Raw genomic sequence first — 144,179 nt, forward strand, 5'->3', positions numbered from 1 at the left:
GAAATATCACGAATATATGAAGGCTAATCGGAAACGCATAACCCCCTTAAACAATTCGGCTTTGTCACACAATCTTTGAACACATCACGTTTAGCCTGGTCTGACATCCGTTCTGTGTTGCAATGTAATGTAAGATGATCCAGTGTTGGCCGTCTATACACATTCGGGGTGTATTGTGGTAGCTGTAATGTTACCTTCTTGAGAAAGACACAGACAACTGTTAAAGCCCCAGTTCTGTTCTAGCCTGATTGTGTTTACTTCTATCTCAGATATATGTTGCCATTTACGGTCTTCACAAGGGTAAAAACTGGAACAAAATATTGACGTAATTCAAGTTCAACATTGGTCTCTGTTCCATCAAAAGGTCCCTGGCCGAAACAAGTCCTTTAATATGTACATCGTACGAATACATGTAAAAAGGAGAGTGGTCAGCGTAATATTGTAATATAAAAGATAATATTACATGTAAAAAGGAGAGTGGGCAGCGTAATATTGTAATATAAAAGATAATAGTACATGTAAAAAGGAGAGTGGTCAGCGTAATATTGTAATATAAAAGATAATATTACATGTAAAAAGGAGAGTGGTCAGCGTAATATTGTAATATAAAAGATAATATTACACGGAAAAAGGAGAGTGGTCAGCGTAATATTGTAATATAAAAGATAATATTACATGTAAAAAGGAGAGTGGTCAGCGTAATATTGTAATATAAAAGATAATATTACATGTAAAAAGGAGAGTGGTCAGCGTAATATTGTAATATAAAAGATAATATTACATGGATGATGTTGATGAGGGTTGGTTCTGATGGAACATAGGATGGCACAGATAACCGATACTGAACTGTATTAACGAAAACGAGGTTCACAACATACAATTATGAGTACATATAGTGAAACTTGCGGAGCGCAATCATCAACAGATGATGATGATGATGATGATGATGATTTTACTTGAAAACACATGGTATCTTATGGTGGTATTTTTGATTAATCTTAACCTTAAATCATTATAAACAAGAAATATCTTTCTAGCATCCGTCTTAGGCGACACAAAAATGGTTCCCCTTCCCCCAAGGATGCAGCCCAAATCATTTCATTCCATCAGAAGAATTTTAAAGAATTTGCTTTATTTCTACTATGGAGTCCCTCTCCATATGTCCCTGAGGGGCCAGACCCATCTCATACAAAATTGGTTCCAATTCACCGAAGTATGCTTCGCACTAAATTTGGTCAAAAGCCATTCAGCGATTCATGGCTACAGCACCGTGCCAAAAATATGTCCCCATTACAATCCAAGATAGCTGACACAAAAATAGAAACTTCCCTTCTAAACGCCGTTTACTCACCTGATACAGATGGGTGATCACTTCCCTACAACGCCCTGGTAAGCTGTTATACAGCCTCTTACATGTACATACGTTAAAGGCACATTTTCCCTGATTCGTTGGAGTTCGGACGTAAGATTTTCAACGTTGCTGACTTACTGAAGCTTCAATTTTAAAAGCGTTTTGCATGTGGAGCCAAATATTTTCGATTTGAATTAGATCAGGACTCTGTGGCCATTGTAACACAGGTAGACTGTTATCGGTCTTCCAGGTTTCACAAAACCGCGACTTGTGACAGGAAGCATTGTTTTCCTGAAACAGGCAAGGTTTGTCACCGAAAATTTTCACAATCACATTTCAAAAATTATTTTCAAGGACCTCAATGTACTTCTCAGAGTTCATGCTTCCATCGACGAATTCAAGTGTTCCCTTCCCACCATGGGTAATACAGCCCAGACCATCACTTTCATGGTCCTCCGTTGCGAATCTTTTCTTCCTCCGTCTCCTTTGCCGATGTTCACTTTCAGCATTCCTCTTATTTCTCTGGATCACTTTTCCTACTGTTGGTCTATTTCTTCCAAGTACTTTGCATATTTCTCCGACTGTTGGCCAGATTGTTTCAAATAAACGATTATTTTCTTGATGCTGGGTTACAGGTCTCTGCCTTTCGGTGGCATTTCTTCAGACGTCTTACATTAGTGACAGACGACACTTTCGTTTCCGGTATGGCGACGTCATTGCACGGGGTGACATGCAAGAGAAAGTGTTCCGATGGCTCTACGCTCCTCGGGAACACTTGCGATATTTGAAGCGAGGGAAACTGACGCAACGCTATTTTGTTTTGGGGACATATTTTTGGCACAGTGCAGTAGTTTTAGATGAAAAGTTGTCGGACGGACGGACGACGGACGCCGCGCCATGACATAAGCTCAACTGTCCTTCGGACCAGGTAAACTAAAGTGAGTCAGGGAGTATGCTGTCGGTCAATAGTTACCAGCTCCAAGAACATGTCAGTTTAACGGGTCTGGGCTATGACATGTTAGTGAGGTGACAGAAATAGAAGGTACAGTCCTGAGAGGCAGATCCGAAAATGGTAAATTATATTTAATATTGAATTGAGAGTGATTTATTATATTACTGAAATATCCGAGTGAGCTATATAGGCCCCATGAGCCTCTTGTTATTTAGTATAAATCAACTGAAACATGTTTATTTGTAATAATTTTAGAAATAGTGTATTTGAAATCCAAGTTGTGAACTGTAAACCTCGTATGAGGTAAATTTGACGTTTGTGATGTCAGACTATTGTTTAAACAAGAGGCATAGAAGGCCTGTACAGCTTAATATCCGGATATTGCAATGAAAAGGGGGGAGGGGGACAGTCTTCATTTCTGTTAGAGAGGAAAGATTCGTAAGAATTTTTTTAATTTCCGTATTCGGCGCCGCCAGACCCACCGTTTATATTAAACTGGTTCAAAGCTATTTGCCCAAGGATGCTTCAGGCCAAATGTTGACCAAATCCTTTCATTCAATTTGCTATATACCTCTGCTATTGGACCCCGCCTCGACCCTATTCAGATTTGATTATGGTATTAACCTCCGTTTCGCGTGATTTGATATCAGTCTTGGGTTTAGTAAATGCATAGTATTTATACGTATCTCAGCTAAAGACAATAATTGTAGAATATATGTTGCAAAAACGGAACTGGATGTGAAAACATATTTCTTATCTCCGTCTTTATTTTATCACTGTAACCCTTTCTAATAAAGACGCCAATTGCTTATGTTTGTGTAAGTTTCCCCATTAATTTAAATCGTTATGATCGATGTCGACATGACCCTTGCACTATTTACTTACGTTTCAGCTCATATTTCTGTTTGTATACATTAAAACATAGTGAAGCTATGTCCTTGTAATGACGATCACATCCTTCGGGACATCCTTTTATCTGATTGTGTCCAAACATAAACAGTGTTGGTGGTACCTTACAGAGATATCGCCATGTAAGTGAGTCTATTCAATTAAATGTAAATATTTTATCTCGCTAGCTCATACGGTCTGTCAGTTCAATTATCAAAACGGTCCCTGTACGTGTTGTCTCTCCAAAGGTGAACGAATAAATACAAACAAGTACATTGCATCCTGCAAAGTGTTAAAGGAAGACTGACGAGAATGTATGTAAACTCGTCCCGAGAGTACGGAAATATCTAAACAGGAGTCGACAATCACGATGCAATTCTCGACAACAAATTCCAGAATCTAAACAAGACATACCCCTTTAATGGCATGATGTAAACTGTAACACAATTGTGTCTAATTTAAGTCAATAACTCTACTATATTTACTTTTGAATAAAAATATGTCATAGTTCTGGTACTTTTTACAGTCCTTTCATTGTATAAAACGAACATGGAAAATTAAACAAGAGGCCCAATGCCGGCCTGTATCGCTCATCTGGCTCTACAGAACTTTGAAGATTTCTGCAGATACATGTACAGTGTTCTATGCTGGTTACAACTTTATTCAAATAGATTAGGCTATGTTTATTCTTGTCAATACATTTTCTAGTCCTTCATTCCAGCATACTATTGGCCTAATATCAGGTCTCTTGACTATCGAGAAATCATTGTGTCAAGATTTTAGCCTATTTGACCCATGTGACGTTGATTAAAGATTAAGGTCATTCATTTGAACAAACTTGGGAGCACTTCACCCCAGCATGCTACAAGCCCAAAATAAAGTCACTGGGCCTCTTGGTTATAGAGAAGAAGTCGTTTGAAGGTTTTAGCCTGTTTGACCCATGTGACCTTAAATGCAGGTCAAGGTCACTCATTTGAACAAACTTTGTAACCCTTCACCCCAGCATGTCACAGGCCTAATATCAAGTCCCTGGGCCTCTTAGTTATGAAGAAGTGATTGAAAGATTTTAGCCTATTTGACCCATATGACCTTGAATGGGCAGGTGAGCTAACAAGAGATCAAATAGGCCTACAGCAACTTTGAAGTTGATCCAATGATCCAAGTGATACTAGAATAGGGTCGTCTGTCCTTCTGTCTGTCTGTAGACGTCTTGTCCGGACAACTCCTAAAAAAAGGATCATGTGTAAATGTGCATGCAGCTGTTTGAATTCCAAAATTTTGGTTGCCATGGTAACTGGTCACTTTTAACAGTTTTACAGGTTTTTCTTGTCCGAACAACTCCTAAGCCTGTGGAAAAATTTCACAAAACTTCACAGGAATGTCAGGGAATATGTAGATGAGCATGCAGCTGTTTAAATTCCAAAATTTTGGTTGTCATGGTAACTGGTCATTTTCAACAAGGTTTTCTTGCTTGGGTTGAAATTTTGTTTGCTCTGGTAACTTAGCCACTATACACAGGTTTTGTACACTGGCTGATATCTCATTAGTCCTTAGAATCTGGAATCAGGTGGTGGAACCTGTTAATGTCTTTTATTTAAGTCATCTGGTGTTTCAAGAACTGTTGGCATAGAAATACTATGGAGGCTTCTGATTGGTCAATATTGACATATTGTTTCATCTAGCTGAATATTTCACGAATAACTTTTTTGAGGGAAAGCAAACACAACAGTGTAATGCCCTGGTTGTAAAAGAGGGGTAGCGGGGGGTAGAAGTTAGCCATTGGCTTACAGTTTGAGAGCCCTGAGACCTTGAATGTAGGTCTAGGTCATTCATTGGAACAAATTGCAGGTAGCCTTTTATCCTATCATGCTACAGTTCCAATATTAAGTCATGGAGCTTCATGGTTATAGAGAAGAAGCTATCTAAAGGTTTTAGCCTATTTGACCCCTGTGACCTTAAATTTAGGTAAAGGGCATTCATTTGAACAAACTTTGCAGCTCTTCACCCAAGCATGCTAAAGGACCAATATCAGGTCTCAATGTTATTGAGAACTTGTTTAAAAGAAGAAGTTTAAGCCGGATGGAGAGACAGACAGCCAGACAGATGGATACCACACCATGGCATAAGCTCAGGTGCCCTTTGGGCAGGTAAGCTAAAAGATGACAAGTGTGTTCTTAACTCTGTGAATAATCAATGACTTTATAAATGCAATTTCTTCAAATGGAAATGTAAAACCCTACTTATACTGGGAATTAAATTTCCTTATACCTAGAAAGGCTGGCGACGCATATGTAAGTTGGATTTACCTGTACACTTCACCACAATGTCTATGATGTCCATAATTAAAATCCAAGAGGCCCTTCCTGCATTGCTCCCCTGGATATTTTAGTAAGCATGGCAAAATATTCTTATTTAAGTTATATTTCAAATATTTTCCTACTTTTGAACTGCCTTTCCCAGCATTGGTTCAAAATACAGGTGAACCAAATCCTGTCATACATGAAAAAGGATTTTAAAGTTGTTTTTTCCGCTATATTTTCCCTATTTGGGCCCCCTTTCTCCTCCCTGATGAGTTCAACTTCCTTTGTTTATACAACGTTAGATATCATGTGGCCAATAAACCTCCAGACAAAATTTCATCAAAATCCATTCAGGCTTTCCAGATTAGTAGGGATCGATTTAAAGGATTTACCTCAATTTCCCATATTTGGCCAAACCTCTCTGGCCTCAGGGGAGCCACACCCTCCGTTCATACAACATTAGATATCCGTTGACAAATAATTTCCCAGACCAAATTTCATCAAAATTCATTTCGGGGTTCAAGACTAGTAGGGATTTAAAGGATTCACCTCAGTCTCCCCTGTTGGTCCACAGGAGTGCCACACCCTCCGTTCATACAGCATTAGATCTCCTTTGCCCAATATTGTTCCAGACCAAATTTCATCAAAATCCATGCAGGCATTCAGGACAAGTAGGAATTTAAAGGAAATGTTGACAGACGCCGGACGCAGACCCAAAGCATAACCTGACTGGTCCTTTAGACCAGTCAGCTGAAAACAGACCGTCCTGCAACTTGTCATTTTGATGACCAATTTGACCGGTTTCTGATTTTTCTGACCACCATTACTCAACATAATATGCCAAATAGTTCAAAAATATTTTTGATGTACAAAAACTGAAAGTAAAATCCTGACAAAGCTGAAACTGTGCCTCAAAATCTGAACATTTTTTGTCTTTAAGTCTGTGTAACATATTCCTTATATGTACAGATATATTTCAGCGTATAATTTGCAGCAAATCATACTCTTGAGAGAATATAAATCAACGGGCCAAAGGCCCTGAGAAACGTCAGGGTCTGAGGTCATATAATAAGAAATCTTAAATTGTATTTTATAGTCAGACAGTTACATTTGTATCAGATGAAATGTCTTAATCTGGTTATTCCTATTCTATATATATTCAAGAAAACATGTATAACATATTCATCTGCTGACAACTTTCCAATAGCTGAGTATAGTTCTTTCCCTATTTCTTTAATGCTTGTGGAAGACTATTGATATACTCCTGAATCAGTAAAGCTGCTTGTAAACTTTGAAAAAAATCAACTGAACGACAAATCGGTCTATTAACAGAACATGTTGTACAGCCAAAAATAAAATCCAAGATGTACACTGCCTAAGTTTAATTTATACTATAAGATGTTAATTAGGCCTAACAAACATGTATTTTATGACCCCTTATACCATATTTTAACTCCGATAGAAAATTGCGGTCGCGTTGTCCGACGAGACATATCTAGTTTTGACAAGACGCCAGTACATGTATCAGTCACAGACCATAATCATTAGATTCTTTTCAAATAAACAAATAATAACCTTATTTAATAAAATCCTCATGAAAAACGGCAATGTAGTTTGTTACAACTTGCCTTCAATTCCTGGTGATATTTCTTGCGTATTCTACACCGGATGATACCGGAAGTTACGAATCCGACGGGGAGTATCTACCCGAAGGGCTTTTTGTTTGTTTTTTGTTTAACGTCCTATTAACAGCCAGGGTCATTTAAGGACGTGCCAGGTTTTGGAGGTGGAGGAAAGCCGGAGTACCCGGAGAAAAACCACCGGCCTACGGTCAGTACCTGGCAACTGCCCCACGTAGGTTTCGAACTCGTAACCCAGAGGTGGAGGGCTAGGGTTAAAGTGTCGGGACACCTTAACCACTCGGCCACCGCGGCCCCACCCGAAGGGCGTAAGGACATTGCTGGGGTATGTTTTATATTGATACATGGCATTTTAACATACTATCGGAAATATGATGATGCCCACGGAATTCTACGCTATCTCCTTTATACATATCAGTAATTCGTTAATCTCATAAACTTGCCGTGTTTGATTGATGCTCAATATTATCCGGCTGCCCTACTGTCAAACGACGAATTTGCTATGATTTTTGTCAAAAATACCCAATAATCGCGATCAAAACACGATGGACAGAGTTTTGGCATTAAACATTGACTACAATAAACTATTAGTAATCAACAATTTGTTTGGATTACAGCTATAAAGTACCTTAATTGGCTAATTATAATGACACGTTAGGTCGAAACAGGCCAATATGCGCCATACCTCTTACAAGTTCATGGGGGAAAATTCCATAGTTCTTATAATACATGTAGGTCTCTTTTTGTTTACTTTATAATTATTTTTTTCTGAATATGCTGTCATGTGTCTTCCATTTGGAAGATCAGTCAAATGTATCTGTGCACTGATTGAAACATAAAATTTGTCAATATAATAATTAGGAGTTGAAGACTTCATTTGGCTATGGCTTCATCCATAATTAGTTAAAATCAGTTGTCAGTACCAGCAATCACTGTGGTGAGGACTTGAGATAGTGAATACTGTGGTGAGGAGTGGAGATAGTGAATACTGTGGTGAGGGGTGGAGATAGTGAATACTGTGGTGAGGGGTGGAGATAGTAAATACTGTGGTGAGGAGTGGAGATAGTGAATACTGTGGTGAGGAGTGGAGATTGTGAATACTTTGGTTAGGAGTGGAGATAGTTAATACTGTAGTGAGGAGTGGAGATAGTGAATACTGTGGTGAGGAGTGGAGATAGTGAATACTGTGTTGAAGAGTGGAGATAGTGAATACTGTGTTGAGGAGTGGAGATAGTGAATACTGTGATGAGGAGTGGAGATAGTTAATACTGTAGTGAGGAGTGGAGATAGTGAATACTGTGTTGAGGAGTTGAGATAGTTAATACTGTGGTGAGGAGTGGAGATAGTGAATACTGTGGTGAGGAGTGGAGATAGTTAATACTGTGATGAGGAGTGGAGATAGTGAATACTGTGGTTAGGAGTGGAGATAGTGAATACTGTGGTGAGGAGTGGAGATAGTGAATACTGTGGTGAGGAGTGGAGATAGTTAATACTGTGGTGAGGAGTGGAGATAGTGAATACTGTGGTGAGGAGTGGAGATAGTGAATACTGTGGTGAGGAGTGGAGATAGTGAATACTGTGGTTAGGAGTGGAGATAGTGAATACTGTGGTGAGGAGTGGAGATAGTGAATACTGTGGTGAGGAGTGGAGATAGTGAATACTGTGGTTAGGAGTGGAGATAGTGAATACTGTGGTGAGGAGTGGAGATAGTTAATACTGTGGTGAGGAGTGGAGATAGTGAATACTGTGGTGAGGAGTGGAGATAGTGAATACTGTGATGAGGAGTGGAGATAGTGAATACTGTGATGAGGAGTGGAGATAGTGAATACTGTGGTGAGGAGTGGAGATAGTGAATACTGTGGTTAGGAGTGGAGATAGTGAATACTGTGGTGAGGAGTGGAGATAGTGAATACTGTGTTGAGGAGTGGAGATAGTGAATACTGTGGTGAGGAGTGGAGATAGTTAATACTGTGGTGAGGAGTGGAGATAGTGAATACTGTGGTGAGGAGTGGAGATAGTGAATACTTTGGTTAGGAGTGGAGATAGTGAATACTGTGTTGAGGAGTGGAGATAGTGAATACTGTGATGAGGAGTGGAGATAGTGAATACTTTGGTTAGGAGTGGAGATAATGAATACTGTGGTGAGGAGTGGAGATAGTGAATACTGTGTTGAGGAGTGGAGATAGTGAATACTGTGATGAGGAGTGGAGATAGTGAATACTTTGGTTAGGAGTGGAGATAGTGAATACTGTGGTGAGGAGTGGAGATAGTGAATACTGTGGTGAGGAGTGGAGATAGTGAATACTGTGGTGAGGAGTGGAGATAGTGAATACTGTAGTGAGGAGTGGAGATAGTTAATACTGTGGTGAGGATTTGAGATAGTGAATACTGTGGTGAGGAGTGGAGATAGTTAATACTGTGGTGAGGAGTGGAGATAGTTAATACTGTGGTGAGGAGTGGAGATAGTGAATACTGTAGTGAGGAGTGGAGATTGTGAATACTGTGGTGAGGAGTGGAGATAGTGAATACTGTGGTGAGGAGTGGAGATAGTTAATACTGTGGTGAGGAGTGGAGGTAGTTAATACTGTGGTGAGGAGTGGAGATAGTGAATACTGTGGTTAGGAGTGGAGATAGTTAATACTGTGGTGAGGAGTGGAGATAGTGAATACTGTGGTGAGGAGTGGAGATAGTTAATACTGTGGTGAGGAGTGGAGATAGTGAATACTGTGGTGAGGAGTGGAGATAGTGAATACTGTGGTGAGGAGTGGAGATAGTGAATACTGTGATGAGGAGTGGAGATAGTGAATACTGTGGTGAGGAGTGGAGATTGTGAATACTGTGGTGAGGAGTGGAGATAGTTAATACTGTGGTGAGGAGTGGAGATAGTGAATACTGTAGGTAGGAGTGAAGATTGTGAATGACAACATGTTGCCTGGTCTACTTTGATACACCTGTTGATACAAATCTAGAGACAATATTAGAGTATCACTGAATTTTGTTGATGTAGATTGTCCATACATCATTGTATACAGTAGGCTATTAGCTTTCAGATCCCTGATGATAACACACATCAGGTATTTTTCTGACCATTTTCTGACCTGTTTTATCTGTTAATGGTTCTCTGTACTTATTAGGTTTCACAGATAAACCAAGAAAGTAATACCTTATGCTATACAAAAAAAGTATATTTTAAAAGGCTTGTCAAATTGCACCAAATGAGTAAATCACACCCACACAAAACATTTCCTTTTTAAACCAGCCAGTATTGCATGCTTTCAACTCATGGACACCCTACAAACAGTGAGGAGCTACATTGTAATTAGAGAGATACAATGTCCTTGCTATGGTGGAAACTTTTATTTGATATTTAGGTAGTTGTTGTGTTGGTTCCCAGACAAGGACAGAGAAAATTATACTTTCTATGCTACTTTAAAAAATCTACACAACATTGGTCTCAGTAAAATAAAAATCCTCTACAGCAGTGCAGGTTTTGTTTGGATACTTCAGTGGATGTCTTATCTTAAAGGAAACAGCCCTTTTAATCTATATTTTTGAAAAGGTGTTTGATGACTAAGAAATTCTATCTCACACTTAAGGAACGTTTTATCCTTGGTCTCCTTTGAAATGACTTGCTTGAATTGGGACCGACTTGAAAGAAAGCACCAAGAAAAAAAGAAAACACAGAAAAGAAGAGATCCCAAAGGCACCCACCATTGAATGATCATTATCAGTCAAATGAAAGAGTGATCTTTTCTCTTCTTTTCCTTCTTTCCTTCTTCCTTCAAAACATTTAATAACTTTATATAACACTGTATAGCTGAAGAAACCTGCAATGGCCAAACTCCAATGGCCATACTCTTTGTCATTCATTTAGTTCTTCCAATCAGACTTGCATACACAACTGGAGACCAAGGGCAACCTCTACATTCAAATTTGAGAAAGACCTATAATGGTCATTTAGTACTTTAAAAATTGATAATGAAGTTTCAATTGTCAAAATCAACGAGTCTGCCTGTTGGCTATGTTGTGGTCAGGTTGGTCTTATAATACAGGAAAAGGTATAACTTGGGAGGAAGGGGAACCTACATATGAAATTTTAGAACTAGCGGTAACAAATAAAGTTCAATTGTCGAAATCCAAGAGAGGTACCTGATGGCCACCTAGGCAATGTTGTTTTTCAATGGGTACCAAAATGCAATAAACACAACTAGGGACCATGGGGAACCTACATATGAAATTTAGGAAAGATCCCTTCAGTACTTTATGAGAAGTAGCAGTCACAAACTTCACTTCAATTGTCAAAATCCAAGATGGCCACCTGTTTTCAGATAGCCACATTCATATCAAAATTGAGAAACATCCCTTCAGTACTTTTTGAGATCTAGTGGTAACAACCTTCAATTTGTCAAGATCCAAAATGGCCGACTTTCAGCCACTGTTTTCTGATCTGTTCCAAGATGCAATATGCACAACTTTGAACCAAAGGAAACTTACACATAAAATGTAACAATCACCATCCAGAAAGTTGACTTGTAACAATCACCATTCAGAAGGTTTACTAGTAACAATCACCATCCAGGTTTACTAGTAACAATCACCATCCAGGTTTACTAGTAACAATCACCATCCAGAAGGTTTACTAGTAACAATCACCATCCAGAAGGTTTACTAGTAACAATCACCATCCAGAAGGTTTATTAGTAACAATCACCATCCAGAAGGTTTATTAGTAACAATCACCATCCAGAAGGTTTATTAGTAACAATCACCATCCAGAAGGTTTACTAGTAACAATCACCATCCAGAAGGTTTACTAGTAACAATCACCATCCAGAAGGTTTATTAGTAACAATCACCATCCAGAAGGTTTATTAGTAACAATCACCATCCAGAAGGTTTATTAGTAACAATCACCATCCAGGTTTACTAGTAACAATCACCATCCAGAAGGTTTACTAGTAACAATCACCATCCAGAAGGTTTATTAGTAACAATCACCATCCAGAAGGTTTATTAGTAACAATCACCATCCAGAAGGTTTATTAGCAACAATCACCATCCACAAGGTTTATTAGTAACAATCACCATCCAGGTTTACTAGTAACAATCACCATCCAGAAGGTTTATTAGTAACAATCACCATCCAGAAGGTTTATTAGTAACAATCACCATCCAGGTTTACTAGTAACAATCACCATCCAGAAGGTTTACTAGTAACAATCACCATCCAGAAGGTTTACTTGTAACAATCACCATCCAGAAGGTTTACTAGTAACAATCACCATCCAGAAGGTTTATTAGTAACAATCACCATCCAGGTTTACTAGTAACAATCACCATCCAGGTTTATTAGTAACAATCACCATCCAGAAGGTTTACTAGTAACAATCACCATCCAGAAGGTTTACTAGTAACAATCACCATCCAGAAGGTTTATTAGTAACAATCACCATCCAGAAGGTTTACTAGTAACAATCACCATCCAGAAGGTTTATTAGTAACAATCACCATCCAGAAGGTTTACTTGTAACAATCACCATCCAGGTTTACTAGTAACAATCACCATCCAGAAGGTTTACTAGTAACAATCACCATCCAGAAGGTTTATTAGTAACAATCACCATCCAGAAGGTTTTACTAGTAACAATCACCATTCAGAAGGTTTATTAGTAACAATCACCATCCAGAAGGTTTATTAGTAACAATCACCATCCAGGTTTACTTGTAACAATCACCATCCAGAAGGTTTATTAGTAACAATCACCATCCAGGTTTACTAGTAACAATCACCATCCAGAAGGTTTACTTGTAACAATCACCATCCAGAAGGTTTACTTGTAACAATCACCATCCAGAAGGTTTACTTGTAACAATCACCATCCAGAAGGTTTACTTGTAACAATCACCATCCAGAAGGTTTACTTGTAACAATCACCATCCAGGTTTACTAGTAACAATCACCATCCAGGTTTACTAGTAACAATCACCATCCAGAAGGTTTACTAGTAACAATCACCATCCAGAAGGTTTATTAGTAACAATCAACATCCAGAAGATTTACTAGTAACAATCACCATCCAGAAGGTTTATTAGTAACAATCACCATCCAGAAGGTTTACTAGTAACAATCACCATCCAGGTTTACTAGTAACAATCACCATCCAGGTTTACTAGTAACAATCACCATCCAGAAGGTTTACTAGTAACAATCACCATCCAGAAGGTTTATTAGTAACAATCACCATCCAGAAGGTTTTACTAGTAACAATCACCATCCAGAAGGTTTTACTAGTAACAATCACCATCCAGGTTTACTAGTAACAATCACCATCCAGAAGGTTTACTAGTAACAATCACCATCCAGAAGGTTTATTAGTAACAATCACCATCCAGAAGGTTTATTAGTAACAATCACCATCCAGAAGGTTTACTTGTAACAATCACCATCCAGAAGGTTTATTAGTAACAATCACCATCCAGAAGGTTTATTAGTAACAATCACCATCCAGAAGGTTTACTAGTAACAATCACCATCCAGAAGGTTTACTTGTAACAATCACCATCCAGAAGGTTTACTTGTAACAATCACCATCCAGAAGGTTTATTAGTAACAATCACCATCCAGAAGGTTTATTAGTAACAATCACCATCCAGAAGGTTTACTAGTAACAATCACCATCAAGAAGGTTTACTTGTAACAATCACCATCCAGAAGGTTTACTTGTAACAATCACCATCCAGAAGGTTTACTTGTAACAATCACCATCCAGAAGGTTTACTAGTAACAATCACCATCCAGAAGGTTTACTAGTAACAATCACCATCCAGAAGGTTTACTTGTAACAATCACCATCCAGAAGGTTTATTAGTAACAATCACCATCCAGGTTTACTAGTAACAATCACCATCCAGAAGGTTTATTAGTAACAATCACCATACAGAAGGTTTTACTAGTAACAATCACCATCCAGAAGGTTTACTAGTAACAATCACCATCCAGAAGGTTTATTAGTAACAATCACCATCCAGGTTTACTAGTAACAATCACCATCCAGGTTTACTAGTAACAATCACCATCCAGAAGGTTTATTAGTAACAATCACCATCCAGGTTTATTAGTAACAATCACCATCCAGGTTTACTAGTAACAATCACCATCCAGAAGGTTTACTTGTAACAATCACCATCCAGAAGGTTTATTAGTAACAATCACCATCCAGAAGGTTTACTAGTAACAATCACCATCCAGAAGGTTTACTTGTAACAATCACCATCCAGAAGGTTTATTAGTAACAATCACCATCCAGAAGGTTTACTAGTAACAATCACCATCCAGAAGGTTTATTAGTAACAATCACCATCCAGAAGGTTTACTTGTAACAATCACCATCCAGAAGGTTTATTAGTAACAATCACCATCCAGAAGGTTTATTAGTAACAATCACCATCCAGAAGGTTTACTAGTAACAATCACCATCCAGAAGGTTTACTTGTAACAATCACCATCCAGAAGGTTTACTTGTAACAATCACCATCCAGAAGGTTTATTAGTAACAATCACCATCCAGAAGGTTTATTAGTAACAATCACCATCCAGAAGGTTTACTAGTAACAATCACCATCAAGAAGGTTTACTTGTAACAATCACCATCCAGAAGGTTTACTTGTAACAATCACCATCCAGAAGGTTTATTAGTAACAATCACCATCCAGGTTTACTAGTAACAATCACCATCCAGAAGGTTTACTAGTAACAATCACCATCTAGAAGGTTTACTTGTAACAATCACCATCCAGAAGGTTTACTTGTAACAATCACCATCCAGAAGGTTTATTAGTAACAATCACCATCCAGAAGGTTTACTAGTAACAATCACCATCCAGAAGGTTTACTTGTAACAATCACCATCCAGAAGGTTTACTTGTAACAATCACCATCCAGAAGGTTTACTAGTAACAATCACCATCCAGAAGGTTTACTTGTAACAATCACCATCCAGAAGGTTTATTAGTAACAATCACCATCCAGAAGGTTTACTTGTAACAATCACCATCCAGGTTTACTTGTAACAATCACCATCCAGAAGGTTTATTAGTAACAATCACCATCCAGAAGGTTTACTAGTAACAATCACCATCCAGAAGATTTACTAGTAACAATCACCATCCAGAAGGTTTACTTGTAACAATCACCATCCAGAAGGTTTACTTGTAACAATCACCATCCAGAAGGTTTACTTGTAACAATCACCATCCAGAAGGTTTACTTGTAACAATCACCATCCAGAAGGTTTACTAGTAACAATCACCATCCAGAAGGTTTACTAGTAACAATCACCATCTAGAAGGTTTACTTGTAACAATCACCATCCAGAAGGTTTATTAGTAACAATCACCATCCAGGTTTACTAGTAACAATCACCATCCAGAAGGTTTACTAGTAACAATCACCATCCAGAAGGTTTACTTGTAACAATCACCATCCAGAAGGTTTATTAGTAACAATCACCATCCAGAAGGTTTATTAGTAACAATCACCATCCAGAAGGTTTACTAGTAACAATCACCATCCAGAAGGTTTACTAGTAACAATCACCATCCAGAAGGTTTACTTGTAACAATCACCATCCAGAAGATTTACTTGTAACAATCACCATCCAGAAGGTATATTAGTAACAATCACCATCCAGAAGGTTTATTAGTAACAATCACCATCCAGAAGATTTACTAGTAACAATCACCATCCAGAAAGTTTACTAGTAACAATCACCATCCAGAAGGTATATTAGTAACAATCACCATCCAGAAGGTTTATTAGTAACAATCACCATCCAGAAGATTTACTAGTAACAATCACCATCCAGAAAGTTTACTAGTAACAATCACCATCCAGAAGGTTTATTAGTAACAATCACCATCCAGAAGGTTTACTAGTAACAATCACCATCCAGAAGGTTTATTAGTAACAATCACCATCCAGAAGGTTTATTAGTAACAATCACCATCCAGGTTTACTAGTAACAATCACCATCCAGAAGGTTTACTAGTAACAATCACCATCCAGAAGGTTTTACTAGTAACAATCACCATCCAGAAGGTTTACTTGTAACAATCACCATCCAGAAGGTTTACTTGTAACAATCACCATCCAGAAGGTTTATTAGTAACAATCACCATCCAGGTTTACTAGTAACAATCACCATCCAGAAAGTTTACTAGTAACAATCACCATCTAGAAGGTTTACTTGTAACAATCACCATCCAGAAGGTTTACTTGTAACAATCACCATCCAGAAGGTTTATTAGTAACAATCACCATCCAGAAGGTTTACTAGTAACAATCACCATCCAGAAGGTTTACTTGTAACAATCACCATCCAGAAGGTTTACTTGTAACAATCACCATCCAGAAGGTTTACTAGTAACAATCACCATCCAGAAGGTTTACTTGTAACAATCACCATCCAGAAGGTTTATTAGTAACAATCACCATCCAGAAGGTTTACTTGTAACAATCACCATCCAGGTTTACTTGTAACAATCACCATCCAGAAGGTTTATTAGTAACAATCACCATCCAGAAGGTTTACTTGTAACAATCACCATCCAGAAGGTTTACTTGTAACAATCACCATCCAGAAGGTTTACTTGTAACAATCACCATCCAGAAGGTTTACTAGTAACAATCACCATCCAGAAGGTTTACTAGTAACAATCACCATCTAGAAGGTTTACTTGTAACAATCACCATCCAGAAGGTTTATTAGTAACAATCACCATCCAGGTTTACTAGTAACAATCACCATCCAGAAGGTTTACTAGTAACAATCACCATCCAGAAGGTTTACTTGTAACAATCACCATCCAGAAGGTTTATTAGTAACAATCACCATCCAGAAGGTTTATTAGTAACAATCACCATCCAGAAGGTTTACTAGTAACAATCACCATCCAGAAGGTTTACTAGTAACAATCACCATCCAGAAGGTTTACTTGTAACAATCACCATCCAGAAGATTTACTTGTAACAATCACCATCCAGAAGGTATATTAGTAACAATCACCATCCAGGTTTACTTGTAACAATCACCATCCAGAAGGTTTATTAGTAACAATCACCATCCAGAAGGTTTATTAGTAACAATCACCATCCAGAAGATTTACTAGTAACAATCACCATCCAGAAGATTTACTAGTAACAATCACCATCCAGAAAGTTTACTAGTAACAATCACCATCCAGAAGGTTTATTATTAACAATCACCATCCAGAAGGTTTATTAGTAACAATCACCATCCAGAAGGTTTATTAGTAACAATCACCATCCAGAAGATTTACTAGTAACAATCACCATCCAGAAGGTTTACTAGTAACAATCACCATCCAGAAGGTTTATTAGTAACAATCACCATCCAGAAGGTTTACTAGTAACAATCACCATCCAGAAGGTTTATTAGTAACAATCACCATCCAGAAGGTTTATTAGTAACAATCACCATCCAGGTTTACTAGTAACAATCACCATCCAGAAGGTTTATTAGTAACAATCACCATCCAGAAGGTTTATTAGTAACAATCACCATCCAGGTTTACTAGTAACAATCACCATCCAGAAGGTTTACTAGTAACAATCACCATCCAGAAGGTTTTACTAGTAACAATCACCATCCAGAAGGTTTACTAGTAACAATCACCATCCAGAAGGTTTACTTGTAACAATCACCATCCAGAAGGTTTACTAGTAACAATCACCATCCAGAAGGTTTACTAGTAACAATCACCATCCAGAAGGTTTTACTAGTAACAATCACCATCCAGAAGGTTTACTAGTAACAATCACCATCCAGAAGGTTTTACTAGTAACAATCACCATCCAGAAGGTTTTACTAGTAACAATCACCATCCAGGTTTACTAGTAACAATCACCATCCAGAAGGTTTACTAGTAACAATCACCATCCAGAAGGTTTATTAGTAACAATCACCATCCAGAAGATTTACTAGTAACAATCACCATCCAGAAGGTTTACTAGTAACAATCACCATCCAGAAGGTTTATTAGTAACAATCACCATCCAGAAGATTTACTAGTAACAATCACCATTCAGAAGGTTTACTCGTAACAATCACCATCCTGAAGGTTTACTAGTAACAATCACCATCCAGGTTTATTATTAACAATCACCATCCAGGTTTACTAGTAACAATCACCATACAGAAGGTTTATTAGTAACAATCACCATCCAGAAGATTTACTAGTAACAATCACCATACAGAAGGTTTATTAGTAACAATCACCATACAGAAGGTTTATTAGTAACAATCACCATCCAGAAGGTTTATTAGTAACAATCACCATCCAGAAGGTGTATTAGTAACAATCACCATCCAGGTTTACTAGTAACAATCACCATACAGAAGGTTTATTAGTAACAATCACCATCCAGAAGATTTACTAGTAACAATCACCATCCAGAAGGTTTACTAGTAACAATCACCATCCAGAAGGTTTACTAGTAACAATCACCATCCAGAAGGTTTATTAGTAACAATCACCATCCAGAAGGTTTACTAGTAACAATCACCATCCAGAAGGACACAGCGAGCAAGTGTTTCCAGTAAAGATCTCGTGCAGAATGACACAGCAGGTATATTTCCTGTAAAGATCTGATGCAGAAGGATACAGCATGTATATTTCCAATAAGGATCTCATGCAGAAGGATACAGCAGGTATATTTCCTGTAAATATCTCATTCAGAAGGATACAGCTGCTATATCTATTTTCTCTGGTATCTCCACCAGTAAAATAGAGTACAGCTGATATCTTAAATCAAAAGAAAAGTAAAACTGAGAATTAACTGAGAGTTAAAAGATTTTAGTGAATTTTATTACATTTGATATAAATAACAATAATAAATACGTTTTAAAAATCTTGTGAATTAAATTGTGAGAAGTCACAAAAGAATTCCATATAAAATCTTTCAGTCTTTGTAAGCATCAATAAAATCACTTTTGATGTAAGCTTGGTCTCTTCATCTCTAAGCAGCTCTTTTGAATTTTGATGAATCTTTGTAATATCTTCAGCTACTGCCATACCTGTAAACAGAATTTAACCAGTTAACAAAATCACAGGAATGCTTTAAATTAGATTAAATGCATCAACATTGTAGTCACCATCTCTGAGGTGTCTTACCCCCAAGGGTAAGGAGGTGTTTTATCCTAAGGTTGAGGTGTCTTATTCCTAAGGTTAAGGAGGTGTTTTATCCTAAGGTTGAGGTGTCTTACCTCCAATGATAAGGAGGTGTTTTATCCTAAGGTTGAGTTGTCTTACCTCCAAGGATAAGGAGGTGTTTTATCCTAAAGTTGAGGTGTCTTACCTCCAATGATAAGGAGGTGTTTTATCCTAAGGTTGAGGTGTTTTACCACCAAGGTTAAGGAGGTGTTTTATCCTAAGGTTGAGGTGTCTTACCTCCAATGATAAGGAGGTGTTTTATCCTAAGGTTGAGTTGTCTTACCTCCAAGGATAAGGAGGTGTTTTATCCTAAGGTTGAGGTGTCTTACCTCCAATGATAAGGAGGTGTTTTATCCTAAGGTTGAGGTGTCTTACCTCCAAGGATAAGGAGGTGTTTTATCCTAAGGTTGAGGTGTCTTACCCCTAAGGTTAAGGAGGTGTTTTATCCTAAGGTTGAGGTGTCTTACCCCTAAGGATAAGGAGGTGTTTTATCCTAAGGTTGAGGTGTCTTACCTCCAAGGATAAGGAGGTGTTTTATCCTAAGGTTGAGGTGTCTTACCTCCAATGATAAGGAGGTGTTTTATCCTAAGGTTGAGGTGTCGTACCTCCAATGATAAGGAGGTGTTTTATCCTAAGGTTGAGGTGTCTTACCTCCAATGATAAGGAGGTGTTTTATCCTAAGGTTGAGGTGTCTTACCCCTAAGGTTAAGGAGGTGTTTTATCCTAAGGTTGAGGTGTCTTACCTCCAATGATAAGGAGGTGTTTTATCCTAAGGTTGAGGTGTCTTACCCCTAAGGTTAAGGAGGTGTTTTATCCTAAGGTTGAGGTGTCTTACCTCCAATGATAAGGAGGTGTTTTATCCTAAGGTTGAGGTGTCTTACCTCCAAGGGTAAGGAGGTGTTTTATCCTAAGGTTGAGGTGTCTTACCTCCAAGGATAAGGAGGTGTTTTATCCTAAGGTTGAGTTGTCTTACCTCCAAGGATAAGGAGGTGTTTTATCCTAAGGTTGAGGTGTCTTACCTCCAAGGATAAGGAGGTGTTTTATCCTAAGGTTGAGTTGTCTTACCTCCAATGATAAGGAGGTGTTTTATCCTAAGGTTTGAGGTGGTCTTACCTCCAAGGATTAGAGGTGTTTTATCCTAAGGTTGAGGTGTCTACCTCCAAGGGATAAGGAGGTGTTTTATCCTAAGGTTGAGGTGTCTTACCTCCAAGGATAAGGAGGTGTTTTATCCTAAGGTTGAGGTGTCTTACCTCCAAGGATAAGGAGGTGTTTTATCCTAAGGTTGAGGTGTCTTACCTCCAAGGATAAGGAGGTGTTTTATCCTAAGGTTGAGGTGTCTTACCTCCAAGGATAAGGAGGTGTTTTATCCTAAGGTTGAGGTGTCTTACCTCCAAGGATAAGGAGGGTGTTTTATCCTAAGGTGAGGTGTCTTACCTCCAAGGATAAGGAGGTGTTTTATCCTAAGGTTGAGGTGTTTACCATCCAAGGATAAGGAGGTGTTTTATCCTAAGGTTGAGGTGTCTTACCTCCAAGGATAAGGAGGTGTTTTATCCTAAGGTTGAGGTGTTTTACCACCAAGGTTAAGGTGTTTTATCCTAAGGTTGAGGTGTCTTACCTCCAAGGATAAGGAGGTGTTTTATCCTAAGGTTGAGGTGTTTTACCACCAAGGTTAAGGTGTTTTATCCTAAGGTTGAGGTGTCTTACCTCCAAGGATAAGGAGGTGTTTTATCCTAAGGTTGAGGTGTCTTACCTCCAAGGATAAGGAGGTGTTTTATCCTAAGGTTGAGGTGTCTTACCTCCAAGGATAAGGAGGTGTTTTATCCTAAGGTTGAGGTGTCTTACCTCCAAGGATAAGGAGGTGTTTTATCCTAAGGTTGAGGTGTTTTACCACCAAGGTTAAGGTGTTTTATCCTAAGGTTGAGTTGTCATACCTCCAAGGATAAGGAGGTGTTTTATCCTAAGGTTGAGTTGTCGTACCTCCAAGGATAAGGAGGTGTTTTATCCTAAGGTTGAGGTGTCTTACCTCCAAGGATAAGGAGGTGTTTTATCCTAAGGTTGAGGTGTCTTACCTCCAAGGATAAGGAGGTGTTTTATCCTAAAGTTGAGGTGTCTTACCTCCAAGGATAAGGAGGTGTTTTATCCTAAGGTTGAGTTGTCTTACCTCCAAGGATAAGGAGGTGTTTTATCCTAAGGTTGAGGTGTCTTACCCCCAAGTGTAAGGAGGTGTTTTATCCTAAGGTTGAGTTGTCATACCTCCAAGGTTAAGGAGGTGTTTTATCCTAAGGTTGAGGTGTCTTACCTCCAAGGATAAGGAGGTGTTTTATCCTAAGGTTGAGTTGTCATATCTCCAAGGATAAGGAGGTGTTTTATCCTAAGGTTGAGTTGTCATACCTCCAAGGATAAGGAGGTGTTTTATCCTAAGGTTGAGGTGTCTTACCTCCAATGATAAGGAGGTGTTTTATCCTAAGGTTGAGGTGTCTTACCTCCAAGGATAAGGAGGTGTTTTATCCTAAGGTTGAGGTGTCTTACCTCCAAGGATAAGGAGGTGTTTTATCCTAAGGTTGAGGTGTTTTACCACCAAGGTTAAGGAGGTGTTTTATCCTAAGGTTGAGGTGTCTTACCTCCAAGGATAAGGAGGTGTTTTATCCTAAGGTTGAGGTGTCTTACCTCCAAGGATAAGGAGGTGTTTTATCCTAAGGTTGAGGTGTCTTACCTCCAAGGATAAGGAGGTGTTTTAACCCAAGGTTGAGGTGTTTTTACCTGTAAGGTATTTCTTATATTTAAAAGCATTAAATCTATAATGTGTTTAATAAAAACATGACTTTAAATTTACATTTCTAGTCCTCAAGATTCTGACCCAGATAGTGAATGTACATGCCTGTGAATACCACAGACCCTATTCTGTTAAACAAGTGGGATAATTGGTAGATATATATACATAGTTCAAAACCAAATTACAAAAACAGACAGATACAATGGACAAAATAGCAGACCCAGACTCTTTAATATCATCACATATCAAATGTTAAATGAGGGGTAATACATCTAGAATATATCAATGTTTGAACACATCAATTGTGTATGTCATTCATTTAAGTCCTTGAATGAGCATAAGTGACCAAGGGGCACCTATATGTGAAGATTTAGAAATATCCCGCAAGCACTTTTCAAGAAATAATAATAAGGATTATTATGGACAGATGGATGGAAGAAGGAAGGACTACGGACCACGAACACAGGGTAAATTGTTTAGCCCACTATATTGTATGATGAGGAAGAGGAAAATATTCTACAAATCTTTCTAACACTTGTCTAGTGACTGCAGTCTTGTGTTAAGGATCTCTTCAGAGAGAGAATTCTGTCACAGCCTCAAAATAGGAAAACATTCTACCAATGTATTGCAGTGTTCTCACCTTCACAGTACTGTCAACAGCACCAGAGAATATCCTACCACGTGACTGGGCCAGACAGGCAACACTACCCTGATGTCGCAGTAATGTTTGGGTACAGATCATGTTGTCCATGCTCCATACCTAAAACAATGGAAAAGCATTCACTATAACACACCAAATCAACTATTCACCCCTCTAACCACCTCACATTATCTGTGTACACAACAATATCAAATGATAGTCGAAATATATCCCTCCAACATACTGTTGTCATCATATCAGTAGCTCCTGAAAGATAATTCTGACCATCACAAATTCCAATTCTGATAGATACATGTGTTAAACTGCTTTTAATATGACAAAACCTACTTCACACAGCAAATAGTTCCATAAAGCCAAGAACAAGGTCGGACATTATTTGCTTTCTCTTGTGTTTTTAATATTTATGATGTGAATTCCTCACTTTTCCATTTTACAAGGTAAAATTGCATGGCGTCCTGTTGGTTGCATTAACTTTGGCATATTTTTCCTCCTCACAATAATGGCTCTACACAGTTAATGTTTATTGTGATCACATACGATTTTAAATGCTTCATGTATCATATATATCTTACTCTAGACAATTTCCATTGAAGACTTAACGCTTGAAATCATTTTTTATAACATGTGGACACATATTCAAAACTTTATTATACACGCTGTCAAGATGGATGAGATCATTAAGATTTGATGAATAGGTATGTTTTGTTATAGCCCCGGTTTATATATAACATTCTATAATACCTGTTATGTTTTTCCCACTAACATAATGATATTGTTCGTTGTTTAGAATCTACTAAACTTATACAACTGTTTCATGTTCTAGATGTCTTCATGTGATTGTTTGTTTTATTAAAGGGATGGATTGTGTCGAAATTTGACAATTTACTTGTCTGCACTGTCATTATTACTACATGAGCAACTTTATATACTTATAAATATATATATTATCTTATTCCCAACAAACAACTGTTTAATCAGATTGTTACCTGTACATGATAAATTACTTCATGGGTTTGATAAGATACAGTCAAAGCCCTTCAGCAATAAATCAAAAGGATTATTAGCTCACTTACATAAATAGACGTTTTTAAGGATAAGACACAGTTCCAGAACATTTCAAATGAATCATTTTTCTGACTTAACTGATCATCATGTCAGCAGACTATTACAGCTGACTGGAGAGGTTATTTATATGTAATACATTGGATCATTTACACTTTAATTATTGTTCATTATTAATAACAAAATCGCAATTATATAATGATTACTGGTTTATCCTCTCAGTAGCATATTCCAACATTTATTGGCTAAATGCTTATTGAAAAGCCAGTTGTGAAGCATTCCATAAAGACACAATATTTACAACACATCAAAATATAGCACTTTCGAATATTCATAAACTTTTCATTTTTTCAGTACTTATCATATTTGCACTACAGTTTGGGTTATACAAATATTTGATCACAATTAAAACAAGGCATCGCAAACGATACAAATCCCCTCGCGTGCTAACACATGAACTCTGACGCAAAATGGGGGGGGGGGGGGGGGGGGGGGGGGTTATTGCAGGACATTGAAATAACATCAGTTGTCATTTGCACTGAACTGCAATAGACATGGATGGGCTTATTATCAGGCATGGGCTATCGAGGTATTGCCATGCTGGACCAATATATGAAGTTTGGTCAGGATCCATTCAAAAATGAAGTCGCAACAACGCTGACAAAGATTTTCTATAAATAGTAACTGTGACCTTGACCTTAAACTTGGCGCCCTGAAACAAGAACTTGTTTGAGGTATTGCCATGCTTGACCCATATATGAAGTTTGGTCAGGATCCGTGCAAAATGAAGTCGCAAGAGCGCTGACAAAGATTTTCTATAAATAGTAACGCTGACCTTGACCTTGACCTTGGCACCCTGAAACACGAACTCATTCGAGGTATTCCCATGCTGGACCCTTATATGAAGTTTGGTCAGAATCCGTTCAAAAATGAAGTTGCAAGAGCACTGACAAAAAGTGAACATACGTACCTACGTACTTACGTACGAACGGAACGCTATATCCCCTCCCCGACTTTCGTCGCTAGGGGATAATTACACCCACATATTGTCGTGTGCAAATTCTAACTTAAATTAAGATTTAATATACATGTATACTTAAGCATTGAACTGCTTTCATTTGGAAGTTATGGGCTGATGAATGCCAACTGGACAAAGGCAAATTTAATGAAGCGCGCTAGCGCTTCATGTTGAATGCTTATATTTACATTTGACAACTATTTTTAAAGACTATATCCAGGAATTTTGCTCCGACGATGAATGAACAAATTATTATCGTCAAAGACAGAACAGCCTTTTCAACAGCCATCTTTCGACACTATAATAATGACGTCATAATACAGTTTTGGACGTTATGGACTCATAACTTCCAAGTGAGCTTGGTAGAGTTATATAGTGGGGCTGCAGTGTAAATGTAAATATATAATTATGAACACTGTACCTGCATGCATACAATGATATAGACAGATAAAAACTAAATTTTACATGTCTTCAATAGATTTGAACTGTTTTCTGTAATTCCCCTGTAAATCTACTGAACAGGATTGCGTGACAAAATTGTCTTTATATATAAATGTATGTATGTATTGAAGTTTGATCCATTAGATAAATGAAAAAAACACACTTCTCAATACCTCTATGCCATGGTATGTCACACTTCACATATAATCTAACCTATAGGCAGCGGAACCTTCTAGGGAACATTATCTAGTAATTATCAAGATTTACAGCTTGCAGATCCAATTACTGACCTATATACAGGTAAATACACAAAACAGGTGAGTCATCATATCAAAAATCTAAATAAAACACTCCTTCAATTCCAAAAGTTTGTTAAAATACAGGGTAATTTTAATTTTCACAGCAGACTGATACTTGTCACACGCTTGTATCTAGCTTACTTCAAGCTTGCATTTAGCTTGCAAGAAAAAGTTCACTCAGTTAAGCATGCTGCAAAATTTTGATTACTATCTTGATGCAACATTTCAGTTTCTGGCTTGCAGATAAAGCTTGCATTAATAGCTAGCTTTTCACTTCTGTCTGGGATATCACCACCGTGACCTTGCCACTTCTGTCTGGGATATCACCACTGTGACCTTGACATTTTTGTCTGGGATATCGAACCTGTGACCTTGCCATTTTTGTCTGGGATACCCTCTGTGATCTTGAAATTTCTGTTTGGGATATCACCCCTGTGACCTTGCCACTTCTGTTTGGTATATCACCTCTGTGACCTTGCCACTTTTGTTTGCGATATCACCCCTGTGACCTTGCCATTTTTGTCTGGGATATCATCCCTGTGACCTTGCCACTTCTGTTTGGGATATCACCCCTGTGACCTTGCCACTTCTGTTTGGGATATCACTACTGTGACCTTGCCATTTTTGTCTGGGATATCGCCCCTGTGACCTTGACATTTCTGTTTGGGATATCACCCCTGTGACATTGCCATTTCTGTTTTCTGACCTTGAAAGAACATTAATGATTGTTTATTTGAACTTTGTAGCCATTCATCCCTGTAGATTATTAATTGTCCAAATATCATGACATTTGGCCTCTTGGTTATTGTGAAGATGTTTAAAGGTTTTAAAACATTTGACTCCTCGTTAACTTAGTAGCCCTTCATCCGATAATGCTACTGGCTTAATAATATGAACTTAGGCCTCGATCTTGGTTATTGGGATGAATTTGTTTTTAACACATTGGACCCCTAGTTAACTTAGTAGCCCTACTATAGCCTCATATCATGACAATGGGCCTCTTGGTTATTGAGATGATGTTTAGGTGGCCTAAAACAAAGCAGATCCAAAACTTACATGTGAAGTTTAAGAAATATAAGTTTAAGGAATATCCCTTCAGTACTTTTTAAGAAATAGCAATTATAAACTTCAATTCTCAAAATGCAAGATGACTGCATATTGGCCATTTTTTCTGATCAAAAATCAAAACTGAATTGGCACAACTAAGGACCAAGGGGAACCTACACATGAAGTTTGAGGAATATCCCTCCAGTACCTTTTAAGAAATAGCAATAACTAGAACTGTCGCCAGGATGGCTGACTAATACCCCCGCAATCTGCACAAGTCAATGGTGAATTGGAACTGTTAATTAGAGGCTAACTAAGATAACCCAGTGATATAGTGACCAGTTGCCATAGCAACCATAATTTTGAGAAAAAGAAAGTGAGATGCACATCTGCACATGGTTCTCTATATTTGAATTAAGTTTCATTGAAAACGGCCCTTCGGCTTAGAAGGAGTTGTCCGGACAAACTTAAAGTTAGGGTTCTTATCGGAAAACCTGTTTTTAGTAACCACTTGCCATAGCAACCATAATTTTGAGAAAAAAGAAAGTGGCATGCACAATAATATCTTCACATGGTCCTCTATATTTGTGTGAAGTTTCATTGAAATCGGCCCTTCAATTTAGGAGGAGTTGTCCGGACAAACTTAAAGTTAGGGTTTTTATCGGAAAACCAGTTTATAGTGACCAGTTGCCACAGCAACCATAATTTTGAGAAAAAGAAAGTGTGATGTACATCTACACATGGTCCTCTATATTTGTGTGAAGTTTCATTGAAATCGGCCCTTCAGTTTAGGAGGAGTTGTCCGGACAAACTTAATGTTATGGTTCTTATCGGAAAACCTGTTTATAGTGACCAGTTGCCATAGCAACCATAATTTTGAGAAAAAAGAAAGTGGCATGCACATCTACACATGGTCCTCTAGTTCCATTGGAATCGGCCCATCAGTTTAGGAGGAGTTGTCCGGACAAAATGCGTCTACAGACGGACGGACGGACGGACAGACAACCTGATTCCAGAATACCCCCCCCCCCCTAACTTCGTTGCGGAGGTATAACAAGGATTGTTTACAGACAGACAGGTGATGGACCACAGATGCAGGGTGATTCGAATGTTTCAACCTTGATATCTTGTGAATACACCATTATGAACTGCTGGTTTCACCTTTAAGTTACAACTTTACAAGAAAAGAGAATGTCCATAAAGAGAATGTCCCTGTACCTTATAAGAGAATGTCCCTGTACCTTATAAGAGAATGTCCATAAAGAGAATGTCCCTGTACCTTATAAGAGAATGTCCCCATACCTTATAAGAGAATGTCCATAAAGAGAATGTCCCTGTACCTTATAGAGAGAATGTCCCCATACCTTATAAGAGAATGTCCCCGTACCTTATAGAGAGAATGTCCCCATACCTTATAAGAGAAGGTCCATAAAGAGAATGTCCCCGTACCTTATAAAGAGAATGTCCCCATACCTTATAAGAGAATGTCCATAAAGAGAATGTCCCCATACCTTATAAGGGAATGTCCCTGTACCTTATAGAGAGAATGTCCCCATACCTTATAAGAGAATGTCCCCATACCTTATAAGAGAATGTCCCTGTACCTTATAAGAGAATGTCCATAAAGAGAATGTCCCCATACCTTATAAGAGAATGTCCCTGTACCTTATAAGGGAATGTCCATAAAGAGAATGTCCCCATACCTTATAAGAGAATGTCCCTGTACCTTATAAGAGAATGTCCATAAAGAGAATGTCCCCATACCTTATAAGAGAATGTCCCTGTACCTTATAAGGAATGTCCATAAAGAGAATGTCCCCATACCTTATAAGAGAATGTCCCTGTACCTTATAAGAGAATGTCCATAAAGAGAATGTCCCCATACCTTATAAGAGAATGTCCCTGTACCTTATAAGGGAATGTCCATAAAGAGAATGTCCCCATACCTTATAAGGGAATGTCCATAAAGAGAATGTCCCCATACCTTATAAGGGAATGTCCATAAAGAGAATGTCCCTGTACCTTATAAGGGAATGTCCATAAAGAGAATGTCCCCATACCTTATAAGAGAATGTCCCTGTACCTTATAAGGGAATGTCCATAAAGAGAATGTCCCCATACCTTATAAGGGAATGTCCATAAAGAGAATGTCCCCATACCTTATAAGAGAATGTCCATAAAGAGAATGTCCCTGTACCTTATAAGAGAATGTCCCTGTACCTTATAAGAGAATGTCCCCATACCTTATAAGAGAATGTCCATAAAGAGAATGTCCCCATACCTTATAAGGGAATGTCCATAAAGAGAATGTCCCCATACCTTATAAGGGAATGTCCATAAAGAGAATGTTCCCATACCTTATAAGGGAATGTCCATAAGAGAATGTTCCCATACCTTATAAGAGAATGTCCATAAAGAGAATGTCCCCATACCTTATAAGAGAATGTCCCCATACCTTATCAGAGAAAGTCCCCGTACCTTATAAGAGAATGTCCACGTACCTTATAAGAGAATGTCCCTGTACCTTATAAGAGAATGTCCCTGTACCTTATAAGAGAATGTCCACGTACCTTATAAGAGAATGTCCCTGTATCTTATAAGAGAAAGTCCCCGTACCTTATAAGAGAATGTCCCTGTACCTTATAAGAGAATGTCCCCATACCTTATAAGAGAATGTCCATAAAGAGAATGTCCCTGTACCTTATAAGGGAATGTCCATAAAGAGAATGTCCCTGTACCTTATAAGGGAATGTCCCTGTACCTTATAAGGGAATGTCCATAAAGAGAATGTCCCTGTACCTTATAAGAGAATGTCCATAAAGAGAATGCCCCTGTACCTTATAAGGGAATGTCCATAAAGAGAATGTCCCCATACCTTATAAGAGAATGTCCCTGTACCTTATAAGAGAATGTCCACGTACCTTATAAGAGAATGTCCCTGTACCTTATAAGAGAATATCCCCGTACCTTATAAGAGAATGTCCATAAAGAGAATGTCCCCATACCTTATAAGGGAATGTCCATAAAGAGAATGTCCCTGTACCTTATAAGGGAATGTCCCTGTACCTTATAAGAGAATGTCCATAAAGAGAATGTCCCCATACCTTATAAGAGAATGTCCCTGTACCTTATAAGGGAATGTCCATAAAGAGAATGTCCCTGTACCTTATAAGGGAATGTCCCTGTACCTTATAAAAGGAAAGTCCCCTCCAAAAAGAAAAAAGGGAAAAAAAAAAAAAAACCCTGGGCCCGTACCTTATAAGGGAGTCCCCCGTACCTTAGGGAAGTCCTAAAGAAATTCCCTTCCCCTTTAAAAAGAATTCCCACCTTTTAAAAGGGGAAACCATAAAGAGGGTTCCTTTAAAAGGAAAGTCCCTGTACCTTAAAGGAATGTCCTAAAGAGAATTTTTCCTTTCCTTAAAGGAATGTCCATAAAGAGAATGTCCCCCATGAGTTCCCGTACCTTATAAGGGAATGTCCCTGTACCTTATAAGGGAATTCCAATAAGAAAAGTCCCGACCTTTAAAATGTCCCCCTCCTTAAAAGGGGAAAGTCCCTAAGAGAATGTCCCTTCCCTTAAAAAGAGAATGTCCCTACTTATAAAAAATTCCAAAAAAAATTCCCCTACCTTATAAGGAAGGGGGGGTTTTTTTCCCTGTACCCTTTTAAAAAAAATGCCAAAGAAATGTCCCCTGTACCTTATAAGAGAATGTCCCTGTACCTTATAAGAGAATGTCCATAAAGAGAATGTCCCTGTACCTTATAAGAGAATGTCCCTGTACCTTATAAGAGAATGTCCTTAAAGAGAATGTCCCTGTACCTTATAAGAGAATGTCCATAAAGAGAATGTCCCCATACCTTATAAGAGAATGTCCCTGTACCTTATAAGAGAATGTCCATATAGAGAATGTCCCTGTACCTTATAAGAGAATGTCCCCATACCTTATAAGAGAATGTCCATAAAGAGAATGTCCCTGTACCTTATAAGAGAATGTCCATAAAGAGAATGTCCCCATACCTTATAAGAGAATGTCCATAAAGAGAATGTCCCTGTACCTTATAAGAGAATGTCCCTGTACCTTATAAGAGAATGTCCATAAAGAGAATGTCCCTGTACCTTATAAGAGAATGTCCCTGTACCTTATAAGGGAATGTCCATAAAGAGAATGTCCCCATACCTTATAAGGGAATGTCCCTGTACCTTATAAAGAAGGTTCCCCCTACCCTTTAAAGAGATAAAAAAGTCCCTTAAATTTAAAAGAAGTCCCCATACCTTATAAAAGAAAAGGGAAGTCCCCTCCTTTTAAAAAAATGCCCCGTACCTTATAAAGAATTCCAATAAAAGTCCCCTACCTTTTAAGAGAATTCCCCGTACTTATAAAAGGGGAATTTTATAAGAAATGTCCCTACCTTATAAAAAAGGGAAATTCCCCATATAAGAGAATGTCCGTCCAAAATATAAAAGGATTATGGGTCCCCTACCTTAAGAGAATTTTTCCTTTCCTTATAAAAAAAATGTTCCTTTAAAAAAATGTCCCTCCTTAAAAAAAAGAGAATCCCCCCACCTTATAAAGGGGGTTCCTAAAGAATGTCCCTTTCCTTATAAGAAATTCCCCCACCTTATAAGGAAAGTCCCCCTACCCTTTTAAGAAATGTCCCCCCCTTATAAGGAAAGTCCATAAGAAAAGTCCCCTCCTTATAAAAAGTCCCCATACCTTATAGGGATTCCAAAAAATCCCCTATAAAGAAAAAAGTCCCTTACCTTTAAAAATTTTTAAAAAGGGAAAGCCCCTTACCTTTTAAGGGAAGTCCAAAAAACCCTACCTTATAAAGGGGTGTCCCTTTCTTTAAGGAATGTCCCTTTTTTACCTTTAGAGAATGTCCCGTACCTTTTAAAAGAAAAAAAATTCCCCCTACCTATAGGAAGTCCCCTACCTTTTAAGGGAAGTTTAAAAAAGTCCCCCTACCTTAAAAAGGGGAAAAGCCCGTACCTTTTAAGAGAATGCCCGTACCTTAAAGAAATGGTCCCCCTACCTTTAGGAATGTCCATAAAAAAGTCCTTCCTTATAGGGGAAAGTCCCCCGTACCTTAAAATAAGTCCCCCTAAAGAGAAAAGTCCCTTTCCTTATAAAGGTATTTAAAATTCCATAAGGAATGTCCCCCTTCCCATAAAGAGATGTCCCCGTACTTTTTAAAAAAAAAAGAAGTCCCTGTACTTATGGGGAATTCCCGTCCTTTAAAAAAAAGAGAATGTCCCTTCCTTTAAAAAATTTAAAAAAAATGCCCCGGGTTCCCCCTTTTAAAAAAAGAAATGTCCCTGTACCTTTTTTTATAAAGAGAAAATTCCCCCCTTTTAAAATTTATAAAGAAATGTCCCTACCTTATAAGAAAGTCCCTACCCCTTTTAAAGAAAAATTTTCCCCTTACCCCTTTTAAGAGAATGGGCCCATTTTTAAAAAGGATGTCCCATTTTTAAAGAAATTCCCCGTACCCTTAAAACCAAAGAGAAGTCCCGTACCTTTAAAGAATTCCCTGTACTTTAAAAGAAGAAATGTCCCTGTACCTTTAAAAAAGAATTCCCCTCCTTTTTAAAAAAGGGCCCCGAAATTTTTCAAAAGAATGTCCCCGTACCCAAAAAAGAAAGTCCCTGTACTTTAAAAGGGAAAAGAGAATGTCCCCGAAAATTATAAAGAAATGTCCCCCTTTTTGAGAATGTCCCTTACTTATAAAGAATGTCCTTTTAAAAAGAATGTCCCTGTACCCTTTTATAAAAAGATGTCCCCTATTTTAAAAAAGGGAAAGTCCCCGTACTTTAAAAAAAAAGAGAATGTCCCCGCCTTATAAAGAAAGTCCCCCCGTACTTTAAAAAGAGAAGTTCCCTTTGTTCCCCTACCTTATAAGGGATGTCCATAAAGAGAATGTCCCCATACCTTTAAATTAAAGAAATTCCCTTACCTTTTATAAGAGAAAGTCCCCGTACTTTAAAAAAAAGAAATGTCCCACCTTTTATAAAAAAAATTCCCCCCACTTTAAGAGAATTCCCATTTTAAAAGATGTCCCTTTCTTATAAAAAAATTCCCCCACAAAAAGTCCCCGTACTTTAAAAATTAAAAGAGAAGTCCCGTACTTTAAAGGAAAAGTCCCTTTCCTTTTAAAGAATGTCCCCTTAAAATTTGAAAAGAATGTCCCCGTACCCTTTTAAGAAGTCCCCCCTACCTTATAAAGAAAGTCCCGACCCAAAAATTTTAAAAAAATGTCCCCCTTACCTTTTTAAAAGAGAATTCCCTTTCCTTTAAGGAATGTCCCCCCGTATTTGGGAATTTTAAAGAAATGTCCCTCCTTTTTAAAAAGGGAAAGTCCCAAAAAAAAGAAGTCCCTTTCCCTTTTAAAAAATGCCCTGTACCTTATAAAGAAGTTCCATAAGAGAATGCCCCCTACCTTATAAGAAAATTCCCCATTTTTAAAAAAATGTCCCCATAAAGAATGTCCCCGACTTTTTATAAAGAGAATTCCCCTACCCATAAAAATGCCCTTACTTTTAAGGAAGTCCCGTTTAAATTATAGAAATTCCCCTCCCTTTAAAAGAAAAAAAATTCCCCCTTTCCTTTTTAAGAAAGGGCCCCTAAAAGTTATAAAAAGAATTCCCCCTACCTTATAAAAGGGAATTCCCCGCTTATAAGAGAAAAGTTCCCTTTACCTTAAAAGGGAATCCTGTACTTATAAAGAGAATGTCCCTGTACTTAATAAAGAGAATGTCCCTGTACTTTATAAAGAGAATGTCCCTGTACTTTATAAAGAGAATGTCCCTGTACTTTATAAAGAGAATGTCCCTGTACTTTATAAAGAGAATGTCCCCGTATCTAATAAAGAGAATGTCCCTGTATCTTATAAAGAGAATGTCCCTGTACTTTATAAAGAGAATGTCCCTGTACTTTATAAAGAGAATGTCCCTGTACTTTATAAAGAGAATGTCCCTGTACTTTATAAGAGAAGTCCCCCTGTACTTATAAAGAGAATGTCCCGGTACTTTATAAAGAGAATGTCCCCTGTACTTTATAAAGAGAATGTCCCTGTACTTATAAAGAGAATGTCCCTGTACTTATAAAGAGAATGGTCCCTGTACTTAATAAGAGAATGTCCTGTACTTTATAAAGAGAATGTCCCTGTACTTTATAAAGAGAATGTCCCCGTACTTATAAAGAGAATGTCCCGTACTTTATAAAGAGAATGTCCCTGTACCTTATAAGAGAATGTCCATAAAGAGAATGTCCCTGTACTTTATAAGAGAATGTCCCCGTATCTTAATAAAGAGAATGTCCCGTACTTTATAAAGAGAATGTCCTCGTATCTAATAAAGAGAATGTCCCTGTACTTTATAAAGAGAATGTCCCTGTACTTTATAAAGAGAATGTCCCGTATTATAAAGATAGAGGTTCCCGTGACTTATAAGAGAATGTCCCCGTATCTTAAGAAGAGAATGTCCGCGGTACGACTTAATAAAAAGAGGAATGTCCCTGTACTTTATAAAGAGAATGTCCCGTATCTTAATAAAGAGAATGTCCCTGTACTTATAAAGAGAATGTCCCTGTACTTTAATAAAGAGAATTGTCCTCGATACTTATAAAGAGAATGGCCCGGTAACTTTATAAGAGAGAATGTCCCCGTAATCTAATAAAGAAGAATCGTCCCAGGTACTTATAAAGAGAATGTCCCTGTACTTTTAAAAAATTCCCTGTACCCTTTAAAAAGAAAAAAATGCCCCTTTTACTTTAAAAAGAAGCCCCTACCTTATAAAGAAAAAAATTCCCGCCCCTTTTAAATTAAAGAATGTCCCTTACCTTATAAAGAGAAATTCCCGTACCTTTTAAAAAGTCCCACCTTTTTTAAAAGAATGTCCCCTACCTTTTTATAAAGAAATGTCCCCCCTTATAAAATTCCAAAAAAGAATGTCCCTTTCTTATAAAGAAAGTCCCTTTTAAACTTTTATAAAAGAATTCCCCGTATTAAAAGAGAATTCCCCCTCCCTTTAGAGAATGTCCCTAAAAAATTAAAAGAATTTCCTTTGGAATTTATAAAGAAAGTCCCCCGTACCTTATAAAAGGGGAAAGTCCCTTCCTTTTTATAAGAGAATGCCCGTACCTTTAAGAGATGCCCCGTACCTTTAAAAATTTAAAGAGAATGTCCCCACCTTAAAAAAAGTCCCTGTACTTTATAAAGAGAATGTCCCCGTATCTAATAAAGAGAATGTCCCTGTACTTTATAAAGAGAATGTCCCCGTATCTTATAAAGAGAATGTCCCTGTACTTTATAAAGAGAATGTCCCTGTACTTTATAAAGAGAATGTCCCCGTATCTAATAAAGAGAATGTCCCGTACTTTATAAAGAGAATGTCCCTGTACTTTATAAAGAGAATGTCCCTGTACTTTATAAAGAGAATGTCCCTGTACTTTATAAAGAGAATGTCCCTGTATCTTAATAAAGAGAATGTCCCCGTACTTTATAAAGAGAATGTCCCTGTACTTTATAAAGAGAATGTCCCTGTACTTTATAAAGAGAATGTCCCTGTACTTTATAAAGAGAATGTCCCTGTATCTTAATAAAGAGAATGTCCCTGTACTTTATAAGAGAATGTCCCCGTATCTTATAAAGAGAATGTCCCTGTACTTATCCCCAAAAAGGGAAATTCCCCGTACCTTTAAAAATTATAAAGAGAATTCCCCCGCCTTATAAGGAATGGGCCCTTACTTTATAAAAAGAATGTCCCTTCCCCCATGGGGAAACCGAGTGCCCCATCTTATAAAGGAAGCCCCTACCCCTTTAAAAAGAAAATTTCCCCCTTTTAAATTCCCTAAAGAGAATGTCCCTTTCCTTTTTAAGAGAAATCCCCTCCTTTGGGCCTAAAAAGAATGTCCCCTACCCAAAAAAAATGTCCCCGTACCTTTTATAGGAAAATTTCCCGGGTTTTATAAAAGGAAGTCCCCCTCCTTTTTAAAAGAAATGTCCCCAAATTATTAAAATAAAAGAATTCCCCGTACCCTTTTCAGAGAAAAGTCCCTTACCTTAAAGAAAGTCCCCTACCTTAAAAAGAATTTGTCCCCACTTATAAGGAAAGCCCTTACCTTTAAAAAATGTCCCTTAAAGGAATGTCCCACCTTATAAAGAATTCCCCCCACCCTTTTGGGGTGAAAAAAGAATGTCCCCGTACCTTATAAGGGAAAATTTCCCGTACCTTAAAATTTAAAAGAATGTCCCCCCTCCCCAAAGGAATGTCCCTACCTTGGGGAACCCCCAAAAAGGAATTCCTTTTTTAAAGAAGTCTAAAAATATGCCTTTTTATAAAAAATTCCCCCTCCATAAGGATTCCTAAAGGAAATTCCCCGAATTATAAAAGGGGCCCAAAGGAAGTCCCCAAGGAAGTCCCGGGCCTTAAAGGTTCCCCGATTATAGAAAACCTAAGAAGTCCCTTTCCTTTTGGTTTTTCCCCGTTTTTTAAAGGAGTTTTGGGAATTCCCCACCATAAAGGAATTTTTATTTAAAGGGTTTCCAAAAGAGAAAATTCCCCGATTTTAAGAAATTTTCTAAAGGAAGCCCAAATAAAGGGTTTCCCCAATTATAAGGGGGCCCCAAAAAGAACCCCCTTTTTCCCTATGGTGTGCCATGGATTCATAAGTTCCCCGAATTTTTAAAAACCATAAAAAAATTCCCTTTTTTTAGTTTTCCCTTTCCCTTAAAGAAATTTTTTTACCAATAAAGAATTTATGGGGGTCCAAAAAGTCCCTTTTTAAAGAACCTAAAGAATCCCTTTTTTAAAATTTTCCAAAAAAGTGTCCAAAAAACCGCTTTTAAAAAATGTCCATTTAAAGGTGTCCTAAGGAAAGTCCCCCAAATTTAATAATTTCCCAAGGGTCCCTACCCTTTTGGGGAAAGGGTTCCTTGTTTTCCCTTGTTTTTCCCATAAGAGTGTTTAACCTTTTAAAAGGGAAAGCCGAAATTTTCCCTTCCTTATAAAAAGCCCTGCCTTATAAAGGAAATTTCCCTAAAAATGCCCTTTTTTAAAATTCCCCTTTCCTTATAAAAATTCCCTAAAAGAATCCCCATCTTATAAAAAATTAGAAAATTCCCTAAAAAAAGGGCTTCCTAAAAAATTCCCTGATTTTAAGGGAAACCCCCAAAGGGACATAAGGAATTTGACCAAAAATTTCCCGCCCTTTTCCAAAAATGTTTTCCTACTTTATAAAAAGAATGTCCCTGTACTTTATAAAGAGAATGTCCCCGTATCTTATAAAGAGAATGTCGCCATACCTTATAGAGAGAATATCCAATTATCTTATAAGGAGATCGAATGTCACAGTTGATGTACATATGTTATTTAATGTTCTTGTCCAGAAATGATGAATGTCTACAGGTAGCTCTGAATTATAACGACACAGTAAGAATCTTATTTCTATGTTGTAGTCCAGGGACTGACAGAGTTCTGAATTATAACGACACAGTAAGAATCTTATTTCTATGTTGTAGTCCAGGGACTGACAGAGTTCTGAATTATAACGACACAGTAAGAATCTTATTTCTATGTTGTAGTCCAGGGACTGACAGAGTTCTGAATTATAACGACACAGTAAGAATCTTATTTCTATGTTGTAGTCCAGGGACTGACAGCTAGAGTTCTGAATTATAACGACACAGTAAGAATCTTATTTCTATGTTGTAGTCCAGGGACTGACAGAGTTCTGAATTATAACGACACAGTAAGAATCTTATTTCTATGTTGTAGTCCAGGGACTGACAGCTGTGACCAAGCAGCTAAACAATATGTCAAGATGGTTATTTGCTTGTCTCAGTGGGAGTGTGCATGTAATATTACTTGCAGATTAATGTCCCTACAGGGGTAGAACTACAAACCATAGAATCATGAGTATACCATCTGTCTCTCCATCTGTTTATTTACATAAGCAGTGTAGGAATCTAAAGTGAACTCAATGCCACCATTTCCCCAATCTTATACCAGCCCTGCTGATCATGATCTCACATAAACATTGCAGCATATTTAAAATCTTACTCATTATGTAGCATATTAAAAATTTCATTTCAGATGAAATCTTCAATTCTTCCCATATACTGTATCTATAATGACCCTACAGGCTCATTAAAACATCAGTGAATTCCTAAGAGGACTACAAAGGACACTGAAGTAATGCCCAAAAATCTTCATCCTCTTTAACAAAAGATGTTTACTGTCACAAAAGCCTATTAGAATCGAAGATCTGGTGACACTTATCAGTTCCACAAATACCAGATAAACCTGCCAATGACCATGCTCCAGGGATCATGATATACACTCTGATAACATTAACCCATGTAAAAGCATGGCCGTCAACAATTAATGGTGATCTAGTTATATTGGACTTCCTACACAAACTAACAATGGAGTTCAGTCTAACCTTACTGAAGGTCATCTGGATACCCTAAAAACAGCTCCATTGTAATTAGTCATCGAAGCACCAAACATGTGGGCAAAAAACTATTAGATCTACAATTTCATTACATGTGTATTAATTAGTACAGGTGTAGCATTTGATTGGCCCAGTGGTCACGAGTAGTACAAATGTACCTTTAAAACACCCCTGAATTACCTTTCTGAGCCCTTTGGGGCAATAGGGAATATGAAAGCTTGGAGTTCAATTTTATGGCATTATATTTCTTTTATACTGTACAATTGACCCTAGCTCACCAAGCAAACAGCATTCCAGTTCAGACTAATGAGTGAAGACTCAGACTAATACATGAAAAATCAGATTAATTAATGCCTAAAACTCAGACTAATGCATAAAAACTCAGACTAATGCATGAAAACTCAGACAAATGCATAAAAACTCAGACTAATTAATGCCTAAAACTCAGACTTATGAATGAAAACTCAAACTAATGCATAAAAACTTAGACTAATGCATGAAAACTGAGACTATATATAATGCATGAAAACTCAGATGAAGTAAAGAAGTGAATGATTCACCTTGCCTCAAGTTTTTTCTCAGGAACCTAACAACATGGTGTCTAATGTACAATTGTAATATGCATTTGCATATTGTATATGACCCTGGCTGTATGTACATGTTGGGCAATAAATCAAGGAAATAAACTAACAAAAAATTGTTCCAAAATTCCAAAAATGTGGAAGGATGTTTCACACTGAATGGTGTTCATGATTTGTATCTACTTTACATATGTACAATATGTTTGGGTTAATATGAATGGCCTGGGCATTCAACACTTGGCAGGGTGAGTAACTTAATATACAAATCAGAGATACCAGTTTAAATCATGAAATATCTTATCATCTTTCTAAATAAAAGCACTTATGATATGGTTTTTGGGATCTCAGTTATGTTTAATCTAAGATATCAAATGATATACATATATACAGTAAAACAAGATTACTGCTGATGTATTAGATAGACACATAACAGGATGTCAGAATAGGGTTTATCGAGTACAATACAACACAAATTGTCATATGACTAAATGTTAATAACCTATATTGTAGATACTTAAGCCTAATTTAAAGAATGGAATTGGACAGCTAATGTTACTATACAGAAGCTATAAGTTGATCCATCATTGTCAGGCCCTACATGTAGTCTCTATTGTAGTTCTAAAGCAGGGATACTTCAGAGCAGCTTTAGAAACACTTACTTCAAGGACTACTTGTTGATTAATCAAGTATAGACTCAACAAGTATCAAGAGGTTTCATATTTAGTTTCAAAAGCCCCCAATTAAGTCATAAGGAGAAAAGTGACATATGATATAGCCAGCCAATGACAAATCCTACATGTAATACTTAACATTATTAGCTAGATCCATTACACTATCCATAATTAGTGTTAAAAGTTTAATCATCTTCTACAAAACATTCAATGATGAACTGACAGAAAACTTCATTATATCTCAACTCCAGTACCCAATGAGAAAACTAAATAATTTACAAATGTAGTTAGAATATTCTGAGATACAGCCAGTATCTAATGTTACTCCCAGTTAATGTTTCAATCTTACCAACAAATCAATAAAACTTAGCACCTGCTCAATCTAGTCTCCTAAAGACATGATTGATAACACCACAGGCTAAACTGTGAGACAGTGAACCCAATAACCAGACTATAATCAACATACCATAATGTATATATAGAAACAACAGAATTTCATGCATGGAATCAACAACTTACTGTAGAAATTCTGTAGTCTCAGACACCGTTATAAACACACCTAACGTAGATTTATGAAGCAAAATATTGTATGCTAATTTAGCATCAATGCAAATGATACTATGATTATATTTGTAACAAAAAAAAACAAAAAAATTTTTTTATTGGATCTTTGAGTATATACTTATTAGGAATTCCAAACAACCCAGTGTCATGAGGGTCAGGTGTCAAGGAGACTCCAACAACCAGTGTGGTATGAGGGTCGGTGTCAAGGAGCTAGACTTCAACAACCAGTGTGATATGAGGGTCAGGTGTCAAGGAGACTCCAACAACCAGTGTCATATGAGGGTCAGGTGTCAAGGAGACTCAAACAATCGATGTCATGAGGGTCAGGTGTCAAGGAGACTCCAACAACTAGTGTCATATGAGGGTCAGGTGTCAAGGAGACTCCAACAACCAGTGTCATATGAGGGTCAGGTGTCAAGGAGACTCCAACAACCAGTGTCATATGAGGGTCAGGTGTCAAAGAGACTCCAACAACCAGTGTGATATGAGGGTCAGGTGTCAAGGAGACTCCAACAACCAGTGTGATATGAGGGTCAGGTGTCAAGGAGACTCCAACAACCAGTGCCATATGAGGGTCAGGTGTCAAGGAGACTCCAACAACCAGTGTCATATGAGGGTCAGGTGTCAAGGAGACTCCAACAACCAGTGTCATATGAGGGTCAGGTGTCAAGGAGACTCCAACAACCAGTGCCATATGAGGGTCAGGTGTCAAGGAGACTCTAACAATATATAGTACAGACAGAGCTGAAAGGGAAATGTGAAGATCTTAAGTGTTGTAATGGAAGCAGATCGTTTTGGTCTCCTCCTGACTGAGTTTTCACATTAGTTACATCCCATAATAAACATGCCTTGTAATGTCCCTCTACTGAGGACACCAGGGAAACCACTACTGGACACTCATCATGGTAGGGAACTTTGTCTGCTGCTCTCTTCATTTCTGTCAAAGTCTGTTGTTTATAAGTCCTGTATAAGATATAGTGTATTTAATTATACCCAGAATTGGACTGATCAGGTTACTCTCCCTAGAGTCTGTTTGGTCACAGTTGGACATGTACATAATACCAATCCTAGATATGATAATCACACTATCACACGTGCACTAATATTTACATGGGAAAATTGTTTTCTGACTAGCTATTACGGAAGTTGCATCTTATAAACGCAATTACTGAATCAATTCAACTAAAATACACATATCAAAAGTATGCTGGATTGCAGCAGCTGCACTTTCGCCAAGTAAAATTGGACTCTATCAGCATTGTGAGAACTGCAGGGCTTCAGCAGCTTCCACACATATTCATGACAATGTTTTAGCTATCCATGTTGATCAGCTCAGCCAAACAGAAATGAAAACTGACATTTGGAAAGGCAAACAAATGGGAAATGAAATGGTTAATCTTGTGACATCACGTCCGGCCCATTGCAAAAGTGATAGCAATACTTCTCAATCATTGACTATCAGTCTGTAGAAATTAAATACAAGTGTCAGATAATCAGATTAAAAAGTGAACAAAGAGATAAATTTATTCGTGTATTTTATAGGGTCAAACGCACATTTCTCTGTGAACAGATCAGACTGATGATGCGTTTACCGTACTTTGGGATATTTTGGATGTGGTTATATTTTGGTTGACCGTACTTTGGGATATTTTGGATGTGGTTATATTTTGATTGACCATACTTTTGGATATTTTGGATGTGGTTATATTTTGATTGACCGTACTTTGGGATATTTTGGATGTGGTTATATTTTGGATGTGGTTATATTTTGATTGACCGTACTTTGGGATATTTTGGATGTGGTTATATTTTGATTGACCGTACTTTGTGGTATTTTGGATGTGGTTATATTTTGGTTGACCGTACTTTGGGATATTTTGGATGTGGTTATATTTTGGTTGACCGTACTTTGGGATATTTTGGATGTGGTTATATTTTGGTTGACCGTACTTTGGGATATCTTGGATGTGGTTATATTTTGGTTGACCGTACTTTGGGATATCTTGGATGTGGTTATATTTTGGTTGACCGTACTTTGGGATATCTTGGATGTGGTTATATTTTGGTTGACCGTACTTTGGGATATCTTGGATGTGGTTATATTTTGGTTGACCGTACTTTGGGATATCTTGGATGTGGTTATATTTTGGTTGACCGTACTTTGGGATATCTTGGATGTGGTTATATTTTGGTTGACCGTACTTTGGAATATCTTGGATGTGGTTATATTTTGGTTGACCGTACTTTGGGATATTTTGGATGTGGTTATATTTTGGTTGACCGTACTTTGGGATATTTTGGATGTGGTTATATTTTGGTTGACCGTACTTTGGGATATTTTGGATGTGGTTTATTTTGGTTTATTTGGCACCTGGGGTGAATGAGCCAAAATTAAACAAACCATTTTTCACAAAAAAATCGTCAGAACAATATACAGATTATAGCAACCGTCTTTCCATTCAATTACTACACATCACACATGATGATAAACACCAAAATTTGACGCACCAATCTATAACCACCTTATTTTGAGCAAAAAACGCCAAATTTTGGCAACGCCAAAATATCCCAAAGTACGGTATTATTGAAAATATCTGACACATGCTACCTTCAGTTACACTTCAATTGAGACTTTTAAGTTTTATGCAATTAAAAACCAATGTGACTTACTTTTGTATCATAAACTTTTTTTTTCTAATTCCTGTGTTCAAAACATTGGCTCTTATGTAGAGACCAACTGGAGAAATGGCATTTCAACACCCACAGGTCTTTTAACACTGAAGAAAATATTATATCTCATGATAAAAATACCAATCTAATATGACAGATACATTTTGTATCCCTCGATCACTTGATTTTTAATATGAACTACATACATTATTGACAGTAAACGAGATCAGTAACAAACGTGCTGCAGCATTTTTATCCAATATTTACTTGTAAGGATGCGTCAATATTAGACAGGTCATTATTACGAGCCCACGTAAACGGGCAAGGTGCCGATGAGGATGACAATGATGGCAAACCATTGGCTTTGTCAGTCACATGACCCCTATAATACCATGACACGATATAAGGAGACTCTGCAACTCTTGCTTGTGAAAGATCGACGACTGTTCATCCCCGAGTCAATAGGAATTTAGAAAGCATCCCCAACATGAGGAATTTTACACTGTTGTTTATGTTTGCATGTGCTTTGGCATGCATTGAAGGTAAGTCAGCATCCCTTTTTTATTTTTGTTTTCCAATGAATTTAGTTATTTATGAATCATTTAACAGATTCAGATCCAAAATATTGGCAAACATGAACGATAATTTTGATAATCATTACTTATAATTACTGTAACTAAGAATTTTAAATCATGTAATTAATATTATACTGACACCATAATTTTCAGACCCCAGAATAGTTTTTGTTTCTTAACATGCATTTGAAAAAAAGCTAAACAACAAAAATACCCTGGTACATGCAAGTTGGATTTTTATATTTACCAACCAAACAATCAATGACATGGTAGACGATATATATGTGGTGTAACTACAGTACTCAATAGATCATTATACAAGCTTCTCATATCTACAGCTTCTTAATCACAGACAGAATAATTACACCTAAATGTTAGTTAAGGAAACACAGCTTCACACATAATCATACAAGGAATGACTCTCATGCTATTTTCAGTCAGAAATTGTCTAAATCATAGTGATTTGAAACTTTGGAAATTCTTTTTAAATTTTTTTGTTGTATTAATCATTTTATAAAAAAATTACAGCTTTCAATGCAGAGATGAAGATTCATTGAAAAAAACCAGTTGTGGCATTAAAATCTGTCAATTTCCATGATAAGCATAGTTAACTGTAGATGTTTTGCCACATACTGAAGTCTGTAGAAATCCATTCTGTGTCAGATTTATAAGTTACCAGGCAACAACCAAAAAGGACCTTGTATTTATAAGTTACCAGGCAACAACCAAAAAGGACCTTGTACAAGTGTACACACCATTAAAACTTACACTACTGATGACAAGGTTTTATTGACTGTTTTTTTTTCCATATCAACAGAATTTTTAATGGTTTCCCTTGGAATATTTTCTGCTCATATAACAAATGTTTATCAATATTTTCTTCACTGGTGATTTGCACTGTACTGCCACTTGTGAAAAAAATATCAATATTTAATCAAACTTGTGTCTGTTGAAACATATAAAATTCAACAGGAAACCAAATTTATAATTTGAAATAATATTCACCACTGGATCTAAGTAAGGAATAAAAGCTGTATTTGAATATAGGTCTGTTTCAAGTAATAGAGATGGATATACAGATATCTTAAGTGTTGAATGTTAACATGAAATGTTACATACATGTCCTTACTTTTCAATTTCAGCATTTGGGATGTATCGCTATGGACCTCTCGATATTTTAGATGGAGGTGACCCAACAAAATTCAGCAGAAAGGTCAAAAGTGCAAGTGAGTGGAAAACCTTGTATTTATAATTTGACAACGTTTACTGAATATTATTGACTGAACTTATCAATATCTACTATATGTACCAATTAGTTGTATACTAATCTTTACAAATATGAATAGGCAAACATTTCAATACACCTTATATATTGTAGTTCTCTATTCAAATCTCCTCTAGTCCATTTTTATACCCCAAATTAAGGATTTTGTTTAAATTATTTCATTACAGGTACTGTAAATACATAATAGGTGATCATTATGCTTGCAATTTTTTGCTTTTTTTCCCATGAATTGGAAAGTACATATGCATGCATGTTTGCATTTCAAATGAGAATGTCAACATAATATGGAGTACATCTGAGTATATGTTTATAGATCAATGCCACTAGGCCAGCTATTGTAGCACGACATGAAATCTGTGGCTCATTCAACATATACACCAGCTGCCATCAAACCTGTCAATTTCTCTTGTACAAATCCTCTCCTGTTATTTTGGACCTGCCCCACCCTTCTAGATCTTCCACTCATGTATATCTAATATACTTAATCTAAACATCCCTCTTTCAATTATATACAAGTCTAAATAATCATCATTCATGATCTTTTCCGTTAAAGTAAGTGTTTATTTGTCAAGTTACTGTAAGTCTGGTTCTTTTTCTGATGATAAAGAACATTTCAGATTTCCATCATGAGAACATAAATCACAGAAGTAAATACAGTGGTTATATATAGCTAGGTAGCTAGGTCATTGAATCAAGGAGAAAGATGGGACTTCTGAAATCTCTAATTAAATACACATCTGATAAAAATAGCCCTTAAAGAGTGAGAAAATTCGAAAATTCTATAGGAATGATACATTTACACTGCTCTACAGTAGTGTCTATTAGCTGTCAATGATTAACCCTGTCTGAGAATTCTTTACTCACCAACTTATAACCGACAGCTGTGTAAAATGGAACCCAAATCAAAACAGAAATTCCAATCACTTTTGATACAACAAGTTAAAGGATATGCTCAATGAACTGACCTAAGATGGCATTAAAAGGCAATATGTGATTGTGAGGAGCATGTCAATTACAGGAGACTTTTCTGAATGTTTCTATATATTAGAGTCAGAATGCCATATCATATATTACAAGTGAGAATGTCGTTATACATTACAAATCAGAATGTCGTTATAAAATGTTACAAGTTGAAATGTCATTATAATATAAATAGATTACTGTCAGAATGTCATATTACAAGTCAGAATGTCATATTACAAGTCAGAATGTCATATTACAAGTCAGAATGTCATATTACAAGTCAGAATGTTTCTATATATTACAAGTCAGAATGTTTCTATATATTACAAGTCAGAATGTCATTATATATTACAAGTCAGAACGTCATATATTACAAGTTGGAAAGTTATATTATAAAATAATGTATTTTACAAGTTGAAAAGTAATTATATATGACAAAGTCGGAATATCATTTTATATTACAAGTTAGAATGTCATTACATATAACAATTAAATCAGAATGTCATGATTATCATATTGCATATCATAATGTTAATACATATTACAAGTCATTATGTCATTATATTTTACATGTCAAAATGTCATAATATATTACATTTTTAGAAATAAGATGTACAACACTAAAACTTACAGTAATTACTGTAATCTGAATCTGACAGAAAACTGTTAAATCATGCCATTATTGAACAGATACTCATCAATTTATAATTCTGAGATTTGTAGTATTTTATGTAGTAACTTGACATTTAGTGCCAATTTAGTCTTAGGACCTGCGACTTCCACACAAACAAGAGGCCCAATGAGCATGTATTGCTCAGCTGATCTGCAGGTTCTAAGGGAAGTAAACAATTGCTGGAAGATTGATGTGACTTTCTAAGCTTACTAAAAATGTTATGGATATGACAAAATTCATACCCTTACTTTTCCATGACTTATATTTAATATTTTAACCTTGAAATTTTGGTATTCATCAATAAATCTATCAATGACTTCAAACATTTAATCCTTGCGACATTAAAATACATATATACTTGGCAGCCACTTAAGTCCCAGCCTACTTCTGGGCCATTATAATGACCCCTGAGCCTCTGGGTTGTTGAGGAGAAGTTTGAAGATTTGAATACACATGACCCAGGTTGCGACCTTTAAAGATCAATCTTGTTTATCTGAACAAACTTGGTATGTAATGTACCCTTCACCCCAGCATGTTGCTGGCCCATTATCATGACTCAGCTCAACCTCTTGGCGGTTTAAGGGATTTTAATGCATACAAATTGTACCACACCTGTGACCTTGAGAGAAGGTCAAGGTTGTTATTTGAACCAACTTGGAAACCTTCATCCTAAGATACTATTATAGTAGCCAATTACCTGGTACATTGTATCAGTACTCTCGGTCCCTTGGTTGTGAGAAGTTAAAATGTATATGATTTTAACCCATCTATATAACCATCTTGTCACCTAGAAAATAAGTCAAAATTTTTCATCTCATCATAATTCTGGTCAAATACCATGACCAAAGGTATATTGGTTATTGAATATCTGGTGTGCAAAAAATTGTAGAATTTTATCATGTCTAGTGCTGATAATAGCTCCTTCTGTATATGATGTACCCCCGTTTGGGGCTAATGGTAATGTGTATACATGTACAATCTCTACAATCTTCAGTCAGGTAAATGGGCCATAGAACATTAACTACCCTTAAATAGCTGTCAAAGATCAAATTTTGTCACAGTTAATAGATTTCCATTTTCACATCAGATAAACACAGTTTCCCATGTCGTGTCAACAGTAAAATACATCAGACAGAAATGCTTGACGTAATTGATAATAAATTGCAATTATTTTGTAATACTTGGTAAACAACCTCTTAATGGATTAAATAAGTTGTAAAAAATAGATGCTTCTATCCATGTACAACAGAGAAATACATGTTGGTTAGACTGTCAGGTTGCGTCCATTCCTTTAAGATAAAATGTAGATATTTTGCAAATAAATAACAGTGATAAGGCTGTTTTTCGGTACAGATGAATTAAAAAACAAAAATTAGATTTGTGCATGATCGAGTTCATAGAAAATATGATTTTTAGGTTTTGAACAACCATGACAAAATGAAGATGCATGTGAACATGAAACAGTAGAATCAGGTGATAAAATAATAGGTGATACCATATGACAACAGGTGACACCATAAGATAACAGTTGACAAAATAAGACAACAGGTGATACCATAAGATAACATATGACACCAAAAGATAGCATGTGACATCAAAGACAACAGTTGACATAAGATAACATGTGACACCAAAAGATAACATGAAACAACATAAGACAACAGGTGACACCATAAGACAATAGGTGACATCATAAGACAACAGGTGACATCATAAGACAACATGTGACACCATAAGACAATAGGTGACATAATAAGACAACAGGTGACATCATAAGACAACAGATGACACCATAAGATAACATGTGACACCAAAAGACAACGTGTGACATCATAAGACAACAGGTGACATCATAAGATAATGTGTGACATCATAAGACAACAGGTGACATCATAAGATAATGTGTGACATCATAAGACAACAGGTGACACCATAAGATAACATGTGACACCAAAAGATAACAGGTGACATCATAAGACAATGTGTGACATCATAAGACAACAGGTGACACCATAAGATAACATGTGACATCATAAGATAACGTGTGACATCATAAGACAACAGGTGACATCGTAAGATAACATGTAATACCAAAAGATAACAGGTGACATCATAAGACAACAGGTGACACCATAAGACAACAGGTGACACCATAAGACAACAGGTGACACCATAAGACAACAGGTGACACCATAAGATAACATGTGACATCATAAGATAACGTGTGACATCATAAGACAACAGGTGACATCATAAGATAATGTGTGACATCATAAGACAACAGGTGACATCGTAAGATAACATGTAATACCAAAAGATAACAGGTGACACCATAAGACAACAGGTGACACCATAAGACAACAGGTGACACCATAAGACAACAGGTGACATCATAAGATAATGTGTGACATCATAAGACAACAGGTGACATCGTAAGATAACATGTAATACCAAAAGACAACAGGTGACACCATAAGATAACATGTGACACCAAAAGATAACAGGTGACACCATAAGACAACAGGTGACATCATAAGATAATGTGTGACATCATAAAACAACAGGTGACATCGAAAATTTGCGACAAATGAGACAACCGGAAACTCTACACTTGACAACAAATATGAGATACAGGAAATTGTAGACAACGATTAAATGACAGCTTGAGACATTTTCAGAAAACACTAGATAGCAAGTGACAACATGAGACAACAAGAAACTCTAACAACCTGTAAACAAACACATTGACTATGATAGTAAACATTACTTAACAATTGCATAACAGCTGATATTTGAGACCTAATTAAGAGAATCTTGCTGACATTTCTGTTGTCCACAAGTAATATTTTCATGTATTATTTCAGACGGGTTTGAACTATCCCATGTGTCTGCCTACCCCAAAGGCCTGTATCTACAAGACCTCATCAAATACCTGGATGCTGTAGGTCGGAGAAGATGAACAGATTTCATCAAGGGAATACACAGAATGAACAGGGATTCCCCTAAATATACTTTTTTGTTAATACAGGAAACATATTAAGATGATAAATGTTTTGTCCAGCTGGAAAGGAAATAGAGTCATATAAATTATACTGTAACAGAAGAGTACCTCTTGAATAAAGATACATTTTGCAAAATATACAGTGAATGTTTTCTATATAAAGAAGTTATTAGTTAGATAGGATTTCAGAACCCCTTTTATAACTTAAATTGTATTACTGTAACATTATTTGTATTATCAAATTACTAAAGAAAATCTTATTTTTTACCATTTTTACAATTTGTACATGCATTTATTATATAGGATCAGTTAATGCTGTTTAAAGACTATCCCAGGTTTTAATCCTACATAACTCAGCAATCACGACACATTAAACTGTATATAAAGATTGTAATGGGTATACAACCTGACTCTATAATCATCAACTTACAATGAGCTATTCTAATCTGTGCTTCAAAAGTAAGAAAGAAGTTTATTGAGTGAATCTGATACAAATACTTTAGAAGAGAATGTCAAACGAGGCAATCTAAATTTCCATTCATGGTTTAATTTCCTTACATCTGATCATCTTATTGTGTATCTATGTGTACAATTGCATGTATACATTGAGATCTGGGTAGTCATCCCATGTTATAGATGATATTGTCACTATGATCATATCAGCTATGTAGGTTATCACAATGACCCATCACTGCACCCATGAACAAGTATCTTTATGAACTTGGTTATTCCTGGTAAGCATTAAGATGCAGTAGATTGTGTTGTCTGGTTAGGGCACAAGGCATAAAATTGTCTTCCTCCATACAGTTATTGTGTTATATAATAATTTGTAATTTTGTCATTTCTCAGCTGTAAAACAATTTTAAAGTTTGACATGTACATGTACATGTACTGTTACAGTAATTAGGAAGCAGGGTGTAGCTAAATGGTTAACAAACGCTTAGCTATACACTTTGTTCTATAAACCCAACAAGAGGCCCATTCAAAGTAAAATAAAAAACAAAACAAAAAGTCATTCTTGGCTTATTACGTAGTCTGAAGAGGTCCTTCAAATGTTTGAGCAACTTGAAATCTGTGACCTTGAATATATGGTTCAAGGTCATTTCTTTTTGTTGAGCTCCATCATCTGAATGTACCAGCCATTAAATATGACCTTATGGTTAACCAGAAGAAAGGTCTCAAGGAATTTGACCCCTTTGACCTTGAAAATTTATTAAGTTCATCTGTTTTTTGCAAACTTTCTAAGGCCTCATCTATCAAGGAACCTTTCAACCAAACATCATAACTCTGAAAGTCATGGTTATAGTGAGAAGAAATCAGTTAAAGATATATTAACAAATCTGACCCTAAAATGTGATCATGAATATGGGTCAAGTTTTTTATTTTTTAAAACTTTGTCAAGTCTCATCCAAAGGACCTATTGGCCAAATATCAAGACATTAGTGAGAAAAGTTATTTTTTTAGTAACTTTAACCAAATTTACCCCTATGACCTTGAGTATGGGTCAAGGTTATTTCTTATTTTGCTGGGCCCCATTTCAAAGAACACATCACTAATTAAATATCATGGATGATATGTGATATATATTTGGACCTTTGGACTACATGAGTTAACAAATTCTCACGGTTGAAGTAAAATCAACAAGTGTCAATCTGGATAAGTTAAGTATGATCCCAATGATAAGTGCTTTAAATTCTATAATATACTAACTATCATACAACAGCCTCATAGGCCTTAATTAAGAGTCACTTGTTTTCTGAAAAAACGTACTAGATGTACTGATATTTGATGGTTTCTTGTATTCAGAATTTAACACATTTGACCAGTGTGACCTTGAAAGCACATTTAAGTATGGTAATTCATTTTAACAAATTTGGTAGCCCTTCATCCCAGCTTGAAACTGACCCAATATCACTGTTCTGGGGTTCTTGCTTAATGACAGGAAGATGTTTAATGACTTTAACATATCAGACCAACGTGATCTTGAAATTGAATGTAGGTCAAGGTCATTCATTGGAACAACTTAGGTAGCCCTTGATCCAAGCATATTACAGGTTAAATATCTTGACCCGCAGGGCTGCTTAGTGATTGAGAAGAATGGAATATGGAATAACAGATGTAAACAAAACTCATTCAACAAATGTAAACAAAACTTATTCAACAAATGTAAACAAACTCATTCAACAGATATAAACAAAACTCATTCAACAAATATAAACAAATTCATTTGACAAAATAATATAAACAAAACTTCATTGATTTATGGCCTTTGAGTGTTCTAGAATTGAAATTGGAAACACACTTTATACTTGAGAGATCCAGCACCCAAAGGGCCCCACGACCAGGATATTTTTCACTGTTTATGTATAAGATGTTAGGCATACTTATAAAAACCCTATAACACATCAAGGAGAAGAGTGTCATTTGAACTGGAGGTTGACCTAACCCCTTATAACGCCTAAACCCAGCTAGGATACGTCATTAATAATAAGATGTGACAAAGGTGAGAAGCCCATTACTGTGTATCATTGCTAAACAGGGTAACACACACGAAATATAGTATTGCTTCATTTTGTCAATTCAATCAGATTTCAAAATCATTTCTACAACGTAAAACTTTTATACCTTTCAAAGCACAGGGACTTATGCTGTATCCCCGAACCATATGTGTATATACTAGCTCAGAGTTCTATGGTATTGAGGTAGTTAACATAAAAATAAAGCTTTAAAGGAGGAATCGACAATCACAAAACTATTAAGCTATAAAGTATTTTTTCATCCTATACATGCTGGAAAACTTTTCAACATATGCACTTACATTTTTCAGCATTTCAGCTGCTACTTGGCGGCCATGATGTCATTCAAGAGAAAGTACGATATCATGGTATTATTGTATGGAAGTCCAGAAACGTCTATTGCCAGTATTTGAAATAATGTCACCTTAAATAAGTTTCATACACGATAAAATAATGATTTGGTCTTTAAAGATATAAACTTTTGATAACGATTGTGTGTTTGTTTTTAAGTGATTTTCTAAATTTCTTTGTGAATGTAAAAGAAAATATTGAAAGAAAATAATAGATCTGCTTAATACAGAATTTTATCGACCGTTAGTAGTTTATTGATTTTCAGAAGGGAAATTAGGGCATCGAAATTGATCACCATGACTGAAAACCCTTACAGGAGAGTTAACAAATACAATAAATAACAATAAAACTTTGTTTTGGTGCTTGAATGTTTCCATACATTCGACTGTGGGATAAAATACTTACATTTGTATATCTGAAGTCATAGGTTGACGTCTGGCCTCATCTTGATTGTTAATAAGCAGACGACAACCTGATGTGCAAGGACATTTTCACGCTAATGTTAAAATATGTGTAAATCAGCACCTGCTGTTCTTTTGTAGGTCATCATTTAATTGACAGTTAGTTATATTTAGCAAAATGTCAAATGTATTCACCAAACTGCTGGACATTTCTGATTTTTTGTTTGTGTTATCACATTTCGGAAATACTGCTACTCTTAGTAAAACTTCGAAAATGCCACCAGGTGACGTGATCCATGCTCAGGCATGGTAAACAATTCGTACCGGATACCATAGAACCCAAAATACCATAAGAAAGGCTTATGAGTATATAGTATTATAAGTATGGACCATGCAAAGTCCATGTGTTTCAAAGGTATCTGTAGATAAGACATAGATAACACCACATTCACACATCACCAGGAAACCAATACAGATTGTCTGTATATGCCTTGTAATTATATCTCAATTTAATTCAGCAATTTTTGTTTTAGTGAAGATTTACATGCTGAATTTTTTTTTAAGTTGGTACTGAGGTAATGAAAGTACATATTAAACAGTATCATTTGATGGTCTGTTAGGAAGAATAACTGTAAAACTGTGCTCTCTGATATGTGTTGACAAAAATGGTAAATCAATACCAAACACAAGACTTGTCCTTTTCTTACACTTCTCTCACTAAACAGTTCTGCTTTCACCCATATCAGACTATGAAGTCAGAGGCCATGGCTGCAATTCCATCACACTCATTACATAGGGACATGGGAAAATATTGTCACTCATTAAATTGGGATGTGGGAGAATATTGACTCATTACATTGGGACATGGGAGATTAATGACACTCATTAAATGGGGACATGGGAGAATATTGACACTCATTACATGGGGACATTGGAGAATATTGACACTCATTACATGGGGACATGGAGAATATTGACACTCATTACATGTGGACATGGGAGAATATTGACACTCATTACATGGGGACATGGGAGAATATTGACACTCATTACATGTGGACATGGGAGAATATGACTCTCATTAAATGGGACATGGGAGAATATGACTCTCATTAAATGGGGACATGGGAGAATATTGACACTCATTAAATGGGGACATGGGATAATATTGACACTCATTACATGGGGACATGGGAGAATATTGACACTCATTAAATGGGGACATGGGAGAATATGACTCTCATTAAATGGGGACATGGGATAATATTGACACTCATTAAATGGGGACATGGGATAATATTGACTCTCATTACATGTGGACATGGGAGAATATTGACACTCATTACATGGGGACATGGGAGAATATTGACACTAATTACATGGGGACATGGGAGAATATTGACACTCATTACATCGGGACATGGAGATTAATTGACATTCATTACATGGGGACATGGGAGAATATTGACATTCATTACATGGGGACATGGGAGATTAATGACACTCATTACATGGGGACATGGGATAATATTGACACTCATTAAATGGAGACATGTAATAATATGGACATTTATTAAATGGGGACATTGAAGAATATTGACACTCATTACATGTGGACATGGGAGAAAATTGACTCTCATTACATCGGGACATTGAAGAATATTGACACTCATTACATGGGGACATGGGATAATATTGACACTCATTACATGGGGACATGGGAGAAAATTGACACTCATTACATCGGGACATGGGAGAATATTGACACTCATTACATGGGGACATGGGAGAAAATTGACACTCATTACATGGGGACAAGGGAGAAAATTGACACTCATTACATCGGGACATGGGAGAATATTGACACTCATTACATGGGGACATGGGAGAAAATTGACACTCATTACATGGGGACATTAGACATTAAATGGGGTCATGGGAGAATAATAACTAGACACTACTTTGGGGCATGGGAACTATTAACATTAACTGCAGAACCTTGATGTGACAAAATATTTGACCTATAAAATGATCTTTACATTGAAGTCAAACTAAAAATTTGACTCCTTAACCTTTGACCTGAGATATGAGGTCTTGACCATATACATCTTGATTGGAGGATGAATTCAATACTGACAATGAGATTGCAAATCAAGCTCTAAAAATTGTTGACCTCCATGAAAACCTATGATCAGAATAGACTACAGGTTGGAGGACATTTCACTTCATCTACATGTATGACTAATCATAGGTATGCAAATGAGCTGTTTACAGACCGGTCATCCTTTAAAACACACAGATATAGTGAAGAATTCTACTAGGCTTGGTCTGGTACAGGGCCCATGGCAATTTCTGACAATAAGGCAAATCATAATTATTATGGACAACACACAATTTGCAGACACAACCAAATTGCTAGAAACTGTCACCAAAGCAACTTAACTGCCATGTGACTTCTACAGATGCTAGTGCTATATTGTAGTATTCATTCTCAGCAGCAGTATATAGTGGTATACTTGACTAAGTGGCCATGGTGGCATAATGAGCAACCCTTGGTCAGAACAATCTCAGCATCAATTCAGTTTGAGATGAAACCAATTGGTGATGAGCTTGGGAAGTAGTTTTAAATATGTTTTTTTCAAAAGAAGGCCATATTGCAGCCAACTTCAATATCAAACCGAACTGAAAAATAACATTAACAATACATGGCTAAACCATATCTCTAGATCGATTCAGGAAAGTAAAAGCTGAATCCAACAAGTTGAACTTGAGAAAGTTCAAAATGTGGTTTAATTTGAAGATGGCAACTATGTGGCGACCATCTGGACATACCCGAAAAATAACAACACTTGGTGAGGACCACCTCAGGACCATTTAAGGAAAGTTTTACCTGAATTTCACTCGTGGAACTTGAGAAGAAGTTTAAAACATGTGTTTGTCAGGAAAACCATGATTATGCAATTATGTTACAAAATGACTGTAGTAACTGCAGCCTTAAAGTTTTAACTTGGCTGAAAGAATAACCACCCTTTGTCTGCTTTCCTTTCTTAAAATCCCTACAAATCCCAGTGCAACTGTAACAAAAGTTTAAAATGTGTTTTTCAAGATGGCATGTATATATGGTGGCCATCTTAGATTCTGGACAGACCGAACAAACAACAACTTGAATAGGTCCATCTCATGAACAATCAATTCAAAGTTTGAGCTGAATCCCACTGTTGGAACTTGAGAGGAAGTTTGAAATAGGTGGTGCTCAGGAAAATCCTGACTGTGCAATCAGTGGAACTGGAGAAGAAGATTAAAATGTGTTTTTCAAAATGGCTTTCTTGGTGGCCATCTTTGATTTTGGGCAGACCAGAAAAATAACAATACTTGGTCAGGACCATCTCAGGATCATTTCAGGAAAGTTATATGGCAGACAATGACAGGCAAAGCACAATGACTAAAGGTCATCCTGTGGAATCACCCTTTGGGTCAGATGACTTAACAATGTAGCGCTTCATTCCAATTCCATGACCGTAACCCTTGGTTATTGAGAAGAAATCAAGACGTAAATTGTTTACGACACATGATGCCAGGCAAAAGGTGTCTCACAATAGGATATTTGAATCTCAAGTGAACTAATAAAACTATTTACAGTAAAACCAGCAACCTTGGCGACCCCATGCTTTTAGTAACTTCCTGTCTTCAGAAACCTTTTTCTAAATCCCCCAATAAAAACATAGCCAAAATGTATTTAGCAACTTTGTTTACAGCCGAAGCCGGAAGTACAGAAATTGTCATAAAACTTTGCAATTGGTACATGATACATGTATGAGTAAAATGAAATCTTGCATATAAGCATCAACAGGAATTTGGTGAGTTGTGTTTACATAACTAGCTATAGGTTTGATATGGCGCAGTCACCTCAAAGAAAGACTTTAACACTCAAACAAAAGTGGAAGCTATCAAATTATATGATGCTGGTAAACAAGATTGTAAGGTTACCGGTTACCCATGAGTTTGGAGTTGAGAAAACACAAATCCACAACATACAAAAGCTAAAACCAGATGTTATAATGTTATAATAAAAGGACTTTAATAGGTATTTGTGTGACGAAACTTTAAAACACAATGGATATATAATAAACATGATAACACACATGTTATTCTTTATTGTGCCATTGTCTTTACCTCGGACTATAAACCAAAAACCTTAAACCTGTGTTAGGTGACCACCTGTTTTATATGACATTTTTGACTCATAGGTTCCCTTGCATGGAAAGTATTCAGTAAACACACACATTGATAAATGCTTCTTCGTGATACGAAGTTGAATAAAAAAAGTGAGTTTATTTTTTCATTCACTGGAACAGATTCTTGTCAGTATACATTTCAGGAAAGTATCAAGAGTATGTAAAATTCTATTGAAATGCTTCAGTTAGGCTAACAGTGGACTATTAAGTTATCAGGAGTATGACAGTCACAGGATACATAGAATGAAAGCTTCATTGTGTATTGACATATAGGGAGATACACATGGCTAGAATTACATTGTAATTTTATTTATCTTAAAGTGACTCACTGTCCCACACACCAGACAGTATGGCCTGACAGTGGACCATTAGGGAGCAAAAACATCCTGTTTTTCTCACACTTAAATAGTGTACATTAACATATGCCGAGGCCGATACTTACAAAGCATACAAAAATAACATGTAATAAATATCTCTTTAATGCTAAACATCTAATCCAAAAAAGGTTTATTTAGACATATAAAGAATCATTTTTCAATATTTGATTTTTGACCAACTCCAAAATAACAACAATTGGTGGGGATCATATCTCAAGATCATTTCAGGCAAGATTGAGCTAAATCCCACTGGTGGAACTTAATGAGAGGAAGTTTTAAAATAATGTTATTCAGGAAAACCATGATTGCACAATCATCTTACAAAATGGTTACAATGGCTGCCATTTCAAAGCTTTTATGAGACTAAAAATTAACAACACTTTGTTGGCTTCCCAGCCTTTACATGCCTACTGATTTTCAGGTCATATCATGGCACCAGTGGAACTGGAGAGGAAGTTTAAAAAGTGTTTTTTCAAGATGGCTGCTCAGCGGCCACCTGGGACTCAACCGAAAAACGACAACACTTAGTCAGGACCATCTCAAGATCATTTCAAGGAACTTGAGAAGAAGTTTGCGAAAAGTGTTGTTCAGGAAAACCATGATTGTGCAATCAACTTACAAAATGGCTGTCATGACAAGTTTTTAAGGACGAAAATTAATAAAACTTTGTTGGCTCCCCTTCCTTAACATATCAATCTCATCCAATTTTTAGCTCACTGGCACCAGTGAAATTGGTAGAAAAAGTTTACGGTTGGCGCATTATGCAGAGTGTTTTTGGTCAGATGACCCAAAACACATAAGAATAATAGGCAAACCATCAAAAAACAAGAGATCCCAGAGGGATCTTGGCGCCCACCATTGAATGATCTTTATAGGTTCCATGTCAGATTGATCTTTTCTCTACTTTTCCCTTCCTCTAAGTCTTACTAATCTGTATAAATTCAGAAACAGCCCTCTAGTACTTTTCAAACAAGGGGAACCTATATATAAAATTTAAGATTTAGCGATAACGGCTGTCTGTTGTTTTCGGATTGGTCCCAAAATGCAACACCAGGGACCAAGGGGAACCTACATATGAAATTTGAGAAAGATCCCTTCAGTACCTTCTGTAAAATAGCGATAACAAACTTCAATTGTCAAAATACAAGATGGCTGCCTGTCGGCCATGTTGTTTTCCTATTGGTCCCAAGATGCAATATGCAGAACTACAGACCAAGGGGAACTTATAAAAATGTTTGAGAAAGATCCCTTCAGTACTTTCTGAGAAATAGCGATAACAAACATCAATTGTCAAAATCTAAGATGGCTGCCTGTCGGCCATGTTGTTTTCTGATAGGTCTCAAAATGTAATATACATAACTAGGCACCAAGGGGAACCTATATATGAAATTTGAGAAAGATCCCTTCAGTACTTAATCAGAAATAGCGATAACAAACTTCAATTGTCAAAATCCAAGATGGCTGCCTGTTTTCTGATAGGTCTCAAAATGCAATATGCATAACTAGGCACCAAGGGGAATCTACATATGAAATTTGAGAAAGATCCCTTCAGTACTTTCTCAGAAATAGCGATAACAAACTTCAATTGTCAAAATCCAAGATGGCTGCCTGTCGGCCATATTGTTTTCCGATTGGTCTCAAAATGCAATATGCATAACTAGGCAGCAAGGGGAACCTATATATGAAATTTGAGAAAGATCCCTTCAGTGCTTTCTCAGAAATAGCGATAACAAACTTCAATTATCAAAATCCAAGATGGCTGCCTGTCGGCCATGTTGTTTTCCGATTGGTCTCAAAATGCAATATGCATAAATAGGCACCAAGGGGAGCCTACATATGAAATTTGAGAAAGATCCCTTCAGTACTTTCTCAGAAATAGCGATAACAAACTTCAATTGTCAAAATCCAAGATGGCTGCCTGTCGGCCATGTTGTTTTCCGATAGGTCTCAAAATGCAATATACATAACTAGGCACCAAGGGGAACCTATATATGAAATTTGAGAAAGATCCCTTCAGTACCTTCTCAGAAATAGCGATAACAAACTTCAATTGTCAAAATCCAAGATGGCTGCCTGTCGGCCATGTTGTTTTCCGATTGGTCTCAAAATGCAATATGCATAACTAGGCACCAAGGGGAATCTAAATATGAAATTTGAGAAAGATTCCTTCAGTACTTTCTCAGAAATAGCGATAACAAACTTCAATTGTCAAAATCCAAGATGGCTGCCTGTCGGCCATGTTGTTTTCCGATAGGTCTCAAAATGCAATATGCATAACTAGGCACCAAGGGAAACATACATATGAAATTTGAGAAAGATCCCTTCACTACCTTCTCAGAAATAGCGATAACAAACTTCAATTGTCAAAATCCAAGATGGCTGCCTGTCGGCCATGTTGTTTTCCGATTGGTCTCAAAATGCAATATGCATAACTAGGCACCAAGGGGAACCTACATATGAAATTTGAGAAAGATCCCTTCAGTACTTTCTCAGAAATAGCGATAACAAACTTCAATTATCAAAATCCAAGATGGCTGCCTGTCGGCCATGTTGTTTTCAAATTGGTCTCAAAATGCAATATGCATAACTAGGCACCAAGGGGAGCCTACATATGAAATTTGAGAAAGATCCCTTCAGCACTTTCTCAGAAATAGCGATAACAAACTTCAATTATCAAAATCCAAGATGGCTCCCTGTCGGCCATGTTGTTTTCCGATTGGTCTCAAAATGCAATATGCATAACTAGGCACCAAGGGGAGCCTACATATGAAATTTGAGAAAGATCCCTTCAGCACTTTCTCAGAAATAGCGATAACAAACTTCAATTGTCAAAATCCAAGATGGCTGCCTGTCGGCCATGTTGTTTTCCGATTGGTCTCAAAATGCAATATGCATAACTAGGCACCAAGGGGAACCCACATATGAAATTTGAGAAAGATCCCTTCAGTACTTTCTGAGGATTAGCGATAACAAGAATTGTTTACGGACGGACGGAGGGACGGACGGAGGGACGGACGGACGGACCACGGACCACGGACGCAGGGCGATTTGAATAGCCCACCATCTGATGATGGTGGGCTAAAAATCTCACATATGAGGTTTGTCTGTATAATATTCCCAAATAATGCACATACACAGATAGTAAATAATACATAGATTCCCCTGTGACAAGATTTAAATTCCATGTACATTGTACTTCAAACTATTGATTTTGTCATGACTGCTTAAAGCCATTCAATTGAATTCAGACAAAATATATCTGCATGCATGGCCTTGAGCTTAGACTTTCACTGGTGTTTTGGACTTTGTTATTACAAATATAGGCCATGGTTTTATCTAACAGTTAATCTCCTACATTTATACAGACAGACCTGAAGTTAGGGTCAGTAAAGAGGTTAACAATCACTTTTATAGGTTAATAAACGCTCCATATGCAGAATTACCATCACATAAATGCACCACTTATTCAGGCACCCCCAAATAAAGGTAATCAACACCATATACACTGGCCACCCCCAAATAAAGGTAATTAAGCAACCCAACATACTGGCGAACCCAAATAAAGGTAATTAAGCAACCCAACATACTGGCGAACCCAAATAAAGGTAAGCAACCCCACACATACACTGGCCACCCCCAAATAAAGGTAAGCAACCCCACACATACACTGGCCACCCCCAAATAAAGGTAAGCAACCCCACATACACTGGCCTCCCCCAAATAAAGGTAATTAAGCAACCCAACATACTGGCCACCCCCAAATAAAGGTAATTAAGCAACCCAACATACTGGCGAACCCAAATAAAGGTAAGCAACCCCACACATACACTGGCCACCCCCAAATAAAGGTAAGCAACCCCACATACACTGGCCACCCCCCAAATAAAGGTAAGCAACCCCACACATACACTGGCCACCCCCAAATAAAGGTAAGCAACCCCACATACACTGGCCACCCCCAAATAAAGGTAAGCAACCCCACATACACTGGCCACCCCCAAATAAAGGTAAGCAACCCCACATACACTGGCCACCCCCAAATAAAGGTAAGCAACCCCAAATACACTGGCCACCCCCAAATAAAGGTAAGCAACCCCACACATACACTGGCCACCCCAAAATAAAGGTAAGCAACCCCACACATACACTGGCCACCCCCAAATAAAGGTAAGCAACCCCACATACACTGGCCTCCCCCAAATAAAGGTAAGTAATCCCATATACACTGGCCTCCCCCAAATAAAGGTAAGCAATCCCACATACACTGGCCACCCCAAATAAAGGTACGCAACTCCACATACACTGGCCACCCCCAAATACAGGTAAGCAACCCCACATACACTGGCCACCCCCCAAATAAAGGTAAGTAACCCCACATACACTGGCCACCCCCAAATAAAGGTAAGCAACCCCACATACAATGGCCACCCCCAAATAAAGGTAAATAACCCCACATATACTGGCCACCCCCAAATAAAGGTAAGCAACCCCACATACACTGGCCACCCCTAAATAAAGGTAAGTAATCCCACATACACTGGCCACCCCAAATAAAGGTAAGCAACCCCACATACACTGGCCACCCCCAGATAAAGGTAGGTAACCCCACATATACTGGCCACCCCAGATAAAGGTAGGTAACCCCACATACAGTTTGCTCACCATCAAAATAATGATTTTTAATACATGTCCAATTTTATCCGAAAACTAAAAATACTATTATAATGATTTTAATGTTTGCAAATTCATGGCTATTTCTTATGTGTATACATTTGGTATGTCCAAATAATGTGACTACATGGTGTATGTTAGGTACATTCTGGACCAGTAAGGTGGTAATCTCCTACTGTGAAAGATAATTTGGTTTATACCTGAATCTGAAAATAAGTAACATGTCATATATTAATGTTTTGATAATATTGGTTCATTATCATGTTTGATGGTATATATTTGTTATGTTTGGGTATATGTGATTACTGTTTTCAGGTATCATTATACGAGTGTTATTTGTCAGGTATACTGTGTGGTTATGTTTGTGTATATTGGTGTGTATGTTATGAAGATATAATGTATGTGTATATTACGGGTATTTGTGTAGGATCGTGTTGAGTGACAGATAATATTGTGTGTATGTTTGTGGTATACTGTGTGGTAGTATGTATACTGTACTGGGTAAATTGTTGGTAGTATATTTGTATGTTTGGGTAATCTGTGTGGTGTATGTTTGAGGTAATCCATTGGTGTGGTGTATGTTTGAGGTAATTTTGTGGTGTCATGTTTGAGGTATATTGTGTGGTGTATGTTTGAGGTATATTGGTTGGTGTATGTGTGTGGGTATATTGTGGTGTATGTTTGGAGGTATATTGTCTGTGTGTATGTTTGAGGGTATATGTGGTGTATTTTAGTGGTATATTGTGTGGTGTATGTTTGAGGTATATTGATGGTGTAATGTTTGAGGTATATTGTGTGGTGTTGTTGGGTATATTTGTGTAGTGTGTTATGTTGGTGTAATGTTTTTGGGGTCTGTGATATTGTGTATGTGTGTTTGAGGTATATTGTGTGGTTGTTTGGTCTTGTGGGTTTTGGTATTTGTGTGGTGTTGTTTGCGGGTTATTGTTGGTGTATATTGTGTGGTTTATATTGTGTGGTGTATGTTTGAGGGTATAACTGTGGTGGGAGTATGTTGAGGGTATACTGGGTGGGGTGTATGTTTGAGGGTATATTGTATGGGTGTATGTTTTGAGGGATTATATGTGTGGTGTATGTTTGTGGGTATATTGTGTGGTGTATGTTGAGGGTATACTGTTGTGGTGTAATGCTTGAGGGGTATATGTGTGGTGTGTGTTTGAGGTAATATTGTGGTGGTGTAATGTTTGAGGGTATACTGTGTGAGTATGTTGGAGGGTATATGTGTGTGGTATACTGTTTGTGGGGATATTGTGTGGTGTATGTTTGAGGGTTACTTGTGTGGTGTATGTTTGAGGGTATCTATTGTGTGGGTAGTAATGTTGTGGGTAATATTGGCGTGGTGTATGTTGGGGGTACTCATTGTCGTGGTGGTAATGTTTGTGGGTGTATTGTGTGGTGTATGTTTGAGGGTATACTGGGTGGTGTATGTTTGAGGGTATACTGTGTGGTGTATGTTTGAGGGGTATATTGTATGGTGTATGTTTGAGGGTATATTGTGTGGTGTATATTTGGGGTTATGTGTGGTGTTTTTGTGGGTATTTTGTGTGGTGTATGTTTGAGGGTTCTTGTGTGGTGTATGTTTTGTGGGTATATGTTGTGTATGTTTTGTGGGGTATACTGTGTGTATGTTGGGTATTGTTGTGTGTTTTATTGTGTGGTGTCTGTTTGAGGGTTATTGTGTGGTGTTGTTTGGGGTCTACTTGTGTGGTGTATGTTTGAGGGTATTTGTGTGGTGTTGTTTGAGGGTATATGTTGTGTGTTGTTTGGTCATGTTTGTTTGTGGGTTATTGTGTGGTGTATGTTTGGGGTATACTTGTGTGGTGTTGTTTGGGGTTACTGTGTGGTGTTGTTTGGGGTATTTGTGTTGGGTTTCTGTTTGTTGGGTTATTGTGTGGTGTATGTTTGGGGTTATTGTGTGGTGTTGTTGTGGGTTTTGTTGGTTGTTTGAGGGTTTTGTGTGGTGTTTGGTTTGTGTGGTGTATGTTTGGGGTATACTGTGTGGTGTATGTTTGAGGGTATACTGTGTGGTGTATGTTGTGTGGTGTATGTTTGAGGGTATATTGTGTGGTGTATGTTTGAGGGTATATTGTGTGGTGTATGTTGTGGTATATTGTGTGGTGTATGTTTGAGGGTATACTTGTGTGGTGTATGTTTGAGGGTATATGTGTGGTGTATGTTTGAGGGTATATTTGTGGTATGTTTGATGGGTATATTGTGTGGTGTATGTTTGAGGGTATATTGTGTGGTGTATGTTTGAGGGTATATGTGTGGTGTATGTTTGAGGGTATATTGTGTTGTGTATGTTTGAGGGTATATTGTGTGGTGTATGTTTGAGGGTATATTGTGTGGTGTATGTTTGAGGGTATATTGTGTGGTGTATGTTTGAGGGTATATTGTGTGGTGTATGTTTGAGGGTATATTGTGTGGTGTATGTTTGAGGGTATATTGTGTGGTGTATGTTTGTGGGTATATTGTGTGGTGTATGTTTGTGGTGTATTGTGTGGTGTATGTTTGAGGGTATACTGGGTGGTGTATGTTTGAGGGTTACTTTGTGTGTTTGGTTGTTGTTTGTAGGGTATCTTTGTGGTGTATGTTTGGTACTTGTGTGGATGTTGGGTATGTGTGGTGTATGTTTGGGTATATTGTGTGGTGTATGTTTGAGGGTATATTGTATGGTGTATGTTTGAGGGTATAATGTGTGGTGTATGTTTGAGGGTTATGTGTGGTGATATTTGTGGTGTATGTTTGAGGGTATATTGTGTGGTGTATGTTTGAGGGTATACTGTGTGGTGTATGTTTGAGGGTATATTGTGTGGTGTATGTTTGAGGGTATATTGTGTGGTGTATGTTTGAGGGTATACTGTGTGGTGTATGTTTGAGGGTATATTGTGTGGTGTATGTTTTGTTGTGGTGTATGTTTGAGGGTATATTGTGTGGTGTATGTTTGAGGATATTGTGTGGGTGTATGTTTGAGGGTATACTGTGTGGTGTATGTTTGAGGGTATATTGTGTGGTGTATGTTTGAGGGTATACTGTGTGGTGTATGTTTGAGGGTATATTGTGTGGTGTATGTTTGAGGGTATATTGTGTGGTGTATATTGTGTGGTTTATATTGTGTGGTGTATGTTTGAGGGTATATTGTGTGGTGTATGTTTGAGGGTATACTGTGTGGTGTATGTTTGAGGGTATATTGTGTGGTGTATGTTTGAGGGTATATTGTGTGGTATATGTTTGAGGGTATATTGTGTGGTGTATACTGTGTGGTGTATGTTTGAGGGTGTATTGTGTGGTGTATGTTTGAGGGTGTATTGTGTGGTGTATGTTTGAGGGTATACTGTGTGGTGTATGTTTGAGGGTATACTGTGTGGTGTATGTTTGAGGGTATACTGTGTGGTGTATGTTTGAGGGTATATTGTGTGGTGTATGTTTGAGGGTATACTGTGTGGTGTATGTTTGAGGGTATATTGTGTGGTGTATGTTTGAGGGTATATTGTGTGGTGTATGTTTGAGGGTATACTGTGTGGTGTATGTTTGAGGGTACATTGTGTGGTGTATGTTTGAGGGTATACTGTGTGGTGTATGTTTGAGGGTATATTGTGTGGTGTATGTTTGAGGGTGTATTGTGTGGTGTATCTTTGAGCTACACAGGATGCTTGAAAACTAGGTAGAAAATTACATGAAAATCTAACACTAGTACTGTTGTCAGGGACCTAAATGCAACTAATAGGTAATTATGATTATCAGTAAAAACTTTCATCAAAGTTTCTACAGATTTTTCATTCAATTATATGATGAAGTGCAAAAGTAGTTTTTTTCTTATTTTACAAATTGAAGGTGTAAAAAGTGAAGGTTATACTATTTAATGTTTGTTTTCCTTCCAGCCCTTCATTATATCATGATGACCTTTCGAAATCTGTGACAATATCAGATGAGCTTTTTTATGTTAGGGTGACAATATCAGATGAGTTTTTTTATGTTAGGGTGGCAATATCAGACTGCATGGGGCCCGTAACTGAAAGCCTTCTTAGGTAGAAAAATTACCTTAGTGTGATCTTAGCTAAGAAACCTGTAACTGAAAGCTTTCTTAAGTGGGGATTATGTATATAACGGTAGATAACAGTACAGGGACTAAGAATAACTGAACTATACCTTCTCTTACCGCCTTCGTAGCCGGAAACATACGAAAGGGTGTAACTGAAAGCCTTCTTTCTTGGCTAAGATATTCTTTAATAGAATCTATCACGGGTCTGTTCCATGGACAGGGATGTCTCAACCCGAGTGTAAGAGTTTGGCCAGTCAGCATGAGGCTTGCCGATCGAGTGCTGGCCAGCCAAACTCTTACACGACGGTTGAGATATCCTTGTTCGCAGAACAAGCCCATGATTGATTATTTTTCTCACATACTTGCAACCAAACGTAAGTTTTTATAAAAGTTTTTCATCGCACCATCTTCAATGCTCCTTGGAATGTGCGTCGAAATTGATGACGTCATCATTTACGACTTGGTTACTCAACGTAAAATGATGACGTTACGTTATTGTGACAGCGTCATATATATAGCGCGTGCCGACTGTCTTTACCCACCCTGTGCGAGATCGATTTATCTTTTCCCTAGCAACCGCCGGATAACCCTGTGAAGTATGGGGGAAAAGCTATTCTTTGGCATTAAAGAGCGAAACTGAAACTCTTTGTCAATCGAAAATGCTCATCAAAGATAAGGACGGTCATATCATCTCTTTACACTGCGAATTTGCCATGGCAGCCATGCTCTTGCATTTGAAAAACAATGCAAACATACAATACCGTTTGCTAAGAGATAGGAATTATAACCCGTTGGATCATTTTAATGATGAAGCTATCATAGCAAGTTATCGTCTGGACAGGCAAGCGATTTTTAATTTGTGCAATATGATGGATAAAATGAATTGTCACGTCCGACACACAGAAATCGGTCTCTTTCCGTCTCACTCCAAGTTATGATGGCCCTTAGATACTATGCGTGTGGAGGTCACATGTCTGTAATTGGAGACGCCCATGGAGTAAGCAAGATGGCCGTGTCCGGGCAGTTAATGATGTATCTGTAGCACTTGCTCCTCGTAGTAGGACAAACATTGAATTTCCAATGAACCAACAATCAGAGACTGAAACTAAAGAAGGTTTCTTCGCATTACGGGGGTTCTCCAATGTTGTGGGGGCTGTAGATGTGTCTTTAGTTCGTATTGTCACACCATATGAAGATGAACACTTATATGTCTCAAGAAAGGGATTTCATTCTCTCAACATACAGGGTGTATGTGATGCCGACAACATATTTCTGAATATTGTTGCAAAATGGCCAGGGTCAACGCACGATTCCCACATTTGGAATAACTGTGGTTTAAGCACTGTCTTCGAAAATGGGACTATACATAACGGATCGCTTTTGGGAGACTGTGGGTATGGACTAAAACCTTGGTTGCTGACCCCTAAACAAAATCTCCAGACCGCGGGAGATAGACGATACAACATTTGTCACAGAGGAACACGTTTTGTTATTGAGAGAACATTCGGAAAATGGAAAATGCGGTTTAGATGCTTACAAAGAGGTCTGACACTTTCTCCAAAACGCTCTTGCAATGTAATTATCGCCACAGCAGTTCTTCATCACATTTGCATGAGACGTAATGTGTCATTGCCTGCTGACGATGACGACGAAGAAAGTGATGACGATGACAATGATGATGACAATGACGATAACACTGGTGATGAGAACAATTCGGGAATTCAAGCGAGAGAACAGCTAATTCAGAGAACTCGTGTTTAATAATGCTAACTTTGAGGGTAATTCATTGTGAATTTCCGAAGTGAAACTTTCTGTTTTATGCTTGTCGGACATCTAGCTCTAATAAAAGTCACAATATCAAGTTATAGAGCAATTACCTTATTTAAGTTCATTATTTAACGTGCTAATACCATAGACAAGAGATCCCAGAGGGATCTTGGCGCCCACCATCAATGATTTTCATTTATTCTTCAAAAGTTGGATCTTTTCCCTTCTTTTATTTCTTTCATCTATGGTACGGGTCACTAAAGAGAGGATTACGATAGGTTTTCAGTTACACTCGTATCATTTTCTTTGTGTCACCTTTAGACATTCATAAGTAAGGAGTTCAGAACGGCATTTCAGTTTCGGGCCGCAGATCTTTTTTATGAAATGCAGGAAGTATTCATTGAAATTTGGCGTACAGTAAAACTCACTTGTGTCGAACACACTTGAATCGAATACATTGGATGAGTCAAATATTTCGTCCGGTCCCAAATTTTTCCCTTCTTTATCTTAGTAAATTAAACACAGATGATTCGAACACTGTTGAATCAAATACATGTACTGCAGTTGTGTGGAATACATCTTGTGGTCCCTCCCTTCTAAACTGTATAAAAATTTCCATGTTTTGTGTCGAACATTGAGGCGTCGACGTCATGCTGCCTCAGGTAAAATTTGCTGACATCGGCTTGATTGACCGAGTGTGACCGATCAGACGTAAACCTGAGCCTATTGTTAGTTTCTCACTGTTGGTTAAACATCATCCCATTGTTTATACAGGGGCACAGGTGAAGTAAAACCTTAAGGTGTAAATAACTAAAATAAAATGTACACGTTTTAGCCAACAAACCATAATATCATGACCTACTGTATCCTAGCTGTTTACTGATACACAAGGCCGCCGGAAAATATAAGGAAAAAATTAACAATAACTTAGTATATGTATCATCCTGAAACATAGATATTAAAATTACTTGTCTGTCATTGATTTATTTATCTGTGCTTAAATTCTGAATACACCGATACAATAGTAACACTAATATGCGGGATTATTTAAGTGATATTCCTTGAAAAATATGTAGCCAATATATAAACATTGACCGCTGCATTTACCTTTTCTACAAAATCAGGGCAGTCTTATCAAACTGTTTATTGTTTCATATTGTTTAATTGTAGAACAGTATAGTCGGAATTTATGTGAAATAATGTGAATACAATATGTACATGTATATTCATACACTATGTGTATATTGTCGAATTTTAAGAGAAATAATGTTAGTACAATATGTACATGTATATTCATATACTATGTGTATCATTTTCATAGAGTATTCTGCTGTAATGTGTATGACTATACAATACTCTGTAATGTGTATGACTATACAATACTCTGTAATGTGTATGACTATATAATACTCTGTAATGTGTATGACTATACAATACTCTGTAATGTGTATGACTATACAATACTCTGTAATGTGTATGACTATATAATACTCTGTAATGTGTATGACTATATAATACTCTGTAATGTGTATGACTATATAATACTCTGTAATGTGTATGACTATATAATACTCTGTAATGTGTATGACTATCAGTATGTACATCACGTGTCTATGGCGAAGATGTATTTTGTTTTGGTCTGCAACAGTGCAACAGTTTTATTATATAAAAGAATAATTGTCATCATGTAAAATTATTTCTTTTTTTTTTCAAATTGTCCATTGGTTATTTTCGACTATGATAACAAGCACTTATTCGGCATACAGCCAATGATACATGGGTATTTTGTCTCCGTATACACATGGACACAGAGAAGTTGAACCATCGGATAAGTGGAACATTTTGCCTGGTCCAGTTGACTTTGACTTATCTGAGTTTTACTACATTTTTAAAATTATTTATGAAAATCTACTAAAATCAAACAAGTTTTGTGTATCATTACTCATTTAATCTTTAGTTAATTTTGAAAATTTGAAAATGAACAAATATCTTTTTGAGTTATAAATGATATACCCCGTAAGCCAGAGCTTGAAGAACTGAAACCATTGATCAAAGTATTACATAACAAGACTTACCCTCAATGATCGATCGTATGAGGCACTGAATATCTTTGTTCCCGAAGATGTTTGTAACTCAGCCAAGGCGTACACCGTTCCTGTGTGACCTTTCAAGGTAACAATCTGATTTTTTGATTCAAGCTCCCACACCTGTGTCAAAACATTAAAATCATACACCAATTTCAAAATCAGTTTATTTTACAAGCACCTATACATTTCAGCATTGCCAATTTGAAAAGAGTAACATCTAATTTATATATACTATTCCAATTTTGAGATCTGCCATTCAGCATGTACTCTGTGATTGTTGTCATCACCTTCCTTTAACTACTGTACATTTGCTTGTGTAGTATGCATTTTTACATTTTTGAGGGTTATTTCATTTTCCAAAAAAAAATTTTCAGTTTTAAGTTTTTTTAATTTTATGTTTAACTTCAACTGCATGCAAGGTAGCTGAATTCTCAGGCATAAGTCAATATGTGTCTATAATTTATCAAAGCTACATTACAATATTTAGTTGGAATCAAATTTAAGTGGTTATAATCACCAATATTCCTTTTAAACCCTGCCACTCCAACCAATGGGGAGCCAGACCCACTGATAGGTATACATACCATGTACAGTACATACCAATAAATTAGTTCCCGCCATTACCCTGGAGGATCGAATTAGATCAATTTCCTAATTAAAATTGGGCCAATCTCCTTAGGCTCCGGATCTAGATCCATAACTTATTTTGACCAAATCCGAAATTTATTCATACAGAGGAAGAATTTTAAAAGAATTTGCTGTATTTTCCCTACTGGGCACTGCTTCTCCAGTCCCACCATTTATACAAAATTAGTTGCCCTTCACCCTGAGAGATGCTTCACCATATCCTTCCATTCCAACAGAAGCTGAGGGATAACAGAATTACAGAAGCTGAGGGATAACAGAATTTACTAATTTCCCAGGTATGGTTCCACCCCTCACCACATTGGGGGCCAGACCCACTATAGTTATACAAAATTGGATCACTTTCATGAAAGGATCGATGCTTCAGACCAAATTGCGAAGAAATCCTTGATGTTTATTACTGTTAATAGGAGATCTATTTCATAGAATTTGCTATATGACCAGGTGATCTAACAAGACATCCCAGAGGGACCTTTATCCCGACCATTGAATGATCTTTATTGGTTCTATGTAAGACTGTTCTACAATTCTTTCCCTTTTTTCTCTAGATAATCTGATAACAAGTAAAACCTTCATATAAAGTCTAAAAGAAGAACTTTCTGAGTATATATAGTGATAACAAACTTCGATTGTCAAAATCCAAGATGGCTGCCTGCATGTTGTCCTGATCAGACTCAAAACTGAATGTGCCCTACCAGGGACATTGGGGAACCTACATGTGGGGTATGGGAATGATAGAATCTAACATGGGTCTGTCTATCTCAACCTAAGGTTTGCCTAGTGCTGGCCAGCTAAACTCTTACATGAGGGTTAAAATATCCTTATTCATGGAACAGACCCATGTTTGATTATTTTTCTCACATACTGCAAATGTAAGTGCAAGCTGTCTTTAACCCCTGTGTAAGAATGATTCATCTTTTCCCTTGCAACCAAAATGGTAACCTCAATTTTGGTGATATTATTACTGGCAAAAAAAAAAAAGATTGCTGGCAAAAAGAAAAGAAGTTTTATACTTAATAATTATGTACTTAAATAACATGTGAATTGTTTTAAACCTAATCTGTCTCTCATTCAAAGTAGCAAGCTGAAGCATAGTGACCCATTTTTCTCTATCAAAACAATTCAAAAGTCAGTCAACATATACAACAATTTACAAGACTACATCAGTCAGATTAGGCTACAGCCAATCACAGGCGACGTCAACCAAACCCATGCCTACGCAGCCTGCACTGAGTCAGACTGACATTGTTGATTGAATCAGTGTCCTCAAATCTGAGGAAAACTGGGCAAAGAAAGATCACAGTGACTTTCTCGTTGATGTTTTATTTATAAAATAAATTTAACAAAGAGCAAATACTGCACCATAAAATGGATACTTAATTATCAGAATGTGATGATGGGACACTAATTTAAACGGAAAAAAATATATCTCCAAGTCATCATTCTTTTGTTTCAAAGTTAAAGAAATAAAGCTTTGTTTATTTCTCAGATACAGGTGATTTATACAGTTATAGTCTACCATCAGTAGATACAGGTGATTTATACAGGTGATTTATACAGGTATAGTCTACCATCAGTAGATACAGGTGATTTATACAGTTATAGTCTACCATCAATAGATACAGGTGGATTTATACAGTTATAGTCTACCATCAGTAGATACAGGTGATTTATACAGTTATAATCTACCATCAGTAGATACAGGTGATTTATACAGTTATAGTCTACCATCAGTAGATACAGGTGATTTATACAGGTGATTTATACAGTTATAGTCTACCATCAGTAGATACAGGTGATTTATACAGGTGATTTATACAGGTGATTTATACAGTTATAGTCTACCATCAGTAGATACAGGTGATTTATACAGGTGATTTATACAGTTATAGTCTACCATCAGTAGATACAGGTGATTTATACAGGTGATTTATACAGTTATAGTCTACCATCAGTAGATACAGGTGATTTATACAGGTGATTTATACAGTTATAGTCTACCATCAGTAGATACAGGTGATTTATACAGTTATAGTCTACCATCAGTAGATACAGGTGATTTATACAGGTGATTTATACAGTTATAGTCTACCATCAGTAGATACAGGTGATTTATACAGGTATAATCTACCATCAGTAGATACAGGTGATTTATACAGTTATAGTCTACCATCAGTAGATACAGGTGATTTATACAGGTGATTTATACAGTTATAGTCTACCATCAGTAGATACAGGTGATTTATACAGGTGATTTATACATATATAGTCTACCATAAGTAGATACAGGTGATTTATACAGGTGATTTATACAGTTATAGTCTACCATCAGTAGATACAGGTGATTTATACAGGTGATTTATACAGTTATAGTCTACCATCAGTAGATACAGGTGATTTATACAGTTATAGTCTACCATCAGTAGATACAGGTGATTTATACAGTTATAGTCTACCATCAGTAGATACAGGTGATTTATACAGGTGATTTATACAGTTATAGTCTACCATCAGTAGATACAGGTGATTTATACAGTTATAGTCTATCATCAGTAGATACAGGTGATTTATACAGGTGATTTATACAGTTATAGTCTACCATCAGTAGATACAGGTGATTTATACAGTTATAATCTACCATCAGTAGACACAGGTGATTTATACAGGTATAGTCTACCATCAGTAGATACAGGTGATTTATACAGTTATAGTCTACCATCAGTAGATACAGGTGATTTATACAGGTGATTTATACAGTTATAGTCTACCATCAGTAGATACAGGTGATTAATATACAGTTATAGTCTACCATCAGTAGATACAGGTGATTTATACAGTTATAGTCTACCATCAGTAGATACAGGTGATTTATACAGGTATAGTCTAGATCTACCATCAGTAGATACAGGTGATTTATACAGGTGATTTATACAGTTATAGTCTACCATCATTAGATACAGGTGATTTATACAGGTGATTTATACAGTTATAGTCTACCATCAGTAGATACAGGTGATTAATATACAGTTATAGTCTACCATCAGTAAATACAGGTGATTTTATACAGGTGATTTATACAGTTATAGTCTACCATCAGTAGATACAGGTGATTTATACAGGTGATTTATACAGGTATAGTCTACCATCATAGATACAGGTGATTTATACAGGTGATTTATACAGTTATAGTCTACCATCAGTAGATACAGGTGATTTATACAGGTGATTTATACAGTTATAGTCTACCATCAGTAGATACAGGTGATTTATACAGTTATAGTCTACCATCAGTAGATACAGGTGATTTATACAGGTGATTTATACAGTTATAGTCTACCATCAGTAGATACAGGTGATTAATATACAGTTATAGTCTACCATCAGTAGATACAGGTGATTTATACAGGTGATTTATACAGTTATAGTCTACCATCAGTAGATACAGGTGATTTATACAGTTATAGTCTACCATCAGTAGATACAGGTGATTTATACAGGTGATTTATACAGTTATAGTCTACCATCAGTAGATACAGGTGATTTATACAGGTGATTTATACAGTTATAGTCTACCATCAGTAGATACAGGTGATTTATACAGTTATAGTCTATCATCAGTAGATACAGGTGATTTATACAGTTATAGTCTACCATCAGTAGATACAGGTGATTTATACAGTTATAGTCTACCATCAGTAGATACAGGTGATTTATACAGTTATAGTCTACCATCAGTAGATACAGGTGATTTATACATTGTACATTTAGCGGCCTTAAACTCTTCACTAAATCCATATGCTGATTGTAGGATGATGTCCACACTGAATGGAACTGAAACTTCATCAATGATGTCAACATTTTATAGCAAATGAGTCTATATAAGCATGGACTTCATTTGGACTGAAATAAGCTCTAACAAGTTTTGCATACTGATCTAGAACATCTGAATGTGCTGTGGTCCAGGTCAGATTCAGGTGACTTCTATTCTGATAAATACCCATACCCTATCAACACTGACACAGCTCTGGTGTAGGTCAGATTCAGGTGACTTCTATTCTGATAAATACTCATACCCTATCAACACTGATAAAACTCTGGTCCAGGACGGTCTCTATTGAGTCATATTTAAAGTCTGCACTGAATTTATAGTATGTTATAATCTACTGATTTCAACCAGAGGCTTTCCTTAGAATCAGTATGTCACACACAGCTTGGTGCGGTTTAGTGTACAAGTGTCCCTTTTAAAAATACAACATCAAGCAATTCCAAGTAAGCATACGACTTCACCTTTCTCATTTGTCAGTGCATTTGTGATCGTAGCCTAAGGATCGGCAGGCAACAATGAGTATGGTGGTTTAAATTTGCCCGTATTGAAACCTACCAGCTTCCAAAGAAAACCGTTTACTTTCTACAAGATACAGTCTGTCTATAGAAATGAACTTTAAATAATTTATTGAATCAAAAAGTATCAATTTTACTCCCTGTATCTGTGTTATTCACATGTTCCTCAAACGACTTGTACTGTTGTCGCTGGATCATTCTCGAATTAACTCTCTCACATTCGACCATGTCATCCTTTCTCTATGGAATGTTCACCGATCCACATTTTCAAACTGTGCATTTAATTTTAATTCATCAGTCAGACTTGATTATAAGTCAAGCATTTGAAGTTGAATAACCAACTTTCTTTGGCCTAACTTAATTAAACTCTAGGCTGTGTTAAAATTACGTTTTACAAGAGTACCACAGGAAGGAAAATTATATTTAAATCAAATGCCATATAGTGATATAGTCGAAGAGTGTTATAATACTATCTTGCATTAATTTAACATAAGATTGAATCACCTTTAGATCTGTTAGTTGGCATGCTATAAATCTCACTTTTCACTTCAAGGTCAATGATTTTCTCAAGGTCAATGATTTTCTAACAGTTTCGGCAAAAATGTGTAATTTAAAATCCTCAACTCAACAAAGACAACTTGGTATCATAAACAAAAGCCACCAAGTTTCAAAGAAATCCGTCAACAATGTAGAAGATTGTCAGACAAGATTCAAGTACTAGAAATGAACAAAGGGAAATAACTTTTGAACCAAAATTCTTCTCACGGAAACAATTCCATATCATGATTATCATGTATACCAGGTTTCAAGCAGATCAGGTAAGAAATGTAGGAGAAGATCCCCTGTCAAAATCAGATCCCCTGTCAAAAATCAGATCCCCTGTCAAAAATCAGATCCCCTGTCAAAAATCAGATCCCCTGACTGAATCAGATCCCCTGTCAAAAATCAGATCCCCTGTCAAAATCAGACCAGTTAAAAAATGTAGGAGATTGCCTGTCAAAAATCAACAAGAGGCCCATGGGCCTTAACGGTCACCTGAGATTTGAAATATTTCAGTTAATTTGATTTACCCTTTTTGGCCCCGCCCATCAGCCCTCAGGGGTCAGTCAGGGCCAACATATGCATATTATCAAACTTTCATCCCATGCTGAAAATGTTAACCAAGTTAGAATGAATTCCAATAGAAATCAAACAAATCAGTCAAAAATGTAATTTCCCTATATAAACTATAGTAAAATTTAACCCCTCCCCAGGGGCAAACTTGAGACCCCAGGGTCATGAAATTCACAATTTTAGTAAAGCATCTTAAGACCATTCCAACTATAAAGAGTATTTGATTCCAACTTATTTCGGTCTTGGGAAGAAAATTTTTGAAATTTCAGTCAATTTGGCCCTTTTTAGCCCCGCCCATCAGCCCCTGGAGGTCAATCAGGGCAAACATGTGCATGCCATCAAACTGTCATCCCATGCTGACAATGTTTACCAAATTAGAATGAATTCCAATAGAAATAAAACAAGAGGCCCATGGGGCCTGTATCGCTCACCTGGTTGGATTTGACCAAATGTCAAAATAATGTTCATGTTCAATTTGTTAATGCATTATACAAACATGTACTCTCTGAAAGACCATATGGATTATTTTTTACAACATAATGGTGTTTAAAGAAACTAAGTCCCTTAGGGTGGGGAAAACCCTTTGGCCTATGTTTACATAAGAATTGTGTTTATCCCTTAATGCCCAGCGTTACTATACATAGTTATGGGATTGAGGGTCACAGTAACCATTTATACAAAATCTGTTCCCCCATCACCACGGATGTTTCTGACCAAATTGGGTTCAAATCCATTTAAAACTCAAATCTCTATTTCCCCTATTTGGCCCCTCCCTTCAGGCCCCTTGGTGGTCAGAGTCAATATTTATATAAACTCTCTTTCCCCCTTCCCCTAAGAATATTCCAGACCAAATTTGGTTCAAATCCATTAATAACTTTATGAATAATAGCGATTTAAAGGGAAAACCCCTATTTCCCTATTTGGCCCCGCCCCTCAGGTCCCTAGGGGTTAAGAGTAAAAATGTATACAAACTATGTTCCCCTTCTACCAAGGATGTTCCTGACCAAAATTGGTTCAAATTCATTCATAACTTTATGACTAGTAGGGATTTAAAGGAGTAACCCTATTTCCCCTATTTGGCCCCGCCCCTCAGGTCCCTAGGGGTTCAGAGTAAAAATTTATGCAAACTCTGTTCCCCTTCTGCCAAGGATGTTCCTGACCAAATTTGGTTCAAATTCATTCATAACTTTATGACTAGTAGCGATTTAAAGGAGTAACCCTATTTCCCCTTTTTGGCCCCGCCCCTCAGGTCCCTAGGGATTCAGAGTAAAAATTTATGCAAACTCTGTTCCCCTTCTGCCAAGGATGTTCCTGACCAAATTTGGTTCAAATTCATTCATAACTTTATGACTAGTAGCGATTTAAAGGAGTAACCCTATTTCCCCTATTTGGCCCCGATCCTCAGGCCCCTGGGGGTTCAGAGTAAAAATTTATACAAACTCTGTTCACCTTCTGCCAAGAATGTTCCTGACCAAATTTGGTTCAAATTCATTAATAACTTTATGACTAGTAGCGATTTAAAGGAGTAACCCTATTTCCCCTATTTGGCCCCGCCTCTCAGGTCCCTAGGGGTTCAGAGTAAAAATTTATACAAACTCTGTTCCCCTTCTGCCAAGGATGTTCCTGACCAAATTTGGTTCAAATTCATTCATAACTTTTTGACTAGTAGCGATTTAAAGGAGTAACCCTATTTCCCCTATTTGGCCCCGCCCCTCAGGTCCCTATGGGTTCAGAGTAAAAATTTATACAAACTCTGTTCCCCTTCTGCCAAGGATGTTCCTGGCAAAATTTGGTTCAAATTCATTCATAACTTTATGACTAGTAGCGATTTAAAGGAGTAACCCTATTTCCCCTATTTGGCCCCGCCCCTCAGGCCCCTGGGGGTTCAGAGTAAAAATTTATACAAACTCTGTTCACCTTCTGCCAAGGATGTTCCTGACCAAATTTGGTTCAAATTCATTCATAACTTTATGACAAGTAGCGATTTAAAGGATTAACCCTATTTCCCCTATTTGGCCCCGCCCCTCAGGCCCCTGGGGGTTCAGAGTAAAACTGTATACAAACTCTGTTCCCCTTCCCCCAAGGATGTTCCTGACCAAATTTGGTGAAAATCCATTCAATACTTTATGACTAGTAGCGATTTAAAGAAAAAGTTGCCGGACGACGGACGACGGACGCCGGACGCCGGACGACGGACGCTGCACCATGGCATAAGCTCACCGGCCCTTCGGGCCAGGTGAGCTAACAAATAAAAGTCAAAAATGTGATTTCCCTATATAAACTATAGTAAAGTTTACCCCCTCCCCAGGGGCAAACTTGACACCCCGGGGGTCATGAAATCCACAATTTTAGTAAAGCATCTTAAGACCCTTCCAACTTTAAAGAGTATTTGATTCCAAATGATTTCGGTCTTGAGAAGATGATTTTTGAAATTTCAGTCAATTTGGCCCTTTCTAGCCCCGCCCATCAGCCCCTGGGGGTCAGTCAGGGCCAACATGTGCATGCCATCAAACTGTCATCCCATGCTGACAATAATTACCAAAATAGAATTAATTCCAGTAGAAAAAAAACAAATAAAAGTCAAAAATGTTATTTCCCTATATAAACTATAGTAAAGTTTACCCCCTCCCCAGGGGCAAACGTGAGACCCCTGGGTCTTGATAAAGCACCTTAAGACCCTTCCATCTATGAAGAGTGTTTGATTCCACCATATCTGAGAGTAGAGAAGAAGATTTTTAAAGTTTTAGTCAATTTGACCCTTTTTAGCCCCGCCCCTCAGGCCCCTGAGGGGTGGGGACCATATAATTTACAATTTTTGTTGACCTTTAGCCATAGAAGCTTCCTGCCAAATTTCATTGAATTTGGTTTAGGGGTTTTGGAGAAGAAGTCGAAAATGTAAATTGTTTACGGACGCACGACGCACGACGAGGGACAAAAGGGGATTAGAATAGGTCTCTTGAGACTTTGTCTCAGGTGACCTAAAAACTGATCAGAAAAAAAAAAAACACGAGGCCCAGAGGGCCTGTATCGCTCACCTGGTTTCATGAGATATGAAACAAGAATGATGCTTAAGTATATTTGTTGCTGGTATTGCTATGTCAATATATATCATAAGCATTTTATATGGGAACACGTACATTGGTTTTATTTTAATACTAAAAATGCCAAAAGTGCATTAATCCATGAAATGAAATTGACTTTTGGTGCTACCCCACAGGGATCCTACCACACAAATGTGAGTGATATCCATTTCTTAGTTTCAGAGAAGAAGTTGTTTAAACAAATTGACCAATTTTGGCCGCGCCCCTCAGGCCCCTGTTGGGTCAGCCCCACCATTTGTACAATTTTTAATCCCCACCCCATAGGGATGCTACCAGTAAAATATGAGCGATATCCATTGCTTAGTTTTAGAGGAGAAGTCGTTTATATCAATTCTGCAAACTGACCCCTTTTGGACCCGCCCCTCAGTCCCCAGGGGGGTCGGCCCCGTCATTTGTACAATTTCAAATTAATTCCTACCCCAAGGTGATGCTACCAGTAAAATATGAGAGATATCCATTACTTGGTTCAGGAGAAGAAGTCAATTATATGAATATAGCCCGACTGACCACATTTGGCCCCACCCCTCAGGCCCCTGGGGGGTCAGCCCCATCATTTGTAAAATTTTGAATCCCCACTCCAAATTGATGCTACCAGGCAAATATGAGTGACAGCCATTGTTCGGTTTCAGAGAAGTCGTTTATATCAATATAGCCAGATTGATCACATTCGGCCCCACCCCTCAGGCCCCTGGGGAGTCAGCTCCATCATTTGTACACTTTTGAATTCCCACCCCATAATGATGCTACCAGGCAAATATGAGCGATAACCATGGCTCGGTTTCAGAGAAGAAATCATTTATATCAATATAGCCAGATTGACCACATTCGGCCCCACCCCTCAGGCCCCTGGGGGGTCAGCCCCATCATTTGTACAATTTTGAATCCCCACCCCAGAGTGATGCTACCAGGCAAATATGAGTGATATCCATTGCATGGTTTCAGAGAAGAAGTCGTTTATATCAATAGCACCAAATTGACCCCTTTTGGCCCCGCCCCAGAGGCCCCTGGGGGATCAGACCCATCATTTGTACAATTTTGAATCCCCACTCCAAAGTGATGCTACCAGGCAAATATGAGCGACAGCCTTTGTTCGGTTTCAGAGAAGTCGTTTATATTAATATAGCCGGATTGACTACATTCGGCCCCGCCCCTCAGGCCCTGGGGGGTCAGCCCCATCATTTGTACAATTTTGAATCCCCACCCCATAGTGATGCTACCAGGCAAATATGAGCTATAGCTATTGCTTGGTTTCAGAGAAGAAGTCGTTTATATGAATATAGCTGGATTGACCACATTCGGCCCCGCCCCTCAGGCCCCTGGGGGTCAGCCCATCATTTGTACAATTTTGAATCCTCAACCCATAGTGATGCTACCAGGCAAATATGAGTGATAGCTATTGCTTGGTTTCAGAGAAGAAGTCGTTTATATGAATATAGCCGGATTGACCACATTCGGCCCCGCCCCTCAGGTCCCTGGGGGGTCAGCCACATCAATTGTACAATTTTGAATCCCCACCCCATAGTGATGCTACCAGGCAAATATGAGCGATAGCCATTGCTTGGTTTCAGAGAAGAAGTCGTTTATATCAATAGCGCCAAATTAACCCCTTTTGGCCCCGCCCCAGAGGCCCCCAGGGGTTCAGCCCTATCATTTGTACAATTTTGAGTCCCCTACCCATAGGGATGCTTCTGACAAAATTTGTTCAAATTCCGATCAGCGGTTATGAAGAAGAAGTCAAATAAGTCGATTGTTGACGGACAGACGGACGGACAGACGACGGACGACGGACGACAGACGCCATGGTATGGCATAAGCTCACCTTGGTCCTTCGGACCAGGTGAGCTAAAAAAAGGAAACAATAACTTTTGCAAAAATAGTTGAAGCAGAACTCTTTTTGGAGAAAGCACCTCTTATCGTAATTATAATGTATACCAAGTTTCAAAGAGATTGTTAAACAAGAGATCCCAGAGGGATCTTGGCGCCCACCATTGAATGATCTTTATAGGTTCCATGTCAGATTGATCTTTTCTCTATTTTCCCTTCCTCTTACTAATCTGTGCAAATTGAGAAACATCTCTCATGTACTTTTCAAACAAGGGGAACCAATATATGAAATTTGAGAAAGATCCCTTCATTACATTCTGAGAAATAGCGATAACAAACTTCAATTGTCAAAATCCAAGATGGCTGCCTGTCGGCCATGTTGTTTTCTGATTGGTCTCAAAAAGCAATATGCATAACTAGGCACCAATGGGAACCTACATATGAAATTTGGGAAAGATCCCATCATTTCTTTCTGAGAAATAGCGATAACAAACTTCAATTGTCAAAATCCAAGATGGCTGCCTGTCGGCCATGTTGTTTTCCGATTGGTCTCAAAATGCAATATGCATAACTAGGCACCAAAGGAAATCTACATATGAAATTTGAGAAAGATCCCTTTAGTACTTTCTCAGAAATAGCGATAACAAACATCAATTGTCAAAATCCAAGATGACTGCCTGTCGGCCATGTTGTTTTCCGATTTGTCTCAAAAAGCAATATGCATAACTAGGCACCAAGGGGAACCTACATATGAAATTTGAGAAAGATCCCTTCATTACTTTCTGAGAAATAGCGATAACAAACTTCAATTGTCAAAATCCAAGATGGCTGCCTGTCGGCCATGTTGTTTTTCGATTGGTCTCAAAATGCAATATGCATAACTATGCACCAAGGGGAACCTACATATGAAATTTGAGAAAGATCCCTTCATTACTTTCTGAGAAATAGCGATAACAAACTTCAATTGTCAAAATCCAAGATGGCTGCCTGTCGGCCATGTTGTTTTTTGATTGGTCTCAAAATCCAATATGCATAACTAGGCACCAAGGGGAACCTACATCAGAAATTTGAGAAAGATCCCTTTAGTACTTTCTGAGAAATAGCAATAACAAACTTCAATTGTCAAAATCCAAGATGGCTGCCTGTCGGCCATGTTGTTTTCCGATTTGTCTCAAAATTCAATATGCATAACTAGGCACCAAGGGGAACCTACATATGAAATTTCAGAAAGATCTCTTCATTACATTCTGAGAAATAGCGATAACAAACTTCAATTGTCAAAATCCAAGATGGCTGCCTGTCGGCCATGTTGTTTTCCGATTTGTCTCAAAAAGCAATATGCATAACTAGGCACCAAGGGGAACCTACATATGAAATTTGAGAAAGATCCCTTCATTACATTCTGAGAAATAGCGATAACAAACTTCAATTGTCAAAATCCAAGATGGCTGCCTGTCGGCCATGTTGTTTTCCGATTTGTCTCAAAAAGCAATATGCATAACTAGGCACCAAGGGGAACCTACATATGAAATTTCAGAAAGATCCTTCATTACTTTCTGAGAAATAGCGATAACAAACTTCAATTGTCAAAATCCAAGATGGCTGCCTGTCAGCCATGTTGTTTTCCGATTGGTCTCAAAATGCAATATGCATAACTAGGCACCAAGGGGAACCTACATATGAATTTGAGAAAGATCCCTTCAGTACTTTCTGAGGATTAGCGATAACAAGAATTGTTTAAGGACGGAGGGACGGAGGGACAGACGGAGGGACGGACGGACCACGGACCACGGACGCAGGGCGATTTGAATAGCCCACCATCCATCTGATGATGGTGGGCTAAAAAATGCAGGAAGAAAGCTCGGAACAGAAAAAAGTTCAGGCTGGACGGACAGAAAATACCATAACACAATGCGTCAGTCTAATCTTGCCAAGTAATGTTTACATGTTTAAGAAAAATTTTGGTGTTATATGTTGTACAAATCCTTAAAATCAATTTATGCCATATTCATTTAACAAAGCAAATAATAAAAGCTATTTCAGAAACTTTTCAAGGAAAACTCTAATGCAGTTCTTTCATCTGATGGAACTGCACTATAGACACTTTATCATTCATTGTGTGAATCGACAGTATTCAATAAGTACACATAACATTTTCATGGTGTTGTGTATTGTGTTATCCACAGTAATCAAGCCTGCTTTATTTAGACCACTTTATAAGAGATGCTTTTATACTCACATGAATGACATTTTCGTATGTACCACACAGGATGTGGTAGTTTGTGATAGCTATACTGTATACACTGCCACCTGATGTCTCCAGCATCTGTAGGCATTCCAACGTCTCCAGATCCCAGATCTAGTAATTAGTTAAATATAAATTACAGAGAACATTTACAAAACTCTCACTGCTACATTTGTGGAAAGATAAATACATAGTCTAATTAAATATTCAGCTATACATTTTTGCCCAAGCATTTTTTGTACAGAGTGCATAATTATCTGTTTATACCTAATTGGTCCCCTTCATCCAAGGATGTGTCAGAACAAATGTGGATGAAAACAATTAGGATAATAGCAAATGATCTGACTAAACTGTAGGCCACTAAAAGAAACTTCCACTAATACCAGACAGGCACCCACAGAATGTCATACAAGACAGACCCTCACAGAATTTCATACCAGACAGACCCCCCACAGAATGTCATACCAGACAGACACCCACAGAATGTCATACCAGACAGACCCCCACAGAATGTCATACCAAACAGACACCCACAGAATGTCATACCAGACAGACCCAACAGAATGTCATACCAGACAGACCCCCACAGAATGTCATACCAGACAGACCCCCACAGAATGTAATACCAGACAGACTACCACAGAATGTCATACCAGACAGACCCCCACAGAATGTCATACCAGACAGACCCCCACAGAATGTCATACCAGACAGACTACCACAGAATGTCATACCAGACAGACACCCACAGAATGTCATACCAGACAGACCCCCACAGAATGTCATACCAGACAGACACCCACAGAATGTCATACCAGACAGACCCCACAGAATGTCATACCAGACAGACCCCCACAGAATGTCATGCCAGACAGACCCCCACAGAATGTCATACCAGACAGATACATGAAGAATGTCATACACGACAGACCCCACAGAATGTCATACCAGACAGACTACCACAGAATGTCATACCAGACAGACACCCACAGAATGTCATACCAGACAGACACCCACAGAATGTCATACCAGACAGACCCCCACAGAATGTCATACCAGACAGACTACCACAGAATGTCATACCAGACAGACCCCACAGAATGTCATACCAGACAGACCCCCACAGAATGTTATGCCAGACAGACCCCCACAGAATGTCATACCAGACAGACCCCACAGAATGTCATACCAGACAGACTACCACAGAATGTCATACCAGACAGACACCACAGAATGTCATACCAGACAGACCCCACAGAATGTCATACAAGACAGACACCCACAGAATGTCATACCAGACAGACCCCCACAGAATGTTATGCCAGACAGACCCCCACAGAATGTCATGCCAGACAGACCCCCACAGAATGTCATACCAGACAGATACATGAAGAATGTCATACACGACAGACCCCACAGAATGTCATACCAGACAGATACATGAAGAATGTCATACACGACAGACCCCACAGAATGTCATACCAGACAGACCATCACAGAAAGTCATACCAGACAGACCATCACAGAATGTCATACCAGACAGATACATGAAGAATGTCATACACGACAGACCCCCACAGAATGTCATACCAGACAGACCCCCACAGAATGTCTTACCAGACAGACACCCACAGAATGTCATACCAGACAGACCCCCACAGAATGTCATACCAGACAGACCCCCACAGAATGTCATGCCAGACAGACACCCACAGAATGTCATACCAGACAGACCCCCACAGAATGTCATACCAGACAGACCCCCACAGAATGTCATACCAGACAGACCCCCACAGAATGTCTTACCAGAAACAATCAGACAAAAATAAATTCTATTTACAGAATAAGCAGTTCTTTTTCTTTCACAGAAGTCAAACAGAAGAGCTTACCCGGATGGTCTGATATGAACCACTATACAGGTGGTTCTGAGTTGCCACGAGTGCCCGCACCCAGTGGTTCAGTCCCTGTCAGTTCCTGCTTCAACTCATTAGTGTGTACATCCCAAACCTGTAGACAGAAAGTTATACAATATTACATCAACACATAGCTGTTGACATTAGTGTAATATTACATCAACACACAGAGCTGTTGACATTAGTGTAATATTACATCAACAAACATAGCTGTTGACATTAGTGTAATATTACATCAACACACATAGCTGTTGACATTAGTGTAATATTACATCAATACACATACATAGCTGTTGACATTAGTGTAATATTACACCAATATACGTAGCTGTTGACATTAGTGTAATATTACATCATTAATATACGTAGCTGTTGACATTAGTGTAATATTACATCATTAACTGCAGACAGGGTTGCAGATAAAATAATTATAACGCACTACTGTGCAATGGTCTGTATGCATATACAAAAAAAACAAAATATTGTGTTAAATCATTGAACAAAACAGGTCATACTATTAGAATGTCAAACATCTATCAAACTGTTAATGTGGAGAGTATAAGGTCATCTTACAAGCTCAGATTAGCGAGAATTTCCCTTTAGCTTAGTAGCAGGATGTTTGCCTTGAGAGCGAAAGGTCGCTAGTTCAAGCCCTAGCACGGGCAGGGTATTTTTCATCACTGGTTCTCCTATTACAAAATAGTACGAAGGGAGATGACTTGAAGGCAAATTTTGTTTTTGCTTAATCTACTGAGCTTAAGATTTTCTTGTATTGGTTTAATTTCAGTCCCTTCACAATTATTTTGAATTCACAAAATATTGGGTGATTTGTAACCTAAATTGTGACAGTATCGTCTGAAACACATGGGAGTATCAATACTATTTTGCCTGTTTTGTGTACAAGTAGATCAAAAATATCATGTCTTATTGATATCACATTAAATCATATTTATAAACTACATCTTATTGGTTGCAAAAATACAGGAGGAGATCTCCAAATAAATCTACCAGTATCATCAATTAAAATCACACCGTTAATGCTTATGAAGTTCCAATAGTTCAAACAATGATTGCGAAAGCTCACCGGCGGCAGCAATCACACTATGCATTCATTTTTTATGTATGTATAAGCATGTCATTTTGAAATTGTATGTCACATAATATCGCTCCTAGACCTCTAGTGGATGTATAAACCAAATAAGAAGGTTGTGGACTTACAAGCTTTTCAAAACTAACCCCCAAAATCTTTAAGTGAGTTTTTGTGTCAAAAAAAGTAAGTCCATTAAATAGTAAAATGCGAAAAAATCACAATTTTTTTCTGCATGATTTTGCCATAACATCATTCCTAGACCTCTAATGAATGTATAAACCAACTTAGAAGGGCATAAGGTGTATACTTTTGGACTTACAAGCTTTCCAAAAACTTACTCCAAAAACTTTAAAGTTTTGGGGTGGGACGCGGATGCGGACGTGGACACCGGGGTGACAGCATTAGCTCTCGGTTACTCGTAACCGGTGAGCTAAAAAAATAAGTAAAGATGACCAGACAACATCCACAGGAAGATCTGCAACTGGTTTAATGGTTTACATGTATGCCGAAACATGTAAAACATTAAACCAGTTGAAGATCTTCCTGCGGATGTTGTCTGGTCATCTTTACTTATTGTTTACACACTTTTTATGTACCGGACTCGTGTATTCCATTTGGAATCCATCCCAGGGAGACTACCGGGCGTATAGAACTACCTACACCGGACGTTGGGGATCTCATTTTCTTTGTAAAGTAAAAATAAAGTAAATGAGCTGTTGTGCTCATGTTTATACAAACAATTCAAAAGAATGTTGACATTATTCAAGAAAAAAAAATATTACCACAAGTTTTATAAATCATACTTTTATTGAATAAAACCACATTTCTTTATCAAGTTATAAAATTATGTGTAAGGAATAATACTTGCCAAACTGATACTGACATTATAATCAGGTGTGTTGATTTTTTGGTGCTTTCATGCCATGTGCCAACTTAATAAAAATACAAGAGGCCCAGAGGACCTGCATAACTCACTTGGATATTTCAGTAATCATGACAAAATACTCTTATTTATATATGCTACACATGTATCACAAAAGTGTTCCTACTTCCTGAGATGTTTCTCCCAACAATGGTTCAAACCAAATGTGAACCAAATTCTGTCATCCTTAAAGGAGTTAAATCTGAATCTGAATAGTTACAAAGATGTTACCACTGAAATAGCTGTGTCATACATTGCTTAGTTCTAGAGAAGAAGTCATTAATATTGAATACCAATATTGCCAAATTGACCCCTTTGGGGGGGGGGGGGGGGGGGGTTAGCCCCACCATTATTTTTTTAATCTGTACACATTATATAGATGCTACTAGTTAAATATGAGCAATATCTAAAACTTAGTTTCAAAAATAAGATCGTTTCTATCAATTAGCCAAATTTACCCCTTTAGCTCTGTCCCTTAGGCCCCCTGGGGGAGAGGTCCGCCCCACCATTTGTACAATTTTTTAATTCAAACCCAATAATGATGCTACCAGGCAAATATGAAAGTTATCCATTGCTCGGTTTCAGAGAAGAAGACGTTTACATCAATATAGCCTAAATTAATCCCTTTTGGCCCCGCTCCTAGGCCCCTGAGGTGTCAGCGGCCCACCATTTATACAATTTTGAGTCTACACACCATAGGGATACTTCTGACAAAATTTTGTCAAATTCCATTGAGCGGTTATGAAGAAGTCAATTGTTGACAGACAGACAATGGACGGACGACAGATGGACGACGGACGCCACAGTATGGCATAAGTTCACCTTGGTCCTTCGAACCAGGTGAGCTAAAAATGATTTTTATTTCCCTTACTGGGCCTCGCCCTCAAGACCTCAAGGGAGCCACACTTTTTGCTTACAAAACATTAGATCTTTTTTGCCAAACCAAACTACGGAAGCATTTAAAGAATTTATCCCAGACTATTTCCACTATTGGGCACCACCCTACAGCTCAAAGGGAGCCACATTTTGCATTCCTACAACATTGGATCTGCATTGCCCAATAATGCACCAGACCGAATTTCATCAAAATCTATTCAGCTATTAAGGGCTAGTAGCGATTTAAGGAAATGTTGATGGACAATAGACGCTGTCCATGGCATCAGATCACCAGTCCTTCTGGCCAAGTGAGCTGATAACCAGTCAGCCAAAACATGCCAATCTTCAACATTGACCCCCTTTATCATATGACCTTGGTAATACAGTACCTTGATGACCTTGAGGGAGCCACTGAAGAGCAAGCTTTTGGTGGAGGCAAGCGTACACACTGGGTTACAGTGGGCGTCTATCACTGTCACCTGTTCAAAGCTGTCAATGTTCCACACCTGTCCACAACAGGTAAGACATTTTCATCATAATAGAACATACATTGTATCTGTGATTGTATAAAATTGGTGTATAACTGCATTCAGAAAACATTGTTTTAATATATATTACAATCCAATTCTTAATGTCTGAAACAGTTTTTTTTTTAATTCAGAGTAAAAACATGTTGATATTAATGCATATTAAAGGAATGACCAATTTTTGTTATCAGTTAAGAGTGTTGTAATTTATCAAATGTTGTATCCAGTTAATATAATAGACATACAATCCTCAATAAACACCAAATGTTGTATCCTGTTATTATAGACCGAAAATCGCCACTACGATTCTCAATAAACATCTCAAATGTTGAATCCTGTTAATATAGACCTAAAATTGCCACAACAATCCTCAATATATAGACCTAAAATTGCCACAACAATCCTCAACAATCATCAAATGTTGTATCCTGTTAATATTATAGACCTATAATGATATCACTAGTTACTACAATCACGTGGTACAGGCTACTTACAATGATGCTACTGTCTTGCGAGCCGCTGTACAATTTGTTGCCATAGGTACAAATAGCTAGTACAATGCCAGAGTGGCCTTCCAGTGTCTTCAAACATTTGTAGTTATTGCCAGTGTCCCAAACCTACAGAAAGGTGAAGCATGTCAATTAGGGAATAAGACAAAATATGTCAATTAGGGAATAAGACAAAATATGTCAATTAGGGAATAATACAAAATATGTCAATTAGGGAACTTGTTTCTCTTTGGTAAAATTGTCATTATTCAGAGGAGCAACATTCATTTTGTAAGCATATTTCTGGAGTTATAGATAGAATCTAATAAGTTTTGTTCAGTCACTGACGTATTAAAAGTGTTATCATGGAGGTATATACACTCAATGATCACAGGGAGGCAGTATACTATTTTAACTTACCTTTATTGTCTTATCGGAGGAACCGCTGAATAAGAAGTCATTATTGACACACAAACACCAAACTGGTCCCTGAAATACAATAAGTACACGTACTTTAAATCTGTTTTTCTGTAAACAAATAATATGTACATATTTTTTAATGAATCAATGCCTGAATACTACCTGTACTTGAATTCCAATTGAGAAGATAATAGTTATAATCCAATTCAGAATTAGTATTAATTTTACAGATTCTGAAGATGAGTGATAATTTGAAAATATGATACATTTGCTAACACAGGTCTGTCAGCAATTGAAAAATAATTAAGCAATTTCTCGAGGAGAAAAACAACATGAAAACCTATATGCTTACTTTAATTTGTTGTACATTTACCTCAGGTTTAATCAATTATGATACAAAATATACTGAAAGGCTAAAAAGGAAACGCAAGATCTAAAAGTTGGCTAAATCCTTGAGGGTCAATACCCTGATCAATTCAAAGCACAAAAGGGTCTGTCTCTTATAACACTGCTTCATTTTGGCCTTAACTACTTGAGCAAATTCACCACTTTGAGGAAGCCTTTCCGTTCTGTCCCCTGGCAAAGACATATCAAAGTCTCTAAAAATGGTAGTTGCTACTCTCCTACTTAACGCTCAGCATTATAGGAGTGGGACGACTGGTTCACCCGCTCAGCATTATAGGAGTGGGACGACTGGTTCACCCGCTCAGCATTATAGGAGTGGGACGACTGGTTCACCCGCTCAGCATTATAGGAGTGGGACGACTGGTTCACCCGCTCAGCATTATAGGAGTGGGACGACTGGTTCACCCGCTCAGCATTATAGGAGTGGGACGACTGGTTCACCCGCTCAGCATTATAGGATTGGGACGACTGGTTCACCCGCTCAGCATTATAGGAGTGGGACGACTGGTTCACCCGCTCAGCATTATAGGAGTGGGACGACTGGTTCACCCGTTGTCAGTAAAATGTGACTGGGTGGGGTGTCCTGTTTCTGCTGGGTGCCTTCTACAGTATATTTCAGTAAGTTTGCAATACAGTCTGCATCAGTTCCACTCTATCACAAGGAGACAAACACTAACACATACCACAGCCTTTTAAAGCACAATTGATCTTTCACAAAGGGGAAAGTGTCCTCAAATAACCTTAGCTGTTGATAGGACATTCAAAAATGCTAAAACCAAGCTAAACCTTTGATCATCCTGAAATTTGATGAGGGTATTGAACGTACATGAATTTTTACGGAAGGCCGGGTGGTTTCTTATCATTCAATTACACCATTATTACATTCTATAACATCTTTTTACCTTTCTTTAACTGGGCAACTTCTAATTGCGTTTTACTTTTCCTTTCAGCATATATTTCTAATGTATAATACATTGTATCTCATATAATTATACATGGTACATTGACATTTTGGTAGAAAAACAACATTTCAATTCTAATTACAAATAAATTCTATCCGGTCATAAATTCCATTTCTTGCTAACATGTACGTGCAGTTTCAATGGTATATGTGCATGTAATTCCGAATCAGAAAAGTTTCAACCATTGTTAGATTACTGTTGTACCTCTCCATATTACAATACTACAACAACGTAATATTTTACCAAATCAGAAGTCAATCCAAAATATGGAAGAGCTTAAAAAGAAAAAGAGGTTACAAGAAATTCTCTCCATTTAAAAGAATTAATTAAAATTGTATCAACTGACATTACTCATTGACTTAACATTTAGCTGTGTGGACCCTTGTCCAGTTGATTACCTGGTGTCCAACAAAGGTCCCTCTACACTTGAACATCTGAAGAGGATCGTAAGCTAAAAAGTAGTAGAGTAATGTTAAGGTATACAACATAAAACATACATCATCATATAGCACATTATACAATGTCATGTACAAGATATTCACTTACAGTGAAACCTATTACCTATATGTACATTCCTGAGCATTCTGATATCCCGTCTACAAGTGAGTGCTTTTTTCCTTATATCATGCATTCCAACATCTTGTCTAATTATCTGACCCCTGAGTATTCTGATATTGTTATAATTGTAGATTATGATTTAATTTACACATTTATTATTAACAATCTGCAATTTGATAATACAATATGTTGCACAAGCACTCAGTACATGAATACTAAGCAGATCCAATCCTACATGAGTAACAGACTTCCTGTTTATCCACTGGTGAATGCCTGTTATACAGATGTAATAGGACTATATATTGAAGTAGCATCTGTTCAGGTATTATCTTGGAACCTTAAATATCATATACTAGTAGTAAGTAAATTCTAATTAAAACATTTTTAATCAGAGTAAACAGATTCAGTTGTCTGACTATTTAATTTTTTGCATGGAAAGCAATACTGGTTATATAGCTTAGAGCTGAATGATCTGTCTATGGAAGTTAGATAATAATTATATTAAACCTAATAGCTAGTTGTAGGTCAGGGTGGAATTCTACTTACGTGCATACGGGAGACTTCTAGAGCTCAACACATTCTTCACTTGCTCTAAATCATCCTGGAAAATAATTACAAAGTTCAATCTCATTTGACAATCAAAACATTCTTTTACTTGACAGAAGCTCATAGATATGTAAAATCATAAAATTATGTTGTTAAATCTTTTTTAGCAAAAAAAATATGTGACATACTGGTATATTATATACATTATACATAGTTTAAACTGTAAGCATAAGGAAACATACTAAAGAAGGCCTATATTGTTCATCTCTTAGTCCTCTATGTATCCTGTCAAAATCTGGAAAAAATAGTTTGAAACTGGTCTAGTATGTGTTTCACAGCTTACCTGCATAACAGTGTTTTCTCTCTTGACACTAACTAATTCCTCTACAACATCTCCAAGTCTGTGCTCAAGGTGCTCTGTAATAGATAGCATTAACCGAGTCAGAAATGCTCATTACATAATGAATCCTAGGCTAAACTCAGCAAATTGTAGGCAAACTTCAGACAACAGGAAAACCTCAGACAGCAAAGTTCTTTAATGTCATATTTAGTCAGAAACCCAGGAAAACTGTGATCCAAAGGTCAGGGAGCCAAGTCCTTGAAAGGTCATGTACCCTATGATCCAAAGTCAGGGAGCCAAGTCCTTGAAAGGTCATGTACCCTATGATCCAAAGTCAGGGAGCCAAGTCATTGAAAGGTCATGTACCCTATGATCCAAAGTCAGGGAGCCAAGTCCTTGAAAGGTCATGTACCCTATGATCCAAAGTCAGGGAGCCAAGTCCTTGAAAATTTGTGTACCCTATGATCCAAAGTCAGGGAGCCAAGTCCTTGAAAAGTCGTGTACCCTATGATCCAAAGTCAGGGAGCCAAGTCCTTGAAAATTTGTGTAGCCTATGATCCAAAGTCAGGGAGCCAAGTCCTTGAAATGTCATGTACCCTATGATCCAAAGTCAGGGAGCCAAGTCCTTGAAAGGTCATGTACCCTATGATCCAAAGTCAGGGAGCCAAGTCATTGAAAGGTCATGTACCCTATGATCCAAATCAGAGAGCCAAATCTATGAAAAGTCGTGTTAATCCCGTTTGATGGTGGTTGGTATTATACATTGTGATTCTATTGTTACTGCCCTGTTTCTCACTTTGAGAATATGACTTAACCTTACCTAGATTTATCTTACTTTAGGGGAGTCATCCCTAAAACAGCTAGATTACCTTTATAGCTGTGTTATTCTTATTCTACTTTTTCAAGGGTCTCCATATAAATCTATATTTTATTCATAATTATTTACAGATATTGAGTCAGAATTGTGGTTTCAATAGGTCAGTACCCAAGATATTTTAAGATCCCTGGTTTTGAGGCCATGTCCTTGCAAGTTGGCTTTAGTATGACATAGATTTTTACGTTAATCCAATATGATCATTTTTAGCATTCCAAGCCATCTTGCAATTAAATGTCAACTAAAAATGTATCAAATAGTTTTATACATGATAGTCATTCAGTCTGCAGCTAAATTTTTGTTGAAATTATTATGAACCATTGGTACAGTTGAGACTATAAACTTGTATCTTTTCCATTCATACTTCTCCTTGATTTCGCATATTAAATATTAACCTTTACTGAATGTTGTTTGCAAGAATATGTCAGTGCCTTCGTGATCACAGCTTCCAAAGTCATCATAGATAATTCAATACTCACCTACTCGATCTTCTGTCTGTTTCTCCATGTTTTCCAATCTCTCTGCTAACTTTCCTAACATAGAACGCAGAAAGCCTACCTCTTGGTCCTTTTGATTTAGTGAATATTGCATATCTGACATTTTTTCTTCAGTGCGATGAATATACTCTTTCATTCCTTCAAATTTACAAACTTTCAAATGCTCATCTAGTTCATCATGTATACCCATAAACTCACATCTGAAAAATAAATCATATAATTTGATAACCATGAAATTAATCATAACCAATATTTCTGTGGAACCTATATAGCTACATCCTTTCCAATTATACCCTAACACAGATGTTAACATATCTATGTCTGGGGATTTAGGGTAAAACTGAATTTTAAACAGGTAAGCAAAGTACCAACAATAACTGAAGTACAGCTACTGAGCAGAAGACAATAAAAATAACATTAACTGTGAGATATACAGGTCCACAGGACAATTGAATTGATCTACAGTACGTTTAATGTCCCAGGACTAAATTGAATTGATCTACAGTACGTTTAATGTCCCAGGACTCCCTATAAGGGAGGACTGAATACTCTGGATGAGATTACACTGTAACTCTGTGGATATTGTGAGAAGCTACACTGTATCGTATACAAGGGAGATTTTGCTGAAACTAATACATTTTCCCTCCATTATGCTAAGTGAATTCTTCATGGCAGCTACAATCAATTAATACACAACATCTTTCACAAAAATTACATAGCTGTTATAACTACATTGCTCAGGTTGTAAGTTATATTTTCTGTTTTTAATCCGGTAGTATTCTATTTCAGATTTAACAAGTACAATGTATTGCTCTGGTAAAAGGGAGATAAGCATGGTTTGTTCCTCAGTAATTTATACCCAGTCCTTATCGATGGAAATAAATGCAGTCTTACCCAAATCGGTTATGTGGACAGCGAGCTCTATTACATGTCTTTAGATGGTCCTCTAAATCCTGTCAATTAGAGTAACATGTAATCAATCATATACATACCACCTATTTTAATTAAGGCATATTAAATAGCATCTAGGTCATAATGTGAGGTGAATGTTTATATCAATAATAAAAGAATATACCATATTACTTATCCCTTTTCATACTTTTACAAGAAACAGGTGGTTTACGGAAACACAAGATGCCAGATGGACCTTGGTGCCAATCATCAAATGACCTTTAATGCATCTGTGAAAGAATTATCTCTTCTCTACACAGTGGAACTTCATTAACTCAAACTTGGTATACTCGAATACCCCGCTTAACTCGAAGTACTTCATCAGCACATTCTCACTGGTAGTGTTAACAGGTTTTGGCAATTTTCATTCCCTTAAACTGATTAGCAAAGATTATATTTGAATACTAGGCATTATGATAACACATATACGCTTCCTTTGGACAAAGTTTTACTGCAAAATATTTATAGACTTTTGATTTTTCTCATAAAGTATTTTTAATGTATACTTCAATGTAAAATTATGCTGTGTTCATTTCAGGTATATATTTGTATAACAAACATTGTACTGGATTTGTGTTTGTGTATATATGTGGTGTTGATTTCAGGTATACATTCATTTTGTAAAAGTATATACATTATACTACTGATGTACTGGAGTGTTTTACTAAAACCTAGCTATTGTATCACCTTTATACCGCCAAAATTAACTTCGGACAAAAGGTGGCATTATAACGGGGGACTAACTATTGGATTATATTGATATCATAAAACAAAGACATTGCTTACCTTTTTAAGTATAGCAGGACAGCCACTATTGTTTGGACACTCCATTGCCATGAAGTCACAACTGTCCTCATGTTCACTACAAGTTTACAAGTAGATTAAAGTCCTCGCCAATCAGGTAACTACCTTTGCGGTTTATCAGAGACTACCTAGCCTGTCATGTTATATACACATCACTCCTACAACTTAATTCTCTAATTTTACTATATGTTTATATTTAAAAAATACACTCTGAAACCCAAACAACTCACAGGTTTTTCATATTTTATGCTATTCTTGACTGCAGTATAAAATTCTATTCAAATCAAATTCAATCTAAGTATAAAGTCACAAGTCTAAGAGTGATGGCAATAATTTTCTTTAAATGAAAACAGTGAAATCAACATTGATCTTCCCACTATATATCAAACACATTTTCTAATGACCCTTATAATTTTCCTTACCTTCCTTTGGTCAGGTCAGACATACAGATGTGACCCTTTTTTCCCTACTTTCTGTAGGTCAGACATGACCCTGTTTTTTCCCTACTTTCTGTAGGTCAGACATGACCCTGTTTTTTCCCTACTTTCTGTAGGTCAGACATGACCCTGTTCTTTCCCTACTTTCTGTAGGTCAGACATGACCCTGTTTTTTCCCTACCGTCTGTAGGTCAGACATGACCCTGTTTTTTCCCTACTTTCTGTAGGTCAGACATGACCCTGTTTTTTTCCTTCCTTCTGTAGGTCAGACATGACCCTGTTTTACCCTACCTTCTGTAGGTCAGACATGACCCCGTTTTACCCTACCTTCTGTAGGTCAGACATGACCCTGTTTTTTCCCTACTTTCTGTAGGTCAGACATGACCCTGTTTTTTCCCTACTTTCTGTAGGTCAGACATGACCCTGTTTTACCCTACCTTCTGTAGGTCAGACATGACCCTGTTTTTTCCCTACCTTCTGTAGGTCAGACATGACCCTGTTTTTTCCCTACTTTCTGTAGGTCAGACATGACCCTGTTTTTTCCCTACTTTCTGTAGGTCAGACATGACCCTGTTTTTTTCCTACCGTCTGTAGGTCAGACATGACCCTGTTTTACCCTACCTTCTGTAGGTCAGACATGACCCTGTTTTTCCCTACTTTCTGTAGGTCAGACATGACCCTGTTTTTCCCCTACCTTCTGTAGGTCAGACATGACCCTGTTTTTTTCCTTCCTTCTGTAAGTCAGACATGACCCTGTTTTTCCCCTACCGTCTGTAGGTCAGACATGACCCTGTTTTTCCCTTCTTTCTGTAGGTCAGACATGACCCTGTTTTTCCCTACCGTCTGTAGGTCAGACATGACCCTGTTTTTCCCTTCTTTCTGTAGGTCAGACATGACCCTGTTTTTCCCCTACCGTCTGTAGGTCAGACATGACCCTGTTTTTCCCTTCTTTCTGTAGGTCAGACATGACCCCGTTTTACCCTACTTTCTGTAGGTCAGACATGACCCTGTTTTTTTCCTTCCGCCTGTAGGTCAGACATGACCCTGTTTTTTTCCTACCTTCTGTAGGTCAGACATGACCCTGTTTTTTCCCTACTTTCTGTAGGTCAGACATGACCCTGTTTTTTCCCTACCTTCTGTAGGTCAGACATGACCCTGTTTTTTCCTACCTTCTGTAGGTCAGACATGACCCTGTTTTTTCCCTACCGTCTGTAGGTCAGACATGACCCTGTTTTTTCCCTACTTTCTGTAGGTCAGACATGACCCTGTTTTTTCCCTACTTTCTGTAGGTCAGACATGACCCTGTTTTTCCCCACTTTCTGTAGGTCAGACATGACCCTGTTTTTTTCCTACCGTCTGTAGGTCAGACATGACCCTGTTTTTCCCTTCTTTCTGTAGGTCAGACATGACCCTGTTTTTCCCCACTTTCTGTAGGTCAGACATGACCCTGTTTTTCCCTACTTTCTGTAGGTCAGACATGACCCTGTTTTTTCCCTTCCTTCTGTAGGTCAGACATGACCCCGTTTTACCCTACTTTCTGTAGGTCAGACATGACCCTGTTTTTCCCCTACCGTCTGTAGGTCAGACATGACCCTGTTTTTTTCCTTCCGCCTGTAGGTCAGACATGACCCTGTTTTTTTCCTACTTTCTGTAGGTCAGACATGACCCTGTTTTTTCCCTACTTTCTGTAGGTCAGACATGACCCTGTTTTTTCCCTACTTTCTGTAGGTCAGACATGACCCTGTTTTACCCTACCTTCTGTAGGTCAGACATGACCCTGTTTTTTCCCTACCTTCTGTAGGTCAGACATGACCCTGTTTTTTCCCTACTTTCTGTAGGTCAGACATGACCCTGTTTTTTCCCTACTTTCTGTAGGTCAGACATGACCCTGTTTTTTTCCTGCCTTCTGTAGGTCAGACATTACCCTGTTTTTCCCTACTTTCTGTAGGTCAGACATGACCCTGTTTTCCCCCTACTTTCTGTAGGTCAGACATGACCCTGTTTTTTCCCTTCCTTCTGTAGGTCAGACATGACCCTGTTTTTCCCCACTTTCTGTAGGTCAGACATGACCCTGTTTTTTTCCTACCTTCTGTAGGTCAGACATGACCCTGTTTTTTTCCTACCGTCTGTAGGTCAGACATGACCCTGTTTTACCCTACCTTCTGTAGGTCAGACATGACCCTGTTTTTCCCTACTTTCTGTAGGTCAGACATGACCCTGTTTTTCCCCTACCTTCTGTAGGTCAGACATGACCCTGTTTTTTTCCTTCCTTCTGTAAGTCAGACATGACCCTGTTTTTCCCTACCGTCTGTAGGTCAGACATGACCCTGTTTTTCCCTTCTTTCTGTAGGTCAGACATGACCCTGTTTTTCCCCTACCGTCTGTAGGTCAGACATGACCCTGTTTTTCCCTTCTTTCTGTAGGTCAGACATGACCCTGTTTTTCCCCTACCGTCTGTAGGTCAGACATGACCCTGTTTTTCCCTTCTTTCTGTAGGTCAGACATGACCCCGTTTTACCCTACTTTCTGTAGGTCAGACATGACCCTGTTTTTTTCCTTCCGCCTGTAGGTCAGACATGACCCTGTTTTTTTCCTACCTTCTGTAGGTCAGACATGACCCTGTTTTTTCCCTACTTTCTGTAGGTCAGACATGACCCTGTTTTTCCCTACCTTCTGTAGGTCAGACATGACCCTGTTTTTTCCTACCTTCTGTAGGTCAGACATGACCCTGTTTTTTCCCTACCGTCTGTAGGTCAGACATGACCCTGTTTTTTCCCTACTTTCTGTAGGTCAGACATGACCCTGTTTTTTCCCTACTTTCTGTAGGTCAGACATGACCCTGTTTTTCCCCACTTTCTGTAGGTCAGACATGACCCTGTTTTTTTTCCTACCGTCTGTAGGTCAGACATGACCCTGTTTTTCCCTTCTTTCTGTAGGTCAGACATGACCCTGTTTTTCCCCACTTTCTGTAGGTCAGACATGACCCTGTTTTTCCCTACTTTCTGTAGGTCAGACATGACCCTGTTTTTTCCCTTCCTTCTGTAGGTCAGACATGACCCTGTTTTTTCCCTTCCTTCTGTAGGTCAGACATGACCCTGTTTTTCCCCACTTTCTGTAGGTCAGACATGACCCTGTTTTTTCCCTACTTTCTGTAGGTCAGACATGACCCTGTTTTTTCCCTACTTTCTGTAGGTCAGACATGACCCTGTTTTTCCCCTACCTTCTGTAGGTCAGACATGACCCTGTTTTTTTCCTACCTTCTATTGGTGATGCGACACTGCACAGGACACTTGCTGGAGTCTACCACATAGCCCTGACCGTCCATTGACAGTGAACAGCCATATTTACAGTGGATAAACAGATCCCCTATCTGCTCTGACAAAGTGATATTGGCCACTATAATGTCTAGAGATTTTCCATCTACTGGACATGCAGCTAGAAAATAGAAGAAAACAGATTAGCAAAATATCTTGTCAAACAGGAGAGTGATAATGGGGAGACTCTAAACAAAGAAAAAACCCTGATAAAAAAAAACACCTTGATCATCTGAACACTGCTGATTGGCTTCCAGAGACAGAACTTTGTTAGGAACCTTACATAATTAACTTGAACATTGAAAATAAGGAAACTCATCAATTTAATGAACATTCGTTTTGATAATTGGGACACCTCTGACGTGGTGGAAACCATGATACTTTGAACACATTATAGTCAGAACACTTCTAGAATGTGAAAATATGATACTCAGAACACCTGATAATTAGGACACCTCTATAAGGAGGAAATAGGATACTCTGAACACCTGACAATTAGGACACCTCTATAATGAGGAAATAGGATACTCTGAATACCTGATACTCTGAACACCTGATAATTAGGACACCTCTATAATGAGGAAATAGGATACTCTGAATACCTGATACTCTGAACACCTCGTACTCTGAACACCGGATACTCTGAACACCTGATAATTAGGACACCTCTATAATGAGGAAATATGATACTCTGACCACCTGATAATTAGGACACCTCTATAATGAGGAAATATGATACTCTGAACACCTGATAATTAGGACACCTCTATAATGAGAAATCTGATACTCTGAACACCTGATAATTAGGACACCTCTATAATGAGGAAATAGGATACTCTGACCACCTGATAATTAGGACGCCTCTACAATGAGGAAATAGGATACTCTGAACACCTGATAATTAGGACACCTAACAATTAGGACACCTCTATAATGAGGAAATAGGATACTCTGAATACCTGATACTCTGAACACCTCGTACTCTGAACACCGGATACTCTGAACACCTGATAATTAGGACACCTCTATAATGAGGAAATAGGATACTCTGAACACCTGTATAATTAGGACGCCTCTATAATGAGGAAATATGATACTCTGAACACCTGATAATTAGGACACCTCTATAATGAGGAAATCTGATACTCTGACCACCTGATAATTAGGACAACTCTATAATGAGGAAATATGATACTCTGAACACCTGATAATTAGGACACCTCTATAATGAGGAAATATGATACTCTGACCACCTGATAATTAGGACACCTCTATAATGAGAAATCTGATACTCTGACCACCTGATAATTAGGACAACTCTATAATGAGGAAATAGGATACTCTGACCACCTGATAATTAGGACACCTCTATAATGAGGAAATAGGATACTCTGATCACCTGATAATTAGGACGCCTCTACAATGAGGAAATATGATAATCTGAACACCTGTATAATTAGGACACCTCTATAAGAGGATATCTGATACTCTGAACACCTGATAATCTGAACATCTGTATAAGTAGGACACCTCTATAATGAGGAAATATGATACTCTGAACACCTGTATAATTAGGACACCTCTATTAAAGGAAATCTGATACCCTGAACAACTTGTACCTTTATTTCATTTTATATTACTGTAACTTTTGATATCAGACTAAACTTTACATCACATTTCTCTTTATGTCACATTAATGTTGTCTTGATGTCACATTAATGTGACATTAAATTAAGAGAAGCACATTGTAACACTTTGGATATACATGTATTACTCCATTACCTTCAGGGTTGGCGGAGACACATCGATGGCAGTATGTGTGCTGGAATAAAGAACAATGCAATGTCATATACTGTTTATAGAAAATTTCATGATATTATTTGTCAGGATGTTTTTAACAGCTGAAATGTTAACAACATTAATTTTTTTATCAAAGTATTTTTCTTAAATGATAAACACTAAAACATAATTATGTACATATTCATGTACATGTACAATGTAGTCTCATTTGACTAATTTGTCACAAGTTATATGAAACCATTATTCATAGAGTAAATAACTTTTTTCAGGTACCTACCCCACATGACACAATCACAGGTTCTTTGAAAACTTTCTGACAAAGTCTACAATATAGCTTCTTGTTCGGTGACTCAACAAACACAGTAATTTCCTACATGAAAAAAACAGGTTATAAATCTAAAAATACATGTCTGACTTTCTAATAAATATACCTGTAAATACACAACCCTCCTAACTTTCTATTAAAAATACCTGTAAATACACAACCCTCCTAACTTTCTACTAAAAATACCTGTAAGTACACATCAACCTTCTTAACTTTCTACTAAAAATACCTAATGCTTCAACAGATGTAATGTAATTTATTTTTACTGTGATTTCATTTTTTTATCAGCACTAAGTCGGAGTGTGTTCTAGTACTGGTCAACTGTACTATTTCTGCCCATGAACAATAGAATAAAACTAATTAGGTAATTTAGGCAGTGGTTTGCCTAACAGGATGTTTAGATGGCCATTATTACCTGTAATATTCACATACTGACATATGTATCAGAACACAACTTATACATTCTCTTGGAATAAAATAACTAAACTGACAATTATATTATGAATGCAAATGTGACCTTAGCGACTGTTGGCTATAGGACTACCTGGAGTACCAGGTATAAGTCTGTTCTATTTGCAAAATAATGAATATCAAAATTCATTTCAAATATGCAAAAGTTTCAAAAATCATTTGATTCTATGTTGTGTATCATTGTTTTACCAACAGCTTCAATCTATTCACCTGTCTTGTAGCTTACTTCTACCAGGTAAATATCTCAGAATGATGAATATCTTTGTAACCTGTTAAAAAAACCCAGTCAGGGCTGTTACAGTATTATTTGTATGTGAGGGATGTGAGGCACTTGTGTCAACATTTGATGGATGGTGGGGGTAAAGCCCCTATTCTCTAGTATTCCTTATACTAAATGATTTCTTATCTGATTTGATGGGGGTGGAATCTAAAAAAAAGAATGCCTCCCACCCCTCCCAGATGAATAATTTTGGTACAGCCCTAAGCATTCCTCCCTATTAAAATGTCAGTAGAAGAGCTTTGACACATTCCAGAAGTACACTGTAGAAAATGTTAGATATTACTGATAACGATGATAAGGTGATGTGTTAGATTCAATGAACACAATCAGTACTAAATATGTGGTAGGTAGATCACTCACACACAAGCTGTGAAGAATTAATGTATGAAAACTGTTAATATTTGTTAGTCCTGCCATTCTCATGTTATATTCCTATCATCATTCTTTACAGAGTCTCATGGTTATATTCCTATCATCATTCTATACAGAGTCTCATGTTATATTCCTATCATCATTCTATACAGAGCCAAACATTTTGATAATTGATACAACTGTTTTAATACTAAATTATACAACTGCAAAATGCATACAAATTAGTCTCTACCCAATCTCCTTTTGGTTGACAGTTTGTAAAGATAATTCTCCCTCAAATTTTAGTAACATCTACATGTCATTAGCATCATGTAACAAAACTGATCACTCCAAACCTCTAGTTTTTGATAAACCTTAAAAATTTTCCATCACTTGTCCGAATTCTTATTTTACCATATTATTACCAGCTGACTTATACAATGTAATACTGTAGTCTAGACATTATCTTAACATATTTCTACATGTAAAGAATATATTAATATTTTTATTATTATTATTCAAAAATTTAATTCAAATTGAGTATATATTTTTTGTTGCAAATGCAGCACAGTTTCTGTAAGTGCGAGTTACCTCCTCTTCAGCACTGAGGGCAGATATCCTAGAAACATTGGAATTTGTTCGTTTATGTTGGTGGGGTACTACTAACAAGGTGTCTGATCTCTGTAAAACAGGAACACGTACATACACATCAAGTACTACACAAAGTGCAAACATGTACCCACATGCAAAATGAAAGTGAATAGCATAACATTGAACATACTACATAAAGGTGAAAGGTCAAAGGTGAAAAGAATGAACAGGTCAAATCAACATACATGTGCCATAGAACCTGATTATACCGAAAACTGATTTATACAAGCCAACCAATGATGTGATCTAATTCTTGCAGATGTTGTTTAAATTGGGATTCACAGCATTATTAACAATATACAAGATTTTAGGGAGCTGTATACAGACATAGTGTACATGAAAACATAAAAAGACTAATTGTATTAATAAATGAAATACAGATGGAGGAATTCGATTGGTCAGACTATAGCAGATCTAGTTACGATTATAAATGTTTCAGGTACAAGATTACACCTATAATCGGTTAGAAATTTTTCACGGACAATATTATACCTATAATCAGATAGATAGACAGTCTTATTTCATTATACCACATATCTTTGTTGGAGGAAGAACTATTATTTCAAAGAAAACACAACTGGAAAGGTTTCTTCAGAATTTTAGAATTTGTTTACGTATACATTAGGCTAATTATGGAACCTTCAGTACCAAAGCCATTTGCAGAACTTTACCTGACTAAAAGTAAGAAAGAAAATCTTAATTTGGTCCTTTAGACATGTATAAGTACTCAATGTTGGCTACAGAAGTGTACATATTAAGTGTAAAAAAGATTATATAAATCATGCATGATGATGATGATGATGATGATGATGATGATGCATTATATTAATTGTTCGATCATTATATTAATTGTTCGATCTTTTTACACTGTGTTTGCATCTACTTCTGAATCTTATGATCATAAATGATTTTCATTTTATGACATTTTATAAATTTGATTAAATGAGTCTTAAAAGCTTTATTTTTGCAAACCTTAAGCTTTGCAAAGCAAAAATTAAACTAAAACTTTGAGATGACTGTTTCATACAATGTCATATATGAAATGAAAAGTTCAGGATAGTAATTTTATACACATACATGTACCTCAGAAAACTGACATTCTGACAGGTTTTGATCTAAAAAATGTGGAGGACATAATCAAACTTATGAGGCCATTTTGTAGCGCCATTTTTGTCACTGTCATCATTGACATCATAACCGATTTCAGAGTGGCATATACATATCCATTGAAAAATGCTAGTGGGTACAATACATTAGTTACATATTACAAAAAATAAAATTACATGAGTGAACTTATTAGCTAATACGATGATTATGTGGTAAATGGATAAATGTAATGTCTACAATAATATACATGCCTAGTCACAATATACAATCATCAAGGAATAGGGCCACAAACACATGAACTACACAAAAAGCACCTGTTTTAACAATTCATGTACATTATACTTTCAGACTGGTACGTGTAGAAGAATACTTAAATAATTTGATATATGATGTCTTGCTAATGCTGTGACCTTGACCCAGAATTATGAACCTAAACAATGGTATGGTTGTGACATATGTACACTTATTTTGTATTTGTTACACACTAGGGAGTCACTCAGAATTTCTAGTCTTGACAATTATTACAATAATTTGACCCCAATCTGTGACACTGACCCTGAGTTAGGGTTGGACATGATGCATATAAGACATGGTGCAATTTTCAGGCATTAAACAATCACCCATGGAAGCAATTTTTAAGGTCACTTAAAGCTATTAACTTGTCTAAACAATTGAGTATGTAATGATTTTATGACTGCCCCTAATTGTAACCTTGACCATTGAGATATAAAACAAAACTGATTAAGTTGTATGAGACACCATATGCAATGCTGGTGGACTGCATGGCCATGGTAATTTAAGCCTGCGTGTGTATTTTAAGTTAAAAATACATCATACCAGTAAATGGATGGACTTATTATATCTATTTTATTTAACCTGTAATTATTCTGCTTTCATGTACCAATATTTTCAAAGATAAATGCTCTTTTTGGATAATATCATAACGATCCAACATTTACCATTACTGTCAGTAAGTGATTATTTGTATAAAGTTGCATAGCCATGAAATAGTTAAGTTTTAATATTAATTCATCATTACAGTGTACCTGAAAGGTGGGACTGGATACACCTCCGGTTGTTCCTCGGGAGATGGCCGAATCATATTTGTCTGGTTCTTCATAACAGCATGCATGTACAAAATATTAAAAGACTGGTAAAAATATTTCACAATACATATTAATAAAATATGTATATTACTACAGACTGCGACAGTTGAACCTTAGTTTTGTGTGTCTATACAAGTTTATTCATTTGGCCATAGAACCATGTACTAAATATATGAATCCCGCTCTTATATACTGCAGTGCGATAAATGCTACATCATTGTCTTGAGATAAGCACACCCACTACATTCAGTTATAGGGTATATAAATTGGCCCATTCATGGCTTAATTCATGTAAAATTTAATGTCCCCCCATTATATCAATTGGAATGAACTACAAAAAAAAATGTAGGTAAAAGTAGATTAAATTACTTACCGTCAGAACTTTTAATAGTGGTTATAGGAGAAAGACCATTGCTGGTGCCAAATGTTGTCTCAACATAATTCTGAAAATGACAAGAAAATGATTTTGATATAGACTACATAGATTACATTTATACAAATTATAACTAAATAAATATGTGCTATCATTTAATCGACTGATGGAACATGACAGACTTAAACATTTGCTTATTTTTTCTCTTTCAAAACACTGTAAATACTTTTAATAAATCAAAAACACTTAATAAGCATATTCTTTAATCAGACACTTTCCAATTACCTCTATTAAGCATTTTACAACTCTATCTACACAAGTTTTAAATAGTAAAGATTATGAAGAGCACCTCTGATAGTGAATAGCTAACAACAGAGTTAAGGTAATGTGTGAAATATATAATGAAATCACTGAAATAATTAATGATACCTACCAGTTGAGGTGGCATGTATTTTTTTGGATATTAGTCGAGGAGGCATTATTATTTATTTTAGTGATTTCATCATTTATTTCACCCATTCATTCAATAATTAACTATGTGACAGTAACTAAAAAATCAATTACACGTTTACTTTAGGGTCATTTATTTCTTAGTAACTGTCACATATTTTATTATTGAATTTACTTGTGAAATATACTGAAACAGTCAGCAGTTTAAAATACAGGGTCATGGCCCGTGGGTGCCTCGATTGAAAGCCATGGCCAGTTTTACAAGGTAAACATCGCTGCCGATCTGGGTTCAGGATTTTACAAAATAAAAATTACGTAAATTCAATAACTAAACATGTGACAGTAACCAAGAAACAAATCACACGTTTAGGGTGTTATTTTTCATTGAAAAGTTCCTAAAATGTTATTTCTGAATATGATTCATTTACATCCTTCATTCTATTTAAAGTTTCACTAAATTAACATGATCTGTTGATTGATATATTTACATTGTCTGTCCGTCTGCCTGGATCTTGACCATTGAACACCTCGAAACTGGCCATTTTAGTTATGGCGGGTCTTCTGTCTCACATGTTCATGGTTTTGCAGCAGTTTATAAACAATCACAACTCTACTCGTACTTTCCCTTAAACCGGAAGTAACAAAAATATCACAAGAACGATAACTCCAGGATAAAAAATGCAGGCCCTATGTATTCATTGGTAGGCCTATATTGCGCAGGTATAATATATGTCACACAGTCCTACATTCTGTTGCTAAATAGGTACATGACAAAGAAGAAATGTATATAATCATTATTGTTTATAAGGGGTAAACGAAAATTTAATTTCAATATGAAAATCAAACTAAGAAACAAAAATGCAAGGCTCAATTTAATTGTTCAAAGATAGGTCGAATTAGTTGTACCTACATGTACATGTATCTTTAAATATTTAAAGATACATGTAGGTACAATTGAATTGAACCTATCTTTCGAGACAAAGGACTTGATCAACCGATCAATACATCGTCCAAGTTAAAAAGGAATTAAAAAACAAACGCATATCATTCTTATCTTTTTATATCAAAAGCTTACTAATAGTTAGTTTTTAACATTATAGGTTACACACATTTCACTGTTAGCAGAGGAGCCTCTGTCTCTTCCACCCAGAACGAATATCTTTCGCCTGCCTCAGTCAAGGACGATGCACTCTCCTCCGGAGATACCCCACCTTCACGCGCCAATAAACATCATATTATCAGGATACATACGTCTCTGCAGGACTAAAATTTAGAAAAATATTATATTATTTACTGGACTAAAATCAATAGAAATTACATTACTTACCGGACTAAAAATCAATAAACATTTTGTTATTCACCGGAATAAAGTCAATAAACATTATATTATTTACACAGGACTAAAATCGATAAAATTGCATTACTTACCGGACTAAAATCAATAAACATTATGTTATTCACCGGAATAAAGTCAATAAACATTATATTATTTACACAGGACTAAAATCGATAAAATTGCATTACTTAAATTACCGGACTAAAATCAATAAACATTATGTTATTTACCGGACTAAAATTAATAAACATTGTATTATTTACCGGACTAAAATCAATCAAAATTGAATTACTTACCGGACTTAAATCAATAATTATTATATAATTTAACGGACTAAAATCAATAAAAATTATATTATTTACACAGGACTAAAATCGATAAGCATTATATTATTTATCGGATTAAATTAATAAAAATTACATTATTTACCCGGACTAAAATCAATAAACATTATATTATTTACCGGACTAAAATCAATAAACATTATATTATTTACCGGACTAAAATCAATAAAAATTACATTACTTACCGGACTAAAAATCAATAAAAATTACATTACTTATCGGCCTAAAATCAATAAACATTACATTATTTACTGGACTAAAATCAATAAACATTACATTATTTACTGGACTAAAATCAATAAAAATTATATTATTTACCGGACTAAAATCAATAAACATAATATTTACCGGACTCAAATCAATAAACATTATATTATTTACCGGACTAAAATCAATTAACATTATATTATTTACCTAGTATGACGTTTTACCAACATCCCGAACTCTAAACTTCCTAGTATGACGTTTTACCATCACCCCAAACTCTAAACGTCCTAGTATGACGTTTTGTCGTCACCCGAACTCTAGACTTTCTAGTATGACGTTTTACCATCACCCCAAACTCTAGACTTTCTGGTATGACGTTTTACCATCACCCCAAACTCTAAACTTTCTGGTATGACGTTTTGCCGTCACCCGAACTCTAGACTTTCTAGAATGACGTTTTACCACCATCCCGAACCCTAAACTTTCTGATATGACGTTTTACCATCACCCCAAACTCTAGACTTTCTAGTATGACGTTTTACTATTACCCCGAACTCTAAACTTTCTAGTATGACGTTTTACCATCACCCCAAGCTCTAAACTTTCTAGTATGACGTTTTACCATCACCTCGAACTCTAGACTTTCTAGTATGACGTTTTACTATTACCCCGAACTCTAAACTTTCTAGTATGACGTTTTACCATCACCCCAAACTCTAAACTTTCTAGTATGACGTTTTACTATTACCCCGAACTCTAAACTTTCTGGTATGACGTTTTACCATCACCTCGAACTCTAGACTTTCTGGTATGACGTTTTACCATCACCCCAAGCTATAGACTTTCTGGTATGACGTTTTACCATCACCTCGAAATCTAGACTTTCTAGTATGACGTTTTACTATTACCCCGAACTCTAAACTTTCTAGTATGACGTTTTACCATCACCCCAAACTCTAAACTTTCTAGTATGACGTTTTACTATTACCCCGAACTCTAAACTTTCTGGTATGACGTTTTACCATCACCTCGAACTCTAGACTTTCTGGTATGACGTTTTACCATCACCCCAAGCTATAGACTTTCTGGTATGACGTTTTACCATCACCCCAAACTCTAGACTTTCTAGTATGACGTTTTACTATTACCCCGAACTCTAAACTTTCTAGTATGACGTTTTACCATCACCCCAAACTCTAGACTTTCTGGTATGACGTTTTACCACCATCCCGACCTCTAGACTTTCTCGTATGACGTTTTACCACCATCCCGACCTCTAGACTTTCTGGTATGACGTTTTACCATCACCCCGAACTCTAGACTTTCTGGTATGACGTTTTACCATCACCCCGAACTCTAGACTTTCTGGTATGACGTTTTACCAACATCCCGACCTCTAGACTTTCTGGTATGACGTTTTACCTCCATCCCGAATTCCAGACTTTATGGTATGACGTTTTACCACCATCCCGACCTCTAGACTTTCTAGTATGACGTTTTACCACCATCCCGACCTCTAGACTTTCTGGTATGACGTTTTACCACCATCCCGACCTCTAGACTTTATGGTATGACGTTTTACCACCATCCCGACCTCTAGACTTTCTGGTATGACGTTTTACCACCATCCCGACCTCTAGACTTTCTCGTATGACGTTTTACCATCACCCCGAACTCTAGACTTTCTGGTATGACGTTTTACCAACATCCCGACCTCTAGACTTTCTGGTATGACGTTTTACCACCATCCCGACCTCTAGACTTTCTCGTATGACGTTTTACCACCATCCCGACCTCTAGACTTTCTGGTATGACGTTTTACCATCACCTCGAACTCTAGACTTTCTGGTATGACGTTTTACCATCACCCCAAGCTATAGACTTTCTGGTATGACGTTTTACCATCACCTCGAACTCTAGACTTTCTGGTATGACGTTTTACCATAATCCCGACCTCTAGACTTTATGGTATGACGTTTTGCCGTCACCCGAACTCTAATCATTCTGTTATGACGTTTTGCCGTCACCCGAACTCTAGACTTTCTGGTATGACGTTTTACCACCATCCCGAATTCCAGACTTTATGGTATGACGTTTTGCCGTCACCCGAACTCTAGACTTTCTGGTATGACGTTTTACCATAATCCCGACCTCCAGACTTTATGTTATGACGTTTTGCCGTCACCCGAACTCTAGACTTTCTGGTATGACGTTTTACCACCATCCCGAATTCCAGACTTTATGGTATGACGTTTTGCCGTCACCCGAACTCTAGACTTTCTGGTATGACGTTTTACCATCATCCCGAACTCTAGACTTTCTGGTATGACGTTTTACCACCATCCCGAATTCCAGACTTTATGGTATGACGTTTTACCACCATCCCGACCTCTAGACTTTCTGGTATGACGTTTTACCACCATCTCTAACTCTAGACTTTCTGCTATGACGTTTTACCACCATCTCTAACTCTAAACTTTCTCGTATGACGTTTTACCATCATCCCGACCTCTAGACTTTCTGGTATGGCTTTTCCCCATCAACCTCATGTTCTTAATTGGAAAAGATTACACCGTAGTGTATTCCTTTCTTGGTTTATATCTGCTATTAATGATAATATTAATTTAGAGTAAATAGTCGGCGAAAACTTGAATTGTAGTTTTGGAATCCGTGTTTTAAAGAGCTATATCAGCTCCTTTACTTGGGTAATGATCCCGATATAAATAGCAATAAACAATGAGATCCTCTTGAAATGTGGAGACCTACAAAGCTATTAACAGCTTACGAGTGACAATAAAACACATGTACGCTATACTTAGATTAAAATTAGTTGTAACTGAGTTCGCCATTTTATTGAGTCGTCACTATCCAATCAACCGTGTTTTATCGTGGAAATGTTGACTTGTCATCAGATAAAACAAAACAAACTTCACTTTTATATCTAATCATGGGTGAATTAGAATTGTTCATCCCTTAAATTCACATATCTATACTATCCCAAACATATCGCGCCTTAATCATTTTCCGACAATACGTTAATCACAAGTATTTAAAGTACGACACAAAGACATTGGTACCTAGACTGAGCTGGACTGTATTTTACCTGCTAAGGATTAAAGGCGAGATAGGAAGACATATAGCACTAGGCATACTGAGATATAGCTTGATTATGAAATGTATATATAATATATACGTTTGTTAGAGATAGCGGTTGCGAACATTAGTTTTCTGACCGTACCAGAAGTCACAAGGGGAAATAACTCCTTTCGAATCCAACCACCACAGTAAGAGTTGGTTCCCTTTAGGTGACATTGAGGCCCAGCTACACCACGTCTGTTTATCCTCGTTTTCCTCGTACCTGTAATACAATGTTGTAAACTTCTCTACCTTTCTCATATCATTTTATACATAGTTCTGTTGGATTATAAAATATAATATATCCGGTACATAGTATGTTAATAATTTGCCTTTTTATGTTTTTTGTTTTATTATTTTTCTTGTTAGAACGCGAACAACAAAAAGGATATAAGTTCACCATGTCACATTAATCATCCGTGACAAGCGACAACAAACAACCTCACATATTACTTTCAAACTATGGTTTTTATAAGAGCTAGGACAGACATACTGGGACACTGCCAGGTACATTTGTATTAGTAATCCCTATGGGACGTGGGGCGGGGGGGGGGGGGGGGGGGGGGGGGGGGGATGTAGGACGGGGAGTCACCTGACTCAAATATCCATATTTACACTGGGACATGACCAGGTATTAGTGATCCGTTGGGGTGGGAGAGGATGTGGGATGAGGAGGCACCGTGCTGACATATTTCCACATTTCCGCAACTGACGAGCAACTTGACCTACCGCCAGTTGCTGAATCATATTACATATCACCCTCATATAGCGAAAATAGCTGTCCCATTGCCTAATTTGACACATAACAGCTGAAATATTTTTAAATAAATAAATAAACAAATATAAATTTCTGACTCTTTGATCAGTTCATGGAAGTATCTGCAAATAGTTCATTTCTTATTCATAGAGAAATAAATATATAAATTAATACATGTAAATAAATAAATAAATAAATAAATACAGATGCCAAGGAAACCGACATGCTACTTGTCAATACGCTTAATTGGAACGTTTGAAATATTTCTAGTTCAATATATGGACATTCTTTATAACTTAATAAGTTAAACTTTACTATTGTGTTCTCAAAATGATAATCGTAGCAATTTACATGAAATTTAATGGTAAAATGTAACATGTAGTCTGATCGAGTTTTATTCTAGTCTCAGGAACACTTAGCAAACTTTGCTGTATTCCTCCTCTTTATGTCATATGATAAATCAATGCTCCTTCCACTGATGGTCTCCCTGAAGGTTTCCCTTACGTGTACGCGCTCCTTCCACTGATGGTCTCCCTGAAGGTTTCCCTTACGTGTACGCGCTCCTTCCACTGATGGTCTCCCTGAAGGTTTCCCTTACGTGTACGCGCTCCTTCCACTGATGGTCTCCCTGAAGGTTTCCCCTTACGTGTACGCGCTCCTTCCACTGATGGTCTCCCTGAAGGTTTCCCTTACGTGTACGCGCTCCTTCCACTGATGGTCTCCCTGAAGGTTTCCCTTACGTGTACGCGCTCCTTCCACTGATGGTCTCCCTGAAGGTTTCCCTTACGTGTACGCGCTCCTTCCACTGATGGTCTCCCTGAAGGTTTCCCTTACGTGTACGCGCTCCTTCCACTGATGGTCTCCTGAAGGTTTCCCTAACGTGTACGCGCTCCTTCCACTGATGGTCTCCCTGAAGGTTTCCCTTACGTGTACGCGCTCCTTCCACTGATGGTCTCCCTGAAGGTTTCCCTTACGTGTACGCGCTCCTTCACTGATGGTCTCCCTGAAGGTTTCCCTTACGTGTACGCGCTCCTTCCACTGATGGTCTCCCTGAAGGTTTCCCTTACGTGTACGCGCTCCTTCTACTGATGGTCTCCCTGAAGGTTTCCCTTACGTGTACGCGCTCCTTCCACTGATGGTCTCCCTGAAGGTTTCCCTTACGTGTACGCGCTGGATGTTCCCGAAATGGCGTGAGAGGATTACGACACCGACACTAGAGAGATTTCGGATGTTTAGTACCGAAAGTCAGTTAATTTAATTAATGATTGGATTAGTGGACTAGACGTACATCTGTAAACAGTGACCACACAAAAATAACAAAAAGAACTTAAATGGTAAATAAATAAAGACCTATTCATGATTACTTAGACCAAATCAATATATCAATATGCAACATACAACACTTTACAGGTCTTATTTGCATCCTTTATATGGAGAGAGAGAGAAAAAAAGGAAGTCATTTGAAAACCAAATAGAAAATGATATAGATGGGTAGCAATCGGCTTCCTCCTCCGACGACTCTCATTGTATACACAAGTGTCGAGGATGACTGCTAGTTGCGAGTGGATCGAGGCGAGTCCGCGCCGACTCAGAAAGGGCTTCAACGATTACGTAAATTCTACAGTTCCATTTGTCGGTAATTCATTTGTAAACAGGAACTCAGACAGATTATATACTACAGATCGTAAGTGAAAAGTAATAGAGAGACTCGGCATTGCGTCGAACATGCGACATATTTGATTGTGATTTATAAGAAAGGGGGCGACCCTTGCTGGAGAGACCATTAACTATCCATCCGTACAGCGATCGGCAGTAAGGTTATCCAGAGGCTATTTAAATCTAGTCCATCAAATCATGACGGTGAGCTAATTGGATGGCATATATAACAGGAACAACATGCAATGATATAAATATGGGTTGTGTGATGTCGAGGGAATGTTTGGCCACCTCAATAAGCAACCTGTGATGGACGACTAGCTATCAGGGAACGTGTGACGGCCAGTATTATACTCCACAATCGATACCGTACTGAACACGCTATGACGATGTCGACACAAGTTTCAATACTAACGATATGCTAAAAGTATTCAACAACCATCACGATGACACTAAAAGATGTTTCTTAAACATTCTTCAAAAATCATTGCATTGCCAAAATATCTAGGAAGAACCAACACAATACCGCCAAATTAATATGCAACAAACACATTGTTGTCGAGATATTCAACAACAGTCATGATTGTATTAAAGTATCCAGCAAATGATGACAGAACATATTCAGCAAACCTACATCACAAAATTATCAAGCATTGCTGCAACTACGGATGTTTCGCAGAAATTCAGCAACCGTCACGGCTCAATTTTGGTTGGTGCGACAAAGAAGACAGACATCTACCGTAATCTGGCCAACATACTCCATAGACAAACATACTCCATAGACAAACATACTCCACAGACAAACATACTCCATAGACAAACATACTCCATAGCCAAACATACTCCACAGACAAACATACTCCACAGACAAACATACTCCATAGACAAACATACTCCATAGCCAAACATACTCCACAGACAAACATACTCCACAAACAAACATACTCCATAGACAAACATACTCCATAGACAAACATACTACATATACAAACATACTACATAGACAAACATACTACATATACAAACATACTCCATAGACAAACATACTACATAGACAAACATACTACATAGCCAAACATACTCCATAGACAAACATACTCCACAGACAAACATACTCCACAGACAAACATACTCCATAGACAAACATACTACATAGACAAACATACTCCATATACAAACATACTCCATAGACAAACATACTCCATAGACAAACATACTACATAGCCAAACATACTCCACAGACAAACATACTCCACAGACAAACATACTCCATAGACAAACATACTCCACAGACAAACATACTCCATAGACAAACATACTCCATAGACAAACATACTCCATATACAAACATACTCCATAGACAAACATACTCCATAGACAAACATACTACATAGCCAAACATACTCCACAGACAAACATACTACATATACAAACATACTCCACAGACAAACATACTCCGTAGACAAACATACTCCATAGACAAACATACTCCATATACAAACATACTCCATAGACAAACATACTGCATAGACAAACATACTACATAGCCAAACATACTCCACAGACAAACATACTCCATAGACAAACATACTCCATATACAAACATACTCCATATACAAACATACTCCATAGTCAAACATACTCCATAGCCAAACATACTCCATAGACAAACATACTCCATAGACAAACATACTCCACAGACAAACATACTCCATAGACAAACATACTCCATAGACAAACATACTCCATAGACAAACATGCTCCACAGACAAACATACTCCATAGACAAACATACTCCATAGCCAAACATACTCCATAGCCAAACATACTCCATATACAAACATACTCCATAGACAAACATACTCCATATACAAACATACTCCATAGACAAACATACTCCATAGACAAACATACTACATAGCCAAACATACTCCACAGACAAACATACTACATATACAAACATACTCCACAGACAAACATACTCCGTAGACAAACATACTCCATAGACAAACATACTCCATATACAAACATACTCCATAGACAAACATACTGCATAGACAAACATACTACATAGCCAAACATACTCCACAGACAAACATACTCCATAGACAAACATACTCCATATACAAACATACTCCATAGACAAACATACTCCATAGTCAAACATACTCCATAGCCAAACATACTCCATAGACAAACATACTCCATAGACAAACATACTCCACAGTCAAACATACTCCATAGACAAACATACTCCATAGACAAACATACTCCATAGACAAACATGCTCCACAGACAAACATACTCCATAGACAAACATACTACATAGACAAACATACTACACAGCCAAACATACTCCACAGACAAACATACTCCATAGACAAACATACTCCATAGACAAACATACTCCATAGACAAACATACTCCATAGACAAACATACTCCATAGACAAACATACTACATAGACAAACATACTACACAGCCAAACATACTCCACATACAAACATACGCCATAGACAAACATATTATGGCCAATATAATTAGTTTTCAACCATGAAATTGTGATCTATATAATAAGTTCTTAATGTAACCATGATATTGTGGGGCCAATATAATTATCAATTATTACAAGTATGGTATTGTGGCCAACTATTTCATTACAAACTATCGGTAAATAAGTATGGTATTGTGGCCAACTATTTCATTACAAACTATCGGTAAATAAGTATGGTATTGTGGCCAATTATTTCATTACAAACTATCGGTAACATGCGTATGGTATTGTGGCCAACTATTTCATTACAAACTATCGGTAACATGAGTATGGTATTGTGGCCAACTATTTCATTACAAACTATCAGTAAAGAAGTATGGTATTGTGGCCAACTATTTCATTACAAACTATCGGTAACATGAGTATGGTATTGTGACCAACTATTTCACTACAAACTATCAGTAAAGAAGAATGGTATTGTGACCAACTATTTCATTACAAACTATCGGTAACATGAGTATGGTATTGTGGCCAACTATTTCATTACAAACTATCAGTAAAGAAGTATGGTATTGTGACCAACTATTCACCGGAGTGGATGACTGAGCTGGCATCGTGGATGAATGTGCTGACATCGTGGATGAATGTGCTGGTATGGTGGATGACTGGGCTGGCATGGTGGATGACTGTGCTGGCATGGTGGATGACTGGGCTGGCATGGTGGATTACTGAGCTGGCATGGTGGATGACTGAGCTGGCATGGTGGATGACTGGGCTGGCATGGTGGATGACTGTGCTGGCATGGTGGATGACTGAGCTGGCATGGTGGATGACTGTGCTGGCATGGTGGATGACTGGGCTGGCATGGTGTATGACTACGTTGGCATGGTGGATGACTGAGCTGGCATGGTGGATGACTGAGCTGGCATGGTGGATGACTAAGCTGGCATGGTGGATGACTAAGCCGGCATGGTGGATTACTGAGCTGGCATGGTGGATGACTGGGCTGGCATGGTGGATGACTGGGCTGGCATGGTGGATGACTGAGTTGGCATGGTGGATTACTGAGCTGACATGGTGGATGACTGGGCTGGCATGGTGGATGACTGAGCTGGCATGGTGGATGACTGAGCTGGCATGGTGGATGACTAAGCTGGCATGGTGGATTACTGAGCTGGCATGGTGGATGACTAAGCTGACATGGTGGATGACTGGGCTGGCATGGTGGATGACTAAGCTGGCATGGTGGATGACTGAGCTGGCATGGTGGATGACTGAGCTGGCATGGTGGATGACTGAGCTGGCATGGTGGATGACTAGGCTGGCATGGTGGATGACTAAGCTGGCATGGTGGATGACTAAGCTGACATGGTGGATGACTAAGCTGGCATGGTGGATGACTGAGCCGACATTGGATTGAGTTTCCGAGAAACTGAAATTTCCTTCCTCAAAAATATTGTAGTTTGGATCATCGTAAATATCATGTATCGATGTATCTGAGTGTTGATAAGTGGACTGCATATTTGGAGAATCCTGATCCTGTTGAAAGTGAACATTTTGTACTATGTTGGTGTTGTTCTGTACAAGTACCTTCCTAATCTCATCGTAATGTGTATGTCTACATCATTGCTTGTTTTCCATGTGTCTTTACTGCCCATGTCGATATGAAATAAGTGGTCACTCCTTGTTAATCTCACCTTTTAGGTTCTTCATCTCTAGGTAGAAACTGCTCAGTTTTTCAATAGGTCTGGAACATTTTCAAAATATGTTCTTGACTCTTTCGAAGTTAGGTAATGTCTAAATCATTTTTACGTCATAGTCATAAAATTGGATCACTGTGACCGACTTTTGACTGTTGGTTTATTTTTTCTATATTGGTTTATTTTCACCATATCAAAGCATCATAAAGTATGAATAAAGATTCCATAAATTAAGTTTCGTCAAAAGTATGGTATTGTGGCCAACTATTTCATTACAAACTATCGGTAATAAGTATGGTATTGTGGCCAACTATTTCATTACAAACTATCAGTAAATAAGTATGGTATTGTGGCCAACTATTTGATTACAAACTATCGGTAACATGAGTATGGTATTGTGGCCAACTATTTCATTACAAACTATCGGTAAATAAGTATGGTATTGTGGCCAACTATTTCATTACAAACTATCGGTAACATGAGTATGGTATTGTGGCCAACTATTTCATTACAAACTATCGGTAAATAAGTATGGTATTGTGGCCAACTATTTCATTACAAACTATCGGTAAATACGTATGGTATTGTGGCCAACTATTTCATTACAAACTATCGGTAAATAAGTATGGTATTGTGGCCAACTATTTCATTACAAACTATCGGTAAATACGTATGGTATTGTGGCCAACTATTTCATTACAAACTATCGGTAAATAAGTATGGTATTGTGGCCAACTATTTCATTACAAACTATCGGAAACATGAGTATGGTCTATTGTGGCCAACTATTTCATTACAAACTATCGGTAACATGAGTATGGTATTGTGGCCAACTATTTCATTACAAACTATCGGTAAATAAGTATGGTATTGTGGCCAAGTATTTCATTACAAACTATCGGTAAATAAGTATGGTATTGTGGCCAACTATTTCATTACAAACTATCGGTAACATGAGTATGGTATTGTGGCCAACTATTTCATTACTAACTATCGGTAAATAAGTATGGTATTGTGGCCAACTATTTCATTACTATCGGTAACATGAGTATGGTCTATTGTAGCCAACTATTTCATTACAAACTATCAGTAAATAAGTATGGTATTGTGGCCAACTATTTCATTACAAACTATCAGTAAATAAGTATGGTATTGTGGCCAACTATTTCATTACAAACTATCGGTAAATAAGTATGGTATTGTGGCCAACTATTTCATTACAAACTATCGGTAACATGAGTATGGTATTGTGACCAACTATTTCATTACAAACTATCAGTAAATAAGTATGGTATTGTGGCCAACTATTTCATTACAAACTATCGGTAACATGAGTATGGTATTGTGGCCAACTATTTCATTACAAACTATCAGTAAATAAGTATGGTATTGTGGCCAACTATTTCATTACAAACTATCGGTAACATGGGTATGGTATTGTGGCCAACTATTTCATTACAAACTATCAGTAAATAAGTATGGTATTGTGACCAACTATTTCACTTAGTTGGCATGGTGGATGACTAAGCCGGCACGGTGGATGTAAAAATGGGGTCAATCTGGAAATTGACTCTCAACCTTACCCCCTCATAACCCTAAATGGTCTCTAACCTGAACTTAATTTCATATCATTTTATGACCACCTAGCCTCAAAGTTAACATTTACAAAAAATAGATGTTATCGGTGATAGCCACGAGAGGGACTCCTCCTTTAACACTGCTATACTGTATATTGGATAAAAACAGTTTAAACTGATAATCAGTAAAGCTAGCCTGGTCTTAGAACGTTCTACATGTACACTGGAATATAAGAGAGTGATCAGTGTTATTCACAGGCAGTCTTGTGCGAATGTTTTTGAACTTTGACCTGTCCTTTTCACCATTTGGACATTTCTAAGGGAATCTAATATGACCATATAGCTAGTGAACATGGAACTGTGGCTTCTGCATTTTACCTACACTTGATATACATGTAGGTGAAGATTGGTGGAGAGTACTCTATCGTATACACCTGTCGTGTGTGGTTGGATACGGTTGACTGGCCGATCGACTGTAGCAACAAGCATCGTGTCAATCACCTGCTGACCTACTGGTCAACCCTCACATTCCTCAACAGCGATTTAGTACCAAGTTGGCAGTGTCAACCACGCTATTCATCATGGTCTTGTGGGTATTCTATAATATTGTGGAGCTCGAAAGTACATTTTCACAAGGCACGTATCTTCTCTCTAATCATCAATACAGTGAATAAACTGAACATTGTTAATTTTCTCATTTCAAACTAATTTCGTTTCCTCTATCTTATTTCATAGTGCCTTTGTTTGAAAAAAGTTGTCTGAAAAAAAGTTAACAATATTTCTAGCATATGTTCTTATACGAGCCACAATGTATCATTTCATTTAACAAATCCTAAAGGAAACGAATCCTTGCAATGTTATTAAAACATTCAACATTCGTATCAAAGTATATCAGAAAAAAAGGACGGGAAGACATTCGTACACACGATAGAAAAATGATGGGAAGGAATTCGCATTGAAGTACATTTACATACGATAGAAAAGGTTGGAAGATATTCGTATTGAAGTACACACGATAGAAAAGGTTGGAAGATATTCGTATTGAAGTACACACGATAGAAAAGATTGGAGGACATTCGTATTGAAGTACACACGATAGAAAAGATTGGAGGACATTCGTATTGAAGTACATACGATAGAAAAGATTGGTGGATATTCGTATTGAAGTACACACGATAGAAAAAATTGGAGGACATAATATTGAAGTACACACGATAGAAAATGTGGAAAGGCATTCACATTGAAGTACATACGATAGAAAAGGATTGGAAGGCAATCGTATTGAAGTACACACGATAGAAAAGATTGGAGGACATAATATTGAAGTACACACGATAGAAAATGTGGAAAGGCATTCACATTGAAGTACATACGATAGAAAAGGATTGGAAGGTAATCGTATTGAAGTACATTCAATAAAAAAGGGTTTGAAGGAATTCGTATTGTTGTAATTATTTTTGCAAATGCTTCTAATACAGACACTAGTTTAATGTTTCATTTCCTACTTGAAATTGCCATTAAGTTTTTCCAAGATACACACGCATGTTTGTCTTTGAACCCTTTATAGGTACACAAACACTTGTTTGTCTTTTAACTAATAATAAAACACAGAAACATTTGTTTGTCCTTTGACCGTTAATAGGACACACAAACGCCTGCTTGTCTTTTAACTGTTAATAGGACACACAAACGTCTGTTTGTCTTTTAACTGTTAATAGGACACACAAACGCCTGCTTGTCTTTTAACTGTTAATAGGACACACAAACGTCTGCTTGTCTTTTAACTGTTAATAGGACACACAAACGTCTGCTTGTCTTTTAACTGTTAATAGGACACACAAACGCCTGCTTGTCTTTTAACTGTTAATAGGACACACAAACGCCTGCTTGTCTTTTAACTGTTAATAGGACACACAAACGCCTGCTTGTCTTTTAACTGTTAATAGGACACACAAACGCCTGCTTGTCTTTTAACTGTTAATAGGACACACAAACGCCTGCTTGTCTTTTAACTGTTAATAGGACACACAAACATCTGCTTGTCTTTTAACTGTTAATATGACACACACACGTCTGTTTGTCTTTTAACTGTTAATAGGACACACACGTCTGTTTGTCTTTTAACTGTAAATAGGACACACAAACGTCTGTTTGTCTTTTAACTGTTAATAGGACATACAAACGCCTGCTTGTCTTTTAACTGTTAATAGGACACACAGACGTCTGCTTGTCTTTTAACTGTTAATAGGACACACACATGTCTGTTTGTCTTTTAACTGTTAATAGGACACACACGTCTGTTTGTCTTTTAACTGTTAATAGGACACACAAACGTCTGCTTGTCTTTTAACTGTTAATAGGACACACAAACGTCTGTTTGTCTTAGACCCGTTTATAGGACACACTTGTTTTTTCTGGGACATATTTTCCATGACTTACGCGTTAGATACCAGTCTATTTGATAGATAATTGTAGGGTTATAATCAGCATGTATCGTCTTCATGGCTATCTATATGCTTTCGCAGTATGACAATGCCCTGGTGGTGATACTTATACTAGATTATACTATCGTCATCTACATTCACCTGGCCAACCTTACAACCCCGGATTAACACACCTGTACTAGCTCAATTAAAAGAATAGATATAGTTATCATTTTATTTTTTCTGAAATAAGCATATAACTATTTTGATTTTTGTTTTGATTTTGTTGTTGTTTTTTTCCCGTTTATAATCTAAGCTTAAGTGAAGCTTTTATTCTATGTAAGATTTTAGGTGTTGTAGTTAACAAACAATTAAATATTTTTTTACAATTCATATTCGATGGTTCGAATTTTTGTGGCTTTACCAGTATTATATATCGAAATTATGAAACGGACGAAAATTGAGTAAAAAAAGGTTTTGGCGATTTATCCTGTTCTATCAGACAGCTAAAACCGACATAACAAAAATAACCTTTTCAATATATCTTCCTACCGAATGACATGAACAGTTTGTCAAATATCAATCAACTAATTGGTCGATCGTTTCCGACGTTCTCGACATTCGACATTATTATAGCATGTTGTATTGTCAATGTACTTGGTATAAGTGTATATACTCTTTTTGTCTTCACATTGCCATATTGTTTTAAACATGGCATAAATCTGAAAACGCCAGTTATCGTTCCTTCAAACAAACCAAATCTATATTTGAAGCACAAATAAGTATCGCCCTTGATTGTAAAAAGTGTTTTAATATAATTGTACCCTCCTTTTCTTATATCCGGTTTCACTGGGATTTATTCCCCGGTGATGTCTGTAAAGTCCGATAATATGCTATCGTGTCATTTGTTTGTTAAACGTTTAGTGGCTGGATAGCCTTTGTCTGCTATGACAAAAAAACCTATGTTCTTGACGTAATTTATCGCCGCTTCCTTAATTAGATAATAAACATTTCCATAACATGAATTATTCAATTACAAACACATAAACGATGTTAGAGCATTAAGTTTGTATGGTGCCGCGCACATCAAAACTATCGAACATAAAGAAGAAAACGTATGTTGAAGAAAGCCTAATTGTCATTAGCACAGGGCTCAACCTTTTGAAGTTGATATGCAGCCATCTTGTGTACATTACGGGGCTTTCAACAGGAAACATCGTACTGTATTTAGCGAACATGAGAATATTACAGCTAGCATTACACGGATCAATATGTCCGGGCGGTTCGGCCAGACGCCTGTAAGTCATTAAGTACAGTTACATCAATAGCATTCGTACATTTTATTGTAAATAAGTAAAGCAAATGTTCATTAGGTCAGCTAATATGTAGGATGTTCCGCAAGGACCTAACCCCAGGATAAAGTATTAAATCTCTCGAGGGAAGTAATATTTCCTTTGAAAGTCTTTATTTGGTAAAATGTTCTATACTTGCAAGAATTACATTTAAAAGCATGTATATTAAAGCAAGTATTCATGGCAGTGAAAAAAACTTAGTTAAAATCCAAATAATGGTTTTAGTATATTTGATTGGACAAACAAACATTCTTTTGTACAACTTTAAAATATGAATGTCGCAAAGTCAGAAGGAATGAAGGGCTAGTCAAGGCTAATTGCCAAAAGACATGGAGTACATCATGTAAAAGTTGGTTTCAAGCGTTGATTTAATTTGATCTTTTATATTTTAAGCTTAAAGTACAAGAGGATACGTTCCTTTTTTTGCTTGCTAGGTTATCGCCCCTTGAACAGCCATGATGAGTTATCGCCCCTTGAACAGCCAGGGCGAGCTTCCGTCGGAGACACATGTAGTAGCTGGAGGCAACACCACTGGACACCAAAGGCCATGACCTTCACATCGTATAAGTAGTAATTTGAGTCAGTTGCAGTCGGTGTATTGAATTAAATTCCATTCAATTCATTCATTACCTTAACCCTTACAGTGTATCGGTACTAATGTATACAGTGTATACATGACAGATAATTACATACAATATTCGACATCCCCATACATTTCTGGAATAATGGTGCTATATTATAAACGTGTACATGTTGTTACTTCATCTTTTTCTTCTTTTGTGCTTCATTACGGTCTTTGAAGGTGTAAGTAAAAGCTGCGACGATTTTTATGTTTTCGTGGTGATTTATTGTCATTTTAATCCACAATCCGCAAATGAAACTTGCCAAATCCAAACAACCGATATGCTTAGAAAAGCAAATTAAACCCGAGTTCAGATTGTTTTACAGAAGACAAACGAGGCAGTGGAATGAAGGAGACAGATATGTATGTATATTAGATATTAAACAGTCTACAGTGTAGTTAAACCTGATATTAGTCGCACACCAGCATTTCCGCATGTGAATTTCACTGGTATATATAGGGAGCTTTACTGCCGAATGATAACAATGCATAATGTCATCTAGTGTTTAATCATGAGAACTCAGATTAAATCTGTTGCAGACTGATATTTTGTTCTTTTCCTCTAGTTACGAGAGGATGTGACCGGTATGTTACTGATGATAATGTACTCACACGTGACAATCCTCTAGAATTATCATAGTGTCAGTTTAGTAGTGGCTTTCCTCCCCTGCTGGCAGTGTCTGAGATTCAACCGTGTGGTCTGGACACTGGCATACTGTCAACACTACCAATTACATGTATCTTCATTTCGATTTTGTCTGTCACGAGCGTCAAATTGTGCGAGTAGCGTGATTCGTCTGTAGTAGGTATTACCTATGGTTAATGCATTGTATTGATTGTTCTGCCACTTCAGACACCCTTACAACCAATTTGAATTCATGTGGGCGGTCTAGACTAACTCCGGCGATAAATCAGCGGAATATTTTTGCCACAGAAGGTGTGATAAGTCTGTTTTTTTTACAATGACATGGATAATATCAGTGTCAGCACCAGAATACACGTAATATACATTATACAGGAAACAGTCAGTGCCCTCATCAGCTCGCCAGTCACCCTTATAGCACAACACAAAACGGAAATGGGAGTATTTGAAATAGAAACAGAACGGAAAACAGGGCAAAAATATGAAGTGTTACAGTAAAAAAAAAACCCGGAAAATGGAGATTGACTAAAAACGATGAACAACGAAGTCCATCAGTTTATCTTATCTCGTCCTTAGTTACACAATGCTTCATATGTTTATTAAGATAATAATGTGTGCGCGCGTGCGAGGGTGCGCGCGTGTGTGTCTGTGTGTGTCTGTCTTGTTTGAAATGTGAAGCCCGTTTATGTTACATACGTTGTGTTAGCAGTAAACCATGGTAAGATTGATATACATGTACACTTTTGTATTACACTATTCTAACAATTTTTGATAGTCCAAAAATTTTCGTATGTTTATAGTTAAGGAAAATCAAACGCATTATGTAAAAAAATATACTATATAGGATGTATGTACAATAATATATAGGATGTATGTACAATAATATATAGGATGTATTTACAATTATATATAGGATGTATCTACAATAATATAAAGGATGTATGTACAATAATATATAGGATGTATGTACAGTTATATATAGGATGTATGTACAGTAATATATAGGATGTATGTACAGTTATATATAGGATGTATGTACAGTAATATATAGGATGTATGTACAGTAATATATAGGATGTATGTACAATAATATATAGGATGTATGTACAATAATACATAGGATGTATGTACAATAATGTATAGGATGTATGTACAATAATACATAGGATGTCTGTACAATAATATATAGGATGTATGTGCAATAATATATAGGATGTATGTACAGTAATATATAGGATGTATGTGCAATAATATATAGGATGTATGTACAGTAATATAAAGGATGTATGTACAGTAATATATAGGATGTATGTACAATAATACATAGGATGTATGTACAATAATACATAGGATGTATGTACAGTAATATATAGGATGTATGTGCAATAATATATAGGATGTATGTACAGTAATATATAGGATGTATGTACAGTAATATATAGGATGTATGTACAGTAATATATAGGATGTATGTACAATAATATATAGGATGTATGTACAGTAATATATAGGATGTATGTACAATAATATATAGGATGTATGTACAATAATATATAGGATGTATGTACAATAATACATAGGATGTATGTACAATAATATATAGGATGTATGTACAGTAATATATAGGATGTATGCACAATAATATATAGGATGTATGTACAGTAATATATAGGATGTATGTACAATAATATATAGGATGTATGTACAGTAATATATAGGATGTATGTACAGTAATATATAGGATGTATGTACAGTAATATATAGGATGTATGTACAGTAATATATAGGATGTATGTACAATAATATACTATAGGATGTATGTACAATAATATATAGGATGTATGTACAATAATATATAGGATGTATGTACAGTTATATATAGGATGTATGTACAGTAATATATAGGATGTATGTACAATAATATATAGGATGTATGTACAATAATACATAGGATGTATGTACAATAATACATAGGATGTATGTACAATAATATATAGGATGTATGTACAGTTATATATAGGATGTATGTACAGTAATATATAGGATGTATGTACAGTAATATATAGGATGTATGTACAATAATACATAGGATGTATGTACAATAATACATAGGATGTATGTACAATAATATATAGGATGTATGTACAGTTATATATAGGATGTATGTACAGTAATATATAGGATGTATGTACAGTAATATATAGGATGTATGTACAGTAATATATAGGATGTATGTATGGTAATATATAGGATGTATGTACAATAATATATAGGATGTATGCACAATAATATATAGGATGTATGTACAGTAATATATAGGATGTATGTACAATAATACATAGGATGTATGTACAGTAATATATAGGATGTATGTACAATAATATATAGCATGTATGTACAATAATATATAGGATGTATGTACAATAATACATAGGATGTATGAACAGTAATACATAGGATGTATGTACAATAATATATAGCATGTATGTACAATAATATATAGGATGTATGTACAATAATACATAGGATGTATGTACAATAATATATAGGATGTATGTACAATAATATATAGGATGTATGTACAATAATATATAGGATGTATGTACAATAATACATAGGATGTATGTACAATAATATATAGGATGTATGTACAATAATATATAGGATGTATGTACAATAATACATAGGATGTATGTACAATAATACATAGGATGTATGTACAATAATATATAGGATGTATGTACAGTTATATATAGGATGTATGTACAGTAATATATAGGATGTATGTACAGTAATATATAGGATGTATGTACAGTAATATATAGGATGTATGTACAATAATATATAGGATGTATGTACAATAATATATAGGATGTATGTACAATAATATATAGGATGTATGTACAGTAATATATAGGATGTATGTACAGTTATATATAGGATGTATGTACAGTAATATATAGGATGTATGTACAAAAATACATAGGATGTATGTACAGTAATATATAGGATGTATGTACAATAATATATAGCATGTATGTACAATAATATATAGGATGTATGTACAATAATACATAGGATGTATGTACAGTAATATATAGGATGTATGTACAATAATATATAGCATGTATGTACAATAATATATAGCATGTATGTACAATAATACATAGGATGTATGTACAATAATATATAGGATGTATGTACAATAATATATAGGATGTGTGTACAATAATATATAGGATGTATGTACAATAATATACGTTTTGCATAATCTGTTTCCGTATCAACTGATTTAGACAAATCACTTCTATTAGTAAATGACACGTGCCCATGGATCTGAAAGTAGTTTGGTAATCGAAATAATCAAACCATGTCCACTGCTTGATTGAATAATGTTACATGGATGTACAATAAACTTTAATAATAATCCCAGATATTGTCTATTTATCTGCTCTTCAAACAATACCAGGAAAGACTCATCCGGATAATCGTATCGTTCACGAATCATGTGGAATAGGTTACAGAAACCTGTCCTTCAATTTCACCTATAGGTATACGGACGATGTGTTATTTTGTTTTCATGGTCGGGGTCTTAATGATATTAAAATATTAACAATATACTTTTACACACCTGTGTCGATGTCATTGTATGTATAGTGTGTTACAGATCTGTAATTGTAAGCTTGTACATAAGCCGGTGATGGCTGAGACGAGACAGGAAACACTAACAACTGATGTCATTAACGACTCTGTACACAGCTTTGATTCCAGGAAGTGACCTATATAAAGTCTGACATTTACCTTCTGTCTTTGTCCGTGGTGTTGGGGGATCATTCACACAAAGACCCAGTCAGAAAGGTTATACAGAATCCTTACTTGTATGGCGTCTTTATATGCTTTTTACAGACGTAAAAACGGACAGATCACAAAGTCTAGATTATAATGTTCTAAGGAAAACTACTGATGATCACAAAGTCTAGATTATAATGTTCTAAGGAAAACTACTGATGATCACAAAGTCTAGGTTATAATGTTCTAAGGAAAACTACTGATGATCACAAAGTCTAGGTTATAATGTTCTAAGGAAAACTACTGATGATCACAAAGTCTAGGTTATAATGTTCTAAGGAAAACTACTGATGGTCACAAAGTCTAGATTATAATGTTCTAAGGAAAACTACTGATGATCACAAAGTCTAGATTATAATGTTCTAAGGAAAACTACTGATGATCACAAAGTCTAGATTATAATGTTCTAAGGAAAACTACTGATGATCACAAAGTCTAGATTATAATGTTCTAAGGAAAACTACTGATGTGTAAACGAAAATTAACCATGGTAGAAAAAAAATCTTGAGGTGAACCTTCGAAACATTATCCTCATGTCCAAGTGGTTAAAAAAACACAGGGGTGATACTCAGATGCATATATACGTGTTATGTAAGTATCTATAATACGTGTTATGTAAGTATATCTATAATAGGTGTTATATAACTTAGCAACACAAATGACGAAGGAAGACAACTAAATATATAAATACTTGTTATGTATGTATCTATAATACGTGTTGTGTATAATATATCTATAAATACTTGTTATGTATGTATCTATAATACGTGTTGTGTATAATATATCTATAAATACTTGTTATGTATGTATCTATAATACGTGTTGTGTATAATATATCTATAAATACATGTTATGAGTGCATATATCACTATCATCTACCACGAGGATGAGGATAAATCCAAAACAGCGAAAAGATGCCGCACACCTCCAAAATTTAATAACTTCTAATTTCATCGTCTAATAGAATCAGGACGGTATACCAGTGTCACGTTTTCGAAAGGTTTCACATTAAGGGGGTTCTATGAGATTACATAGCATACTCTGTATCATCGGAATTAAAAGGTTCGTTCACCTCTATCATGGACCAGAGAAATAAAACTTAAGCATAAATACTTATATACATAATTTCGACATAAATAACCACAAACTGTTTGAAGTGAGACCCATTTTATGTCAATTCAGTGAACACTTTTTAAAGTTTTTTTGTTGCTGTACCTTTTCTATGATATAACGTATTTAAGTGTATATAAATAGATCCCCATTTTTACTCCATACGAATACGAATGAGCCATTACGACTTGCACTGTGATAGGCAAATCCTGTGTTTTAATGTAAACACATTATATTTGTCACAGGTAAAGTACAAAATTAGTATCTTTTGAAAAGTGTTCACCGAGTCGCTACAAGATTAATCTGACTTCAAATTCTTTGTAGTTATTCGAGCAATGAAAAATGCAAAAAAACTTATATCTGATGCAAACAATGCTTGTTTTTTTAGATGGATGGGAACCTTAACCTAACTTTTATATGTAGGTGATTCGGGAAAATGAAGTTTAATTCTATTTAAGTGGCTGCTTACGGATCTTCAAAGATTTTCTTTTTATTTCATCGTGTAACATTGTGCGACCCACGACTACTGTATCTTGGTAGCGTTGTGTCCCATCTTAGTAACCTATGACCCTAACATAGCTATTTTAGGGCCCTAACTTAGTAACCTATGACCCTAACACAGCTATCCTATGACCCTAACTTAGCAACCTATGGTCCTACCACAGCTATCCTATGACCTTACTTAGTAACCTATGGTCCTACCACAGCTATCCTATGACCTTACTTAGTAACCTATAGTCCTACCACAGCTATCCTATGACCCTAACTTAGTAACCTATGGTCCTACCACAGCTATCCTATGACCCTAACTTAGTAACCTATGGTCCTACCACAGCTATCCTATGGCCCTAACTTAGTAACCTATGGTCCTACCACAGCTATCCTATGACCTTACTTAGTAACCTATGGTCCTACCACAGCTATCCTATGACCTTACTTAGTAACCTATAGTCCTGAAGGGAATCCTTTAATTCTAGCATTGCTGTCTTAGAGTCCTGACTTATTACCAAGGGACCTACATATAGCTTACGTTGGATCACAGTATAGCTGATCATCAAGAGTAATACCGAGATATGTATATTAGACTTGTTTTCCTACACTGTCGTGGATGGTGTCGTTTGTAATAGCCTGCGTTAAACTTGACGTGAATGGTGTTGTTTGTAACAGCCTGCGTCAAAACTGTCGTGGGTAGTGTTGTTGATAACAGCCTGTGCACAACTGTCGTGAGTTGTTTTGTTTATAACAGCCTGTGTCAAAACGGTCGTGAATGGTGTTGTTTATAACAGCCTGCGTCACAACTGTCGTGGGTTGTTTTGTTTATAAAAGCCTGCGTCACAACTGTCGTGGGTGGTGTTGTTTATAAAAGCCTGCGTCACAACTGTCGTGAGTTGTTTTGTTTATAACAATCTGTGTCAAAACGGTCGTGAGTGGTGTTGTTTATAATAGCCTACGTCAAACCTGACATGAATGGTGTTGTTTGTAACAGCCTGCGTCAAAACGGTCGTGGGTAGTGTTGTTTATAATAGTCTGTGTCAAAACGGTCGTGGGTTGTTTTGTTTATAACAGCCTTCGTCAAAACGGTCGTGAGTGGTGTTGTTTATAACAGCTTACGTCAAAACTGACGTGAATGGTGTTGTTTATAACAGCCTACGTCAAACCTGACATGAATGGTGTTGTTTGTAACAGCCTGCGTCAAAACGGCCGTGGGTGGTGTTGTTTGTAAAAAGCCTGTGTCAAAACGGTCGTGATGGGTGTTTTTTTTTATAACAGCCTGGGTCAAAACTGTCGTAGATTGTGTTGTTTGTAACGACCTGTGTTAAAACGGTCGTGAGTGGTGTTGTTTATAACAGTCTGCGTCAAAACGGTCCTGAATGGTGTTGTTTATAACAGTCTGTGTCAAAACGGTCGTGAGTGGTGTTGTTTATAACAACCTGCGTCAAAACGGTCGTGATGGGTGTTGTTTATAACAGCCTGTGTCAAAACTGTCGCAGATTGTGTTGTTTGTAACAGTCTGCGTCAAAACGGTCGTGGGTGGTGTTGTTTATAACAGCCTGTGTCAAAACGGTTGTGAGTGGTGTTGTTTGTAACAGCCTGCGTCAAAACGGTCGTGAGTGGTGTTGTTGATAACAGCCTACGTCAAAACGGTCGTGAGTGGTGTTGTTTATAACAGCCTACGTCAAACCTGACGTGAATGGTGTTGTTTGTAACAGCCTGCGTCAAAACGTCAAAATGGGTAGTGTTGTTTATAATAGTCTGTGTCAAAACGGTCGTGGGTTGTTTTGTTTATAACAGCCTTCGTCAAAACGGTCGTGAGTGGTGTTGTTTATAACAGCTTACGTCAAACCTGACGTGAATGGTGTTGTTTATAACAGCCTACGCCAAACCTGACATGAATGGTGTTGTTTGTAACAGCCTGCGTCAAAACGGCCGTGGGTGGTGTTGTTTGTAAAAAGCCTGTGTCAAAACGGTCGTGATGGGTGTTTTTTTATAACAGCCTGGGTCAAAACTGTCGTAGATTGTGTTGTTTGTAACGACCTGTGTTAAAACGGTCGTGAGTGGTGTTTTTTATAACAGTCTGCGTCAAAACGGTCCTGAATGGTGTTGTTTATAACAGTCTGTGTCAAAACGGTCGTGAGTGGTGTTGTTTATAACAACCTGCGTCAAAACGGTCGTGATGGGTGTTGTTTATAACAGCCTGTGTCAAAACTGTCGCAGATTGTGTTGTTTGTAACAGTCTGCGTCAAAACGGTCGTGGGTGGTGTTGTTTATAACAGCCTGTGTCAAAACGGTCGTGAGTGGTGTTGTTTGTAACAGCCTGCGTCAAAACGGTCGTGAGTGGTGTTGTTGATAACAGCCTACGTCAAAACGGTCGTGAGTGGTGTTGTTTATAACAGCCTACATCAAACCTGACGTGAATGGTGTTGTTTGTAACAGCCTGCGTCAAAACGTCAAAATGGGTAGTGTTGTTTATAATAGTCTGTGTCAAAACGGGTGTGGGTTGTTTTGTTTATAACAGCCTGCGTCAAAACTGTCGTCGGTAGTGTTGTTTGTAACAGCCTGCGTCAGACCTGACTTTGATAGTGTTGTTTGTAACAGCCTTCGTCAAAACCTTCGCGGGTGGTGTTTTTTTGTGACGGGTTTAATGGTTTACATTTTAAGACAACAATACTGTTGTTCCTCAGTGAGCAGTCAGACATATTGTCATCAAACTTTCTCTCTCTCCCTTTTTATTATTATTATTGTCTATCGTCGATGTTATTTCTTCTCCTGTTTGTGATTTCTGTAGGTACCAAGTAGAAAATCAATAAAACGCTGCACATGTATACTAATTATAGTGCAAACCAGTGTAGTTTTTAAAGCACTTTAAGCATTCAAATTAGAATGAACATTACGGACGCCCACATACTAGTGGAAACATTGAGCGAGCGTTGTATATCTCAGATCTGTGACTCGTCATGATTTCTCTGTTAACCTTAAACAGGCCTGTGCTTGGCGACTTTTGATATTTTACGGCATTCATTTTTTCTGTCTTTCCTCTTTTTCCCATAAAAGGCAGTCCAACGTTTTAATGTTATATCGGACAATTTTAGAATTATTAATAAAAATCTTAATTGTTCATAATTTTAAAGACGCAATCAGACCTGAAGAAATAGCAGCATAGATATTTGTTTTTACGGTACATATATTGGTAGATATTATATATAAATGTACTTTTCTTACGTGTGGTAAACGAACAATATATATAGTCTTTATCGGAAATTTATATAAAAAAAAAAAAAAAAAAAAATCCAATTTGATTGAATATGATTCAAACTTATCTAGAATATAATACGGTGCTGTGATGGCAAACAGAACCAATTTGCGGACATATAACAATGGTATACTGCTTGTTCGCATATTTCACATTTGCATATCAAGTCCGGATTGGAAAATTGCTAATGACGTCAGTAGCAACGAATGAATTCGGCATGCCATGAGTTTGGTCACTAATGACGTCACGTTAGTCAGTTTAATTGTCATTTAAATGTTCCTGATGTCACGGCAGATTCTTCAATATTGATGAAAACCCCCGAAAGATTAATCGTTTTTGATGATTTAACAAGTGAAAAATACAGAATACAGTAGCTGGGCTTTGTTCCTTTGAAATGGTTTTGATACTAGAAGTATTAACTAAAGGACAGACGTACATGGAGGGTAACAACGTGAACAGACAACTCGAATTAAACAAAAAGGGGCCTACCACCGCTAAGGATTGTACAACACAGAGAGGCTTACGACCGCTAAGGGTTGTGTAAAACACAGAGGGGGCTACCACCGCTAATGATTGTACAAAACACAGAGGGGCCTACCACCACTAAGGGTTGTACAAAACACAGAGGGGTCTACCACCGCTAAGGATTGTACAAAACACAGAGGGGTCTACCACAGCTAATGATTGTATAAAACACAAAGGGGCTTACCACCACAAAGGGTTGTACAAAACACACATTGGCCTACCACCGCTAAGGTTGTACAAAACACAGAGGGGCCTACCACCGCTAAGGGTTGTACAAAATACAGAGGAGCCTACCATCGCTAAGGGTTGTACAAAACACACAGTGGCCTACCACCGCTAAGGGTTGTACAAAACACAGAGGGGCCTACCACCGCTAAGGGTTGTACAAAACCGAGGGGAGCATGTACAAATCACAGAGGGGCCTACCACCGCGAAGGATTGTACAGAACAAGAGGGGCTTACAACCGTTAAGGGTTGTACAAAACACAGAGGGGCTTACCACCGCTTAGGGTTGTACAAAACACAGAGAGGCTTACCACCGCTAAGGATTGTACAGAACCAGAGGGGCTTACAACCGTTAAGGGTTGTACAAAACACAGAGGGGCTTACCACCGCTTAGGGTTGTACAAAACACAGAGAGGCTTACCACCGCTTAGGGTTGTACAAAACATAGAGGGGCCTACCACCGCTAAGGGTTGTATAAAACACAGAGAGGCTTACCACCGCTAAGGGTTGTATAAAACACAGAGAGGCTTACCACCGCTAAGAATTGTACAAAACACAGAGAGGCCTACCACCGCTAAGGGTTGTATAAAACACAGAGGGGGCCTACCACCGCTAAGAATTGTACAGAATATAGAGGGGTCTATCACCGCTAAGAATTGTACAAAATACAGAGGGGGCCTACCACCGCTAAGAATTGTACAGAATATAGAGGGGGCCTACCACCGCTAAGAATTGTACAGAATACAGAGGAGTCTATCACCGCTAAGAATTGTACAAAATACAGAGGGGTCTATCACCGCTAAGAATTGTACAAAATACAGAGGAGCCTACCACCGCTAAGGGTTGTATAAAACACAGAGGAGCCTGTACAGATCACAGATGGGGCCTATATATATAATATCTACCACCGCTAAGGATCGAGATCAGCTGCATCAAAGATATTTTGCCTTACTTGGATTTTTCAGTTATGCTTATGGCCAAAAGTGTGTAGATTCATGAGAATGGAAGTTAAAATTAAAACATATATAAGAAATGTTAGAATGCCACGGATGTTTTATTCCAAAGAAAGTACTACGTTTGATATGGATTTACAGGGGTAACTAAAAGTTTCTGTAAATCTCGGGACATTAAGATCTTATCATCCCGCTAAATGTAAAAATAATAATGGCATATTTACGCAATATCAAACGACCAGTAAAACTTTATCATACAGCTGTTTTCCCTCTATATGGCCCTAACTTGATGATTAGGGCCGAAATTCTGGATTTCCAGATTGAAAACTTTGACAAGATCCATGCAATACCAAAAGCAGTTTGTCGAATAATGTATATATCTATTTTGGATAACATGTTAATGCCTTGAACTTGAAAATAACTGTTACACATACTAGACCTCGCCTAAAGGGAACATTTCACCTATCGGTACTACATACAGATATATACACTGTAGAACACAAACCGTCTATAGAATAAAATATACGATTAGATTCGGAATGCACAAATGTATATCAGTCACCTCTATCTAATTAGATCCGATTTTTATGTATCTTCTTAAAATGTCGCCCACAGCAATACCAATAGTGTATTTATGGAAACAATGAGTATTTATGATTGTGGTTTGAAAGACTTCGTTATACGTGATCAATATGTATATTACTAACTGCAACATATATAATGAACGATTAAAATAAATCTCATATTTATGATTTAATGTTAAAACAAGGCGATTGATCTTACCCTCCTCGTCATATTTTCCTATTTTAAATATGTACACAAGGGCTGGTGGGCCAACAAGGGCTAACTAGACAGACTGCCTAGGACAGGGGCAGTCCAAGGAACCCTGTCCGTGGTCTATGGTCCAGTGTGGGCGATGATGATGATATGATGATGATGATGATGATGATGATGATGATGATGATGATGACCAGGCTAACTAAAGTTTAGTAGAGTTAAAATATACGTTTTCAAGATATCAAAAAAAGGGTTTGATATAAAGTCTGCTAGGATAAGGAAGCCAAGGACCAGCTCGGCTCCTAAAACAATCAGTGTTAATATTTATGTCCTATGTTAAGTTTATGTCGGATTCTTAACACATCATCGGATATAGCCTTGTTAGTGTAGTAGGCGGGGTCAGGAGACGAGAGTTTGCCACACAAAAGACTTCGCGTTGTGTTATTTTTTAGAATGTACTGTTGTACAAGGCCGAAACTTTACAAAATAGAACTTTAACCGTGGCTAACAGTCAACTCCCGGTCCACCTTCCGGTTCTTTCTCCGGATTAGTCGAAGTGTTAGGAAAGATCCACAACAACACCAGTATAAGTTTTACAAGTTTAATTATGTTCCATGGAGGCAGCCTGTATATAAATCAACAAGTAACAAAAAGTTGTAGTTAACCAAAAAAAAAGTTCAACATAATAAAACTTAGGTGTAAAGCCAGTAGAAAAATAGTTAACTAAATAAAATACCAACAAAATAAACAATAAATAAACTTAGGAAAAATGGGAACTCAAATATGACCTATGTTAACATAGAGGCTGGAACAGTCATCGTGCAGGTGCTTCACTCAATACCTTAGTTAAGATTACACACCAACTATTGTCCCTAGAACTTGTGACTTGACAAAGCTGTGTCTATAACTCCTAACTAATGATAATACTAAGAATACATAGCTGAGCCTACGAGACGGGCCTTACTTCCAACCCAATTCCCTGTGGAAAGACTTCATGTCAAACATTATGAAACCTACATAACTGTGGAGGCAAACAGTACTAATATCCTAATATTACATCCACCACTCTGTTTTCAGAGCGTAGCTGAAGTAAACCTACGTAAATAATATAAACATGCCGAAAGCTCGCTCAGTTTTCCGAGCGTGTCATGTTCTAAAAGAGCATAACAACAACCATTAGTCTGCTCTGTTTTCAAAGCATAAGTGTCTAAACTAGCTTCATTATTCTGAGTCGCTCTGTTTTCAAAGCGCCAGAAATGCTGCGGAAACCGACTGCAACTCACCAATTCTCCGACAGAAAGCCACAATTTCCCACACGTGCTCGACTTTTATACCCGTAACCTCGTGACCCCAGTGAACCTAATTATGAGACCCAGCGACTGGCTCCACCGCCGGTGCCTCGGCCAATAACAGCACTCGATACATGCTGAGCACGGTCCATCTCCAAAGATGGCCGCAACAACAACCCGAAGCAGACACATGTCAAACTAGACACGATATCCCTCCGAAAACCCTAGGCTGAACCCCCCAGAGTACGGCTAACATCGCGACTAAGGGTACGTACACCTAGTAAGAACCAAAACCACTACATAGTCACTTGCCACAAAACGTCCGATTAGCCTAAGCTACTTGACAGACCAAGTCGCAGACGACGAGAATCCCGTATATACCACATTAGATATACAAAACAATTAGCATATAGGACTAAGACCACAATTAGCTTCGCTATATGTTTCATTGTAACATTAAAATTCATAATAAATTCCCAACATCTCATATGCAACTTTCCATCTCACCTGGCCAAGACCAACATCTGAGAAGCAAAATATAAAAGTTTCAACCCAGCATGTTGGGCATTTTCTGGAGATAGCTGTCAAAATGTGTCACCAACGTGGATTATATACATCCGGGTCAGGGGTAGAGGTCAAATCAGGACTCATCACACAGGGTCCTGGAGCACATAATAAATGATCAATATTATTATTTTACATCACAAAACATAGATTGACATCTCTGCTATAAATCCACATTAAATTCATCAACAGAAATCAAGTTCAAAGAGGCATTTGATTGGTTTTCCTGAAATACATACATTTTTGAGGGGACTTCATTCGTGGGGCCTGAACCCGGAAGTACTTAATTGTGGTCTTAGTCCTATTATAGGACACTATTTTTGTCAAAAACTTAAAATAATTATTTTCATAAACTTTGAGCTATTTGAAATCATGCTGTGAAAACAGAATTACTCTATGACACATAAAACAGGAATTACAGAGATCTAAAAACACCCTATTGACACTGAAAATCAAGACACAATTCTACATACAGCTACTATGTATATTTCTGATATCATGTGATAGATAAAATGAAACAGTTTTTTCAATAATTGAGATATTTCAATTCTGTAAACTGGTTTAGAAACTTTGATATTCCCTGCATATAACTATATATAGTATGCTCCCAATTTCAAATTTTAACTTTAATTTTTAAAGAATTTAAAATTTTGCTTTAAAATATTTTAATTTTGTTATCAGACTGATATCATAACTGTTTCAAAGCATTAATCAGGTCTCATAAGGACATGAAATAATCTAAATGCAACAATAAAGACTTGCAGTGACCAACCACAGTGAGTTACAACCAACAGACACACTAGCCAGCACTTGTTTACAATTACTGTTATGCTGTCCAGCCATAGGCAGAGAAGAGGGGTGGAGGGAAGTGAAGCATAAGCTGGTTCAACTGAGCTCAGAAGAACTATACAGCAAAGTATAAACCTAAAATGAAAAAGAGAACTCTATCGCTACTAGTAGAACAGCACAAAGATCATGCGAGAGGTCCAAGTCTGCTCGGAAGTCTAACTACAGGAGAGGACAGCTAGATCCAGCAAATGCAGGGGAGACAATCAGCTTCAGGATCATCTATGTTGAGAAGCCAAAACAAACTGTTTAAGATACAGTGGGAAACCTGAAAATAAGACATTGAATTCAAAATTCAAAAACAAATGTGTAACAACAACAAAAAAGTTACATATACAAATATATATGACTACCTAAAGAGGGAGCCTCCCCGTGGCGGTGGTCGGGAATGTTGTGTCTCTGGATACAATAGCTAATACCCTCAAATCAATTAAAAAAATTAAAATAAATATGTTTTAAATTTTCAAATCTAACAATCAGTCCCTATAGAATACATGACCATGCCAAATATTTAAATAAAAAACAATACAAAAATAATTAAAAAATTCTAAAAAAATAACATAAAAAATCATTTTAAAATCTAATTTGAAGTTAAATTCATGTTAAATTTGAAAAATAGCTTTACTAACTAATCACAAATATAACTGTCAACAAGCATGTCAAATTTTAAGAGAATCGGCCAAAAAATGTGGATTTGTCAAATAAAAACATGTATTTCAGGGCCTATCATATAGGACTAAGACCACAATTAGCTTCGCTATATGTTTTATTGTAACATTAAAATTCATAATAAATTCCCAACATCTCATATGCAACTTTCCATCTCACCTGGCCAAGACCAACATCTGAGAAGCAAAATATAAAAGTTTCAACCCAGCATGTTGGGCATTTTCTGGAGATAGCTGTCAAAATGTGTCACCAACGTGGATTATATACATCCGGGTCAGGGGTAGAGGTCAAATCAGGACTCATCACACAGGGTCCTGGAGCACATAATAAATGATCAATATTATTATTTTACATCACAAAACATAGATTGACATCTCTGCTATAAATCCACATTAAATTCATCAACAGAAATCAAGGGGCCTGAACCCGGAAGTACTTAATTGTGGTCTTAGTCCTAATTTCACGCGCGGAGTAACCAGCGTTCACGGGGAACAACTCCCACAACTTCGTCTGCTTGTGTTTACATCTGTCAGCTTTCATCGGGAACATGTGTCGTAAAACATAAGACTAGGGGGATCATAGAAAATTGTACCATTTCATGTGTTCGCTATAGCATTTCGCTTTCCCAGAGTACTATTTCGCTTACCCGCAATTTCATTTTATTTGCTCACAGTAACATTCCATCTGCCCAGAGTAGCATTTTTAACCCATAGTACCATTTATTGCCCGCAATGTCTTCGTTTTTTCGATAAAAACATTTCCCTTGCCCACAGTAGCGTTTCCTTTGCCCTCGGTACCATTTCGTTTGCCCACAATGCCATTTTGTTTCCTCGCCATACCATTTCGCTTGTCCACAATACAATTTTATTTGCTCACAGTACCATTACGTTTGCTCTGAGTACCATTTCATTTTCTCACAATACCACTTCTTTGCCGACAGTACTGTTTCGCCCACAATGCTACAATGTATATCGTATGTTCATAAATTTTATTTCGTTTGTTCACAGTATATGTTTTGCTTGCGCAGAGTATAATTTTGTTCGCCATTTGCACACACTTCCTTCCGACAGCGTAAAATCAATCAGAAAGCAATAATATGATAATAAGCCACTGTTCCGCCTGGTAGTCTTTTGTATAATTTGATTAGAATTTGGCGAGGTACAAGTACAAAAACTGTAATAAACTAAAATATCACAACACCGTTGAGGGATGGATGTCATCTCCAGGTTAATCAATCACTATTAATGTGCAATGCAGTTTAATTATAGTATTTATTTACACCGACTACCATCAAGGCAGGCGCATGCAGGGCTTCATTCTCACCTGAAAATACACATATTAACCTCGCTTTAATTTTCCATTTGTCGTGTGAATTTAGATCCAAGGTATGATCGATCATGGTGAATGAAAGGTCACTCCAATGTAGATTACCGGTACTTAATGACATTAAAATAAAGTTAAGTGTTAAATTAGAACTCCTGGAGCCTATTTACTTGCGCTTGAATGAAATAAAATGAACCAATTTTTATACGTAGTTAAACAACAACAATAGAACTGCATTACTGTTACAGATACAGGTAACTACAATGTGAAGTGTGTGTGTGTTACAGATACAGGTAACTACAATGTGTAGTGTGTATGTTACAGATACTGGTAACTACAATGTGTAGTGTGTATGTTACAGATACTGGTAACTACAATGTGTAGTGTGTATGTTACAGATACAGGTAACTACAATGTGTAGTGTGTGTGCTACTGATACAAGTAACTACAATGTGTAGTGTGTGTGTTACAGATACTGGTAACTGCAATGTGTAGTGTGTATGTTACAGATACAGGTAACTACAATGTGTAGTGTGTGTGCTACTGATACAAGTAACTACAATGTGTAGTGTGTGTGTTACAGATACTGGTAACTACAATGTGTAGTGTGTATGTTACAGATACTGGTAACTACAATGTGTAGTGTGTATGTTACAGATACTGGTAACTACAATGTGTAGTGTGTATGTTACAGATACTGGTAACTACAATGTGTAGTGTGTATGTTACAGATACTGGTAACTACAATGTGTAGTGTATGTTACAGATACTGGTAACTACAATGTGTAGTGTGTGTTACAGATACTGGTAACTACAATGTGTAGTGTGTGTTACAATACTGGTAACTACAATATGTAGTGTATGTTACAGATACTGGTGACTACAATGTGTAGTGTATGTTACAGATACTGGTAACTACAATGTGTAGTGTATGTTACAGATACTGGTAACTACAATGTGTAGTGTGTGTTACAGATACTGGTAACTACAATGTGTAGTGTGTGTTACAATACTGGTAACTACAATATGTAGTGTATGTTACAGATACTGGTAACTACAATGTGTAGTGTGTGTGTTACAATACTGGTAACTACAATGTGTAGTGTGTATGTTACAGATACTGGTAACTACAATGTGTAGTGTATGTTATAGATACTGGTAACTACAATGTGTAGTATGTATGTTACAGATACTGGTAACTACAATGTGTAGTGTGTGTCACAGATACTGGTAACTACAATGTGTAGTGTGTGTTACAGATACTGGTAACTACAATGTGTAGTGTATGTTACAGATACTGGTAACTACAATGTGTAGTGTGTGTTACAGATACAGGTAACTACAATGTGTAGTGTGTGTGTTACAGATACTGGTAACTACAATGTGTAGTGTGTGTGTTACAGATACTGGTAACTACAATGTGTAGTGTATGTTACAGATACTGGTAACTACAATGTGTAGTGTGTGTTACAGATACTGGTAACTACAATGTGTTGTTACAGATACTGGTAACTACAATGTGTAGTGTGTGTTACAGATACTGGTAACTACAATGTGTTGTTACAAATACTGGTAACTACAATGTGAAGTGTGTGTTACATATACTGGTAACTACAATGTGTGGTGTATGTTACAGATACTGGTAACTACAATGTGTAGTGTGTATGTTACAGATACTGGTAACTACAATGTGTAGTGTGTATGTTACAGATACTGGTAACTACAATGTATAGTGTGTGTTACAGATACTGGTAACTACAATGTGTAGTGTGTATGTTACAGATACTGGTAACTACAATGTGTAGTGTCTGTGTTACAGATACTGGTAACTACAATGTGTAGTGTTATGTTACAGATACAGGTAACTACAATATGTAGTGTGTGTTACAGATACAGGTAACTACAATGTGTAGTGTGTATGTTACAGATACTGGTAACTACAATGTGTAGTGTGTGTTACAGATACTGGTAACTACAATGTGTAGTGTGTGTGTTACAGATACTGGTAACTACAATGTGTAGTGTGTATGTTACAGATACTGGTAACTACAATGTGTAGTGTGTATGTTACAGATACTGGTAACTACAATGTGTAGTGTGTATGTTATAGATACTGGTAACTACAATGTGTAGTGTGTATGTTACAGATACTGGTAACTACAATGTGTAGTGTGTATGTTACAGATACTGGTAACTACAATGTGTAGTGTGTATGTTACAGATACTGGTAACTACAATGTGTAGTGTGTGTGTTACAGATACTGGTAACTACAATGTGTAGTGTGTGTGTTACAGATACTGGTAACTACAATGTGTAGTGTATGTTACAGATACTGGTAACTACAATGTGTAGTGTGTGTTACAGATACTGGTAACTACAATGTGTAGTGTGTATGTTACAGATACTGGTAACTACAATGTGTAGTGTGTGTTACAGATACTGGTAACTACAATGTGTAGTGTGTGTTACAGATACTGGTAACTACAATGTGTAGTGTGTATGTTACAGATACTGGTAACTACAATGTGTAGTGTGTATGTTACAGATACTGGTAACTACAATGTGTAGTGTGTATGTTACAGATACTGGTAACTACAATGTGTAGTGTTATGTTACAGATACTGGTAACTACAATGTGTAGTGTGTGTTACAGATACTGGTAACTACAATGTGTAGTGTGTGTTACAATACTGGTAACTACAATATGTAGTGTATGTTACAGATACTGGTAACTACAATGTGTAGTGTGTGTGTTACAATACTGGTAACTACAATGTGTAGTGTGTATGTTACAGATACTGGTAACTACAATGTGTAGTGTATGTTATAGATACTGGTAACTACAATGTGTAGTATGTATGTTACAGATACTGGTAACTACAATGTATAGTGTGTGTCACAGATACTGGTAACTACAATGTGTAGTGTGTGTTACAGATACTGGTAACTACAATGTGTAGTGTATGTTACAGATACTGGTAACTACAATGTGTAGTGTGTGTTACAGATACAGGTAACTACAATGTGTAGTGTGTGTGTTACAGATACTGGTAACTACAATGTGTAGTGTGTGTGTTACAGATACTGGTAACTACAATGTGTAGTGTATGTTACAGATACTGGTAACTACAATGTGTAGTGTGTGTTACAGATACTGGTAACTACAATGTGTTGTTACAGATACTGGTAACTACAATGTGTAGTTTGTGTTACAGATACTGGTAACTACAATGTGTTGTTACAGATACTGGTAACTACAATGTGAAGTGTGTGTTACAGATACTGGTAACTACAATGTGTGGTGTATGTTACAGATACTGGTAACTACAATGTGTAGTGTGTATGTTACAGATACTGGTAACTACAATGTGTAGTGTGTATGTTACAGATACTGGTAACTACAATGTATAGTGTGTGTTACAGATACTGGTAACTACAATGTGTAGTGTGTATGTTACAGATACTGGTAACTACAATGTGTAGTGTCTGTGTTACAGATACTGGTAACTACAATGTGTAGTGTTATGTTACAGATACAGGTAACTACAATATGTAGTGTGTGTTACAGATACAGGTAACTACAATGTGTAGTGTGTGTTACAGATACAGGTAACTACAATGTGTAGTGTGTGTGTGTTACAGATACTGGTAACTACAATGTGTAGTGTATGTTACAGATACAGGTAACTACAATGTGTAGTGTGTATGTTACAGATACTGGTAACTACAATGTGTAGTGTGTATGTTACAGATACTGGTAACTACAATGTGTAGTGTGTATGTTATAGATACTGGTAACTACAATGTGTAGTGTGTATGTTACAGATACTGGTAACTACAATGTGTAGTGTGTATGTTACAGATACTGGTAACTACAATGTGTAGTGTGTGTTACAGATACTGGTAACTACAATGTGTAGTGTGTGTGTTACAGATACTGGTAACTACAATGTGTAGTGTTTGTGTTACAATACTGGTAACTACAATGTGTAGTGTATGTTACAGATACTGGTAACTACAATGTGTAGTGTGTGTTACAGATACTGGTAACTACAATGTGTAGTGTGTATGTTACAGATACTGGTAACTACAATGTATAGTGTGTGTTACAATACTGGTAACTACAATGTGTAGTGTGTGTGTTACAGATACTGGTAACTACAATGTGTAGTGTGTATGTTACAGATACTGGTAACTACAATGTGTAGTGTGTATGTTACAGATACTGGTAACTACAATGTGTAGTGTGTATGTTACAGATACTGGTAACTACAATGTATAGTGTGTGTTACAGATACTGGTAACTACAATGTGTAGTGTGTATGTTACAGATACTGGTAACTACAATGTGTAGTGTGTATGTTACAGATACTGGTAACT

At 37.0% G+C, this 144,179-nt stretch overlaps 2 protein-coding genes and 1 long non-coding RNA gene across 3 annotated transcripts; 1 reads left to right on the top strand and 2 right to left on the bottom strand.

Moving 5' to 3' along the window:
* Positions 1–18,984: 18,984 nt before the first annotated feature.
* On the bottom strand, positions 18,985–106,312 carry LOC117325781 (E3 ubiquitin-protein ligase TRAF7-like). Its single transcript, XM_033882239.1, is given in 22 exon segments — positions 18,985–19,226; positions 22,776–22,895; positions 69,553–69,684; positions 82,828–82,947; positions 84,723–84,797; positions 84,799–84,840; positions 88,024–88,140; positions 88,656–88,778; positions 89,070–89,138; positions 90,835–90,887; positions 91,541–91,595; positions 91,884–91,957; positions 93,234–93,451; positions 94,146–94,204; positions 94,989–95,064; positions 98,701–98,878; positions 100,540–100,579; positions 100,835–100,927; positions 102,576–102,665; positions 104,789–104,856; positions 105,222–105,291; positions 106,160–106,312. Coding segments are annotated over 22 exon segments (1,938 nt in total). The 5' UTR covers positions 106,214–106,312; the 3' UTR covers positions 18,985–19,214.
* Positions 19,460–21,452, top strand: LOC117325797. The gene is made up of 3 exons (XR_004532378.1): positions 19,460–19,477; positions 21,037–21,235; positions 21,371–21,452. It is a non-coding gene; the product is annotated as an uncharacterized LOC117325797 (long non-coding RNA).
* A 9,870-nt stretch (positions 106,313–116,182) lies between the features above and the next one.
* On the bottom strand, positions 116,183–117,121 carry LOC117330108 (histidine-rich protein PFHRP-II-like). Its single transcript, XM_033888354.1, has one exon. The coding sequence runs from the start codon at positions 117,119–117,121 to the stop codon at positions 116,183–116,185; it is 939 nt and encodes a 312-aa protein (XP_033744245.1).
* Positions 117,122–144,179: the final 27,058 nt, after the last annotated feature.

This window comes from Pecten maximus, chromosome 1 (assembly GCF_902652985.1).
Source record: "Pecten maximus chromosome 1, xPecMax1.1, whole genome shotgun sequence".
NCBI lineage: Eukaryota > Metazoa > Mollusca > Bivalvia > Pectinida > Pectinidae > Pecten > Pecten maximus.

What these genes read in the sequence shown, in the direction of transcription:
- LOC117330108 (XM_033888354.1), bottom strand. Translation starts at nt 117,121, where the DNA reads ATGCAGTCCACTTATCAACACTCAGATACATCGATACATGATATTTAC.